Source organism: Netta rufina (genome assembly GCF_964035555.1).
Source record: "Netta rufina genome assembly, chromosome: 5".
NCBI lineage: Eukaryota > Metazoa > Chordata > Aves > Anseriformes > Anatidae > Netta > Netta rufina.
The window spans coordinates 45,214,958-45,331,594 of record NC_140128.1 but is presented as its reverse complement, the minus strand read 5'-3'; the positions used below and the strand labels follow the sequence as shown (position 1 = coordinate 45,331,594).

The 116,637-nt window shown below is 42.2% G+C and overlaps 5 protein-coding genes across 8 annotated transcripts; 1 reads left to right on the top strand and 4 right to left on the bottom strand.

The window, feature by feature from the left end:
- Positions 1-8,069: 8,069 nt before the first annotated feature.
- On the bottom strand, positions 8,070-20,407 carry TPH1 (tryptophan hydroxylase 1; the record flags this gene model as incomplete). The annotated part of the gene is made up of 11 exons (XM_084288297.1): positions 8,070-8,244; positions 8,537-8,670; positions 9,269-9,364; positions 10,455-10,581; positions 11,109-11,244; positions 11,727-11,923; positions 13,431-13,498; positions 14,177-14,277; positions 15,712-15,895; positions 16,848-16,985; positions 20,339-20,407. 11 exons carry the CDS (start codon positions 20,405-20,407, stop codon positions 8,070-8,072), a joined length of 1,425 nt encoding a protein of 474 aa, XP_084144423.1.
- A 14,036-nt stretch (positions 20,408-34,443) lies between these two features.
- Positions 34,444-44,400, bottom strand: SAAL1 (serum amyloid A like 1; the record flags this gene model as incomplete). Its single annotated transcript, XM_084287433.1, has 12 exons — positions 34,444-36,108; positions 36,694-36,786; positions 37,313-37,509; positions 38,516-38,704; positions 38,838-38,920; positions 39,205-39,388; positions 40,464-40,579; positions 40,844-40,903; positions 41,272-41,351; positions 42,695-42,778; positions 44,040-44,153; positions 44,281-44,400. The coding sequence occupies 12 exons, from the start codon at positions 44,398-44,400 to the stop codon at positions 36,016-36,018; spliced, it is 1,413 nt and encodes a 470-aa protein (XP_084143559.1). The 3' UTR covers positions 34,444-36,015.
- A 189-nt stretch (positions 44,401-44,589) lies between these two features.
- LOC311209846 (serum amyloid A protein) lies at positions 44,590-46,581 on the bottom strand. Its single transcript, XM_084287382.1, has 4 exons — positions 46,563-46,581; positions 46,079-46,208; positions 45,223-45,361; positions 44,590-44,774 (listed from the first exon to the last, which is right to left on the bottom strand). The coding sequence occupies exons 2-4, from the start codon at positions 46,179-46,181 to the stop codon at positions 44,633-44,635; spliced, it is 384 nt and encodes a 127-aa protein (XP_084143508.1). The 5' UTR covers positions 46,182-46,208; positions 46,563-46,581; the 3' UTR covers positions 44,590-44,632.
- Positions 46,582-50,546: 3,965 nt separating this feature from the next.
- Positions 50,547-72,242, bottom strand: HPS5 (HPS5 biogenesis of lysosomal organelles complex 2 subunit 2). Of its 2 annotated transcripts, XM_084287398.1 has the most exons (23): positions 72,127-72,242; positions 71,745-71,904; positions 71,200-71,310; positions 70,301-70,365; positions 69,602-69,794; positions 67,003-67,140; positions 66,471-66,682; positions 66,087-66,158; positions 65,774-65,862; positions 64,639-64,817; positions 64,254-64,412; positions 63,051-63,210; positions 60,900-61,023; positions 59,129-59,275; positions 58,305-58,379; positions 57,009-57,610; positions 55,570-55,693; positions 55,235-55,390; positions 54,630-54,749; positions 54,218-54,331; positions 53,793-53,899; positions 52,843-53,128; positions 50,547-52,421 (listed from the first exon to the last, which is right to left on the bottom strand). In XM_084287398.1, exons 2-23 carry the CDS (start codon positions 71,880-71,882, stop codon positions 52,361-52,363), a joined length of 3,432 nt encoding a protein of 1,143 aa, XP_084143524.1. In that variant the 5' UTR covers positions 71,883-71,904; positions 72,127-72,242; the 3' UTR covers positions 50,547-52,360. The 2 variants fall into 2 exon arrangements, with proteins under 2 accessions (XP_084143524.1, XP_084143525.1); XM_084287399.1 differs by lacking the exons at positions 50,547-52,421; positions 52,843-53,128 and having other exon boundaries at positions 53,886-53,947.
- Positions 72,243-72,608: 366 nt separating this feature from the next.
- GTF2H1 (general transcription factor IIH subunit 1) lies at positions 72,609-94,095 on the top strand. 3 transcript variants are annotated; one of them, XM_084287187.1, is made up of 15 exons: positions 72,609-72,930; positions 76,559-76,727; positions 78,542-78,734; positions 81,162-81,324; positions 82,932-83,025; positions 83,754-83,903; positions 84,931-85,010; positions 85,757-85,887; positions 87,056-87,143; positions 88,104-88,192; positions 89,068-89,185; positions 89,997-90,087; positions 91,533-91,648; positions 92,507-92,599; positions 93,217-94,095. In XM_084287187.1, the coding sequence occupies exons 2-15, from the start codon at positions 76,574-76,576 to the stop codon at positions 93,301-93,303; spliced, it is 1,647 nt and encodes a 548-aa protein (XP_084143313.1). In that variant the 5' UTR covers positions 72,609-72,930; positions 76,559-76,573; the 3' UTR covers positions 93,304-94,095. The 3 variants fall into 3 exon arrangements, with proteins under 3 accessions (XP_084143313.1, XP_084143314.1, XP_084143312.1); XM_084287188.1 differs by lacking the exon at positions 72,609-72,930 and adding an exon at positions 72,992-73,479; XM_084287186.1 differs by lacking the exon at positions 72,609-72,930 and adding an exon at positions 75,835-75,913.
- Positions 94,096-116,637: the final 22,542 nt, after the last annotated feature.

Below are 116,637 nucleotides of genomic sequence, written 5' to 3'. Positions count from 1 at the left end.
TATTAAATCCCCTTCGGGTACACACTAGACCTCCCCATTCTTTTGCATTACCCACCAAGTGCATCCAGGTCCCTGAGCAAAAGCAATCCCACAAATGGGTTTGCCTTTTCCTGAGGCAGGAGTAGCCCAGACTGTCTCACCCAACATGTTTCTTATGTGCACTACAGGAACTTTATCCCCTTCTACAGTACGTAACAGGTTTGATGGGGCAGGTCCAGCTTGGTTGGCAGATCCCCTAGTATTGAATAACCAGATGGCCTTTGCCAAATGCGTATCCCAATTTTTGAATGTCCCAGCACCCATTGCTTTCAGTGTAGTCTTTAACAGCCCATTGTGTCGCTCAACTTTCCCACAGACTGGCGCATGATAGGGCATGTGATACACCCACTCAATGCTTTTTTCTCTTAAGCTCAAGCAACAATTCTCTGTTGAGCCAGGCCAGTCTTCTTCCAGACCAGCTCATCTTTGGGCACATGGGGACAGACCGCTCCTGAGCCATTAAGATTTCCTTCTTGAAGAGTGCCCAGCCTTCCTGGACTCCTCTGCCCTTCAGAACTGCCTCCCAAGGGACTCTGCCAACCAGTGTCCTGAACAGCTCTAAGTCTGCCCTCCGGAAGTCTAAGACAAGGGTTTTACTGGTCCCCCTCCTGACTTTGCCAAGAATAGAGAACTCTACCATTTTGTGGTCACACTGCCCAAGACAGCTCCCGACCACCACATCTCCCACCAGTCCTTCTCTGTTTGTGAACAGAAGGTCCAGCTGGGCACCTCCCCTGGTAGGCTCACTAACCAGCTGCATCAGGAAACTATTTTCCACACTCTCCAGAAACCTCCTAGACTGCTTCCTTTGAGCTGTATTGCATTTCCAGGATATTTCTGGGAAGTTGAAGTCCCTCACAAGGACAAGAGCTGATGATTTCACAACTTCTGCTAGCTGCCTGTAGAATTCCTCATCCGTCTCCTCATCCTGGTTTCGCAGTCTGTAACAGACCCCCCACACCAGGATGCCTGCCTTATTGGTCTTTCCGCTGATCCTAACCCATAGGAATGATAAGGTTGAGTCTCCAGACTCAGTCTCAAGTTCCACAACATCAAAACACTCTCTAATATAGAGAGCCACATCACCACCCCTTCTGTGCTGCCTGTCCCTTCTGAAGACCCTATAGCCAGTCACTGCAGCACTCCAGTCATGAGAGTGGTCCCACCATGTTTCAGTGATGGCAACCAAGTCATAGCCTGCCTGCTGCATGATGGCTTCCAGCTCCTTCTGTTTGTTACCCATGCTGCGTGCATTGGTGTAGATGCACTTCAGCTGGGCCATTGCCTGCTCCCCCAGCCCTGACATTGTTCTCTCTGGCACACATCTAAGGAGCCTTGTTCCCTCCCCATCCCCATCTGCCTTCCTACCTAGTTTAAAGCCTTCTCAATGAGCCCCGCCAGCTCCTGCTTTAGTGTCTGTTTTCCCCTTTGAGACAGGTGGGACCCATCTGCAGTTAGCGGGACAGGTGCTGAGTAAAGCACCCCGTGGTCAAAAAAAATAATAATAATAATTCTTTGTTGGCATCAGCCTCTGAGCCAGCTGTTTATCAGGTGTGCTTTCTGAGTCCTCTCTGTACCCACCACCACCACCACTGTAGGGATGGAGGAAAGCACAACCTGTACACCCTCTCCATCTGCTAGTCATCCCAGTCCCCTAAAGTCCTGTTTGATAGCCTTCAGGCTTCTCTCTTCAATATGATCTCTGCCAGCCTGGACTATCAAAAGAGAATAATAGTCAGAGGGGCAAACCAGGTTAGGAAGCTTTCTGGCAATGTCCCTGACCCTGGCCCCAGGGAGGCAGCAGACTTCCCTACGGGCAGTCAGGTCAACAAATAGGGCCCTCTGTTCCCCTGAGAACGGAGTCACCTACAATAATCACCCTTCTTTCTTTCTTAGCAGAGGCAGTCCTGAGGCGTGGAGTCAATTCCCTTGCCCTAGGCATCCTCCTGGGTAGACTGTTCACCTCATACTCACCCACCGGTCTCTCAAGCTCCAGGGCCTCAAACCTGTTGTGTATGGGCACCTGGAGAGGCAGGGCCGGTAGGGAGGGGGGTTGCCTGTGACGTCGAGCAGATATCTGTTTCCATTCCTCCTCTATTTCCTTTGAAGCTGATATTGTTTGATAAATACATACTGGAGATTAAACAAGATGTGAGTCAATTTACTTTTTAGTTCCTTTACATGCAGAAGTAAAAATAATCTTAGTCTCAAAGTACATAACTAAAGCATATACTCTCAGATTGATTTTCCTGCAGCTACATACTTTCCCATACTGATATTATTTTGGGAATGACCAAGCTTGCTTTTATCTAAAGGTTTTTAAGACCAGGAAATAATACTATGGTCCTCACTGTGGGAAAGAAATTTGGAGTCATAAATGCACCTGAAAAGTAGCACATACTTAAAAAGCGGAAGTGCACAAGAAGCAAAAGAGCAATGTATCAGAAGAATTGACATCACTAATTTTGTTGAACTCTATCATACAGTTTATTTTTCCAGGGTGGATTACTGCTAATCTATTTTGGTTTACAAGGCATCATTTAAACAGTTAAGCACAAGCCTTGAACGAAGTATGCAAAGGTATGAGTAAACTCCAGGAAGCAAAACATATCTAAACTCTTACAAACTTAAGGCAAAACTTCAGCTGAAGTAAAGTCAGATGGTTTCATTAGCTTTAATATCACTTCACATCACCTGAGCATCAGACTCATTCTGCAGATGTCATCCAAATGCATTAATGAATTGTTCTAATCACAAGTGAAACCGGCAGCTTTCCATAACAAGTGGACAACTTCTTCATACAACAAAGAAAGTAACCTTAGCTTCTCATTCCTGAGTCAATTACCACCTTTGGTCCTTTACTTTGTAAATTTATTTCATCAGATAGACTCCTTCAAAAGCAGTTGAAGGGCCTGGCTTAAAGCCCACTGAGGTCACCAGGCCTTTACTTGCTGTAAGAAACATAACATTCAGACCAATAAAGCACAATTCCTTTTAGATCTTTACCTCAACCTTTTATGGAGTCAAGCATGGACCTGAAATTTGAGGAACTCCTAATTGTCCAAAAGCATTAGACCCACAGGACAGAACTTAGGCCAATTCCTGCCAAATAAAGTGTTAGAGTCTGATCAGTGTATAAGTCAGCAAAAGCAAAGCACCATAACATTCCAAAAGGCAAAAGTATCACAGTGAAACAACTCAAAAAAGACCTAGCATCTCTTCTTCCAAAGCCCCTGAGGACACAGGCTTCTGGTTTTACATATCACGTTCAGTAAAAGTCTGAAGTTCAAGGTGATACAAGAAACACAGACTTAGTTTGCAATGCAAGTAGCTTAAAACTTGTGAGTGTCATGCACTGCACAAGCAATAGCAATGTGGAATTTCCAGTGTGTTCTCTACATCACTATTTTTCCCTAGCTCCTACAGAGGCAGACTTACCTACTAATATGATTGCAAAATCCCAACCACAGGCAACTTCTTTTACATGAAAGCCAGACAGGGCAGTGCACAGAAGTGAAACGCAGTACATCTTCTGCGTGATTCAGTCCCAGCTGCCCTTCTTTGTTTTGGCCATGCACAAAGAGCTCTCTAGCACCTGGAATAATAAAAATAAAAAAATAAAATCACATCCACTTGACAGACTAAAAAGAGAAGTCTATACGCCATGAGATCCCGTGACAGACAAGGACAGCTGACTGAGTCATTTTAGGCACTGCAATCACACAAAAAGAGAAAGAACTATTTCTGATGCATAAGAAGCATCTTTGAATAAGCAGTTATATAGAGTCAAGGGAGACAATCTATATAGTAAAACAGGAACCTGTTATCAGAACTGTTTCATACCATTCACACCTCTCTGTATCCCTTCTTTCCCATCATTAGCCCACAGCAGAACCCTTCAAAGACCAGACACTATTTTCCACTCCTTACAGTAGCACTTCTCAAGACTGAATAACTTCCTACTTGACTCCTTCCCCCCTCATCCTCAATACAGGAAAACTGACAGTTTTATATGAAAAGCTGTTATATGAAACAGGTAAAAAAAAAAAAAAAATGTCCTCACAAATCCATTAAATAACCACAGATAAACAAAACAGAGGAAACCCCCCCAAAATATTAACAAGCACTGGAGAAAATCGCTTTGCAACTAAGCTCAGAAACAAAAGCAAAAGATGGGTGGTAGCACCAAATCAACAGGGAAACACTTTTTTTTTTTTTTTCAGACTGTCATACATTCCTTGCAAGTGCAATGTTTTTACCAGTGATAACTGCAGAATGTCCCCCTCCTCTAGTAACGCTCAACATTTGCAGGAAACATCTTTCGTTGACTGAGGCACCAGCACATCCTCTTTATGACCAAGACCAAGTTGTCCATAGCTGTTTGCACCCTTCAAATACACACACAAATAAATAAATAAAAAGACAAATTAAAAAAGAAAATAACAAAAAGAGATTCACTCAGCCCTGCTCCTATGAGCCAACAAACTCATCAGGAACATATCACGGGTTAACCTGCCAGTATTTGCTCCTGAAAATCCCCCAAAAAGGGATCTTCAATCCTGCAGCTGTCTCATAAGACCCCCAGGATTACCAACAATGATTGTCCTAGATCTGCTGCCACTCAGGTTGCCACTATAACCCCACTGTTGTAAGAAACATGCTAGAATATATCGCAATAAGACTAACTGTAGGCTAATAGCTTTCTGCTAAGGCAGAAAGCCTCATTATCAAAGATGATCCCCACCTGTTTAATTTTAGTTCAAATGGTTCCCACTCATCACCAAGATACCATTTGTGCCAACGCTTTCCAGCAGTATGCCCCCAAAATAAGATGAGAAAGACATGCTACCTTATTCTGGAACCTAAGTGAGGAAAGCAGAACAAACTCTTTTAACTTAAAGTGGGCAAAATGCAAATAGACCACGCATTTATAAAAACAACACAACAGTTGCTAAACCAATCCCACAAAGCCACTGCTGACAACGTGGTAACACGTCGGAGGATGCCTTAGCCATGTCTAGCTCTACTCGATGACCAGAGCCCAACAGCATGATCCCAACCCCTGTTCACAAGGGCGGGCTCTCAGCAACCTCTGGCCCAGCTGGGGATTAACCCACCTTACCTGCGCTCCCCTGCTCTCCCCTGGTGCATCCCCAAAGGGCACCTTCAGCACCTTGTACCTGCAGAAGCGTTAGGCACTTGAGGCAATAGCATCAGGCTGAGCGGTTAACAGGTGGGTGAGATTTCGGGATCTGGGCTCGGGAGGCTGATGCGGTCGCTGTCTGGCAGTCAGTTTTGGAGCGATACCACACGCCAGACCCACCGTCCTCCTCAGGAGGCTGCTCGCAAGCTCTGGTTTTAGCTCACAATTTGCGAGGAACCCGTACGCCGTGAGGAGCAGCAAAGAGGCAGGTGCATGGGCAGCCCGGAGCCACCCACGGCGTCTGTGGGGATGAGGCCACCCATCTTTAGCAGTCCCACAGCAGCGGAGCAAAACGCGAAGCAGGCGCGAAGGGGGCACCACCGGCACCTCACAGCCCCGGCCCCGCGCCGTCAGCTCGCGGCTCCCCCCGGTTGCACCGTCCCCGGCCCCCACCTACCCAGGCGAGCAGCACCACGTCCGTCCCGTCCCGTCCCGTCCCACAGCCGCCGGGGAGCAAGAGGCGGAGCGGGGACGGGCTCCGGCGGGGCCCCGCCTCAGCCCGAGCCGCCCCGGAGCGTTTCCCCCCTCAGGCGGCCGTTGGGTAACGGCCGTTGAGTAACGGTCGCGCCTCACGCGCGCTGCCTCAGAGGGGAAGCCGCCCGCCGCCCCAGCCACCTCTCACAAAAATACACACCATTCCCAAGGAATGAACGCACGGGGGCAGAAAAGGCGAACGAGAGCGTAAACACACAAAACTTTAGTCAGAAGGGAGTGCTACAGTGCTGAAGTAAAGGTTTATTTGCTCCTACTGATCACCAACAGGGCGTCGCTATTTATTTCATTGACAGTTAAAGCCTCCACAGTAGTTAAAAATACTTCAATTGTCACTGCTCTACACATAGGCAGAAAGGTTGGGTGTGTGAAGCCGAACATACATGTTAACACTGTGAAAACGCGTCCTCTATTACTTTTAGCAATACTTACACTTTTGTTACAAGGGTGCAAATAAAGACACAATTGCTGGTTTTTTTTTCCAAAGTAGTTGAAATTAGGTACTAATTTAGGAGATGTAAGGTTTCCTACTCAATGAATACATAATTCAGGCAAAGTCTTGTAGTAACACAGATCTATATTTCAACAACATAATAATCCCATCATTTCTTTAAGTGCAGCTGAGTATTAACTGTTATCACAGAAGCAGACAGCGCATCCTCCCTCGTTGCTCAAAGACTGGTTCTTCTTCAGGAAGAAGAAGCGTCTAAACTCTATTTGAAAGTGTGACATAAACTGTAAATGTTGTAGACCACAATTCTACATGTCCAAAATATTATTAAAAAAATAATAATAGTGTATTAAGTCACAGGAAAATTAAATCAAGTCTAGATAAGCAGTGAATGTGTTTGGAAAGATAGGGCCGGTGATTGCTTATGGAGCAGAAGTAGCCTACCAGAAGGCATATGAAACAAAGTCATTATCAATCACAAAGGTTCTCAAAAGTCCTTTCCAATTCCCAAAAGACCTGGACCAACATCTCCAGTGCATTTGCAATTTCAGTCGATTTTCCCAGTGACATCCACAGTTGCAAACTGTGGCTTTTCTATAGATCTACATATGAAGAATCAGTGCCTAACATGATATAAAATACACCCTACACAACACAGATCTTCCATTCAAATGTATCATTCCCTGTACAGATATATTCATTTCATAGACAGGATGGTAGAAACAGCAGGCAGTGCAGCTCTGTAAAGCTACGCAAGGATGCTTGAAACGACTGTGGGACACTGATTCCTATCAAATGTTTGGATCTTTCAGTTATCATTTGCTTGATGGTGAATACAGGTGTTCAGGTCTAGCAAAGAAGAAACTAAATCCATATTTGTGCATCTTGCAAGGTCAATGACGTGACTAAGCTGTCAATAGGATGTTTATCCTTATAAAAAGCCATGAACTTTGACCATAACTAAGAACTTCAAAATGAGAGCCATTTTAGATCTGAGCTTCACTTAGTCCTGTGAAGCCATTTTGAATATCGAATTGTAATTTGGAAATGGTTTTAGGCATTGTGATAAGTCACTACCTGATGGCTTGCTATAATTGCTATAAATATAATAAAATGGCTAAATTATTCAGTGAGGAAAAAGGCAAATGATATTTCCTTAGTGTCTTCCCTCAGGTGCAATACCAGGGACAGAAACAAAAATCCTGACTCTGAGCTGACAGTAAATCTCTTGAAATAAGCAGAATTAGGATTTCATGCAACAGCTCTGTATCTCTGCCTTCTACTAGAAAGATGCTAATAAGTACAGTTGCAATTCTTTAGGGGAACAAATGATCTCTTTGAAAAGGAGATTTGACCCCTCCATTTTATCATGATGAGCTTCCGGCTATTTGTGACCTGATGCCTGGATCGTAATCAGTCAAGTTTTAAGCTTAATAGTACAGGCATAGAAGCACTGATGACTATAACTTCTATGCTATAAAACCTACACTACTGTAAAATTAGCAGCATAGACTACTAGAGTCAGACAGACATTTCCCTGTACCAAATTATTCTATGATTGCCTCATAAGCCACCCTCTGAAGTATCTGCTCCCAGCCCTGATCCACAGACCACAGCTGTGGTCCAGTCTGGTGATTTCTCTAGTCCTCTGCTAGCTTCTGAAAAGGAACTCTAGGAGTTTTTTATCCAGGGAGGATAAAGGTAGAGGAAATACATTCTGTAAGCGGCTTTAAACAGAGAAACAAATAAAGCGATTATCCTTATGGGCCATTCACTCTTCCATTTGTAAAGGAAAGTTCTGCATGCAGCACACTACATGCCTAGAAAGAAATCAGTGGGGAAAAGAAAAGAGTTGCTGAGCACACCACACTGATGATGGGAATGTTAAACTTCCAGTTGTTTGCCCATCTTGCTGAGGGCATCGCTGACAATGTCTAGCTCATGACGTAGCTCGTTCACCACGCTGGCAATGCTCTTGGTGTCTTTCAGGATCTGCACACTCTGAGTATATGGATTGTACTTCATGCCAAATGGGCGCTTGATGGTTTTTGCAAACTCTCTATGCAAGTAAAAAAAGAGAGGGAGTTTAAACAAAAGACAAATGCATCCTCTGTGTGCAATCAGTATCAATAACCACTTTTCTAAACCACTTTTATGATAATTATAATTACTACATAGTTCATCATCTCTTCCATCCAGTACATGAGAGACCAAACAAATACTGAATTCAGCTTTCCAGCCCCAGGAAAGGTAAGTATAAAACTGTGCTAAGAATGAAAAGATTTGATGCTGCTGCTGAGAGATGCATGAAGTCAAACCTGCTTCTACAAAACAGTGAAGAAAATCTGTACCTCATCTTTTCTTTTGCTTCTTCAAAACTTTCAGAAACAAAGTAAACCTCCTGGAAAGTTGTAATGAGACATTCTTGCTTGCAGGTGACCTTTGGATCGAAAGGCTTGACTTTGGCACTGCCAGAGAGTGAGTGCTGGGTAACGTAATGTGTTATCGTGTCAGAGGAATATCACCACCAAGAGAATCCATAAGGAAGAAGACAAGAAGCAAAAACAGAATAATTAAAAAAAAAAAAAAAAAAAAGATAACATGAGACCATATTTAGTGCGTTGCTTCTTAAAACATGTCTGCAGCTGAACAGTGGTTTAAGCTTAAAGAACTGAATAACTCTGAAGGGTCATTTTCCACCAATAAGGATCAAAAATGGGGTTCTTCAAACACAAGACTTTTTAACCAAAGCAGTATTTTCAGAATCTGGTTAAACCAGCAGAGTCTTATTCTCAAAATAGGTTACCTGGAGCCTAAAGTTAAGAAATACCAGTCATACAATGCTTTCTGAGAACAACACGGGAGCTGCTCAGCATGCACTCAAAAGGACACTGCCCTGTAATTAATGCCACACTGAATTCACCTAAAATTCATCCCTACAGTAGAAACTGAGTAGCTGGCTGTGTTTTGTTTTGTTTTTTAAAGTATTTTTAGAATTATACCTCATAAAAATGGCAGAAGAGTGACAATAATAATCAGGTAGGAGCAAAGAAAAGAGGGAAATAAGCAGTGGATATTCTTACCTGGAGCTCACTAATTGAAGAGAGCAAGCCAGCCCCATAAACTCTTAGCTGTCCCTCTTGCTTGCACAAGCCAAACTCTACAGTGAAGAAGTAGCACTGAAACGGAAAAGGGAGGAAAATAATTCAGCCTTCTGCAAAGATGCTGTGGTGAGCTAGATGGGCATTTCTATTTGCAGGTGGTATCAAACAGTTTCAAATGGCATACAGTCATCATTTGGTTATCACTCTCAGATATAGAAAGGGGAAGGAACCTGAATGGAAGGGTGAAGAACCACAGGACTGCACATTTCTAATAAGAAAGTCTGATAATATAGTTCACCCAGATAGGCTGGAAGTTGTTAATCCCAGTAGGATCATGGAAATTTAAATATTTTTTGAGAAATATTGTCATGACATGACAGGTTCAGGTTAAAAGAACCACTGGACAGAGAGGACCTTGGTGAACAACAGCCCATTACAGTTCGTTCCTTATTTGCTTATTGTTCTAAAAAAATAACATTTAGTTTGCTGGATTTCACGATTTCTGCAGGTATATAGCAAGGAATGTTTTTTTCTTAGATGGTTTAATTCTGCTCCCACTGAAGATAACAAAAATTTTACCACTAGCTACAACTGGGGGGGAAGGGGGGGAGCAACCATTTTCAAAAGTTGCATCAATTATTTTTTATGTAAAATGTTCATCTCATAATATTTTGGCCAAAGCATCTAGAAACTGTTATCTGGAAGTAAGATTAATTTACATTATTTGAATTTATTGGCTAAAAAAATCTAATGCTAGTGCTCAACACAGTTAATGAAAAGATCTTACTGTTTCAATTCATTTGACACAGTAAAGAAACAGATTACATTTAAAACCATTGAACCATGTTCCTGGAAACAAAAAAGATATTTATCAGATGAATCAGATTATCAAATTTCAAGCTGGAAGAATTGAGCTACCCCCAGAAATTGCATCCTTATCTGATAGCCAAGTGAAGAAAAATACTGCTCGCATCTTCCTTAATTTATTTATTTTTTCCTAGCATGGAAACTTGCTACATGCTCTAAAAACTGAGAACCTGTGAAACAGGTCTAGCAGCTGGCATGGCTAATGTTGACATGACTCTCCAAATTAATTAGATAGAGTGGAATCAGCTGAGTAAAGCACTAAGCTTTAAAGAGGATCACTGGGCACTGAAACACTCACTGTTGCCAGTTTTTGGACAGCCTCATCTGATGCCCCAAGCGATGCTAGACCAATTTCCTGCGAGAACTGAGCAAAACTGGGTTCAGCCAAAAGAGGGACGTGGCCTAGGAGCTCATGGCAGGTATCACTGGAAAGGAGAAAAAACAAGAAACCTCATCATCTTTCTTTATTGTAGCATGAAAAAGCAACACCACTAAACAGATACAGCGTCTCATGTGAAACTTTAATAACCAAAAGACAGAGAAGTATCAAATCAAAAGACAGAAGTATCAAATCAAGTTCAGCTGAAAGCAACTAAGCAGGTCATACCAGCCCTACAAGAGTACATATCCTCATTCAAAAAACTGAGTTTGTCTAAAATTATGATCCAAGCTGCACATTTATAAGGCAATTGAATGTTAAACTAACTTTGCCCACAATGACACCACTAGGAGTTCTCCAATAACGTGATGTACTTTTGAAAATCCCGTACTTCTGAAGGTGGTACTTGAGCATGACAAAACATCATTACATTCACCACAAAGACCGAGTCTTTGGCACCTTCAAAAATAAGTTTTCTTGCTGGCATTCTTGAACAGCTTTTCAGTAGCTCGGCTTCATGCAGCAAAATTCAAAAATGCACGTTTCATTGTACCCCGAGATGAAATGACTCACGGCTCTGGTGTGTAGAGAGGGTCCGAGCTGTGTCTGACATACTGAGTGCAGTGAAAGACTCTGAATGCTAATCCCGCCAAGAAGTCCCTGGGTGACAGATACCCAGCAACAGGACGGATGGTGAAACCTGTGCGCTCTAAAAAGGAACAGAATTGTATATTAGTTTAATGTAGAACTTTGTAATATTCTCATCCCTTCTGTAACTGGGGTAGATGCCACTGTGCTACTTAGGCTCAAGAGCATGTGGGAAAATAAGGCCTGACTAGAAACTTAGTCCTAAACTCAAGAATGGTGAGTGTGTAATGAAAACGTCCCTATCCCTGTATTGGATTTTATGCCTACAGCCAACATAATACAATTAGGTATTGCTTTAATCAATCCTGAGTTTCTTTATAGTTAGCATTTGCTCCCAGACATCACTGTTTTTTGTATATCCAGGACATGATGCATTAAAATCCAGTTGGTAGGAAGACCATAATTAAATCAAGTAAATGTTTCGCTTTTTGGTTTCCCAGCTGAAACTAGGTCACCAAGGATCATTTTTGGTGCCCATATAATAGCAGTGTGATTTGCAATGGACTTTAATTCCTTTTTTGTTTAAGAAGATTAATATATTACCTTTCAGGAAGCGGGACACATCTTCCAGCTGGGGAATATTGTCCTCCCTGTACCCACAGTATTTGGTGAGCAAGGGCAGGTTTTTAAGGTACTCTCTGCAGGCATGAGTTGGGTAAAGCTTGTTAAGCTCTCGGTATACAGTCCCCCAGGTCTTGATCTCCTCCTCTGTGAATTCAATCTTGGGAATTGGGTCACCACTAAAAGGAGAAGAGGACAAAAGGACATGCCTTGATAAAAGGCTTATAAGGATGATTCATTTCCTTACTATAATTATTTAACATTCATATGGCTGTGACACTTGGTCAGGTTTAAGAGTTCACTACACTGCAAAAATACACAGTGGTATCTGGTCTACACCGTGGAGAGCTTTCAGGCTAAGGGGCTTGCTCTCTTTTCCACCTAAATCAACTGATAGGAATCTTTACATTGACCTCACTGGGGTCTGAAAACTTTGGTCTTGTGAACAGTTTCTTAGGTGTTTTAACACCAGAAGCAACATTTAAAATAACAGCAAAACCTTTAGTTTCAGGAGCTGAGAATGCATCCTTTTCCCTGTAGTATTTCCCCTATCTGTATACAATTCCTTTCCGTCATCTTTATTTGTTTTAGGAAAAGATAATTCCCTAAATTAGCAACACAAAGAGTGAACGTAGCTAAATATATGTTAGGTAAAAATCATGCTTCTATGCAGAGGAGACAAATGTCTGCCTGAACACGGTAATTGTAGTCCATCTATCCTAATTAGCCCTTAGGATCTTGATTAAAGTAGATTATGTCAAAGCTGTGATCTAAAGCCTGCTGAAAGCAACTTGAGTGTCAATACATTGCTTCTGCTGCCAGCTAGGTAACCAGCATGGCAGGTGCTTTCCGAAGGGAAACTTGACAACACACCAACAGTAACTGCCTGTGTGCCGGTGGCCAGCTGCACTAATGAACAGTGTAGCAGAGCTCTAGACACCCTGTGTTTCTGGGTCATTCCCAGTTGAGGAACTTGCCATCTAAATTCACACATGCAACAGCAACAAGAAAATCATGTTCAGAAAAAAATGATAGCACTGGGCTTGCAGCTTTAAGAGCTCCCTCCCCCAGGCAGCATCTCTAAAGAAAGAAGCTCTTTGAATTTCATTTCGCAGAAGACTTCTTATCTGTGCATCACATGCACTACTTTAAACCAGGAAATAAAACTCAAGTATTAACATTTGCCTAGAGAGTGTATACTTAGTGGTCAATGGGTTCTATACTGACTTCTGTCTTCCCTCCTTCTTCATCACAAAGGAGACCCAAACGCCCTGATGTAGTATGTATGTGCTGGCACAGGCAGCTGTGCAACGCATTGCCCACCCCCTTTTCTTGCTACACCCACTTCTAGAGAAGCAGAGAGCAAACCTAGAGCCTGAATGAACCACACTGCAGGAAGCCCACGCTGCTGCTGCTGCCCATCCAAGTCCAAGGATCAGTGCTGCCACAGATGCCACAACGGCTGCGCAGCCATGAGCTGATCCTCAGACTGATCAGAGACCCAGGAAGCTGTAAGATGGCCTAGATCCACCTTTTAATCTGCCTTCATTTCACCCCTCCAGCCCTGATTCCTGAGCCAAGTCTATCCCAGTGAGATCAGAGCCCAAGGATGTGAGCTCCTGCTAGTCCACTCTGCTATTATTTCAAAGCATTTGGGAAGCTTATTCTGGAACAAATTGAGCTTACTGTTTGTAGTTCATAGCCAGATCTGCAAAATACTTTCGTCTCTTGCGATAGACATTGTCTTTGAAACCCTGAGGGAAGGTAATGAGGGAAGAAAAAGAAAACTTAAATGAGCTCATATAAAATATATAAAAAAATATAAAAAATATAAAAAGTATGCTGTGTAAGAATGAGGGGACAGGACAGGAACTGTCATCTGAAACTTTTTTTTTTTTTTACTGTAAAATAAGTGAATAGACCAATTCAAAGCAAAGATTAGAGGTTTTATGCATGCACAATATATATTCAATAGACAAAGATCGCTTTTAGTCATATCACTATTTACACAAAATTGATGACTTGTGTGATTATTCTAAATTACAGAATAAATTGGCCATTTGTACAGTGCAAGTACTATTTTGTTTTTCCACTTCTAGTAAGGAAGAAAGAAAGAGGAGGAACGAAGCCTGTCTAGCAACAGCTTTTTTTTTTTTTTTTTTTTTTTTTTTTTGTAGTATTTTTATGCAACCACTCAGGGCCCAGACCCAAAGTCCTCACATGAGTAAGCGTCACAGAAAAGCATGGGAGCTAAACCCAGTGACAGCCTTGCCTGCACTACGAAAAGAAGCGAAACCCCCACGAGGTGTTCAGACCCACAGAGGCACTGCTGAGGGGAAGTAAAGGGAGGAGGAAAAGCTGCATTTTTTAAAAGCAAATTCCACAAGGTACTTTCCACTAAGGACTGGGCACAGGGAGAGGAAGATACTTACTGGATGGTCAGCATCCAGATCGGACCCATACATCAGCACTCGGTTTGCACACTTATCCAAATCTGAGATCTTCTTTGGAAACCAGGGAACATTCTCCATGTCTAGGGAACGCATGGAATCCACAAAGTTATTAATAACGGCGAGCGTGCTGAGGGAGGAAATGCTACTTTCAAGTATGGCTATGGTGGTTACAAGCAAAATCTATAAATTAAAAGGGTCATGAATAGGACAAGAGAGTCCACTGCCTATCTGGCACCAGCCTACAGCTCACACTTCCTCCTCCGTCACTGCCACTCTGCCCACAGAGCACAGCAGACTCCAAATCTTCCAAGGGAGGAAATAGTTAACATGGGTTTGCTACTTCTGTTAATGTTGGAGTAGCATCTAGAGGCTCCTGCTCAGCAAGGCCTCCTTGTGTGCAGTGCTACGCCAGTCTTCTAGGGCACAAAGCAGGCAAAGGAGCCAAGAATCCATTTGCTTGTGGTCCTTGGGCAGAGCAGGAATAGGTTGGAGTCCTCCCATCCTGTTTTACTGACCCTGGGCAAGAGACAGTGCTCTGTGCTTACACGTCCCAGAAAATTCAGGCTTTGCTGAGGGGTTTGCTGGGGAGTAGGAAGAGAAGGAGGCGATTTTAGCCCTGCAGCCTTAGAGAAGCAAAATTAGTTTTTATCACCGTTTTTTGTTTGTTTGTTTGTTTGTTTGTTTTAAAGCTTAAGAGTTTTTATGAAGCTCTTGCCAGAGCTGTTAGCATACCACAACAACCAAAGGACTTCTTTCTCTCCCTATGCTCTTTAGATTCCTTAAAAATAACAGGGGAAGTATTTAGATTGAGATTTCTCCTAATTAGGGCTAGAATAAGCAATTTTTATCCAGAAGACACCATATCTCACGCCCCTCACCTACCAGACTGCACCAAGTGCAGTGACTGAGAAATACATGGGACTGACTTCGTGCTGCCCAGAATTTTGAGCATCTCTTGAACTAGGAGCAAAGGTAAACAGGATGTGAAGCATCCCAAAAGCGAAAGACACCTTTTCTTTCACACCAATATAAGTAAACATTTATGATGAAAAGTGGTTAAAAAAAAAGTTTTTAAGTCAGGAGCTACATGAGGAAATTGCAAAAAACATCTTCCACTCTCTCCAGAACCTGAACTGAACTGGTGCCTGTCAGTACGACAGCTCTGTCACCGTGGTGCACAGGCCATAGCCGAGCTCTGCATTCAGGCTTTGCCTTTGCATTGGTCTCTGCTGGTGCAGGGACTCCCACTTGCTGTGGTTGTGATGTGCTGAGGAGGGATGGGAGCACAGAAAAACAAGCAGCCAGTATTTCTAGAGGACAACAGCCAATGCAGCCCCCATTCACATCAACCGCTCTACATTCACAGACAGCACAGAAGCACAAACCCGATAGCTACCCATGGAAAACACTATATGAATGCAGCTGTGGACACCTTAAGCAAACTTCAAACACTCTGAGAAGTGCGATAATGTCTTTCTTTGAGCATTTTTACCAGAGCTGCCCTTCATGCTTACCATCTTCCGGCACATTGAAATGTTCTGTTGGGTTCATAGAGACAATGTTGACATGGGATTTGAGCAGCTGGAAGATCTCATTCAGTTGTTCCCTGTTACTGTCACAGTCAACAAAGATCTCAAACTCGGAATTTCGTCTCTTGGATTTTCGTGACTCGATGTGCACCAGATTTACATGCTTCTCCTGTTTTGTAAGGAAGCAATGTTTTCAAACAGATTGACTAAAACTAATGGATTAAAAAAAAAAGTCATTTTTCCAAAAAAAAATATTCTGTTGCCACAGACTATTTACTAGGTATGAGAGTTTATTTTAGTTATTTGAATCTTCTGTTTTTTTATTGGTGAGGTAAGGAAATAGTTTGATTTTGAAAAGCTTCCCATTGAGAAGAAAATGAATGAATCTGTGTTCTTTTGTTTTCTTTTACACTGAGGAAGGATAAAGAGACACAGTAAAGAGGTTTAAATTCCTTGACCTTTTTCTTTCATCTCTCCCATAAGGAGCTGATTAGCAACTTGGTCTGGGGAAGTTCATAAAGATGCCTGTCAAGTCTCCATATAATTATCTCACAAGCAAGGGATTTAAAAACACTAGTTTTCCAGGCATAAGCCTCATTATTTATTTATTTATTTATTAATCATATGTCTTATATAAGGAGCATACAGTAACTCCTAGCCTAGACAAGCAGTGCCAGATGACAGAGCACAGTGACACTGCCATGTTCCCTCCAGGATACTCGCCAGCAATCAGAGGAGTACCTCTGTCACCCTCAGTCCAGCCTGGCAGGGTAACAATGGCACTGAAGGCATTAGGTCAACATCCAAGTGTCTACCCACCATCAGCAGGTGCTTCAGGTCTGCTTCTTAAACGCTTTAGAAACAATGACAATCCATTCGTGGAGTAAAAAGAAGAATCTCTCCCAATCTTTAGTAGGTGCAGGAAAGTTTGTGAAGACTTTAAGCCAGCATCTAATTTCTGAGGCATAAATTTACCTTCATGAATAATTCTGGGTGCTAAGTGGGAGTCATGTTAGGAATCACACCCTTAATAAATGGGTGTAATTAATTCTAGTGTGTTCCAAAACTACATTTAAAATTCAAAAATATAGAGCTGCTATAGACATGAAATTATTACACACCTGGAAAAGTTTCAGGGCTTTCACAAGACCTCCAACTTCATTCTTCAGGGAAAAAATGATGGCCGTTCTTCCTCTTTCAGATGCATGGTCTTTGTTTTCTTTATTATCTTCAATCATTGTGTAATTTGACTTAGTTAACTAAATGCAAATAAATTTTTTGAATGTTTAGTAGTGCAAAGAGTATGAAGTTTGATAGTTCAGTTTGTCTTGGAGTAATATTGAACTTTGATCAACCACAAAAAGAAAGGTGCCAATTAAGTCACTCTATACCGACAGGCATAAAGTCAGGTTCACACAGAATCTGTGGGCTGAAGATGAAATTCAGAAGGGGTTTTGGTGTGTTGTTTTTTTTTTTTTCTTTCAGTTGAAAGATTTTATAAAAGTTTTTAGTAGTTCTCTAGCATGCAAAAATGTTTTCAAAGTATTGTTTATAACAGGTGTTAGTATTTTTAGGGGAAAAAAAGGCAGGCTATAAGGTGTCAGCAGAAATAGTAAGTTGAAAAAAATACTTGTTAGCATATTTGATGAATATTGGTAAAGGGACTAATTCAAAATCCACTGGATATAGGTAGGAAAAGACAGACCATGCTTTTATAAATCAGAGCTGAAAAATCATTGCCTTTCTTTCACTAAACAACCATAAAGCATTACTTTTATAGAGAAAGGAGTCAAAACCTAAAGAGTTGAAATGTTGTGCTGAACAGAATCTGTTGACTACAAACACAGTCCCACTCCAGCCAAATATAACAGAGCTATTCTGTTAGTCAGTTCCCCTAATTCAAATGCTAAATCCTTACAATGAACACCCAACTCACACTGAAAATTCTCAGACATAGTTCTATATTGTAGGACCATGTAGTTTTGTAGACTACTAGTGATTCTTAGTTATATGTAGCCAGGCCATAAACATAAATAATATGTGAACAATGAAGAATGTGGAAAATGCAAAATAAAACAAACAAACAAGGGTTAGAAGCATAGGCTGTGTTATATGATTTATGTGTGTTATATGAGACATACATAACACATAAGACATGTGTGTTCAAACCTTGCAAAAATAAACAAAAAAAGGTTTCTGAAGGAGCCAGTGAAGGAGGAAGGAAGAAAAACAAAGGCATATTATTGCTACTTGGAAGTATTTCTTGATTTGACACAGTATTTAAGATCTGGTTATCTGGTGCCGACTCACCTGGGAACGGAAAAAGCAACAATAAAAACACAGACAAAATGACGCAGTTCTGTTGATACCCTTCTACGTTATCTCCAACTTTTACTTGTTTAAAATGGTATCTACCTACTATAGATTTGTTCAAACAAAAAACACAGATTTTACATATCTTTTATCGAAAACATTCCCATTTATCTTTCAGATTAAGAAGGTAACCTGCCTAACACAACAACTAAATTAGTTTCATTTTATATGGAGGGGTTTACAACAAGGTAAACATTTGAGTCTGCTCTATGGAAGGTCTTAAGGAAGTTACTGGCTGCAAGCTCTTTGGGGTGCAGAAGTGGTATCCCTTGGAAGAGGTCTCGTGATGCTAATGTATTATCGCTTCCTTCACTGGGTTTCTGATGAGGTCCTTACCCCTAACAAGCTGTCACTATACAATGAGCTCAGGCAACAGTGTCCAGCGCACTGCTTCTGGTCCAGCAAAGCCGCTGATCTCTCACAGCTTGAGTCCAGGTACCAAATTATCTGCCGAATGTGGTGCTGAGACCCAGCAGCCTGCAGGTTTCACAGCTCAATTTAGCAAGCATCTGTTCAGCATCACAAGAGCCAGGAACAGGCACCATGCTGGGCTACTCTGAGCAGAAAAAACTAATAGCCCCCCAATCACATATAAGTTATTGGTTGTCTTCTCAAGTGCAGAGATTGTTATTTGACTAAGCCAAACCCCACTCAGATGATACTGCTGTAGAAGCAAAAAAGTCTCCATTATGAACACATGGTGGTCTTTGAAGGCATAAACCATCAGACTGTTTTTTTATATAAGGTTTATACACAGCACGTTGGCTTGATTCCACATTCAGGATCACTGACTTAAGATCAGCTTAAGAGATTTGGTACAGTTGCAGGCAATATTATAAGGTGCACAGCTTGGAAAAAATACACATATTGAAGACTAATCTTGTAGTTCTGATCTTGTATTTTTGCTTGCTCAACTAACCTTGTATTTAGGACTGAGCAATATTATTGATAAAGTAATATTTTTAAGATCCAACAAAGAAAGCACAAAAAATGCAGTGTATTCTTACATTAAATTCTAAAAATGACCGCTACAATGAATTTGAAAAAGTTGCAGATGAGAAATTCAGACGCCTACAATGCCAAATACACACCATTTGCATCTGTAGTCCTAAGCTAACATTAATTTCCATCCTTCAATACAAAAATAGACTGGCAACAGTTATGTGTTAACACCACCACCTTATTGGTACAGGGCAAGGGAAAATGATAATGCAAAAATAATTCCTCTCCTCCAACAGCTGCACCTCCTGTTTCATTTTATTCTGCACCCATAACTCAGCTCTAATTGTATCTGACGCTTTTCCTTTATGGCATCACATTGAAGCTTTTTGGATTTGGTGGGTAGGAATCATTATTGCTAAAACTAACTTGTCATCAACCTGAGTTAGGTCTTAATGAAAATACTCCAACAGGAGGAGCGCTCTAAAGCTTTTACTCAGCGATCTGAGTGTCTTCTGGTTAAAAGACAGCTTCTGGAGTCCTCAGCAATCACCTTCCCTTTCTCTCCCCTCTCCACACTGAAGTACTCTCTGTGGAATAGATATTTAGCACTTATATGTTGTGCTTCAGTTCTCTATATTAGCAGATAGTCTATGTTCAAAATCATCCAAACATACTTGTTTAAAGGAAATTACATTTTAGAGCTGTAAGCTGAAGCCCAAAACCTCCTAAGTACATATTTGACACAGATTGTTGTTATTTGTACCTGAGAAAAAGTGTCAAGAGGCATTTTCCAACATCCTGCCTTACTTCCTGAGCAGCTGGTTACTTTCTCGCTGTCCTTTTCCCACACGTGCGAACAGGGCAGGACGAAGACACGCTGTGGTAAGTGACCACGACTCGAGGTCACCTCCCCGGGCAGGTTTCCACACGCCAGGGGTGCTCCTGGCCCCGCTGTTCCCGGAGAGACTCAAGCCCGTGCCGCGTTGAGGGGAACAGCGAGGCAATTTCACGCGTAACCTCGCTCCCTTAAATCCTGTTGCTTTTTGCAAGAAAGACTACCGGCACGTTAAACCGTCCGGTGTCACTGCCTACAGCCAGCAAATCGGCACTTACTTGGTGATCACTTGGTGATTTTATCCCGTACTTTCCGTGCCCAGAACCCGCTCAGAGCGCAACCTGCAGTGCCTGGCGGCTGCTCCCGACCCGCACCTTACCGCTCTCCTCAGCCCACCAGTTCCTCAGCTCTGCCTCAGCTCCCGCTAGAGATTTGGGTTTCCCGGCCCCCCGAGCCCCTCACCTGGCCACCGGCCTCCCGCGGGCACGGCGCCGCCTCCAGCGAGCCCCCGCGGCGGGGCAAGGCCTGCATGGCCCGGCAGGATGGGACGGGACGGGACGGGACACGACGGGACGGGATGGGACCGGCCCTGCTTTATGGAGGGGGCGAGAGCCGGCCCTAACCCCCCCGGGCGGGGGAGGAGAGGAGGAGGAGGAGGAGGAGGCGGGAGGAAGGCGGCGGGCAGCGGCTGAGGAGAGGCTGGAGGCTGCCCGCGGTGCGGGTTCTCCTCCCTCCGCCCTCCTCAGCCCGCCTGAGGACGGCAGAGGTGCGGGCTCAGCTGCTGGGGAGCTCCCCAAAACGCAGCTCTAAGGGAAGGGGGGGGTTTCGGCAGAGGCTGAAACTCGCCCCCGGTCCCTCAGTCTGTGGGGGTTTGTGTGGGGCACGGGGCTGAGCCAGCACATCCCGGGCTTCTGTTACACTACTTAAAAACCGGGCTTTCAAAGAAAGGTTCAAAGTCAGCAACAACCGTTTTCCCCCTAGTTTACTCTGACTGAACCAACTTCAGTGTTCTTCTCTTCAGTGCCTAAAACCCTGAAATCCTGGGTGAAGCTAGAGCTCTCTGATGCCAGTGTAAAGCACTTGACAAATTACACTGATGAGGCTGACACCAAACTGTATCAGACACCGTGGTACTTGCACAGACACCTTCAGTGCCTGTACCTGAGCTGGAGGAACCCCTGCTGGGAGCCCACATGGCCATCAGGGGCCCACATGGCTATTGGGAGCACAGCGGGACTTCAGCTCCCCCCAGCGCAGCACACACCGACCCTCGAGCAACCCTAGTAGAGCTGAGGGTGAGCAGCTCTGCCCTCCAAACACACGTTGGACTGGAAGAGCATGGCTCTAAGGCACAGCAAAACTGGAACAGCCAACTCATTCCAGTTTGCAAATGGGATCCATTTTGGGACTGGATGCTTCAATTTTCCTTTTCATAAAGAAAACGCTATTTATTCACTATATGGCTTAGGTGTACAACAGACATTTCACTTCCTTCTGGCAGAACAGATCTCCCCATCAAACACACTGACTCAAAAAGCAAACAATTCATATTATCTTTACGCAGAATCTTAAACATACAAGAGCCTGATATCAATAATCAATGTGTAAACACGGGCACAGTAAGATATTTACGATACCATGACTAATCTGTCAGTTCTCCCTAGCTCATCAAACACAGCATTAAGAACTAGTGTGCCATTCCGCATACGATTTTTTTGGAATTGCACACCAAGTAGCCCTCTGAAGCTCTTCAGTTGCAGGTAAGCATCTTTTATTTGGTGGTCTCCTGGGCTCATGCTGGGTTTCCAGTGCTACCTGATGGCAACTATATTCAAACTCCCCTTCTCTTTTTTTTTTTTTTTTCTTTTTTTTTTTCTTTTTTTTTTTTTTTTTTTTTTTTCCGTCAAAGCATTGAGTTCATCCCTTATAAAATTCTAAAGAGACAACCAAGCTCAGATAGCTTTAGCTGTAAATTATTTTTATTATTTTTAATCAAATCTGCTTTTCCCTCTCCGTCAAACACTATGACCTTTCACTAGATACAGCGGAAAGGCCAGTTTACCCTTGGTGTATCCACTTGGACTATTCTGGTGTTACAGGACATAGACGTCCTTCCCTACAGCCTATGCTTGTCAAGATGCTCAGAGAAACGCCAGTGATACAAATACTTCTGAAAACCTGCTTTGGTGCTTGCCTCCACCTGCAGCTGCCCAAACACTTGAGCACCTCTCTCCCCCCAGGGAAGGAGAAGCAGTGGGTTGGTTCCCACCTGTAGGTACCTGAAGACACGAAGCACATGGAAGGGCACAGGACAGTCGAAGAGGACACAGCAAGATGGCGAGGCTGAACTCAACAGAAGCACACAAGCTTCAAGGCATGTAAGAGCCATGGAGGGGATATAACCTGAGCTTCCAGCTCCGCCAGGTTTAAGGGCAGTTCCTACCTCCGAGGCTCCAGTCTGACAGAGAGGAGCATCCCTGCATCATCCTGTCATCTCCAATTTGATCAGGAGCTTTCTGGGACACTGGCCATCCTTCCCCTCATACCTAATTCTGCAGAGTCTGTGGTCAGCTTTGTCTCTAACTGCTCCTACAATGCAAAGCAGTACAGTAACAGCCGAGGAAATTTAACACATGAAAATAACTAATTACATGAAGAGATAATGTGGGTGCTCAGAATCTTGGGGAACTGATTAAACCTAATTCACTGGTTTAGTGCTTGCTCACCACAGCCAATGCCTGCCATCTGAAAGGGCAGAACCACAGAGCATGAACTGACTTGATTACAGCTTGCCTTCACTGGGTGCTCACTGGAGCCTGCTCTGCTCCTCTCCATGCAGGGTTGGTTTCCAGCTCCTTTGAACGTGCAGGTTGTTTGGTAGAACTATTTAAAAGGCTTCACCCAAAAGCTGGATCTTCATGGTTTTAAGGTGGCAAGTTTTCAGAAAACTATCACTGTGTTACAAGCAGAACTGCTTCTTTGGGTTTTCACAAACAACAGGACACTTTACCTTCTCCCAAAAGCTGGCAGCATAATCTGCCATTTAAGAACAGCAGCTTGGCTCCTCACAGAGAAGGGCAGTATGGCAAAGCAAAGCTACCAGCAGCCAAGTGTGGAGTGCAACGCAAAGAGGTTAGCCATGTGTGAAGGTGCTGTTCCTGGGAGGAGACAGCACAGGTAAAGAGCAACCCAGAAAACATTGGCACAGATCTGGTCTGTGGGAGCACTGGGACAGAGAGAGGCCAAAATTTTTCAACAGGATGTCGGAAGTCTCAAGGGACACCGCAGTGGGAAGGAGCTGTGAAGGACAGAGACAGCCTGGGGCACAGGCACTGTAGGGAAACAGCCCTCTCCTCATCTCACAAAGAGGCAAGGCAATATGGTGATTTTTTTTTTTTCTTAAAAAAAAGCCCACAGATTTCTCACATATAGCCTCTCATACAGACAAAGCCCTCCAGACAGATAAGCGGCATCTGAGGATCAAGTACAGGTCTGACCCTGCTCAAAAGTAGGTCAAGCTGATCATGTTTTGCAAGGCAATGTTTTGCCCAGCATGGCTGCTGTGAAACCTGTTACATTGGCACCAAGCAATTGTGCTAACACTTACCATGAAGGCTACACAAGCTGGCTTTCAATTACATTATCCCCTCATAATTCCTCCTGTTAAATGAATCCTCCTTTTCTCAGCAGCATGCAGCTCTAAGTGAGACGTCCCTTGATTTCCAGGTCCTTCACAGCTCCAGGACCATCAAGTGGCTCCAAAAGAGGCTGTGACTCTGTTCCTGCTGCCAGGCTGCTAACCTAGGGGTGGCTTCTCTCTCCTCCAGGATCTGGTGGGATTCCGTTTTGTTTTTCAAAGAGCAGAGCTTGCAACCAGACACTGGTGCTGATGCTGCACATACCCATTTGTAGGTAATTGCACTGCAAATGTTTAGGTTGACAAGTATTAAGAACGGTCACAGCTCCAGACCTTTACCTCAGTAGAGGGACAAACAGTAAAGAGATTTTTTTTTTCCCTGTCTGTGAAACAGACCAACATAAGCCTTCTGCCCTACATCTCTTTTCTTCCCATCATGAGGAAGGCTGCTCTCCATGGGGCACAGGTAAAAGAAGTAGGGACTCAATTAACCTGCTACATCTTTCCAGACACAGCACAAGCCCTGTATTCACCAGCCTTGTGAGGAAGCTGGTCTGTGGGGGGTTAAAAAAAAAGGAAAAAGAAAGAAAAGAATGAAACAATGTAGTAAAGAAGTTCTCAAGTGCTAGGGAAAAGAGAGACAGAGCCAGAGGGTGATTTTGTTCAACAAAACCACAGCTTGCCACAACTCATGAGGCAAGAGCCAAGGAAAGGCAGAAGGGGAATGATCTGCAGAGATATTCATCTTCTGCTGAAAGATGAGATTAACTGCCTGAACACTGCAGGACTGAAGGAGAGAATCAGTGAGCCCTAAAGTCTTCTCAATCCCATCAAGGTCACCAGTGTGAATTACCCCTTCTCCCTGCCTGGTAGGAGAAAGTGCTCTAATCTCCAGCACAGAAATTTCACATTGCTGCTGGAATAGAAACCTCTTCAGACATCCTCTGGGCTTCACTGGCCCAGCCACTTCCCTTCCTAACCAGCAGCAATTTCTCGAGGCTATATAGCCACTTTATACCTTTTTTTTTTTTTTTCCTGAAGAAGTTACCAAGTGTTACATCCCTGAACAAACCAGGTTTAATACGATTTGATACTAAGTCTGCCCTAATCATAATTACCACTCCAGAACAGACTACTGCAAATGCTAACTGCAGCCCTCTGCCTTTCTGTTAATTAACTGCTGCAGACAAGCTATGTCTGAGAATCACACGGCATTTAGGCAAGTACTGTGGAAGTTGCACAGTAGAGTGAAGATGAAGATAGTGTGAAATGATTTAAGATGTTTTACTTTTGCCAGAACTAATACCATACAGACAAAGTTATGACAGGTCATATCCTGAAGATATCCTAGGTCATATCCTGAAGATGACCACTGGTCAGGTTCTTTTCCAGAGCAGCTTTTACAGATTTTCCTCATATTCTGCTTGCATTTTATGGATGCCCTGATGCCTAAAACCCGCTTGTCTGAAAATCTGACAAATTTTCTCCTATTTGTTTTTAATATTTATAAGGCATTGATTGTAACACCTAAGCAGCATCATTTACTTCCATTTACTTTCTAATCTTCACTTTCCCATCCTTTGACTTCCCTCTCTTGGAGGAGATAACCTACAATTATGCTGTTTTAGCTCATTTACCTAACAGGGAGTTAAACAGCTGCAAATGCAAGAGCTTTTCAAATTTTCTGAAAAAGTACAGACCCAAAAGCACCAGATTTCAAATGGAGAATTCTATTTTTCCCCTTCTTTTGTGAACCACCATTCTTCCAACAGACACTTACTCAACCGTTCACCAGCATGAGGCTACAACAGCATCATGCACTGTACTCTGAGCAAGTGCAGAGAAGCATCTGATGCATTGGTGCAATAACTCAGCTACTAGGCAGGGTTCAGCCATCAGTTAACTCTTCTTACCAAATTGTTGTTGAATAATGAACCATTTGATTCATAAGCAGTTAAAAAGCAACAAAAGAAGGGGGATTACATCCAGAAACCTTTAAATTATTCAAGTATTTAAAACATTTAATTGAAAAAAGATATTTGTAGGAGTACAAGAACCGATTAAATGAATTGCCACTCAGAGTGATGCAGCCAGCTGTAACACCAGCAGCCTGTAAGCATGCTTATTTAGAAAAGCCAGAGATGCTGTGTAAATCTACTGAAGCACATCTAGCCAACATACCATTCACTGTTTATATATTTGCTTTGGACTGTTTAAAGAAATAATATTAGACCTTTCAACTGAAGCAGTTAATATTTTTTCTTCTGATAAAAGCTAAATAAAATCACAAGTGATAGAAGTTACATGCTGCTCGGAGCAAACAAGGCGTAGTTTCCTAACAACACTTTACCTAGCCTTTCACAAAAAGCTTGCAAAAACGCAGGGGAGAAAGCACATTCTGACTTTTTTCCACCAGTGAATGATATCACTAATTTTCTATCAGCTACATTCAACAAACAAAACTATTGTCAGACTGGAAACCAAAATACTGAAAGAGCTACTTTATATTGTTGGTGTATTTCTTTTTTTTAATCTGCTCCATGTTGGCCAAGTGACCTCAAGTTAAACCTGCAGGGAGCAAGAAAGCTCCGGTCCTGTAGAGGTCAGCAAAAATTCCTCTTGTAACTGGGGCAACCAGTATTTACTCCTCAGTCCAGCCACAGCCATCCACCGGGGCTGGGGAAAGCCAGGTGGAAAACCTGACGAACTGATCTGCAGATCTACAACTTGCCACGTAGCTCAGGCAAGGGAGAAGGGGAGGCTCATGGCAGTTTTCACAGCTGTCTGAGCTGAGGTTACGCGGCCACACCGCACCAAGGCTGCTTGTGAGCCCCAGCAAACAAACCTCTAGCAGAGAAGGTGAGGCTGTGCGGCCTCTTGATGCTGAGGGCTCTGCAAAGAGCTCAGAGTACAGGGCTGAAAACACTTTGCCTGGATATGAAGGACAAAGCACCTAAAAAGAGAACAGAGCATCTCCGAGCCATAGGCAACTTCACCAGCACTGACAAGAGCTACTCATAGCTTGCAGAGTGGGGTGGGAACCAAAGCCAGGGATTACTTCTGACTAGGTCCTGATACTTTTCCATCTCTTAACAAGTGTAGTCAAAAGGCACTCCGGTCACTGAAGAACCACCCCATTAGCACTATTTCTATCTTATCATTTCTACTTAAAAACCTCCGGAGTTATCCAATTCTTTCACATCACAGGCAAACACAAAGCAAAATAGTCAAATGTATAAATAAGGCTGTCGATAAGAGAAGCACCTGAGTGTTAGTTAACCTCAGCCTGTTGGCCCAATTAGTATAACAGAGGCATATTTTGCATTCAAAGTGAGGTGGAAAAGGTAACAAAGGAGAAAGCTTTGTACTTGCTAATGATATGAGTAAACACTGCTCAGAAAGCGATTGAGGCGGCTTTGATCCGTTCTGAAAATAGAAAGAGAGCTCTTCAGGCACTTCTGACAGCACAGCCTTACCATGACCGTGCTCCAGTATCATCTACCATGTTCATATTCATCTAGGATGTTTACCTGACATTAAATTTGTTGAAAGTAAGAAGCAGGAAGACTGCATTCAATCTTTTTCACTCATCTTAAACACAGAAAGGCCAAGGAAAGTCAGGAAGTGACTCTAAGGTTAAACTAATCAGAAGACATTGTTAAAGTTTTTGTATTCTCTACCTCCTTGCTGAAAACAACAACCAGCCTTTCTGAAACTGAGAACGTGGCCAGACTTTTCTTTCCTTGCCATTTTTTGTTTTTAATGGTCCATTCTTGTTTCAAAGTGAAATGAGCTTGAAGGATTGTTCTCAGCCAAGGCACTTTAGAGCCCTGCCCATCCTCTGCAACGCTCCTGTTCACACAGCAGAACAAACCATGGAGGGCAGCTTCTGTCTGAACACTAACACTGACCACTGGTCAGTGTGAACAAAGTAAATTAAATCACAGTTACCTTCTGCATTAAGGATGAAAACCAGCAACGTAAAACCGCCAGTTCACCATAGGGACTTCAAACACACTGGCAATTGTAAAACGTTCAGCCTCAGAGCTGTAAAACAGATCATCATTTCCAAGATTAGCAGAAGCTGTTCATTGTGCTGTGTTCTCGTGACGGCTGTTTTTTTCCATCTCAGTTTCTTTTATCTTATTAGATTTTAGCTCCCATTACAGTTAGGACAATTTTGCAATGGGTCAAAATTAATTAGTTTGCATCAAAAAAAGGCTCTTTGAAAATATACCACTAATGAGCTTCATCTGTCTGATTAGAGAGTCTTGCTTTTGGTAACACTTGGTGAAAAATATAGCTTCAGAGAAATACAACATGATAAGAATATTCAAGGATAAAAGCATTAGCTAAATAGCAACTAGAATAATGGATAAAAGATTAGGGTGGTAAATTGTGAGCAGGCACGTAACTGTGAGCATGCCAGTGTAGACCAGAACAGGCTAAAGAAGGTTTAACAAAGATGCATTTGTGCAAGCAGAGCTTGGTGAAATTCAAGTAGAATACTTAGTGAACTGACAAACACTAAATCTCTCTCCCATTCATATTATCTTTAGGAATTATATGGAAGAGAGCTAGGGATGGGCAAAAAGAGTACTAATTTTCAGAGTGAAAAGATGGGAGAAAAAAGTTTGTTTTAGATGAGTCAAACTAGGTTTTAATATCTAGCAAGTTCCCTGGGAAAGCATTTGCTTTTTCTTAAATCTACTTTTTAGTCAAGAACAAATAGTGTTTAGTCATCTTTACTTTCAACTCGATGGGAGAATTGCTCCAGAGGACAAAAGGCATTAGATAGCTTTGGCATTTCTTAATTGAGCTTTTTCACCCCACATATTTTCACTTACCCCGTTAATACAGACAAAAAAAGAAGGTACAGTCTAGAATGAATTTCTAGAAGGCTCACATTTGGGCGAGGCTGTGTTTTTAAGTGGAGCTCTCCATTTGCGACCAGACACAGAAACGACTTTAAATGTGTGATTATGCTCTCAAAATGAGACAGGCAGATAGCTGAGCAGTACAACTGAACAGGCTGTCACTCCTGGCTGGCAGGAAAACACTGAATCCCAGTGGGCTGCTGATCCACGTCGCAAGGCACTGAAAGGTTACCCAGCTCATGGCAGCTAAATAGAAGCCTTTGGAATAGCCAAGAACTGAATTCAAATCCTTTTAACTCTTCCCTCTGTTTTGTCAAGGCTTCAGATCAAACAATGCCACATTTTGTCAAAATGATCTTGATCTGCAACTGGCAACACCAAAATCTTGACAGTTTTATCCTTTTACCAACTTAACATAGAGATTTACATTCAAAGAACACATTCAAATAATGCATTTCAAACACCCTTGTAACCTCTTCCTCTTATCCCATGAACATGCTGCACCTGTGCATAATGTTTCTCCTGCCAGCCTCTTGCCACAGGTCAAAAAAATAAATAAAAATAGATTGCACTTGTTATTCATAAGCTTGCTGTTGTCTCCCAGAAGCAGCAAATGGACCAAAGCACATGTGGGAAGGAAAAAGCTTTGTTTAATGTAATTACATTTACTTCTTTTAAGTCTGAGTAAACTCAGGAATCAGCAGAACAACCAGTTAGTTAGATCATGAAAGCAGCTCCTTTCCCTGCAAGCGCACCCACATCACGCCATGTTGCATTCAGCAGCTCCTTTCAAAAAGCATTCTCAAACTTTATACTATGGACCAGAAGGATAAAAAAGAAGTCTGCCACACAGACAACAGTGTGTGCAGTATTAAGTGCTCTTCCAATGCAGAAGCTGACAAGTGTGGTACAGCCCTGTGGTTATTTTTTAACACAATTGTTCAGTCTGTTGCTTTGGGTGAGAATGTCAACATTTTCACTTTTACCTGAGTTTCATTAACCACGACCATTTTATTTTACAAAAAACCCACACCTGGACCAGAGGGGTGGTGATAACTACAAGAGAGTAACTGGCACATGCTTAGGTCTACCAAAAGCCCAGCGAAGCTCAGAGGGATGTATTTAGAACCAGCCTGACTCCATCATCCCTCCCAGTAAAACACACAGGGAAGCCTCTTTTCACTCCCACACTGCCATCACAAGAGTTGGCTACAGATCTGCTAGAGCAAGTTAGAGAGAGCATAGTGATAAAAGACCCAATTATAAACATGAGCTCTTCATTGCTGGAGAGCACTGGGCACGAGGGAAGCACAGGGGTGGGCTCCAAGAGGCACCCACACTGCCGTCATCCACCACAGCGCCACGGGCTGTCCTCACCCACCTGCTCCGGCGCCCAGGGAGGCCAGATAAGGAGCAAGTCTGCAACGAGTTTCCTCTTGGGCTACCCCGGCCACTTCTTCTGGGTTTGATCCCTTGTACTTGAACACACACACTGTGCAACTTCAACCCCACTCTAGAGCCAAACCATGGCACGGTCTTGGGTACACATCTCCTCCTTTCTTTTAGGAGTTGTCAAATCTTCTCTTAGAGGATGAAAAGGAAAAGGACAAGTTTTCCCTTCATTTGTGCTTGGGATTTTCTCCACACGAACAGCTCACATTGCTCAATGCCAGCATATTTTGATGCCTCAAAGCCTTTCCTCAGACTTAACATCACTTTACAGCTCACTAGGCAATTTCCCATGCTTTCATCATTAATTTTTCCCATTACTCCAAATGCTTCTATCCACTGTTTCTCCTCCTTCCATCCAGCCTCATCCCAAAGGAGGAAATGGAGTTATTTTGCAGTTTTGTTTATTCCTACCTAAGCTGACATGATTTTCCTTCCTTTCTACCCTCTTAACTCATGAAATCAGAATCTTTACTAATAAGGCTGGCAGGAACTCAAGAGATCTTCCTGCGGTTCTTGTGCCCAGCTTGCCTACCCGATGGATGAGGAAACTCTTTCATGTAGAACAAGAGATTTTGTGCAATACAGAGAACTTGTAATGGAAGATAAAAGCCGTTGACATCACTAGCTAATTATAATGTGACGCACTAAAATACAGCGCTGTGGCTATATCACAAGGTGGGATTAAAGCATGCATGTATTCTCCTGTATGTTTCAATATCCTCCTATTGACAGAAGATAGGATGACTGGGCTACAACTAGAGACCAGGAAATGATTTTTGCAATTTCATTAGAGTAACTGACAAAAGCACTTCCTTTCTCTGAAAGGTTAACAGATGGCTTGTTAAAGTTACAACTTCTTTAAACAGGGTTGTCACCAAAAACGATGTGCACGACAACAAAAATAATATTGATACAAGCTCACTGCAAAATTAAAATGAAGTTTGCATAACCTAAAGCACAGAATAAATAACAGCCACCATTGCAAAACAGAAGAACATCAAGGTGCATTTGCTTTTCTAAGATTTCCTTAGAAAGTGGATAAAGGGACAAAACATGCAGGTGTGCCAACAACACAGGACGATGTTAATTACAGGCACAAACCTGCAGACTGTCACCATGTCTATGCTACGTGCATGAACAAAGTACCATGGACATTCAGACTTGGATTTTAATCCCTGTAGAATATATTGGTCATACAGAGTTTTTAATTTGGGGTAAACATGTTTGTTTTGTTTTGTTTTTTTAATGTTTAAACATATAAACACTGAAGTCAAATACAGAAGTGAAGATTTGTACTCATAGCGCCTGGCGTTGCAGACTGTGCAGGGTTTTGGTCTCCTCAAGTGAAAACAGGTCCCTGCCCCTTGATACCCAACAAATTATCAAAACCAGGTGTTTGCTGCAGTCTGCTGTGCTCTGCTCAGAATGAAGTGCATCATGAGCATCACCCCTGCACAGCTATGCTTTTGGAGCTCACCTCTAGCAGATGCAAGGTGTGTGCGATGCAGGGGCACACAACACCTGAAACCACCTCCGCTCCACTGTGAGCAGCTCTGCTCCTCGATGCCTCAGCCAGCCAGCAAAAACAGAGGAAATGAAGCAACATCAGCCTGCCTACCTGCTGTGGAGACTTCACCTTAAATTTGTCTCGTTGCTGTGCAAGCAGGGAAAACTACAAAGATTCAGCTTTGAAAACATAAAATATAATGAACATGACACCTTTTTGATAGGTGACCACACATTAGATATTCCACCTGGACAAATCTAGAATCCTATCATTATTACTGATATTTAATATTTTCCTCCTTCAACGTAACAATTAGTCAGTTTTTTCCTCATGTCATAATTCTTTTTTTTTTTTTCCTGTTTTATTTCTTTCTACAGTATCCCTTCATCTCTTTTTTTCTTTCTCTAGTATTACTGCTTTCCTCCTCCTCACATCCTACCACTGTTACCTTTTCAAGCAAACTCGTTTGCATCTTTTTATAAAATTCAGCTCTGAGACTTTGCTGCTGCTCATCATGAGGCCAGGCAGCTAACTCCCAAAGATCTGAACTGGAAAAAAGCAAGCAAGCACAAAGAACCCCAGAGGGTTTTCCATAGGTTTGTTCGTTTTCTTCACCATGACAATTCAGAAGAAAACTTTTCCTCTTACCAATCTTAGATGCTAGCTCTTTGCCTTTAAAATTAATTTTGTTTGGAACAGAATATAGAGGTGAGTCACTGAATCAGGGAAGCAAGGAGGAACAGGAACAGTATTTCCCAGTGCAAAACTTCTGTTCATAGCTGTCGGAAATAACCTGGTTTATTTTACCAACCTTATCATGTCAGGTTTGCTTAGCACACGGCTTATCAGCTCCAACTGATGGGCACACTAACGGCATGACTGATGCACATGGCTGCAACTGAGGAGCAAACACGCAGCTGCTCACTGCTTTGTTTTGCCTTCACAGTAAGGATTTTTGAGAAATTGTGTATTACAGCAGACTGGTCCTTGCCTCAGGTGTAATAGGTTCTTCCTTTACCATTGAATTCAGCACAGCATGTGAATTTCATCATCATCTAGAACAGAAAATAAGTAAACAGCAAGCATTAAAAAGGAAAAATTGATTTTTTAATATTATTTTTGAAAGTAAAGGTTTTGCTGTGGAACTGCTGTGACCAAGTGATTCTGCTCTAGAAACAGAAATAATTTTTTGAATGAAAATATCATGGAGGTGCTGCTGCCTTTACAACTCTAACTCAGTGAACAGCCAAAATAATCTGTGGTTAGTAATCCAAAATAATCCAAAAGAGCCCAGATTTCAATACAATCAAACAAAGACACTGTAAGGTACCATACCTTTTCATGTCACTATCATAAACTATGAAGACAGTTGACTTTTAAAAACAGATTTTAAATTTTGTGTGCACGTGTGTGTGTTTGGCTTAGTTACAACCAATGTGGTTATAATAAATCAGTATCAGCAACGCACAATCTTATAGAAAAGGGAATCACCATAGCAGTTATAAGAATACTTGAATACTATAAAAAAGGATTTCTCGGCATACTAGGCTTCTTGGTTTAGTCTACCAGAAGTGGCAGGTCTGTGACAAAAATATTGGGCAAAGCACAAGGATGTGAACAGCAGCAAGCCCCTTACACCATCAAGGGAGCAGATGTTGCTTTGTCCCATCAGAAAACAGTCACTATTAAGATGCAAGACACATACAAAACAGGAGTCAAAATAATGTTATAATCCTATCTTTGAAAGAAATTATTATGCAGACCTAAAAAAAGCCCTTGCAGTCTGATTTCTACCTCTCCTTTCTAGGTGTTCTCATACCACCATTCACATCCAGCTCAGTCTAAGCAGGACAAGGCTCCCATTACCTTCATACAGCACTTTGCATACCTACTTCTCATTTGGAACCCTGCAGAAGGCAGAGAAAAGTACTTTCCACAGAGGAGGGATGCTATGGAAGTAAATCAGGTCTTTGGTCTGCAAGAAAGCTGCTTTCCTGATTTTACAGATAGATCTGTTCTGAACCGACTAACCCAGAGAGATCTGGCTTGCCAGCCAGTGTCAAAGCATGGCTAGGAGAGGGAACAAAGGAGGAAAAAAAGAGAAAAAAAAACAACACCTTTATAGTTTGAACAGGCATATTATGTTCATGAAGCACAAGCTCAGGGAGATCTCTGCTGGCAGGCTGATGTAGTACATGGGCACCATTGCCAGACACATCTGACACCTATAAGCAGTTTCTTCCACATCTGAATGCCAAACACATTGCACATTTCCCTTGCATACATAGGATTTGGCACCAACCTCTTGCTCTGTCTCACCCGTTTAGCACAGGTTGCAGCTGTTTGGTGGGGCAAGTGGGGAATTCCATCTCCATTCCACTTATCAAGGACAAACATTCCCAGCATACTTGAGTTATCATTCTGCCGAAGCAAGGCTGATGAAAGCTCCTACAGCTTCTTCTACTGCAGAAGAGTGGAGGGTGGGACCCAGTTGGTTTGCCATGCATTGAAATCATCCACTTGATCGACTACTACACAACAGGCATTAGGTAGCATCCAACTCAAAAAGTAATATCAGGGAAATGGCACATCTCACCCACTCGTAATTAGCAAGACCACATTTAACAGTCAGCCAACAACAGGCACTTGTGTACGGTAAATTAGAAGGAACCAAATACAGGTAAACTACACAGATGATGTCTCACCTTCTTGGTACATTAAACCACTATTGGAAACTACGAAACCTCAAGAAATGCAAATCAGAATGAGTTCTCAACTGTAGTGGGCTACTGTAAAGATATGTACAATACATCTGGGGACAAACGAAGTCCAGAAAAGCTAGCAACTGGATGAGAGAGACCTTTACTTCCAGACCACAACAGTGGCCAAGCACAGGAAACACAAAATAGTTAAAATGATTATTAAATAAAGGACAATATATTTTACAGCACAATGACAGTATGAAGAGGCTCAATTTTCCTTTTAAAAATGACATTTTCAAGACAGCAACAGACATTTCCAGTAGCTCAGGAAACAAATTTAATTGACACTTAGAAGGAATAAAAGCATACAGTGTTGTTTGTTTGTGTTTTTTTTTTTAAAGAAACTTTATTACAAATCTGTAGGTTTAAGAAAATATCCAAAAATGTCAAAGTAGTAAGAAAAATGCTGTCATCCTATTCACAGTTACCAGTTTTCTCCAGTAAACACAGCATACAAAAATTGATAGAAACCACTGCAATTCTTTTTGGTGACAAAAGTCAGACTTTTTAAATTCTAAGTCCCCTGCCAACAACTAAGAAGTTTCTGGCAGCACAAGGAAAAGATTAAATTGTACTTTTTTGAAAACTAGAAGTTTGGATGAAAAGGCTATATATACATACAGATACTGTATTTTACCACATGTACAGGTAACTCAGGGCAAACAGAACAGGGCCCAGCACAACATTTAAATCTATAAAAAACATGGGGAACGAGGGAACGTGTGCATAATGGTATTAAGTTATTCCCTATGCTCTGTTTTCCACTTTTCCTTTACATCCCAAAGCTGATGAAGACCAATTGCTTTGCACTCTGCTTTATAGCAACAGCTGGAGCTGATGTGCTGCTCACACACAGAGAAAAGAATATTAGCGGCACTGCATGCAGGGATATAACAATGTAGTGTAGTTAAAATGTAATGTGATTAGAAGTGGCATTTTAGAAGACTCCGTACACTGAATTAACTGACTGCAATTGACTTAACATCTTAACTCCCCTGAAAAGTCAGGCTAGCATGGCATTTCTAATGCCATTCACAGATGACTCATAAAACATGTGAATGAGGAAAGAACTGTCTGATACATGTTGTCTTCCTAAACTGAAGTACTTGCTGCTTTAAAAAAGCAAAAAGTTTGCAAGTATGCCAAGGATTAAATCCAAGCCATCCTACAACTCTTAACTTTGGGTAGCTGGCTGCCAGGGCTGGAAGCTGCAGCACAGACCTTTGGTAACCACACTCTCAAATCCTATGAAATGTGCTGGGCCTAGATGTCATAACTCAGAGCCGCCGGGCAAAAAATGCTTCAATCAAAGACAGGTAAAGATTTTAGAGGTGCGGGATGAAACATCTGTTAAAGTACCTGCTCAAGGTACTGATGTGATCTAAAAGAAAAAAAAAAAAAAAAGAAAAAAAAGGAAACCCCTCTCCTCTGTGTAATTTAACTGTTTTCATCAGGTGCATGAAGGTGCTTAGCCAAAGGATATCTGAGATTTCCTGATCAATTTTCCTCCTGCTAGCAGCAACTTGGAAAATGCCATCATCACGTTAAGAACAACTCTGTGCATTTCATCCATTCTGTTGTTTCAACATATGTTAAAAAGCACAAGATCAGGAGTTATTCAAACAACACTACTCCACAAAAGAGCAACTAGAAATCAACAGTCTCTCGTCACCAGAGCAAACAGGATGGAAGGTGCAGAACTGAATTTACAACAGTTTCCTTCCGCATGCAGACCAGATTATCCCTAGTCTAATCAGGTCTAACTGGAATATTTCTTAAAAGCCACCTGTTGGTTCGGAGGCTAACTCATTCTTTCACATTTACTGAAAAACTGATTTCTGCAACACTGTAATGAACAGTCAAAAATCTTCATTCCAAAAAAGGAAAGTATTTCATGTACAGTCTTAGGTGTGGACCTTCAGGCTTGGGAAACGTTTTTCTAGATTTTCAGCAAGTGTCTGATCAGCCTCACGCAGAACTTCAAGGAAACTCTCCACCTGGAATTAAAATCACAAACACACACACACACACACACACACAATAAAAAACAAACAAACAAAAATACAAAATATTAACTTGCATGGAACGCAGAATTCTTATAGTCAGTTTAAGGGTCTCTCTACTCCATCTTCCCAGCCACAGCAGCCAGCAGTAGCCATTGTAAAGAATAATGAGAAATGCTCCACGGTAGATAGCTTCCTCCTCAACTCCACAGTTTCACTCGGTCTAAGATTTGAACCACTGCCTTCCCCAGCCTCTTATTTTATCATGTAAAAGTACATAAAGAAAAGCTTCCTATGCAAAATATTATTAATTATTCTATAAAACCATACAGGGCAACTTCTCAGCTGACATAAAATTTGAGTTGTTCATTCATTTCAGCACAGTTAGACCTTTTATCAGTTGATGATGGAGGCAAAGCTCTGGCTGAAGCAAGCCAGAAGGGGAGGGTAAGACTGTCTAAAGTGGTACATTACATGTGTCCGAAGAATTCTGTCCTAATGCTGTTTTACACTTGTCTCCGAAAGACCTTGCAATAATAGTATTTTTTAGCCACCTTATATACTTTGTCATATACTCACTGATGCAAAATAGAGTGGCAAGAGGTTCTGGAATGCACACGAACATGTCTGTTCATTTAAATGTCCCTGGTTTAGTCCTTCTAATGTATTTTCCTGGAAAATAAAGTGAGAAATACAACTAGAATGTCACGAGCAGTTGTCAAAGAAAAACTCAAAGTTGCGCACACAGTGGCTGCAGCGCTTTGTTCTCGTAACAGGTGAAACCACAAGGAAGTAGAATGTACAGTTCTAAGACAATTCCAGACATTAATTAGAAAAGGTGTGAAAACTAACGCCTCAGAAGTCTCTTCTTCTGAATTCTCCCATAAAAAAAAGTCCAGCTGAGAAGATCAATTTATATAGGGGTTGATGGTCTTCCCTAAACTAACTTATATTCAAAAGGAATTGGCAACATACACCTGAAAAATTGAATATACAGAATCTTGGCCCTGATGGTACATACTTTTGAAAACCTGTGTCCCTGCCATCTGATACACGTTGCTGCTGACTTTCTGATCAATTCCTTAATGAATTTCCAACACGCAATTTCAGTTGCTCAGAGAAACGTCCAATTAATAGTAACTTTTTTTTTCCTTACCCATCCTGCTGAAATCCCTCTTCAAATTTTGTTTATTCTTACCTTGGTCAGTTCTTGAAACATATTGGAAAGCAATTCACAGCAAATATCCTTCAAAATTTTCAAGTGAAAATCTTCCTCATTTAGGTCACCTTTTCCAGTCTCTTCTTGTTCAGATTCCTTTGAGTTATCAACAGATCTCTTCCCACAGCCCTCCATGTATTGTAAAATACGAATCAAGCTCCCAATCAGAGGCATATCTGATATAAAGTAACAAGAAAGTGGAAGTTTAACACTGAATTTTTTTCCCCAATCCTACCAAGGAACTAGAATTTTGAAACAGATGAGAATATTTTATACAAAAGCTAAAGGAATGTATATTCTGACTGTTTTTTTTTTTTTTTAATCAAAGACTTAAAAAAACGTGAAACAGCAGAAAAAACAAGTACTTCTTTACTGCAATCTAACCTGTACCTATTAAAATTATACACTGCTGGTAAGGAATAGAAAGAAAACATTTCTAGTGGTAACCTAGAGCAAGCACAATTCTTTCTAGAGCCCTGCGAGCAAGAAGAAAACAAAGCCACTTCTCACCTTCTGGGAGGACAGATAATTTGTGCAGGCTCAGCTGCAGAAGTGGCAGGGAAAGTAAGGATCAGGGCTCTCTGCAACATTCCCTCCCCACTTTTATCTCTCTGCTATACTAAACTAGAACCTAATCTAAAGGCAGCCAGACCTTGCTGGCAGTCAGACTTAGCACCTTTAAAAAGGAAAAGAGAAGCTAGCATGGTAAAGGTGCATCCAGATAACCCTATTTGATAAACACAGGTGACTCACATTCCCAAGGTAAACTTGTAATTCTAAAGACTTCTAAATGGACTGAAAAGTAACAAATGATAAAGATGGATTTAAGAAAAGAATCTTCCCTTCTAGAAAAAAAAAATTACTAGCAAGACCTCATGTTTTAGCAAAGACAGATTCTGTAGTTTTCATGCATTTATCCTGTGGAGAAGACTGAACAGAATCTGTAGATTCCATTACCATAACTCTTCAGAAGCATCCAGTACCAGAACTTTGAGCTAGATATGATTTTTTGAGTCACAAGTAAGGTGCCTTGTCTGTATTCAAACACGTATCTGAATTCTGTGTTCCGAACAAACCTCTAGAAAACAGTAATAAACTAACCATCTTTCACCTCATATCAATTATATATATATATATTATTTTTTTTTTTAAAAAAAGAGAACAGAAAAAAGTATGGCTTACTTTTTCTCATCTTGATGTATTCTTGTTCTGTCTGTGAAGCAAACATAGCAGATAGCACCGACAAAATAGAGGCCAATACAGTCTTTTGCTCCTGCACAATTATTGGTGGATCATCTGGCTGACAGAGTTCATGGCAAACTAGGTCATAAAGCAAACTCCAAGTTTCTTTTCCTCCATCAGGAGCCTGCACTTGAGAAAGAAAAAAAAAGAAAAACCACCAAATTTAATCTAGGTACATGAACTGTTTTTCTTCCCGTATCTGATGATCTAGAAGTTACTGTCATTCTTACTCCCATCATATGTAGCAATTCAAGTGTCTTACCAATAGCCTGAATGCCCTCATCCACTGTGGCTAGGAGCTGCAAGATATGCATATAAACATCAAGTCCTTCCGGATTATCTGAGCTACAGGAAACAAAACAAGAAACAAAGCCAAGTTAAAGATATGATTACTGAATTATCTCATTATTCTCTACATGTTTTAGATGCACAACAGACCATCAGCAGTCTGCCATGCTCTTTGCTAACAAGCTAGTTAGCTCATTTCAAATGGTAGGTGCAAGCACACGTGTTGTAGGGATCTGGCAAACCATGTAGCTCCCGCTAAAAATCAAGAGTTTCAGAGACAAGCCTTAACGAGGTTACAAGAAGACTCCCCAGCCTCGATACCATAAAGAAATCTCACTTACCGGACTTGTTTGGCTGCTTCAAGTATACAAGGCACAATCTTAAAATCTGGAAGTTCTTCAGGGGAATCATCTACAGACGGTCCCACAGACTGACACGTGCCACTTTTAATCCAGTTTAACATTAGCTCTTCATCTAGATCAAAGAGTTTGTCCACGACTTCACCCACTTTTACCAGCAATTCAACTGCACGCAAAAGAACGTACCAAATTCAAGAAAAGAGCAAAAATTAGTTTACAGAATGCTAACATATACAAGTATCAGAGTAAATTCAGTGTTGACATATACTAGTTTCACTCAAGATCTACTAACGGTTCCTGTGCTCGTTACTTTTTAGGGGCATAAATGTGGTGGAGATTGAAGAACAGGGACTGCTGACAAGTCCACTGACACATTCTACCTTATTAATTATAAAACAAAACTTTTTTCTTCAAAGAGACCCGAAGTTCCTGAAAAGCTATAACTTCTGCTTCCAAAATAAAACATGCCAAGATTCGTCCCTAATGCAGTTTTCTGCTAATCTGCATTTTACTTAAGTAGATCTGTGATTTCAGTTGGAACGAGCATTACATCATTTAAAAAACAAAAAAGCTGGTATTTTTCAAGTTCCAAAAGCTAAAGCATTAGGATTCATAGACAAATGACAACTGCTATTACAATTGAGTGGACATAAAAAATAAATGCTGCTCAAAACGTTTCCATGATTGTGTGCTTGATTTGTTTTTTTGCAAAATTAGTGCTATGACAAAAAGTAAGAGACTTTTGTACCATTGACTGCGTACCCAAAGCCTGTGCAGTATTCTGCTGCCACTCAGAGAAACTGAATTATTCCTCCAATTCACATTCCTCAAGTATGGTAGTTTTAAAAACGGAAAATACATATCTGATTAAAATAATAATAACAATAATCTAAATCAGGTCTTGTTTCAAATATCAAAAATGACATAAGCATATCTCTTAATGAGGACCGTGTCCTTTCCTTTACTGTGTAAATAATTTCTTCTATTTGACTTGGTTTTAATTCCCCCATAGAACTTTCTCATTCTTCTAAATGCACTTCCCATGTTGACTTTAGATATATTTACAAACCCTTAAAGGCCGGACAAGTTTATTTTGGTGTCCTTATTAAATCATCATGAGTTTAACCTTGTTTTAAAGAAATTCTTTACTCCCAATTGAAAATATTTGTCTTTGAAATGGCATAATTCACTTTTTATTTTTTCTGCAAACCACTTATTCTCAGCTTGTTTTGGCAACTCACCGTTTGTAGAGCTTGACATGATAAAGCAAACACAGTCATACACAGAAGGGCTGTCTCGGATTCTCTCAACCCAAACGTTGGCCACCTCAGGCTGGGAGAGGCAAGTTAACAACAACCTAGACAGGAATTGCCCATTTAACAAATTAGAAGCCAATTCATTGATCTTAGCAGTACAAGCAGTACAACCAAAATAATGAGAATAGTGTGACAAAAAGCAGGAATCTAGCCCACAGCAAATCAATTTCAGAACAAAGTGGAAATGACAAATGGATAAGATGGGAAAATATCAAAATAATGAGACCACTTGTCAATTTTTCCCCCATGGCCTCAGAACATAGCTTAACTAAATTAATGATTCATTAATTTCTGAGATGTCCTACCTGCTTGTTTCCAGAAGAGTTGGAGAATCTGAATCACACAAACGTTGCAATAACACTTGGCTTTAAATAGAAAATTTAAGGTAAGAATTAGTAAAAAGTACCTTTTTCAAAAATATAAAAAAAGGTTAATTTCATAGCTGCAGCCATGTTCTAAAATTAAAACCTTTTTTTTTTTCCAGACTGTATATGCACTACCAGCGTTTCAAAACTGCCAAACGTAGAAATTTAAGATTCGGGAGCTTGACCAAGGACTACAAAAGAACCCCAATTTTCTGCATCCTATTTCTCATTGAATACTTCTCAACCAGTAAGGATATGACAAAAAGATGTGAACAAAGGCACTGCGAACCAACTTAGCTCCTTTAACAATGTATATTCCATAACTGTGAGAGTCCAGAAAAGCACATATAAAACATATATATACCTACCCGAGATTCTCATCTTTACTAATAGACATGCATATGTCTTGGAAACAGGCCATATTTCCCAATATTCCCACACAGATTTCCTGAAAAGTCCAAACAAGGTATAATGAACTAACTGCAACACAGTTGACAAGTTTATTTCCACAACCATAAGACAAAAATAAGAAAGGTTCTAAGATGCTTTCCAGTTTGACTTCCAAGTTCGTATGTCCTACCAATTTCTAGGCAATATTTCTAAGGTATGCTGTTAGACTAGCCTGAAGAATTCTCAGGAGAAGTACTATTCTGATATTTAGCATAGTTAAGATGTTCTGTAAAAGCAAATACATTTGAAAATGAAACTCTGCTTGCATTGTCTATATACACTGTTTAGAAATCTGGCATCACTATTATAAAAACAACAAGGAGTCCTAAGAACAACAATATCACCTTATGATTTTCCTCTTTACATATACTCGCTTACTCCTAAAGAAAAAACGCATCTTAATATGAGCTTCCTATAAAAAAAAAAAAAAAAAAAAAAAAAAAGCAGTGCATCCCATTAAAATACTCAAGCCCAGACAGTTGGACAGTCACTAGAAGGATGCACACTTCTACAAAGGGAGCTCTAGAACACCTGCAGGTGCCTGGTGGTAATACAGAACATTCCAGGAGTTGCTCAGTTTCAGCAACTTGGAAATTAACCCTAACCAATCGAAGTTAGCACATTTATTAACATTCTCCTACCTCTGCTAAATTACACCAGGCACTCTAGCTGCTGCTATTCCAAACAATATCTAGTGACAGCCCATTTAAACTGACTTCCCAATTTCGGTCACACTTTCAAAGTACAAAACACTGAGCTTTCAAAGTCCTGTGCGCCTCTACTCATCTCCTGACGTAAATGTTCTGGCAACTTCATAGGTTATAAGAACACCAAGTAAGGCTGAAAACCCTGGTTTAATTTCTAAATGCTAGTGCATTATGTAATACAGGCTGCAAAGCAATGACATTGAAACAAAGGGGGAAGAAAAAAAAAAGTTCATTAAGGACTGGTTTCCAATGATTCATAACAGCTAAGGTTACTTTTGTAGGACTGACAAAACAAATTCGTGACCATTTCTAAATAGTAATTACAGAACAAGCTAGTAGGAAAAAAACAGACCAGTCCTTACTTATTATTAGAACTAGCCTTATAACTAAGTTTCATACATTTAATCCTTCATCAATAATGACATAGAACACCTTCAGCATCACCAAAATACATACTGATCGGACCATATTAAAAATGCATATTAAAAAAACCATTTTTTAAATTTTGTTTTCTCTTTGTTCCACTACCTTATTCAAAAATGCAACTGGAAGAAGGAGATATTTAGGAAAGCAGGTACAGAGCTATTTACTGTTGCTATTATTATGGGACAGCTTTTTGACAGCCCATACTTACAGTCAGGCGAGGACACTTGGATTTGGCAAAAACTCCCATGAATATATCAGGGGCATTGAACTCCTGAAGAAATAAAGCGACATCCTGTGGAGAAAGTGAATGAAAAAGTAAACAGACTTTCCAATTTTACAATTTCCAAACACAAATCATACCCTTTCACATAGTTCAAGGACTGAATCAGAGACGTCAAACTCACTACAAGAGATCAAGTATTTACCAACAATTAGTACCAATAATGTGCTATGCCACCATTCCTGCTTTTTACTGAGAGAAGATCAGCAAGCCCATACAGTGATTCAAGATGCCAGTGATAGGCTCTACAACAAACCAGTCATATTTAGTTTCTATTTCCTCTATCTCAACAAAGGGTCAGGCATGCTAATTCCATGCAGAATTCAACAAATACTGTTTTGTCAAGCAGTGACATCGTATATTAAAAAAAAAAAAAAAAAAAAAAAACTACCATTAGGACTTGATCAGAGAATACAAAATAGGAAATCTGCTCCTCATTATTTCACCTCATTAAATCACTGTATTAGTTCTCTGTTTGGGAATGAAGTACACATCTTCCATGTTTACTTGAAACATTTAAACAGAGAACTACAAATAAATCCTTGTCTTACTTGAGAATTTGTTCCAGAATTTGGGAATGTTAAGAAAAATACCAAAAAGATATGTTAAATTGCCATTGCAAGCTAAACTTTAAAAGACTGTTTATTGATCAGAAAAAACGTTTACTAGCATTAACATGGCTAGATGAAAACATGCCATTATAGAGACAGCATCAGTAATCAAGTTGCTAAATACAAGCTGAGTTCACTTCAGGTGCAGCTGAGCTGCTGTCTATTCACTCCAGGCTTCAGTTCGACACCTGCAGGTAATATAGAAAACCAGCAGGTGTGAATATGGCCCCATTGCCACCAGCTGACCCTAAGCACTGTGTGACCCGTAGGACACCTGGAGGATGGCTCAGGCAGACCAAGCTGTTTCCCTTACACTCCCATATAGCCCTGCTTTGTATCCTCAGACAGCAGCACAGGGCTCTGCAGATGGGATGTAAGATAAGGGCCTGCTTTTCATCTAGTGCTGGGCTTAAGGAGTGCGCACAGAGCACTCGCTGTCTCAAAATGCATGATGAGGCTGCTTCAGACCAGTTCACCACCCCTGCCCCGTTTAAGAACCCACAGAATGCTGCCAGCCAAACCAGGGAAGCAGCAACACCACCTGCATCAGAAAGCTGGCCCAGCACATTTAAGCCTTTCCCCAGGCTTTTGGGGACAGGATTTAGACTGAAGGCGCTCAGCACCAGCAACACGGCAGCAGCCACTCGCCGCGGTGCCCCCACCTCATCCATCGACATGTCCCACACTTTACAAATGTCGTTCTCCATCTCTTCGTCCAGCTCCGTCTGGATTTCCTCAGGGTTCGCGCTGGGCTCGGTCTTCTCGGGGCTAATGACCTGAGGGAAACCGGGAGAGGGGGGACGGTAGGTGAGGAAAGGCCACCGCGCACCCCCACCAGCCGCCCGGTCGCTTCGGTCGCGGAAAAACCACCGCCAGCAGCCTCCCGCCCGCCCCGCGGCGCACCTCGATGAGGCGGGTGAGGATGCTGAAGAGCCAGTGCTTGCTGTACACCGTGCTGCCCACCGCGTCGCCCTCCTCCTCCTCCTCCGCCTCGCTGGAGGGCGGCGAGGGGTTGCGGTCCATGGCGGCCTCCCCGCGAGCAGCGAGGCGGCAGCGGAGGGCGGCCGGGCCGGCCCCGCCGCGCAGCGCCCCCCGGCGGCCCGGAGCTCCCCGCGCCGCCGCCCCCGAGGGACCCCCCCCCCGGCCCCAAACCCTTCAGAAAAGGCGCTTGAGTGTAAACCAGGCAGGGCTCAGGAAATATTGGCGGTTTCTTTATTGGGGGGGCGTGAGGGAGGGGGAAGGGGCACACCGCGCGTTAGTATTTGCTGGGAAGGCCCGGGGGTCTGTAGCGGTTGGGGTCCCCGCCACTGCGGCCCCATTTGTTCGCCTCTTGGTCGGCACGGGTGTCTTCGGCGCCTCTGCCGCTCACGCCGCTTTGCCAGTTTTCACGAGCATCACTGGAGGAAACAAAAGGGGCCCCGTGAACCAGCCAGCACAAACCCCCCTCACAGGCATCGCTTCGTGTTCGTTTCCTCACTCGCCTAACGTTAGGTTTTCCGCGGGACTGCTCAGCGCCTGGTGCAGACACATGCTAAGTCCTTATCTGAGCACAGTGGTGGAACCTGTGACTTATGTCAGGAAGTGGGCCAGCAAGGAAAAATAGCACTTTTCCACCAAAAATGCAGAGATAAGAAATCTGCCTGCTCAGGAAGAGAAGAAAGGCTCCCTGCCATGTGGGAAGGGAGGCACCTTTCCATCTGCAGACAGCCTGCTCAGGCACCGACTGCTTCCCCTCCCCTCTTCTTCTGGGCCAAAAGCTGTGTGTGTGTCAAGAAGGACTTCACTCTGACTGGGATGCCCAGATCCCTAGGAACTTGCTGTTAACAACCAGAGAAGCTCCCTTACCTGATCACTCTGGCTGCCCAAGCACCACCAGGTCCTCTTCGGGCAGCATCGTAATTGCCACGAGCATGGAAATATTTGTCAGCACCTATATGGTTTGCCTCGCGCATGTCCCGGTATGCTCTGAGCATGTCCCATGCTCCTGAAGAAAGCGGAGAGACAGAGGCGATGTTAACTTTAAAATCTCGTCCCTGCAACAGCCAAGTACCACTTCAGCCAGAAGCTCACAGGCTGCTGCTGGGCCAGAAAGCTGCATGTGTCCCCAAGGCTCCCTTGAAAAACCTCTTCTACTAAGCTAGGGGAGGTTGGCAAAGCAGAAGAAAGGGGGCTCCTTGGGGAGACCCTCATGGAGCCATGGAAGTATTGCACGGCTTGGCTGGGGCACCGTAGGGGCAGGTGAAGCTCAGCAAGCAGGCAGTGGCCCTTCAGTTCCATGCTGTGCACCACAGAAAGCACGGCTGCACTTTGGGGCTTTACCAGCAGAGGGTTTGTGCCCCCAGCTTGTCCACAAAAAGCTCTCCATGAGCAAGTGACTATTCCTGCAGTCCTTGTGCCTTGTTTGGCTGCAGGGGTGCGCCCAAGTCTGAGCTCTGGCCTGTCACATCCTTTGTGCTGTGCTTAGAAAGGCCCAAGGAAAAGAAATGCAGAGGTGCTCCTCCACATTGGCTTTTGCACGGGAGTTGCCAACAGAAAGTGCCAGCGGGGGCTGACCAGGGCCCTTTCCCAGCAGCAACCAGCAGGGGTCCCTCATCGGGAGCTGCAGACCTCCCTGCTTGGAGGGCTGAACCCACTGACTGCATGTAACCCGTGCTCGGGCAGGCGTCCTGAGGGAAAGACCTGTGGCAACAGAGCAGCTTACCTCCAGCTGCATCCAAGACAAATCTTCCGCCACGTGTAAATGGGTTGTCAGCACTTGCACACACAATAACGGCGAGCAACACGAAGCAGATACAGAGCCTCATGGTTCCCTGTCCAAGTGTGACACGGAGCTGGGAAAAAGAGAGATTAACAGTTTTAGAGCTTTCAATAGAGATTTCTGACACAGCATTCATACCCGTGCCCAGGCAGCTGCAGGAGCAGTTGTGCAGCCACCCCAGTGCTAGCAGCCAGCCCACGAGCCCACTTCTTGCCCCACAAGAACTGATGCCTCCTGTGCAAACATGAGCTCAACACAGGACTCTTCAACAAAGACAGATGGACAGGAGACACTTGTGTTTTAGCATTCCCTGCAGCTCCTTTCGTGAGTACAGAGAAGTCCCACATGCTAAAACATTAGTTCTTTCCCCCAGAAAAAGAGAAAAAAACACACTGCATGCATATTGTAAATTCAGAGTATCACTCACCGCTCCAGAAAGGCAAAGCCAGGAGGAGATGAAGCTTGTCTCCTGTGCTCTCAGAGAGGGTATTTATAAGCGGTTCAGGCTCCCGAAAGAGGAAATTGGGCAGAATACCCAGGGGTGGGAATTCCCCAGCACCGTTCATTTCAACACAGAATTTCAGTAAGCCTGCCCTTGTCCTGGCTAAAGTTCATGGATCCTGTTGCACAACTTTTTAGAGTGTATGGTGCTTCTTTGGTGCTGTCCATGGAACTATTTGCTCCTCACACCAAGCAGACTGAGAAACAGCCTCAAGGACTGAAGTGTTCTATGTATTTGAAGTATTATGGCTGACTTAACAGTCACGCTTTTTTGGGACTTGTGCAGGACAGAGCTTGTAGGGGAAGCTGCCTGATCACCTGCATTTACCTCGGAGCACAAGATTGGGTCTGTTTCTGTGCACAAGTGTATTGGGCTTGTGTGGCAAGGGTTTGGTAGCCGGGGGGCTGAGGGGTGGCCTCTGTGAGCAGAGCCCTGCAGCTGTCCCAGGACAGACCAGAACCAGCTCCAGTCAGCTCCAAAAGGTTCTGCCACTGTCCAGAGCTGAGCCAGTGAGCGACGCTGGTTGGGCCTCTGAGGCAGCATTTAGGAAAGGGTGTGGAAAAAAAAAACTGCTGCACAACAGCAGATGGAAGAGATGCGTGAGAAAACATAGAAACAGCCCTGCAGGCACCAAGGTCAGTGAAGAAGGAGGGGAAGAAGTGCTTCAGGCACTGGAGCAGAAGCTCGCCTGTGGAAAGACCCATGGTGGAGCAGGTGGATGTGGCCTGGAGGAGGCTGCGGCCCAAGGAGAGCCCTCACAGGAGCAGGCCCCGGGTCAGAGCTGCAGCCCGTGGAGAGAAGCCCACACAGGAGCAGGGGTCTGGGGGGAGCTGCCACCCATGGGGCACCTGTGCTGGAGCAGTTTGCTCCTGGGGGATGGATCCCATGGTACAGAGCCATGTTGGAGGAGTTCCTAAAGAGCTGCTGGCTGTAGGAAACCATCACAGCATCAGTGCAGGAAGCATGGCATCCCATAGGAGGAACCCCATGGGGAGCAGAGGCAGAGAGTGACCCTGAAGGAGCAGCAGAGAAAAAGCATTAGGGACTGACTGCAGCCCCCATTCCCTGTTCCTCTGCACCACTCAAGGGGAAGGAGATAGGAGAGGGTAGAAGAAGGGAAGGTGCTTTTAGTTTGCTTTTAAGTTCTCACTGCTCGAGTCTGTTACCAACAGGCAATAAGTTATATTAATCTCCCTTACACTGAGTCTGTTTTACTCATTACAGTAACTGGTGAGTGACCTCACTGTCCTTATTTCAGCCCATGAGATGTTTTTCATATTTTCTTCCCCTGTCTTTTTAAGGATGTGGAACAAGAGAGCAGCACGGAGGAGCTTAGCTAGCCAACAGTGTGGAACCGCAAGGAATAGCCAGCACTAGTAGGTGCTGGGCTGACAAGATGGATCCCAGAGCTGATGGAAGTGTTGCTTCACAATGGAGTTAAGAGCAAACTGTGAACATGTACATCCTTGCTTTAAGATAGCACATACTTGTGCCACCCTGAGGAAGGCCTAGACGGTTTGTCCTTCTGTTGGTTGCTCCCACAGATTCCTCTCAAGGGACTTTCAGCCATCCTGCTGCAACAACAGCTCTGTGGGGCTCAAGGAGGCTAAAGGAAGGAGAGGTTTTAATGCAGTAATAAATGTTCTACCAAAGGGGAAGTTCAAACCCATATAGCCACATCTCTGCTAGATTTTAAGACTGCCATATCAAGTGTCAAGCCCTATCGATGCGGTTCATAGTTTGTTTACTCACTGTCCTACTCTTGGTTAGGGATCTACTCAAGAAGTGCTTGGTGCTTACTTCCCTTTTAATAACAACTAACAAGTTTCTTCTGCAGAAGGCTCTGGACTAGGCAAGCAAAACATCTCCCATTGTGCAGTCTCATACACAATTTAACAAGTTTGAATCACAGAGAGTTTCTTTAAATTCTCTGCAGAAGAGGTAGGTGTTGCTGCTCTGTTCACAACTCTGTCACTTACATGTAATTAGCAGTTGCAGTTTAACAGCAGGGGCATGAGGTAAAAGAGGTACAATAACAAACTGGGTTAATAAAGTGCCAGCAGCTGTCTGTCTTGGTCTTCTTCCTCCAAAGAAAAACTTACTTAAGGAGAACAAGAGATATTTTCCATAGACAGGCCTGGAGCAAAAGGACAGATATTTTCTTTTATGCCGTACCTCTAAATTCAATTATCTGGGACAAGGAGAACCTGTACCCTAACCCAACAGAAAGGGAAACCTTACAAAAAGCAGGGAGCCATTGTTTTGCCCTTGCTACCCACGAATCACGTCTACCAATGCAACACCACAGTTACTGTAGGGACCGGAGTGCCAAGTTTTACCACAACTCTATTCACACCCTACTGATGACTCATGCCCCTTCAGTACATCTCTGCTGGCTGCAGAGCCCTGTCTGTCTCCTCTTTTGTTTTGATTTAAAGTCAGTCATGACTGGAAAATAATTCCTATAAACTGAGGTAGAGCTCGCTCACTAGAACTCTCACATATGCCCCTGTGTCCAGGGACCTATAACAGAACACTACCTGCAAAACTGACATAACCTAAGGACCTCTTCCATACAAGAGCTCAGACATTTTTTGAGCACAAAAGGCTCTTTTGAGTTTTATAATTCAGTCTGATGTTTCACATTTCCACTAAACCAAGCTTTTTCCTGCAAAAAGCACAAACATGAGAATAACTGCAAGAAGACAAGTACTGGAGCATATCCTTAGATCACGGAGTGTATCCTCCTAACTCTCCTGAGCCCTGCTTTCCTGTCTCTTCTTGGCCTGCCTTCCCAGTCACAGCCCTTGGCCCACAGAAAAAAGTTGCAGCCAACAACTGCTCCTTTTCACAGAGACATAGGCAAGCTGCCAATGAACAAGCACCAGCATTTGAGCAAAATATTCCCTTCTGTTCTAGCACTGAAGCACAAGCTGCATGTATACACCAGGTAAATGTAGCATATGTAAGAGCCACTCTGAGACTGTCTTCTGACTTTATACACACCAATACAATTAAACCAAAACACTATTCAGTTCTACCCCTCAAACTGTTTTTTAATCTTAAGTATCTATGAATGCAGTCATTTTGCAATCTTGGTATTTTGCAACCTAAATCAATAAGCCTCTGATTGGGAAATGGTATGAGGTGAATTCCCCGCTCAGGAACAATAATACATGCTGTTTTTCTATATTCTGGGAAGATGGCCTTGTCTTAGCTTACTCAAGCAAGAATTCACTTCCGGACTTCTGCCATGCCAGTCCGTGCAGTAATTACGAGCATTGACATCAGGCTTATAGACTTAGTAACTGCAAACATGGCCCCTCTTCAAGAAACAGATCATATGTATAGATGTTTACCTTAAATAAAATGCAGCTCCTGGTAGGTTTTGATAATTCTAATGGTGAAATAAGTGTTTTGAGCCAGGTAGAGGTTGTTTGGTTTTTTTTGGAAGAGGAAGAGAAAAAAGCTGCTTCACTGCAGGCTGGCTTAATTGACCAGTGGTGTACGCTTAACTGGCTGATGAAGAGCTGGTAAGGGGGATCCTTCAGGAAGCCTTAGGATGATAGCGTTGCTCTGTACAACTAAATTCTAAGCATGAGACCATCTCATATCACAGTTCCTTCACATTATCCATATATGATGAAAGCATATGCATTAAGAATAGGAAGCAGCAATTTTGCTGACATGTCTTCAAAAAATAAACCCTTACTCTTTATTGACAACCAAGTTAACTGAAGTCGTCAACACAAGCTCACTTTAAATTACAGATTTTAACAAATACTTCCTGTTACATTAGCTGTATGACTACTACAACAAAAAAAAATAAGAACAAGAGAAACTTTGGAGTGGAAAGTTATGATTTATTTAAAAAAAAAAAAAAACACAACCCACCACTCAACAAAAGTTAATTGAGTGTACAAAATATTCCCCGAAGTGAAAAAGACTGCTATGTATACAATGTACACGGAACAAATAAAGTAGAACAGTTAAATCTAGAGATAAGTCAGCTACATTCTTACAAAGCCAGCTAACTTCCCCTAAGAAAGGCAACACTAGTACTCAGCTAAAGCTTTGATGTACTGCATGAAACAGTTAGGCCTAACAGTCACTGAGGTAGCAGTGTGTTCATTTGGCAGATAAACAGACACTGACATCATCCGACTTGTTTAACCTCACCACATACTGTAAGTGCCTGGGTCCTACTCGAACAATCTTACTGTAATGTAACATAAGGGCATGGTGTGCTTCTCACAGAAGGATCTGTGCTGTTTCCATGTCAAAATATAAAATCTGAAGTGTTTGAAGTTTTCTTTTTTAGAAGTACTTACTTATTGGCTTTTCCACAAGCAACAGTATTAAGAGATGAAAGCCTGCTACTAATTCTCTATCTGTAGCTTCATTTCCTCTAGTGAAGTAACCAACTCTCCACAATAAAGTCTTTCCTGCAATTGAGATGAAAGAGTCAGACTGCATCCATCCAAGTCGGAAAGCTGTATTACTATGGCCCTATTTTGATGAAAATAAAAGCACTATTTGGGAATAGTGTAAGTCCTGCAAATCTGCCTAAGATTCTTTTCATATCTGTATAAAGAAATGCTTTCAAGGCATTTGTTGTCCAAATTACAGATTTTGAAAAGAATAAAGTTTTGTTCTAATGCATGCAATAGCTTTTTTTATTGTTGTTGTTTAAATGACAGTTGGAAAAATTGATTATTGATAAGACAATGTGAGGAAATTGTGAGAATCTAACAGTGAAAAGGGTCAAAACTAGTAGCTTAAAAAGGAAACTGTTCAAACAGGCATTAAGTGCAGAAACAGTACTCATATAAAACATAGTTCTGTAAACAAGAAATTAAACCCAAGTGATTTTACGAGTCTTCATATTATAACAGATACTTAAAGATTTCTTGCTCTATGGCATTGATCTGAAATAACTCTACACATTCAGCTTTTAAGAAAATATTAGAATAAGATATGTGGTCCTCTTGCTTTCTAAAAGGTCAAAAACCACTGTGGAATATTTCTGTCCTGAGGTCTGTCAAAATATCACAGCCAAAGTCTACACTCATATTTCAAAAGCAGATATAGGCAATTTAGAAATGTCACTTTTATAGTTTAACAGTGAGTTTATTTAGTAAGTTCTTTTCATCAGGTTTCCATTAACCCACTCCTGAGAAATATTTTCTCATTATTTTAAGACTTGTCTCAAATAATTAATTGCAAATGGATAAGGACAGTGCATATAATTTAAGAGGAAAAAATACATATCACACCTAGTACTTCTACAGCTACTTTAAAAAGTAAGTATTATTTACAGGAAAATGAAAAATTACATGCTTAAATCTTTCCCAGGAATGGCTTCTTGTGTTTGCAAACAATGAGAAAAAAATCTATACACCATGATTTGATCCTTAGGGGCTCATACCCTTAACGCTTAAGTCATGCAGACTCAGAAAATAAATTAAGGCATTTTTATGTTGGAAATCTGTGAGCTTAATTTTGAGATAAATACTGGATTCTTTTGACTGAAGTTCTGGAGTGTAAAAACTCATCTCTAATGAATAAGAAAGCACTGTGAACAGCTCCCAGATACCTGTCAGACGGATGTTGGCTCAGTAAAACCGAATTTTTAGGGAGAAGCTCATTTCTTTAAGAGCCTGAAAATTTGAGAGGCACTTTAATATACACATTACAGATCCCAGAGTTTTCCCACTTTTTTTCTATGCTTGCTGAGACCACAAAAACCGGTCACACTTGTCCAACATGGACTGAATCAGGGCTCTGCAAGAAAATCAAAGGAAAAGAAAAGGTTAAACTGTTGAAAAAAAACTAACAATAGAAACAACAACTGTTTTGCTTTTTAAAGCATTTTGTCAAAAATTGTCAAAAACACGATTACATATCATGACATCACCATGGCATGCTTTCTCTGGAGGGGTTGGATCAGACTCTCTACAAGACAAAACCTCCTTCACATATATCTAATATATAGTTTTCCATTTCCTTTTTGCACCCCCATTTTAAGGTAGCTATATTGACAATACATAGTTCTTAAAAGAAAATTTTTCATTGAGTTTAAAATTCAAGGCAGAAGTGTGAAATATTTTATCTTTTTGTTAACTGAAAAGAAACTTTAAAGCACCAAGAAGATCTAAAATGAATGGTGTGCATATACAGATCTTCCGTTGATGCATCATCTTACCTTTGCCTTTTCTCAGCAATTCTCAGTATCTCACACACTCCAGTAAATCTCTCAGACAATTCTAGCATCACGCCACACTCTTGCAATAGAGGCAAGGCACGATTTGGGCCAATGGCCTTTGCTAGTAAGAGAGCTATGTTTTCCACAGTAATGCAGTTTGGCCAGCTGGGGCTACCGTCGCTGGCAGCATTTCCATTCTGTGGGCCATGGTGGTGGAAAACAGCGCTGTGATTTTGTGCGAGATGCAGAAGAAACTTCCATTCTTCTATAGTCTCTGGAATTGAACCTAGATGCAAAAACAAATTTGTTACCTTGTTTGTAAAACAAGGTTTATTACAAGCCTACTGTTTTAAACAGATCCATACCTAAAAAGGAAGCTAGCTATCCTGTTTTTCTCTTTGGAAATGCAAGAAAATCAAGTGTCATCAACAAGCAAATTGCATACAGAACTGTATTGCCTTGACTGACTCAGTGTCAAGATTCAGTGCAAAACTTCGCAATACTTCAGCATTGGAGGCTTTTTCAAGTCAAAAAACAAAGAATTGTTTCATCTTAAGGCTACTGGGACAATACTTTGCTCACTGCAACTTTGTGTGTATAAACATGTGTAGTGGGGGGAGTTCTGCGCCACATGGGGAGGCTAGCTTTTCCTCCAAATCTAGCTTTTACTCCTGATAAACAACCCTACATTCCTGAGGTGTTAAATGTTTTCTAGCTTTCATGAAACACAATGTGAAGATGCAAGAGCGTAACACCCACTTAGGTTTTTCAAATATGCTGCTGTACACCAAGCAAGTGGGACTGCTACTAAAACACTTCAAAAATAAAAAAAGAAAACAACCCACCACCAACAGAAACAGCTTATCTCCACTTTTGAGAAACTTAATCAGCAGAGACTAAGGGCAGTTTTGATGTTGCAGAAATGTGTACACAGCTTAAGATTCACTAACCATCTTCTTCATTCAATAGGCTCAAATCATCCAAATGAGCAATATTAGTAAAGGCTTCTATTCTTCTATCCAGCTCCAAACAGAGGAAAAGGTAACCAGGCCAAAACCTTAAATAACAGAGTAAAAATTTCCAGGAATCAAATATTCATCCTAAACTGAAACAAAGAACAATTAAATATTCACTTAAGGAAGACAGAAGCAATTGCACTTCTTGAATGCCAACAATCATATGGCTCATCACAGAGCAGGCTCACAAAGGTATCAGATGCATTAAATCGGACTCTTAAAATTCAACCTCAAAACAGGAAATGTTTTTGAGTGAAACTTGTTCAAGCTAGGACCAGATAAGCGTTTTTTGTTTGTATCTTTTTGGGATAAGAGTACCAATGAAGCAAGTATAAAGAATTAGCAAGCTTTCGTCTTACCCATGTGATTTACAGATGTCTGCCATTTTCTCTTTTGTAACAAAATCAGCTGGGAGTTTAATCAAAAGCAGAATGAGCTGGCTGTAGCCCCATGTAAACAAATGTGATCGTGGCCTAGACAAATAAAATTTTTGTTTTAAAACATTAATGGTTTTCTTCCCAAAAAAAGTTCTCTCTACAAGAAATTCAGGTTTATCAAGTAGAAGTAGGAACATTAACAAGACATGGCATAGTCTCAGCAAGAACAGTCATTCAATAAGGTGTTACAGGTAGTTATTTAATCCTTTGGTTGCTTCTGCTGAACTCTGCAATATGCAAAATGCTCCAAGGATTCACTGACATCCAAAGTGTCATATAAAACCTAAGCCTCCCTTTTTGCTGCACTCAGAACCTCAGGTGAACCCCGCTTTACCTGGGATTTCCTTCCACATCCACAGTATTTGCTCTTTGTGGTGCATCAAGAGAAACCGCCAAGCACAACCAATCCAGTCGTATTGATTCCGGTTGCAGAAGAGATCTAAGAAGAGACGGCCTACAAAACAAGGCACATGGGGAAAAAATACTGATTTTAAATATACCAGATACATGGAGACATAAAAGTTGCACATGAGCAAACAAATAAATCATGATTCAAATTAAGTATGGAAAAAAAATAGAATCATTTATGTTCCTAGGGACTGAAGGGAACCACTGAAACCCATTAAGTTGACAGAGGTTGGATTCCCCTTGCTTTTTTTTTTTTTCCCCTAAATACTGTCTAACCTGGGTATGCTGAACAGTAGGCACAAGAACAAAAATAGCAGGTTATTTTGAAAGTATGTTGCAGAAAAAAAATATTAGAACTAGCACCTAAGCTAATAAAATCCATACTGATAAATCAACTAAAACTGGCAGAATGATCTGAAAACTAATGATAAAGAGCACCAACCATAGAAATATCAAAACAGTTAAACAAAAAAAAATTACAGCCACGCGATGAAGGCAGCACATAGGTGAAAGGCTCTCTATTCCCTTTACCTTTTATCCTCTGGCTGTGACTTCAGCAGGCTATCTAAATATGCTAAAAAGTGAGTTGGATCATTCCAACAAAGCTGCTTGATATCAGAAGGTGAAATAGAGGGGTGGAACTTGATTAAGGGCCGAAGAGCTGTTTCCCCAAATTTTTCATAAAGCCTGAAGAGAGACAGAACAAAAAACATTTTCAGAAAGGTGATCTTCTGAAGAGATTCCCAGAAAGCTTCATAAAGTGTGAAGCTCTCAAAAGCAATTCCTGCTAGCAAGTTCACAATATGGAGAAGAGGGAAAAAAAAAAAAAAAAAAAAAAAAAAAAAAAAAAAAAAGGACTTGGCTACCTTTGAGCATGTACCAGTAACAGAGGGCCATCATCCCAGGGCCCCAGGTCATGCAACAGTTTCAGTATTTTCAACATATCTTCATTTTCCATTGCCAAAGCAACAGGACTGTGACAAGTTAGTTCTGAAATAAATCAGTGCACATGTTACAAGATACAAACAATGTTTTGCCTTAACACACATAAAACTGTTGTTACATGTACAGATACAAGTTACCTTTTCTACTTCCTTAGAACAGTAGCAACAAGTGAACACTTGTTCATTTCATGGAAGTCAACATCACTTGGAGGCAGGGCTTCCAAGTTTCAGTTATAAATGATACAATGAAGGCACAGAATAATATTCTTGATATATTTCTCATTTCTGAAGTCTTTGGACTTCAGAGGATGCAGTTTTTCTCTATTAAAAAAAAAAAACCACAAGTGCACACTGCAAGACATATGGCTTGCTGAATATAATGTAGATCTGCAGTTTTCAGTATAGTATGTTTTGCTTCTATTAATAAATAAAAACTTCTGTGAAGTCAGTGACCAAACTGAAAGCAGAATTCATCATAAACCAAGATCCTGATGAAATGTTGGTATCAGTCTGCAAACACGAGTACAGTCCAACTGAGAGCAAACTGGGAACGTATACATTACTTTAAAGCTCTCATGAAGACACAAATTATGAATAAATTCCAAGAAACCCAGCACCACATGCCAACCATCAAAGCAAGATTCTGTTCTTTGACTGATCTCTGTTAGTGCCAAATTAATGCTAAGACTTTAAGTCACTCTTAAAAGAGAACACAAAGCAGAAACCGCATACAGAGAACAGACATAGTTCTGTTTTCCAGTATAATCAAGAAGCTTTACTTCAATAAGACTAAAGAGAAATCAAAAATACCAAAAGGATTTCTGCAGAAAAGGGAAGTTTGAAGTGATCACAAGCCATTCACTTGCATGGGACCATTCAGCCTTTTTTCACACCAATGACAGTGCTCTTTAAGTCAGGCCTTCCATTTCCAAGGCAAATACTGAAGTCCCATCTCCAACCTTCTGCTTTATTTCTATAGATATTTGATTTTACATAAGATTTTTCTGCTCGTTGAAGGGCATGTATTTGCTTTCACAAAGATCTGGTCTGTAATTGCCACACTGTTCAACCAACAAGCTCCATATACATTAACAGCTTCAGAAGTAGTTTCTATGAAATTGCAAAGTGAGGCTCCTCTCTCCTAGGAGCCAGTAGTTTTTCCCTATATTAGCCTTCTGGGGAACAGCACACAAACCCCAAAACAGAACAAAACCTTCCACCTACTAATCACCTTTCCCCACTATATTCACAGAAGGAAAATTTGCAGGCATAAATGGGAATATTCAAACTTTATTTTCTTTTTCTTCCCAAACAAAAAGTCTTTCTCTCAGCCTACTAGTAATAAAATTTTCATTAGTTACCTTTCAATCCTGCGATATATGTATTCCATACATTAGGGCTGTTTGCATACGTGGTTATAATGCACTGCTTTAGTCTTTTCAAATCCAGAAGAAAGAAGTAGCTTTGTATAAACCTACAAGCCAAGGTTGACAAAGCTGCTAATGGCAGACCTTGATCAGAGCTTTCCTCTGAATCACCGTTTCCACAAGAAAACACACTCAGCTCAAAACACAGAGTTGTCAGCTCCACAAGATCTTTCTGAACATCTGGTTCTATGTCACATGGAGCAGAAATTTGAAAGGAGTCACCCAAAGGTCCCTTGAAATTAGTATTATTTTCACATACAGTTTGGCTTTCACAAGTTTCATCACTACTTTCAGTGCAGTCTTCCAAGATACTGTTCGGTTCTTTTTCTACTAGGTCTCCACCAGTTGGATCTACTTGCAGGTTTTCCTCCAGGATTTCCCTCTGTTCTGCAGCACATCCAGTCTTGTTCTTCCTAACAGAGGAATCAAAACGCTCTCTGCTGCCAAATTTTTCTTCCAGATAGACAAGCCATTCTCGTAAAACCTGTCTCATGCACTGTGGTTCTAACAAAACCAGGGGATCCTGGAGTTTGGCTCTGTAGAAAAAAAAAAAAAAAGAAACTTGCTAAGTTGCTTCACAGCTGTAAGACATCACAAGTAAAATATTATGTACATTTTGTCCAATTCAAAGTATACTCCTGAACTTGACTTACAGTTAGCTGCTGTTTTTGTGGTTTTGAATGCATCAAACAGAATTTAAACTACTTGCACCATCTGCATTTGCTGCTGTACTTCCTGATTTCCCCAGGCTTTCTTTCAGAACTGATTTTTCACAGAATCATCTAGGTTAGAAGAGACCTCCAAGATCACTGAGCCCAACCTCTGACCTAACACTAACAAGTTTTCCACTAAACCATATCACTAAGCTCTACATCTAAATGTCTTTTAAAGACATCCAGGGATTTTTTGTTAGGTGCGTTTGTGTGTGTGCACATTGTGTTAGTGATTTATTTTTTTTTTTTGCCATTGTTGTAGGTTGTTTTTTGTTTGTTTTAAGCATGCTTGTAGTTAGGATATAGTTACTCGGTGTTACCCTTTTGTCCTAACCAAGCTTATAGTGGGTTTTGCTTCGTTTTAAATGGGGGAAACAAATCATTAACCAAAATGAGAGCCTTACAGGTAACATTAATAGACATTTACAACATTACTTTTACATGTTTGCAATGAAAAAAAATCAGTCATTTTTCTACTAAAGCCCAACATATTGACACTAAAAATTGCCCAGCTTACATTGCTTCTGCTGTTGCAGCCTTGAGATCTCTTAGATGATCCTCTTCTGGAATCTGGCAGCTCTGTGGTTCTGATCTAGAAAAATACATTCATCTCAGCCTTCACTGAAGCATTGTATTTAATAATTTACATGAGGATATTCCTCAGATTTGCCAGGAAACAACATAAATTCCATTATTAAAACAAATAAAGCTCCCATTTCTATAGAAGGAACAGCTCAACCAACAGAAGTTACAGGTGAATTGGACATGAAGAGCAACCATAATAATGTTTCTGTGACCTTTATTATGGCTTCTGCTCTAACTACAGTAGATTTCTGAAGACACTAAATGAAAAAAAATATGACACCATATGAAAGTTACCATAAATTATCAAATTACTGGAATATGAAACAGTTAAACTCTGTGTTAACTGGACAGCCATTACGTTTTATAGGTACCATAAAACACGGTTTGAGGGAGAAAAGTGTGTTGACTCCCCACTCTGTAAGTGCAGGACAAACTGTTGGACTCATACCCCAAGCAGGCAAAGGTATGCTACGTAAGAGTTGCTGAATACACTACATTCTTACAATTCAGTAACTACAGCACTGCGGAGACTGCATGCTCCAACATCCTGAACCAGTTTCTAGGTAAGAAGCCAGCAAGAACCAGCTAAACCCAGAGTATCAAACAGCAGCTGTGAAAACACAAACAAACAAACAAAAAAAACAACCAACCAACCTGAGCTCCTCATTCTCCTTGAAACAGCACATTTTCTTTAGGTTGCTAGCCTCAGAACACCCAGCAAATGCAATTGCTAAGACAAAATGATTTTGCACTCACACTCTCTCTTCCTGGGGAGATGCTACCAGACTGACAGCCACCTCCTGCTGGTGCTCGTCATCCTTTGCTTCTTGCCTCCCTCTAATATCAGGGCTCACATGAAGCGTGCCAATCTTTTCCGTAGTTTTGCGTACAAAGCTGGAAACACTAGAAATCAGAAGTTCAAACACGTGAAATTCAAAGTTCACAACTGAAACAAGCAAGCACTTTCTTTCCATTCAAACCATCGTTTCAGACATCTTTATAACCTGAAGAACTTCTGAGAAAAGGATCATACCAGTGATGGCCAACGAGAACAAAAGTTCCCTAAGAAACTGCTCAGAATTTGTGCTTGAGTCATGGTCTGTAGTATCGGCACAAAGAATCAAAAACTGAAGTACTTAAGACTTGTTTTTTGCTGCTTGAAAACATAGGCTTTCACACTAACATTAGTGCTTAGATTTTGACATATTTGCACAAATAAACACAGACTGGCTACATTTCGTTTTAGGGCTAATAAAACATCAGGAAAGCATTAGGAAATGATGGCCCTCTTAGTAGTAAGAAATGATTTTACAGCACTCAGAGTTAATTCTTCGATTATAAAGCTCACTAAAATCACCCTTCTCATCATCGATTTTTTTTTCCCTGCCAGGTGTTTTATTCAAGAGAAATCCCAACGAGCACACAGAAACCCATTTCTACCATAAGGAGAACCACATTATCCAGAGTTGAACGGAGACCTCAGCCTCTTGCTTTCTGACTAAGAACTAGTTTAGGAGCATTAAAAAACAAAACAAAACACACACCTTCTTTTAGGATTACAGGGAAACTTTAAAAAGCAATAGTAAAAAAAGCAACTGTTTTACTTTATTTAATCATAAATAGAACATAGAGGGTACTTACTTTTAAGTTCTAATTACTATTACTGTTTACACTCAAACTCCTAAAAGTTGCTTATGATTTAGAAAGAACTCATAACAATGCATGTACGTCTGAAACCTGTTCTGAGATACTCACACTATTGATATCAACTACATTTTTTTGTTGCAGAATATAATTGACATACCTAAGTGATTAAAGAAGAGGTAATATTCAAACCGTCATTATGGAGCAGTAACATTTTGTTGAGGAAACACACCAGTTTCACAACAATTATTTAAGTTATGTTTTTATCACCATTTGCTTTATATGTTGAAGTGAGTTTTTAAAAGGCAATTTGATTTCTGCACAAAATGGATGCTACCATATTTACTTGCACCTGGAGTAAACTACCATTATTCTACAAACATTTGAGGAATTCATTAGATTTACTGAAAGGTGCATATGTGAGGAGAGAAAGATGGCAGGCTAGACACTACACTTCACAAGTGTGTTTTGGCAATATCTAGCACCATTCAAATGTTTTAATTTCTGCCCACAAGCCCTTATCATTTAGAAATCCAAGTAGCACAAAAGCTAAATTCTAAAACAATATTTTTAGTAAGTTTCTTTTTGAGTACAAACCACTACCACAGTTTACAAGGTTATGTTAAATATTCTTAGCAGACATTCAGAAAAGTAAGGCTGAAATCTTGGCTGCACTGAAGCTTACAGCAGCTCTTCGGATCTTCATTAGAGTCAAGATGAAAGCTTTAAATAGCCTAGCAAACCTGACTGCATCTCCAGTGTTTCATTTCAGGTGTTACATTTTTGCAGAACAGAGTATGAATTAAAACAGACAATGCTACAAATTCAGAGAACGTAAAAAGGGAAGGATGTAATGGATGAATGAACCTCCTGCAAGTTTTACCTTTCTTTCACAGCTTGGAGAGAGACGAGAGGAGATGGGGAACGAAATGACAAAGGAATACTGAATGGGAGAAAAGTCTCACTCCGGTCAGCCTCAACCGCCACAGATGCATGAGATACGTTGTCTAACAAATGGAATTGAAATAAAGAGTCATGAAACAATGGCCTGGCAAAAATGAAACAATGAAATAAAGCACAAGTCACTAATTTATTGCTAGACAATCTGCGTGGGATAATCATATTTTTCAGTATTTCACGATGAAAATTATGTGGAGACAGAAAAGCACTACCTAGTCTCACGGACCATTTTATTACCAACTTCAAACCTTTTGGTTCTATAATAAGGCAAATAACATTCCGTGACAACTGTCTGAAAACTTACAATCTATACATAACCTCACAGCTCATTTCAAAGACAAAAAACTTAATTTAATTCACTGTTAGTTATTTAAGCAGATAGGAAAATTTAATGTGGTAATATGCATCAACTCACACAGCCCTATTTCCTAAAAGGGAAACTATCTCTGAAATACAGAAACACAAATCTTGGTTAAGGTGTAAATCACTCCTATTTGAAGGGACTTCAAAACACAATTAAACCCACAACCCTGGCTTTTGACAAGAATCACAGGAAATACAGAGCCCCTGACTTGTTCCTTTTCACTGTTATATACCTACCTGTATCTACAGGGTGTTTTGATTAGTCATTTCCTCATACAAGCACACTTAAGCATTACACTTAAGGGGTGTAATGAAGAAAAAAGGATACTTTTGAGTAAGAATGACACTGTTTTGCAACAGTCAGACCTATCTGCACTGCTGAGAAGAAAAGATGCTGTGCTATTACAGAACTTCCAACAGAATCCACTCTCCTTCAATAGGGCCTAAAAGGTCACAACTGACTGGGACCAAAAGGCTGCTTTTGTTCATTATACAAATTAGCAACCTAAAAAACTTGTGACATCTTACGTAAATATGATCAGGGAAACCAGCTGCAGCACAGCAAAAGAAAAAAGAAAAAAAAAATGAAGTCATTCATTAAGTCTATTGCTTTTAAATACCAAATGAAGTACATGTGCTTCAAGAATCATCTAGAACCTCTCTAGATTAGCAAATTTGCTATCACTTACTTAACAGATAGAAGAGTTTTAACTCACAATGCTCAAGAACTATGACCCTTCATTTTAGAGTTTTAATGTTAGGGAACCTTCCTGCACATTTTCTCATTTGTCATTTTTTTGGTGAACGAAGGTAAAGAGACAAATGTAAGCATAAAGGCTACAAACATCGTGTACCTTAGTCAGCAGGACACACTATTGACAAACAGAGAAGCAAAAATTCTCCCACTCTACTGTGGCTTTCCTCCAGCAAAGCATTCAAATTGTCTTCCTCCTCAAACATCTCTGCAACAGCTAAGAGCAGCCTTTTTATTGGAAAGCCTCTCTACCGCACCCTGAACTAAACAAGCTCCTTATCATCCCAGGTTTCTTCCTCTTCAGAGCAGAGAACAAGACACATTATTTCACTATGCTTCATCTAGCAACAGGTATTCATTAAGAAACACTCCCTGAGTAGTTAAAATGTTAGATATTAACAATTATATCATTCCCATGCTAATGTATAAATGTGTAAGAGGTGATCCCCTTTACAGATGAAATCCTGCAAGAAAGCTAAGCCTACTCCTCCCTAAGCCTACTTGTTTTCCCCAATATAGAAATAATGCCAGAGACAAGACTAATAAATTCTTTCCTGTAGCCAAAAAGGCTGGAAGGATAGGGACATCAAACAAATCTCATTTGAAGCTCAATTAACACTGCCACAGACAGCCAAGACAGTCTCGCATTAATGCTGAATTGCACACAAAGGGGGAAAAATTTTTGAGTGAAACTCTAGCTTGGGAAAAGCCCTCTGGACCTTTTGTATCGCTTCTCATTTTTGTTTATGTGTTTATTTCTGTAGAGCCAGTATTTCACCCCAATGATTCAAGAAAGAGTTTGACTAGAGGATAGAATAATTGTGTTTCCATTGAAAAAATTAGAAAATTTAATTATAGATAACTTGGTAGGAGAAAATAAGAGCATAGAGCAAATAAATTCTTGTAGAATAAATAAATACTGCATCTGAAGAATATATTTTCATTAAGAAACATTACCAAGTTCCACCTGTTCATCTTCCTGGTGTGCAGGAAATTCTTTAAGTCTCTCATCTTCTGAGAATGTTTGACTGTGGAGAGAACATGAGTCTTCATCGGACTGACTGCCTCGTCGACTAATAACACGATATATACCCGAGTCCAAGACACTGAAGCTTTCCTGTCAGACAAGGGAGAAAGACCAGATGTTTTTCGAGTTGCACTTCCTTGTTCAACTTCCTGCAATGAATTGAAACAACCATCCCAAGAGAAATAACCTCACAGCCCTTCATAATTCGCCATCTGAGAAAGCCCTATGGAAGATCAGATTACTGACAGATCCAGAACAGCAGAGGACACACATGCTGTTAAAGTCGTAGTCCAGTGACATTATAAAGATGCACGCACTGCAATTGCTTTCAGGAAAGCAGCCTGTGGAACAACCGGCATACTTAGACCACGAGACAAAAAAACATCTTGGCTTTAGTCCCATATGTGAACCAGCCACTTCACCCCATGTACCCACATCCAGACGAGTCCATGTGCTTTCTACCAGTAAACCACACCTAGCTAGCACAACTATGGATCCTCTAAAACTGTCTGCTTCTAGACACATGTACATCCTTTGGCTCATGGTCAGTCCACATAGTTTACTTTGCCAATGGAAAGGACTCATTTACCATGTCCAGATGGAATTTATGTTACTGTTTTTTAAGCTTCACTTTTTAAATACTTAGATCAAAAGCAACTCATGTTGTTTTAACTATGGAATGTTTTGCTTTATTTTTTCCTTAGAGCTTTCTGTTTGAGCTGCAGAGTGAGACCATTTTTAAAACAGGGCTAGGACAGCTCTGAACATTCAGACATTCAGCATTCACCAGATAAGACCACAGTTATAATCAAGATGACCTTTACTGAAGCACGGCAAGGTACAAAACTCAGCTGTGGAGAAAGCTTTCTTTGTATGCTTCTTTGTATCTATCTTTGTCCATTTCTTAACTGTTATCCATAAAATAACACAGGAAGACAGGGGTGTAAGAGCCTAAAGAACGCTAGTAGTATTATTTCATGCCTCCCTACCCCAAGTAACTTTAAAAAACAGTATTATCACCTATAGTAGACACAGGGAAATCAAAAGCCTCATCTACAAAGAAAATAACAAGATGGTTGTAAGAAAAAGATAAAACTTCTAGCCAACATTTTTGGCATTACCAATACACTTACATGAGACGAAATGCTACTCCTCCTACTGCTGCACGCAGAATCTAGAGGTTCCACTTTCAAGATCAGTTCCTCCAGACGTGAAATGAGGTCCTGTTGGGTTGAGGCATCCAGCTGAGACTTCAAGTGTTCCAGCTTGTCTAGTGGCAAATTTTTTCTTGCCTAAAAATACACAGGGAAACAGAATCATTATTATTTCTAACGCATGCATGAAAAAATTAACAAGGAACTACATATGCAGGCTAATTTTCATACTAAAACTATAAGGTCTAGCAAACTTCTTAAAATCTACGAAAATATGAACCTTGGAAACCCGTGGAACTTATTGTAAGAGAACAGGGAACAAAATGGAGTTACATTGCACATTTACAAAGAGGTATTTACTTACTCTGCAAGAAACTATTGAATTTTGGAAGAGACAAGAGACCCTGGCAGCAAGAGTCCAGAACCCTCTTCTTATCAGACGATCTACACAGCGGTCTACCAGCAGAAGGGAGAGGTGTACAACTTTTCCATTTGTATGCAGACAGAACAGTTCACTCTTGTAAACTGCAATATCCTGAATATCTGCAAAACCAGATGCACAGAAGAAGCATGTTAAGGACTGAAGTTGTTCATCAGGATTCCTTTTTGTTCCTGAAGGAAGCTGAAAACCTATTTCCTTGAGCACAAGCATGTGCAACAGCGTAATACAAGTGGTACGGAGAACAAACACTAAAGAGCACTAAGCTAGCATCTAACAACTATTAGCACAATTCAAGTATCAAAACTTTCCAGAGTTGCATTTCTAGACTGCACCCAGAAGTACACTTAAGCTACTTAAAGTTCCCTTTTCCTTTGAAGGATGAAAAATGAAACAAAGACTGATAAATATGAGAGAGGTACATCATTATTAGCTTTGAAAAAAGAACAAACAGATTTGGTAGGAGAAAACCTCTTTGACCTTTCAGCAGTTTCCAGAGGAAATAGTTACGCTATGTGCAAACACTCAAAGACAAAGGCATTGGAAACTTAACACCAAAAGGTGGGAGGGAGGCAGAAGGAAGAAGTCAAGTGACAATGCCCAACAGTTGTAGGACTGTGCCTATAACCACATACATACAACTATTTATGAGGTGCCACTCATGTGACAAACAAATACATTCACTGGTTAGACAGATGTTAGAAAAATATTTTTTTCAGCTTTCAGCAGTTTGATTATCCTTCACAGGATACCTGGGAATAAACAGCAATGGGGAAAGAGTACTGTGGGTTTTGTTATTACCTCACAGTATTTTGTTACTGTACTTTAAGATTCACTTTATACCTGGTTTTGTTTCTCAGAAATATGGAGGCTGAAAGGGGTGGGGAGAAGGTTACTAGTCAAGGGTATGTCTGACAGATGACAACAAAAACGATTTCTCTGATACATGTTCTGCAATCCAGCCGCAGAAATAGAGCCTGAAAGGCTTTGTGTTAGGCAAGGACTTCAGATACAGCAAACATAACAAACCACATTACAAACTAAGATTCTTAAAGTTTACCTTTTACTTCACTCCAGAGTAAGACTTGAACACTTTGGGGAACAAAGATATAAATGCCTCTTTCCGTCCAGGTCACAACATAATGCTCACTGCAAGCAAAGCAGATGTTAACCAGGAAAAAATTAATTGCAGTAGTCACTGTAAGCCAACACCATCCCTACATATGTTAAGTACAGCAAATGAGACAGTTGTTTAACGTGATATTTCGAAAATTCTTACGCAAAAACATTAAGTTGATAATACTAATTAGGAGTATACACAAGTTATTAAAGGATTTTTAAATCTACTTTATCAACAGGAAACCAATACTCACGTCAAATACAGTAGCTTGGGGAAAGATAAAGATTGTGGAGAGCAGCTGGAAGTCGTGCAGTGAGGATCCATCCTGTAAAGAAAAATGATCTATTACAAAACATAACCATAACAGTATCACATTCTTAATCCTTTAAATCTAAACCTGGCTTAAATGTACAGTCTTATAACAGCAAAATTCACTGCTATAGTCACAGAGACACCTACAGAACCAAGGCTTTGGCAATTTTAGTTAATTACTCAACTACTGCTTTTCATTATTAGATGGAAACATGTTAAGATGACAGCTAGGATTAAAGTTTGACTGCACTGGGAGTTTATTTCATCTTCTCAGCTGGTCTTGAAGTCCCTAACTTGTTTATCACCGGTAAGGCTCATGCATTACCTGAGAGTAACAACAGGGAGAGGCGGTGATGAGAGCAGCTGCTTGAACTGATGCGTGCTTTGCACTTCTCCATCAAAGTTCACCTCCCACATCCTTGAGCCAGGCCGCGCACAATATATTAGTGGTTGCTGATTCCCGCTGTTTTTTCCAGCAGGAAAGAAACATGCTCCAAATTCTCCATCTCTTTCTTTGTTACCGATTTTCCAAAACTTCTCTCTAGAGGAGAAAATGCATTTGTTAAGGCAGCATTAACAGAGGCTCTAATTAATTTTATGTTGTTCTTGAAGAATAAAAATACTAAATCCTAACTGCTGAACTGATTGTTTGTTCTCTAAACTCTGCAATGAAAATTCTGAAGCCTGCATAAAGTTTGTAACATATGGGCTGCAGCAATATTTATTAGTTTAAGTAAAAACTCAGATCACGAGCTTTTTTTCCTCTTTCAGCAATTGCTGAAAAAAGTCTTCTGCAGTTAATCCTCCTGGTTGCAGCGCAGCCTTGCAAGTCCAATATTTTACAAGTAAAACGTAACTTGCCTCTCTGTATCACACAAATAAGTACGTGTAAGTGAAGATATGAGCAGTCTTCCATCCAAATAATCGAGCTGAACAACACGGGAATCTACAGTGGTTATAATCTGAACAGGAAACATCACAAAAGTGGCAGCAGCCTACAGTTTAAAGAAAAAAGAAAAAATGCATACTGGGCCTCAGTTCAGCATAAAGATTATTTCATTAAGTTAAAATTGCATAATTCAGAAAAGGCTCACATACACTTGAATGTACAGTCTAAGACAAAGCAAGGCAATGCAGTTCCTCTCTTCTCTCCCCCATTGTGGTGGTTTTACCGTGCTAGACAGCTAAACACCACAACCACTCTCACTCCCCCACCTTAGATGAGAAGGGGAAGAAGTAAAGTAAAGAACAACTCACAGGTTGAGATAAGGATAATTTAATTAAAGGGAAAAAAAATATAATTATTAAGGAAAGATTATTATTAACTAAATTTAACTAAAGAGAAAAAAGGGAAAGAAGAAAAGGGAGGGGGGAAAGAAAAAAAAAAAACAAAACAAAACAAATAAAGGCTATATAGAAGCACAGAGGAACGAAATTACACGTACTCTCTACTTCCCACAAATGAGCGATGCTTGACCACGTCCTTGAAGCAGGGCCTCAACGCACGTAGCCAGTGTTTGGGAGGAAGACTAACATTCCCACAAGAGCCCACCCCTCCCCTCTTCTTCCTTTTTCCACCTTTTATTGCTGAGCGTGACACCACATGGTATGGAATATCCCTTTGGCTGGTTTAAGTCAGCTGCCCTGGTGATGTTTCTTTTCTCACTTTTTTGCCCGCCCTCTAGGAGGGTCAGAGAGAGTCCTGATGCTGTGCCAGCACTGCTCAGCAACAGACAACACTGGTGTGATACCACTACTGTTCTAGCTACAAGTGCAGAGCACAGCACTGTATGGGCTGCTGCAGGGAAAGTTAACATCTCAGTCAGACCCAGTACACCCATGAAACAAGGTTCTAATGCTTAGAGATAGAGGAATCTAAATCATCCTCTTCCCAAAACCATTACCGAAGTTTTCCATTACCAAAGTTTTAAGCAAATAAATCTTATCCTATAGCACACAGACTTTTTATTTTTTTAAGAGTGTTTTTTTTTTTTTTTTTGTAACTTTACAAGGGTCCTTTACTCTTTTGTAAGCTTTGTGCACTTGCCAATGCTCTCAATTCTCCCCATGGGTACTTTCAGCCAAGTCTTATAGAGACAGATCTGAAGGATTACTGAATACAAAAAAAAAATCCATCAGATTTAGGTGATTTATATAAACTCACAAACTTTTTCTATTACCCAGCAGTGAATTACCCAAATGCTCTTAATTACTCAAGTCTCTCAGCTTCCATGGGTGCCAGAACAAAGTCCTAGACAGACTTCTACTGGAAAATGCACTCCCATTTTCTAGTGGACAATCACCATGTTTGACAGTTTAAAGCTGTCTTGTTATGAACATGTCAGTTGCTAACTTTGAACAAACTGTGCTACATTTGAGATTCAATAGTCTTAACAGGCCCAAGCAGGCACATATTTCATGGGTTTTGCCCTTCTCCCCTATCCTTCCACAGCTGATTTTCTTGCTCTTTAAATGCAAAATTCTTGCTACTTTTAAGACAATTTTCCTTCTAAAATCTCTCATGAGGGATGGAAACAACCTGAAGGAACATGCCTACTTCCACATTGTGCTGCATCTTACCAACCAAAAGGAGAAGTGACCTAGTCATGATAAAATTTGAAACACTGAAAGACTGGAAATCAGGCTGCTGCTATTCATTAATGTGAGTGCCTTTTGCACAAAGTGTAATTGGTTTAAACTTTGTGTCCACCCACCATTTGTTTTAACTATTCCACATGTTTAGGAATGAGAGTATCCACACAGAGGCCAAGAAATACACATTCAAGAAGGATAAACATGCACAGCTTTCATACTGATCCAGGAAGCCCAGAAAAAAAAAAATCAGCCTGTGACTGCTCTTTCTCAGACTGACAGATGAGCTGAGGACCAAAACATGTGGCTGACACTGCACCTGGAGTCTAAGGGGTCCAAGGAGTCCATCAGGCTCAGAAATGCCAGAACTGCGTACTTGGATCCTTGTCAACTCCAAGAGGAAGAAGCTCAGCCAGTACACACTATTTTAATACTGCTGTCCTATACTGAAGGGAATTCTATGAGACCATGCTTGATCTTGATCACAGCAAACAAATTTTAAATGAACTGTGGATTTACTCAAATCTCTGAAGTCTGGACAAATTTCTGTCAGAACCTACCCATACAAAGTCAGCCTGAATCCAGCGCCTCTGTGTTGCTAAATCACACAAAATTTTTAGTTCTATACATTAAAAAACAGTTTTACGCTGAGTTACTAAATTAGCTAAAAAAAGGTTTGGGTATGGAATTGCAAGGATTTCTACTGTTATCTCAGTAGACTGTTTCTCTTGCAGTCAAAGCTACACAGAAAGTTTGCTTTCCCGACACCCAAAACAAGTTTTCCTCTGTTCTACATCTCTTTAAAAAAGAATCCACACAGCACCGCCTGGGAACCTCTTTATCTTGAGGTATGCGACACTTTACCTTTCCTTGTTTTGATGTGTTAATCTTGATGGCTGATACTTTTCCCACATGATCTCCTACAAAAACACGGAGGGCTGCTGTATCCCAACATAGAGCTGTGACTTTTCTGCCCTTATGCTCAGAGGAAACATAAATACGTTCTGGTTTCCCACGACGTTCCTGATTCAGCTCCCAGACTACTACGAGACCTTGGCTGCAACATTTAAAAAGAAAACACAGCTTGAGCATAAGCATTCTAAAGGCATTCAATGTTTTATCAACGACAAAAACACATTACCCCAAAGAAATATAAAACCTAAGCAAGAAGTTCACCTCAGAGCTGACATTGCCAGCAAAGATGCTAAGCATAAGGAAAAATATGCATTTAAATTTTAAACAACGTAAGTGATATTAACTGCAACTTTCACTCTGCCATGTCACTGAAAACATTTCTTCTGATGCTGAAGGGTCTCAAGGGTACATTTATCATATCTTTGCACGCTGAGCTCTCTCATAGATGTTCTGTTACAGAAATACAGCTTCTTCCTAGAATAATTATGCCAGAAAAAAATATAAGCAAACTACCCAGAATTATTCTGTTGAAGCCTGTACCAGTTAATTCCCTGTCCCCATCCAAGTTCTCAGCAGATGTCAGCCTGAAACTTACAAGTTACTTCAAAATATTTATCCTCCGTTCAGGTTTCCAAGTACATCGCTCACCTGGTAGCAACAGCAACGTAGTCTTCATCATGAAAACAGCAGGCAACTCGGGAAATGGCACCTTCCTGAAAGTAAGGTATGGCAGTAAGCACGGGTAAGAAACATTCTTGTACTACGTTTGCCAGAACACAACTTTTATCTCTATGAAATAAGAGATTAATGTCAACAGCTGCTACCAGTTTGTGGTGATACAGGTGTTTTTGTTTGTTTGGGTTCTGTTGGCAAACACTGAGCTTACTCTAAGAAGCAGTAGCCAACACAACTGCATCAAGAGAATCAACAGCTCATCCTCCAGCCTGGGAACACAGAAATCAGTCTCCTGTCCTTGTATCTATAGAAGCTGTTTTGCCACAACTAAGCAAGATGTTTGCAACCTCCAAAGATGGTTGCGTTCATTTTATAGTGGGAGCAACAATGGCTCCCAGGAAACAGTATGGGGTAGTAGGAACAGCAATCCCTATTCCTTGACCTCCTTCAGAAAAAATAAGCAAGCCTACATTTTCTTTGCCTATTCAGGTAGTTCGTAGTCTGGATACCCAAACAGTAGTTATCCACATGTTAGTTGCTTTGGTTACACATTCGAGGGTTTTCTTTGGACTCAAACATTCAGGGGGTGACTTTGCTGCTGTTGTTAAAAGTAAGATTTGGATAAGCAGAATTCTGTCCCTCTCAAGCCGTTTCTTTCACACCTCATGAAACACATTACACCACACGCTCTGGGGACACCGACCAGTACCACAACCCTTTTTAACATGTAGCAGTTTGAAATATTACCTTATTTGGACAATTTAAGGAGCTGAAAATACCCATTGAGTCTTTTAATAAAAATTAACATTAAATCACATCTTTCCCAGTCCCAATTCCCCTGGATATTTTTCTCCAGAATATTTTACCCTTACCTTATGAGTAAGAAAGAGCCTTTGCTTCCAGCCATCTCTCTGTATAAGATTCAGTCCTCCTCCTGAGCTGCCCAGAGCTATCCATCTCCTCGACACAGCTATACATGTGCACTGAAGGCATACAAATCATAAGGCAGAACACACACACTGGTAAGTACAGTATCTTTTCTTCACGTTATTATTATTTTATTTTTTTTTTAAAAAAAAAGTTCACTGCTTGCCAACTTCATGTGCCACTCCTCAAACACCAGCTGCAGAGCCACCACTAAAGAAATTAAAATTCCTTTTTCTGAGAGCCAAACAAATGGTAGAAGATAACAACTACTTAAGATTGTATTTTTTACCCTGCAGTTGCATTAAAAAAACACCGCAGCAGGATTCTGTCTTCACTTCTTCTTTTTCTGTGATTCTCCACAGCACAACACCCATAAACTAACACGCACAAACTCCCAAAGAACATGATAGAGCTTGTGGGCTAATTAGAACAACAACTGATTAGGATAACTTCTTAAATTGAATAACAAAAGCAAACATCACAAACTCACCTTCAGACGACTAGAATCCAGCCTGAGTGCAGAAAGCAATGGATCCAAACATTCAAACTCTGCCAGGACATGGTTGTAAGAGTCCGGAATGACTGGCGCAGAAGCCATAGGTGCACAAGGCTGGCAGCACTCGCTCATGGGTACATCACAGCTTCAGCACCTACCAAACAGAAGGTAGGTTCTCAATTAGCCCACTTTTTACCGTTACAACAGATTTTTTTGCGTTTAAAGAGACTATAACAAGAAGAGGAAAATGCTCAAGGAGCGTTAGACCTCAGCATACCAACACCACACGCGCACCCGGTTTTAAACTCCTTAGCCCAAGTTCCGCAGGCAGGCGCTTACTGATGTTGAGCATCTACGCCCAGCCCCAGAAGCCTACCTTCGGGGGGCGTTATGGAGCCAGAAGCACTTTTACAGCGGAATGTGAGGAGTTCCGATGGGTGCGCTGCCCAGAAACCCACAGGCGAGCAGCTGGCGGAGGCAGGACGCAGCAGCTCCCGCATAGAGCCCGCAGCGGCCCCGAGCCCCCCTCAGCAGCCCCAGGGGCCGCCCCCCTCGGCCACCGCCTCACGCCAGCGGCCGCCCCCCGCGGCACGTGACCCCCGGCGAGGGGCGGGGCGAGCGGGCCGCCGGCCGCGCGAGGGCGGGCGGGCGCGTGACGCGCGGCCCCGGGCACGTGACGCTGACGCGGCGCCCCCCCTCCCCCCGCGGCGGGCCGTTGCCGAGGGGAGGCCCCTCCCCCGCAGCGCCGCGCCGGGCGGCGCCGAGCTGGGAGCGGAGCGGCCGGGGCCCGCCGGGCCCGATGGCGGGGGACGAGCGGGAGCCGCGCCCCGCGGGGCCGGGTGACGGCGGGGACCGGGGAGGGCCGGGCGCGGCGGGGCGGGGGGGAGCGGCGGGGTGGGCGCGGCACCGGCGCCGCCGCCCCCCCTCCGGCCGCTCCCGTCATGGCGGCGGGGGAGGGGCCGTCACGTGAGCCGGGAGGAGAGCGGGAGGGGCGGCCACGTGACCGCCGGGCCCGCGCGGCGGCGGCCCGCTCCCCCGTCACGTGACGCGGCCTCCTCCCTCCCCCTCTCCTCCCCCCCTCTCCGCGGCGTGTTCCGGTCACGTGCCCGCCCCCCGCCCGCCCCATGGCCCCGGCAGCGGCGGCCCGACCCCCCCAGCGCCCGGCCGGCCCCCGCCCACGGTAAGCGCCTGGGGGCGGCGGGGCCGCATCGCGGGCACCGGGCCCTCGGGCGCCCTCCCGGCGTGGCCGCGGCCCGGCCCGGCCCGGCGGGGAGCGTTAGGCCCGGGGGGCTCCGCCGGGACCGAGCCCGGGCGGCGGGAAGCCGGCGGGGGGCACAAAGGCGGGGGGGGCCCGGGGCAGGCCGGGGGCCCGGGGCAGGCCGGAGCGGCGGCGGCTGCGCCCCGAGGGAGCCGCAGCGGAGGTGACGGGGCGGTGGGGCCGCGCCTCGGCGGGCCGGCTGCCCGCTGGGACCGGCTGCTGGCCGCTAGCGCCGGCTGCCCGCCGGGACCGGCTGCCCGGCCCGCCCTGCGGCAGCGGAAAGCGAGCGGTGAGGCTGGCACAGCCCGGCTGCCGGCCCCTGCCCGCCGCTGGGTTAGCCAACGGGGTAAAGGTTTGCTCCGTGCCTGCTCAGCCGTCCCCGAGCCCCGCAGGAGGAGGCTGGAGCCGAGCGCTGGTAACGGAGGGCGCTCAGCGGGGCATTACGAGGCAGGCTCCCGGCTGTGGGATCGGGTAAGAAGAGGCTCCCTGCGTTAAAGGCAAGAGAACCGTTAAAATGTGGTGGTGTTGCCAAAAAGCTGTGCTCGCTTCCAAAAGCCGGTCAGGCCTTGGAATGGGTTGCCCAGAGAGGTGGTGGAGTCACCAGCCCTAGGGGTGTTCAAGGAAAGGTTGGAGGTGGTGATCAGGGACATGGCTTAGTGGGTGATACTGGTGGCGGGGGGAGGGTTGGACCAGCTGATCTTTGAGGGCTTTTCCAACCTTAGTGATTCTAAGATTCCCATAGAGCTGGGAGACAGGGGTTAGTCATAGACAAGCAAAGAGGACCTTTTGTTTTGTTTTCTGCCAAGCTGAAGCTTCCTGATTGATCTTGCCAGTTGTAAATTGCAGCTGACATTGACATCCTCAAGACAGGCTTGATGGCAAAGTCATACCCCTGGGTTAAGGCCTACCCCTTTATCCAGATGCTTTTCAGAACTATCAGCCATCTCTTTAAAAGCTTTGTCACTACAGAATTTCAAATAAAGTGTCTGGTTTTCCTATTCAAGAAGATGCTTAAATCAGATAAGTCTGTCTTCCAAAATCTACAGTTGAACAACTCCAACACTGCTTCTTTTAGCAGCAGATTAAAGCTATCAGTCAAAGATGTAAAACATGAGATTTCCTCCCTAGGAATGGTGCAGTTGTTGCCTCTTTGAGCAGCAACATCATCATCTGCAGTACTGATTCCTGGAAGCTTCAGCAGAGTTGTTAAATATAGACGTCAGAATATTGGGGCAGGCGTGAGCAGATCATTGATGGCTCTCACCCTTCTTCATCGTAAGCCTTAAGTGTCAGAGAAAAGAGAAAGTGACTGGCTCCCTGCATGTGCATGGTGAGGATATCACCTTCCCCTCTGCAGTCAGTAGGAGACCATCCTCACACTTTTCTAGCAGCTGGGCGAGATTTCTATTTTAGAATTTTGTACTTCTTGTAACAAGAGAAGCCATCTTGTTCTCGTTTGTGAAAGATGGTAACTTTTCTAAGTCCTGATTATTACCCTCTCTTACTCTTCCTGATGTATTGTTTAAAAGACAGCTCGGGGTTTTCTCCATTTTGGGTAATGCTTATTGTGCATATCACCCTACTGCCACCATAAATTACTGCATAAAAAAGGGAGCAGAGCAGTGACAAATAAGAATGGCAGCAAGCTCATGCATTCGCTCTCCCAGAAGGTAGAATGAGCCACTTGTGGGATAATTGTGCGTTCACAGATTGCACACTGCAGGGTACTGTGCTAGGAGCACTGCGTCTGTAAAGGAGAAGTTGCTAGCTGCTGATCCTTTCCCTCCGTAGTTAAAAGACTGCTTGTAGGTGGGTGAAATAGCATGGTTAAAAGCAAAGCAACTTGCATCAGAATGCCTGACTATGGAAACGCTTTTCTTTCTGTTCAGAACAATTTCAATTCCTTTACATTGTGTGGTTTTGTCTCTACTGCATTTGATAATAATGATCTCAAAGGACTGTAAATTAACAAGGGGAGAAAAGCGTCAAAATCTGTAGTCTTGCGTATATTGAAGTTTCTGGTCTATTGGATTCTGTGGCTAGCTGCTTTTTTCCAGTAAGGATAAGGTGCTGATGAGAGACTACAGACCTGCAACAGGAAATTCTCCATAAAATGGTAGCGCAAATAGCACCAAAAGAGAATAATGCTGCTGGGGAGACTGTAATGGATTATGCTAGGAAACAGTCCTGAAATTACGCCATGCAGTTTTCCTTGAGAGAGCAGTATTAGCAGGGCTGCTCTGAATGTGGCACAGCATGTTCTAGCGGCTGCTGCAGTGGTGCTGATGTGAACCTCCACGTTCAGCTCAGCATCACTGAAGTCTTGGGTGAAGCCTTGGCTGAGTGACACGATAAATGAGCAAAGCTTAAGTGGAGAGCCCGTTTGCCATTGAATCTTCCCATACAGTGTTTTACTTAACGCATTTCAATGATGGGTTTTGACTTGCCGAAGGGAATGCTATCCTACTATTTAGATTGTCAGAGTAAGATCTCCTATCTTGCTGATGTCTTAAAAAAACAAACTATCTGTATTTCAATACTCAGAAGTGTCATTTTGTGATACTTACTAATGTGATAAGTGATGCAAATTGCTTTTTGAAGTTTGATGCAGACACCAGCAAACATTACTATAAAACACATAAAATACATGTATCACCTTTTGAAAATACTGTTCTATATATCAACAGAAAAGTTTGTGGTGTGCAAAATATAGCAATTGGACAGACTAAACATTTACAGCAAACAAACTAAACCTGGGATTTTTTGCTAAGTGTGCAATCGTATGTTAACAAAATCTAGACATACTTATGGCATACATATTTTCTTGAGACATTTAAGGCTGTAGAGTGAACCTGAAAAGAGGAGGGATGGTGACTGCTGGGAAGATTACAGCATGTATCAAAAGGTTAGTCGATGAGAGACTAGTGAAAAAATTCCCATTCTTTTGAAGCAGGTTTAATACAGTCCAGTTCCTCTGAGGGATGGGGATAGGAGACTAGACAGCTGGGACCAAGCGTACCAAATATCGTTCAAGCCTTGGGCAAAAATCACGACAGTAGGAACAGGACTATAACTGGACTGTTATCTTTAGTGCAGAGGAGAACTGAAAATCCTTGTTTTTTCACATACCTTGTATCCCTCCGTCTTGTGAAATGATTTAGCATCTGCTGTTCGTACTGAAGAAGGGAAATGCTGCCAAATGCCAGAGGAGATCTGGAATTTGTGTTCCTTGTGTAGCTTTGGTTTTCTTCTGAGCTTGAAAAAACAGTAAAGAAAGATTAAAATAGGAGAACTTGGTTATCGGTTTAAGATGTGCAGGTCTTTTATGGGAGCACGAGGAGTCTCAGCAATATAATTAGGTGCATTATTTAAGTAGCTCGCGCTGTTTTGTCTAAATAAATTTGCTAACTGCATTGTCACAGGGGAGCATGTCTATCTGCAATAGTTCAAAAATGATGTAGGCATTAATGAGTAAATGTGGGTTGTAATACCTTGACAGGAATAGAAAGAGGTAAGTGATGATGATAATCAACTCTGCTCTTTTTAATAGTTCCTTGTAGCCACAATGGCGACATCATCTGAAGAAGTGTTACTGATAGTAAAGAAGGTACGTCAGAAGAAGCAGGATGGGGCTCTCTACCTTATGGCTGAAAGGATAGCATGGGCACCTGAAGGCAAAGACCGCTTCACAGTCAGCCATATGTATGCAGACATAAAATGTAAGTGAAGACTTTTCCTATTCCAGTAAGTGGTGTTTCAAGAAATGTTTAAATACAATCCAAAGCTTATTTGCTATAAAACACTGGTAGATAATTCAGGAAGGTTGCAAGGGTCTGGGGCTTTGGCTAGGCTATTCTGTGTAGCAGCAGTGATCAGGTCCATGGTACATGCTTAACGGTTGATAAAGTACGTAATTGTAGAACTTCTGTACTCTTCAGATATTTGTTACACTGCGCTCTATTAACTTTTGAAAAAAATCTGCAATAAATCAAACAAATTATCTATGCCATATGCTTGTGAAGGGAAGGGTGGGAGGAGGATTGAGGAAGAGTATAGGATTTTCAGGGTCTAACACAGAAGCTATCTGGCATATCATCTGTTAAACTATGCATCTAAAGCTGTTCCAGTTTTCATATAAAGTGAACCTCGCTGTTTTATTTTCATCCAACAGACCACAACTTCACAAGTGCTAGCTTCTGTAGTTTGGCCTGACTGTAACGTACCCAATAAGTGTTTGCTGCTGCAATAGCAGAGTACTTGCAAGTCAAAACTGAACAGGAAACGTCTATACTATGCTGCCTTTCTGGCTCCAATTAGTACTTGTGTTCCATGTGTTGTAATGCCAAAAAAATAATTTTAAAATGTTGTATGCATCACTTGGTTAAGCTTTAGCAATTACTGCTGTCAGAAGTCACATACAAGTACTGCAGCATGATCAGAAGTGTGTGTGATGAATGAAAACTAATTGCTGTTTTCTGAATTACAAATGTGACCAGAAGTTTAAAAGGTCTGTTCACTTACCTTCAATTTTGTGAAGGTTTTATCCAGCCATTTAGCTTATACACACTTAAGCAGCTTACATATAATGACTTACATGCCTGTACACTTTAATAACTTGGATGAGTGGCGCTTTTTTGTCTTTTCAAAATTGAAGTGGGATAAGAAATTTGTAAGAAAGACCATGATTTAGGTTGACCTTTGGTTCCTGTCTCCAAGTTGCATTGGAGAAAGGGGCCAAGATTGGAAGTTAGGTGGGTGCCATTTGCAGGGCTATGGTGAAGTCAGTATAACAAAACAACCCATAAATGTAATTGTTTACTGTCCATAAAACTTACTTGTTCTAGCCTCTGCTCCCTCTGGTTACAAGAAGCAGGAGTTAGCTTTTTCCTATGAGTCATTAGGGTGTAGGAGCACCTTGGAGGCACTGGGGATCACCTTTGGGGAGTACTGTGGCTAACTGTGCTTACAGCACGCCGTTTGAAACCAGCATACTTTTGCTGTCAACATCCTGTAACCCCACCCTGCATCTGCTTTCTTACTACTCTTCTGTGGGAGCTGGCCCAGCTGGAAAAACAGAAGGGGGGTTACTTTTCAGTGGCTTGGTTCCTTGGCGTGGCCTGCTGCACAAACGCTAGCACTGGTGCAAGAGAGGCTGTGGGAAGAAGGGGCAAGGGTGAAATGACAAGGTTGTACCTTTCAGCAGCCTCCTGGACTTGTACCAGGTTGAAGTCTCCAGGTTGTGAAAATCTACTTCACAGGAGTTTGCTAACAGAGAATGTAGTGAATACCAAGCTGAATCTGGGCTCCTGAGCTGTGGCTGAAGGATACTGGGTTTTGGAGAGGACACGGTGCAGCATTCCAACTAATTTAAGGGGAGGACTCTGTTCTACTTGCATGGCTGGAGTTCACATGTAGGATAATGACATTTAATTGGATGATGTGGATAACTGCTTATAACCAAATACTCTAGGGTAGACAGTTTCTTATATAAGCTTACTGTCTGTTGCTAATTAATGCTCTCTGTGTAATCTAGGCCAGAAAATCAGTCCAGAAGGTAAAGCTAAGATTCAGCTTCAGCTAGTATTGCATGCAGGGGACACAACCAACTTTCACTTCTCCAATGAAAGCACAGCAGTGAAGGAGCGAGATGCTGTTAAGGATCTTCTTCAACAACTGTTGCCCAAATTCAAAAGGAAAGCTAATAAAGAACTTGAGGAGAAAAACAGGTAAAGAGAAAGGATTCTGAAAGCTGTTTTTATTTGTTTTTTAAGTCTTGTCTAACTTGTGTTATATTGCAACATTGTTTGTGATGTTGCGTTTGTAAAAATCTCTCCACTTTCAATTTAGAGGCAGTTCCTCAGGACTTATATAACTCTAACATGTTGAGACTGTGCTTGTGTTCTCAGTGACACATTCTCGAGGTGTAAAGGCAGCCAGCCCAGCTGCTACCCAGTCTTTGTTACCTATCGCTGTGAGATGAAAGCGTCCAACTAGCAGTCTGTCTCTTTAGTGTGCTTAAGTACATAAGTACCAGTGAGAAAAGCTGCCTGAAAGATTTTTTTTTTCCAGAAGTTCTCACCTTCCTTGATTTGTGCTTGTTTTTTTCCTCCCTGCCCGCTCCTGCCAAATATTCTTTCCTGTTTTTCATATATACTATACTAAATTACTCTATTTTTTCATACATCTCACTTGACATGTAGTAGTTTTGTTATTTGGCACACAGGATGTTTATTCTGAAAAGAATTTAGAGAAGAGTTTCAGGAACTAAGTTCTTCTTTAAAAGGGCTTTTAAGATATGCTTCTTTTTCTACAAAACATTTGTTTTAAAGCAGCCTTTGTGGTCTTAGGGCACACTTCTCTGTGACTCCCCAGATGAGTTTCAGTAGCATCTCCTGTGAATCCTATATCTGCTAGCTTTCCTTTTCAAAGACTGTTGTAGCTTTGAACTTACCTAACTTAAAGGTAGACTGTATATTTTTTAACCAAAAAACAAGAATACTACTTTACTGGGCAGATTAGATCTTTACAAAGGGATTTCCCAAACAGGCAAGAGTCCTTGAGCTGGTGCTCTGACAAATCTGAGATGGACTATTTTCAGTACTGCAGTGACAGCTAGACACTACAGCGGTGCAGGCTACTTTGGCACTGTTACCATACTGGTTTCTTTACGCTGTTTCTTCATTTCTAACAGTAACACCACCAAGTAGGTGGACAGTCTTAGCTCTCAATCTTTGTAGCCGTAAATGGAGTTCTACAGTACTATGCTATGTGGCATTAATAGCTTTTCTAGTTACAGAAAACTAGAATCAGAAAAGACAGAATCTTTAGAACAGACTGTTCTGGTCTGTTCTTTTAACAATTAAAGTTCAAGACCAGTGATGGGGCTTCACTAGCCTAATTTGGAACAGATGAGGCCGAAAAGTATAGCCTGTTCTGGTGCAGTACTTCATCCAGAGTCCTTGTGGCATTCCTCTGCTTATTGATACTTAGGGTGAGGTATGTACCAAAATTCCACGATTAAACGAGCTATTTCGAAGTAACAGACTATTTCCTGCTGCACTAATTAGTGGTCATGGCCACTAATACATATCCAATTATTTTTCTTACAAATAAAAAATAACCTTGGTAAGAAAACATACTAGCAATGTCCTGTCCCAAAAGGTTACCACTTATATCTCATCATACTTTGTCCTCAGAGCTGCTACAGACTTTGGTTCAGTCCAAATTGCAATCTATCCACGCTCTTCCCTAGACTGTGTACTATGTATTCACAAGACAGCTCCTTTTTTTGTTCACAACCAAGACCCTGAGGAATATGCTTAAGGTTGCTGAGGTTATTGGCTGCTTGTCTGCGTGCATGTGTGGTTCCCAGCAGGTAACCTAGTGTGAGCTTCTAATTGGTATACAGCTGCATGAAAAAGAGAACATGAAATAACTGAAGTTTCTGGTGCATACCTTTCTTGTATTGTGGACAGTAAGGGTACTTGCTTGATATTTGGTTTCTAACTTCTGTAAACGTTACTTCCTGGTGGAGGTAACAACACCGAATGTTTCTGCAGCACTAGCACTGCATGCAGTAGTTAAGTGGTGAAGGTCCTACTGTCACCAACAGAAATGTAAATGAACAAAAATCTCAAGATCATGTGTGTTTTAAGGTATCTTAAAACATGCATATTTTGTTATCTGTACTCTTGCACTAAAGTAGAGACCTGTAACTACCAAATTTTAAGATTTTAAACAAGAATTGGATGGTGCCCAAATCCTCTTTTTCTACTATGAGACTTTGGTAATGGTAGTTCAGGAAGAGTCAGTGTGCTTTTGCAGTTCACGAGACTAGTCTTGGGCATGCAAAGGCACAAAAGCTTCACAGAATATTTAAGGACAAGACATTAATCCCATATTAATGTTCTCCTAGGCTTTACTGTTTTCTAGCATTTAATGCTATTCCTTCAAGGTTTTTTTAAGCCCTTCATTCTTTTGAGACAAGTATCGTTATTGAGGTTGGTTATTTACACAATCTTATTAAGAAATACACAGCATTTTTTGAAAGAAGAGTTAGTTTCTGTTCCTTTTGTGAACTCATGTTAGTTATGGAAATCCTAGTGATTTATTCTTCAGCATTTCAATTGTATTCAATACATTCTTTTTACCAGAATGCTGCAAGAAGATCCTGTTTTGTTTCAGCTCTATAAAGACCTTGTTGTGAGCCAAGTAATCAGTGCTGAAGAATTCTGGGCCAACCGTTTAAGCCTGAATGCAGGGGATAATTCTGCAGCACCTAGTAAGCAGGATGTGGGCATCTCTGCAGCATTTCTGGTATGTTGAACCTCTAATTTAAAACATTTTAGAGCAAACAAATTGGGGAAAGATTTCTGCTCTTATACTTTATTCCCACATACTTGAATGTTCTTCTTTCTCTGTTTGTTAAAATATTGCAAGTGTAAAGGGGAGAAAAAAAAAAAGTAGTTTTTGTGCAAATCTGCAACCTCAATTCTGTCGATTTAAGATGCTCAGATTGAACTTAACCTTAAAGTGGCAATAGGCAGATGCTCTTCATACTGCTGCTTTGTCTTCCATGTAACAGAAAAAATGATTAACTTAGTCACTAGATTATAGTGTATTAATGCAATTAATTAATGCAATAAAAGAGTGTCTGTTGCAATCCATGTGCATAAATGAAGCCGTGAAGACACCCACACAAAGCAGTCTTATTCCTTCCCTGTGTTTGTTTTTCTAAACTGGTACATGCTTTCAGCTAGCCAAAGAACAACTTGTACATCTGAAAGCTTGTTTTATCTCTTTCCCCAACTTTCAGTTATGTTATCCCTTCATAAGATCTCAATGCTTTTGTAATCTGAATGCAATCTAAAAGTAATGTAGGTACAATCTTCAGATTCCTTCCACGGAGACATGTTTTTACTTCTGCAACAAAGCTCATACAGATTATGATTTTCTAGCTGGAATCCCGTTTTTACCTTTGTATGACTGTTTGCACATACTAAAGGTTTGGGAGGGAAAGAGGAGATGGGAATTGTTTGCTGGCTTACCTGCTATACAAATGCTCATTTTCCCTTTATAAATATCTGAATCAGTTAAATGAATTTGTTTTCATTTTCTGTCACTGCACTATTCTTACACCTTAACAAAAAAAAGTGAAGCTTTCTTAAAGTAACTGATTGTTACTTTAATAACCAGTTTGTGTACACTGCATTTGTGAAGAAGAAATCTCTAGGTATTTGTGTTCTCATGCAAGTTAAAATAACTGTCTGGCTCTGTTCAGAATGAGTGCTTCTCTAGAAACTAGGTAGTATTGAAAACTAGAATTTAAGCGTACAGGAAAAGGAAGAAAAGGCAGCGTATGCTTTCCTCGGTCACCGAGAATCTGACTCTGCTTGATGCAGAGCTTCCTAAAAAGATTACTGAACTGTAACTCGCAAGTTCTGACCAAGGCTTACAGTCAGTTTTTAAATGCAATGTTACTTATCACTTATACTGAGATGCTTTTAGTGCTTAAGAAAATAAGGTGTGACAGCCATAAGTTATCACTGATCCTTCACTAGCTGAATACTTGAATGAACACCAGAAGATTGGGCACGTACAGTAAACATGTCTTTTCTTACTTTGGAAGAAGGTTATATTAAACTAAGCATATCTCCCTTGACTGGTCTTTTTCATCTTCTAAAATCTACAGTCTACTTCTTGAATCATTCCTTGAGTGGCAAGTATAATAAACTAATTAATGCATGCTCTTTTATTTACCACTCCAAAAATAGCTATTTATGATCAAATATGCCACGCATTACTGGAGGAAGATGATTATCTGCAGCAGAATTTGACATAGTTATGCCTTTTTTTTTCCTTCTCCATTAACAGAGGGAATTCAGACTTAAACTGTTTCTCCTCCCTGTATGCTTCTTTTTTAGGCTGATGTACGGCCTCAAACAGATGGTTGCAATGGTCTGAGGTACAATTTGACTTCAGATATCATCGAATCCATATTTCGAACATATCCTGCAGGTAAGAATCGTGCTTTGCATTACAAATACATTCATTTAAGATTTGTTTACTATCATTTTACTCCAGGAAGGCTACATTGCAAGCCTGAGCCTGTAAGTATAAAGGACTGTATCTTCAGTCTCTTTGGATGATTTTCCCTGTCTTATTTCCTTAATTTGAGAAGGGATGGAAGGAAGTATGTGCTAAGACATGCTTTTGAAATGAAAACCTGATTTCATTAGATGAAAGAATTTCGACTTGTTGCACTGACTTTTTTTTAATTCTAAGTAGATACTTGGCTGCCGTAATACGCCCTTACTGATCATGCCTTTTTTTTTTTTTTTTTTTTCCCTCCACAATACTACCTTTACAGGAGGGCAAGAGACAGTTTTCCATCCTTCTCTTTCACTATGCTGAACCCTGGCAAGGGGTCCTTTTGGCTCTAGGTTAAAAATGCTAGATCCATCCTGAGAATAACTAGAATTCTGGTAAATAAGACTTTGTGTGTGTGTAATTCAGTTTAGAATATTCTGGTTTCTGTGATGTACATTTCTTTTCAGAGCACTAGGTAGTATTGCAAGGCATAGAAGAGTTTGCTGGTGTTTAACTACTGCAATCCCTTACATTTAACTGGCACCAATGGTGATAGCACTAGACAGAAAGGAAGGAACGAAGCAAGGAATTTGTAATGTAAAGTGCTGTATTAGGATTTGCAGAATACTTTGTAATCGTTACTTGCTTGTTTGCAGTAAAAATGAAATATGCAGAAAATGTTCCACATAACATGACAGAGAGGGAATTCTGGACACGATTTTTTCAGTCTCATTATTTCCATCGGGACAGACTCAATACAGGCTCAAAAGACCTCTTTGCAGAATGTGCCAAACTGGATGAAAAAGGTAAGTTTTCTTTTTCTGCAATAGGCTGTTAACTTAGCAGTATTATAGAGCACAAATCAAGAGGTATGGCTAGTGAACTTTGCAAAACTCAAGTCAGAGTTCTCATATGTCCATCTATTGGATGTCTTATTTGTCAAACTGTGAGAGGTAGAGATGGACATTGGAAGTTGTCTATAGCTTTATTATTCTTAGGCCGTCTGATAGCAAAAGTATTCCTTGAAACAAATGGGGAAGTGCTAGTACTAGAAATACCCTTTATCACAACTCAGGCAACAATAAATCAATTCCAAAAATAAGTGATCATGATAATATACTTATGCTCTGCCATCAGTTACTATGGAATAACTTATTTTACATAAGCCTTCATTTCATGCTGTGTGCACAACTTAGAGCAGGTACAGCTTTTCTAGTAGGATCAGTTTTTCACAGACAAATGTGGATCCTGTTACCTGTTCTGTCAGTCGTTTTAATAGAAGCTTAAGTCAGATGATATTCAAGATTTCATATTAAACATTTCTGTATGATTGCAAACCTACCTTGAATGTGAAGAGATAAGATCATTTAACACCATTCCTTGGTGCATGTTCTGTCTAGTGAATACATTCTATTAGGAACTCACAACCCTTCACAAGTAAAAGCTATCACCAGATACAAACTACCGTTCTACCCAAGACAGTCCAGCAATACAGTGCCAAAATGAGAAGAAACAAAACTAAGGCCTTCCAGTCCCCACTAATACAACTAGTATTAAATGCATCCTCTTTTTTACATATAGAACAGTGTTCAGTTATGTGTAGAAGTTGAAAGCTGCTGTAATTAGTAGGCTGCTCTTTTACAATAATATTCCAAATTTATGGTTTATTTTCAAGGGAACTTTTGAAAAGGGTTAGAAGTTCTAGTTGTAGTGATATTTGGGCATCTGCAGAACCTTTGGCCTTTCCTTGAAGGTTAAATACAGTGTCATAATCCCATAATTATTTCTGTTTTTCTGTGTGGCTTTTTTTTTATGGTCTTTTCTTTCATACAGGGTTAAAAACAATGGTATCTCAAGGAGTAAAAAACCCTCTGATAGATTTAACAGCTTTGGAAGATAAAACATTAGATGAAGTAAGTACTTGGCAAAAATACAAAAAAAGAAACAATTCATTTAAGGGGAAAGGAGATCTTTCTTCTGTTGAAATTAGTACAAATGCTTGTTCTAAGACAGGTCACTTACTAGGCTGCTGTGCTTGTTGAGTACTCAACATTTACACCAATTATATGTGTGTAAAGAACTGGAGCCTGTGCTCAGATGCCTGCCTTAGTGTGCTGGGTATAAAGCCAGACTTCTTTTTTTTAAAGAGGAATTACTTCGCTTTGCCTTCAGCCACCTGGTAACTGGGGAAGGCCGCCAGCTTTAAGGCTTGAGGTTTTTCGAATTCCCAGTGCTATCACATCCTCCTGACAGGTGTCATTTAGCCTGCAGGCTGTTGGTGTTCTACAAGAAGTTAAAAAGAGGTCAGTAACACAATTGCTAGTTCTTACTTGCCATCCGTGCCTGTCTGTTTAGTACAGGTAATTTTTTTTTTTTTAAAGCTACTCCTGTATATACAACAGATCAAGGTGTCTTACAAAATTACTTGTTCAAGACTTTTTTCCTGACACCTCTAAATGTTCAAGCATTTGGAGTTTTTTCAGAGCGCATGTGGGTGATGGTGGGAGGGAAGGTAAGAAAACACTGCTTTAGATGATAATGCAGTATCGCCTGGTGAAATTGCAAGCAAGCGGCACACAGGCTTCCTGACTCAATGGAAAACACAGAATGGTCCTTCTGGCTTCGAGAGAGGAGGTAACTAGTGTTATTTTCTTTGTAGGGCTATGGTGTTGCTCCTGTGGCCTCTACATCAAATGCCTCAAAATCTGCTAGAGAAAGTAGCAATGCTGCCATTATAAAACGCTTTAATCATCATAGTGCCATGGTCCTTGCAGCTGGCCTCAAAAAACAGTAAGTTTAAATGTTGCCTAAAAGCTAAATTTTGTTGCATACTTTAAGGAATTTCCAAAAGGAAAATACATCTGCAGTTCCTCATCCAGCCTCTTTTTATGAATGAACTATTAGGTTCTAGAAACGAAAGTATTATTAGGTTCCATTTTACTTCATACACTTTTTTTCAGAGCTGTCTGAGATGATAAATGCTATTTTTAGCTGGATCGCTACCATACAAATCAGATAAAGAAAAGGAAAGGATGTTTCAGCCTTAGCTCTCTAACCCTGCTGAAGGCTGCAGAAGTATTACTGTTTGCTGTGCGGGTGGGGAAGTCTGGTACAGGAAGTTTCTATTGCCTGCCTTCCAGGAGTGGGCCTGTTGGGGCTTCCTATAGCAGGTTGCATGGGAAGAGGTAAAAGCAGAAGCAGAAGAACAGTGTGACTTGGGTAAACCATGTTAAAGGTTTACCCAGTGCAGCACCGTGTCCCTGACCATGCCTTAAAGGTATCGGCTGGTTACATATATTTGTAGTGGAAAAACTCATTTGAAGAGGAATGAAATGGGTTTGATATGAGCTCTGTTGTACAACTGGTTTACAGACAACCACCTAAGCAACAGATTATTACTGTACTGAAATCCTACAGGCCTTACCTGTGAGAGATCTTATTTAAATCATTTCTTCTGCATGGCTGAGCTCCCTTTCGTTGTTCTTGTCTCACCCAGAATGAGCAGTGGGCCTCAGATAACGTTCTGGGTATCTGTTTCTGTTCCTCAGTTCAGAGTGAGACAAGACAGTAGCTCTCCTTCTGTAACAGTACTATTTCAGGGGTCCCATACCTCTGCTAATACAAGATTGGCCTCAGCATGTATGCAAAGTATTTGTTTTGCATGATTTTGCTGTGTCCCATTTGCATTGTGGTCATGCTACTATTTCTGCAGAGAGGCAGAAGTACCCTTCCCTGCTGTTGAATTTCCCCCTTGACAAACAGGGTTATTTGAGGAGTTGGTTCCTTTGGTCTAGATCAACTTCTATAAGTTAAGACATATGGGGGGGGAGGGGAAGCTGGTGTACAGTATGAAAACGCATATAGAACTCCTGCAATAGATGTATTTACCTTGTTTCTAGCACATACTTAAAATTTCCTTTGAGGTGGATTCTTTTTAATGCTGTTTCTCTATTTTAAGAGAAGCACAAAATGACCATTACAGTGAGACCAGCAGTACGGATGGAAACTCCAGGGATTCAGATTTCTTTCAACCACCAATGAAAAAGGTATAAAGCTAGCTGATGCGATTCCAAATGAAAGGAATTGGATGCTGTCTCTTAAAACAACACTGAAGGTTCATTATGTGTTTTAGAAGCATCTAAAATGATAGTTAAGTTAGCTTTGCTTAAAAGTATAGAGAAAAACAATTGAGGGCCAGTGAAAAGCTTTGTGCGTGGAGCATGCCTGTTAGTAAACATGAATGAACTACACCTGGAAGTGCTGTAAAAGTACTGTAACTGCTACAAAACTTAACTGAATACTCCTTGCTAGAGTTGACAGCCAAAATAGAAAATGCCAACCTGACCCAAAACCGGTGTATGTTGTGAGAAAAGGGTGTAAAATACTCGAGTTTTTAAATGTTGCAGTGGTCAAAAGCTTTGACTTTCCTGAAAGCTGTAGGCTTTTACTGAGGAAGTAAATAGACCAGGACAAGAACAAATGTGACAATGAGAAGAATGATAAAGTAGCATGAGAGTCAGAGCCTACAAAGGAGAACTACACCTGTGGTGTTACCCATGCTGAAAAAGTCTGTCACCACTGTGGTGGCACCTCTCAGCATGAATGCTCTACCCAATATCTTGGGGAACTGTTAGGGTGTTAGTCCTATACTCCTGTACTCCAGCCATTACAGTATTACTGTTTTTGTTAATCTGGAGATAGCTGGACTTAAGTAGAGAGAACAAAGAATGGTGTATGTATAGCAGAATAATTTCTCAGGTGTCAGGGACTGTGAGTTTTGGTCAGAATCTATAGAAAAAGCAGTCGTTTGCAAACTGCGCATTTAAAACGGTACTGGGCATACCTCCCTTAGGAGGACAGACACAAACCATTCCTGTCAATTTTGTTTTCATTAAGGTGTTAGTAGCCCTTTCACACAAACTCGGTTAAGTAAGAGAAAAAAGGCAGTAAATGTGCCAAATTGTGCTCTAATTAGTGAAGTGTAAAATTCTTTGGTTTATTTTTAGGTGAAACTACAGGAGTCCATTGAATATGAAGATTTAGCAACGAATAATAGCATTAAAACTATTGCACTAAACTTAAAGAAATCTGACAGGTAAGTTAACAAAATATGCTGGGCTATTTCAGCATATTCTATCTAGCAGGTCTCATCATAGCCTGCACACAGTCAGCTGATTTAGTTTCCACTGTGCCGCAATGAAGTGTGTTTAGGCTAAATTTAGAAGCAAAATATGAATTCCTGCATAAACCAACTTCCAAGCAATTTCCATTTAAATTTGTAGTTTGAATTTACCTTGCTTCTCAGCTCGTTAAGCCTCTGTAAACCTACTAGGAGGGCTTTGACATAATTTCTATGAAAATCTTAACAGGCTTATTTTAAAGGTTCAGCACTTTGTTGCAGCTCAGTGGAAAAACGTGTGTAGCATGTGTTCGTAGACAATTCCTAGCAAAGTCCTCTCCCGGGGAAAGAAGTGCTGTTGTGATAGTTTGGACTGGCCACTGGTCTTGTATTTTTCTAGTAGTAGTTTTTTAGACTCTTGAGTTTAAGAACCATAGAAGTAACTTTAAAGAAGGAGTGATACCACTGGAAGGAGAACAGATCCAAATGTGTGTGTAGCTTCATTTAGCTGAGGTTCAAATAAAAGCAGTGTGAATTCCTCCATTCTGATGATATTCCCAGAACTGAGCAAAATAGGTGGTACAGGTAGCTTTTTATTGGTAGAATGATGCTCACAGATTCAACAATAGAAACGTCTTACTTTGTCACCATACCATCTCTAACCCAACCTCTTGGCAATATATATACTATTCATGCCAACAAACAGTATTTAGATAGTGGAGTCAACAGTTGCAAAGTCTAAAAAGTCTAAAAATAAAGAAGTCTAAAATTGCAAACATATGAATGAATGTCTAACGAATTTTTTCCATTTTTTACCAACACTCCTATTAATATACTTTTCTCTCTCACAGGTATTATCATGGTCCAACTCCAATTCAATCACAGCAATATGCAACCAGTCAGGATATAATTAGTTCTTTTAATAGTATTAGGCAAGAAATGGAAGCATATGTACCCAAACTAACTCAGGTATGGAAGAATTTTTAGCGAAATTCCCTTCCTAATGTTAACATCTTGCTTTCTGTCTCTTGGCTACTGGAATTTTAACTCATCAGCCTAAACTTAATTTACAACTTCAGGTGATACCTTTTCAGCTATTGTGTTTAAAATATAAACACCGAAAACAATAAGAAAAAAAAAGACAGTTGAAGCTTTGCTGATACTCAGTTATATTCTACCGTTAACATATTGTTCTGAAGAAGTAGCAAAGGCATAAAATAGTAAAGCAGGACAGTCATGCAACATGAATACTGGCAAATATTATTGATCCCGCCCTCTGAAACTTAGGATATTGTGGTGTTAGGAGGTTGTAGTAAGCAGGCATGTAACTGAATCGGTCTTTTGCCCCAAAATGCATTTAGGTAGGATCTGTTTTTAAGTATGGGCTGCAGAGAAGCTCGCTTTTAACAGCATGAGGATAGTATGGCCATCTCACCAGACAGTTTCTGAACTACCCTTCTTAAATTTGGCCATAAGAAAAGGGGTCACAACTGTGAATGTGTCACATCTCTGTATTGTAAGGATTATCCTGTAGTAGTAGCTGTGCAGCCAGTTCACATACTAGGTAAAGGAAAGGTTTGTTGGTTCATAATTGGAAAGCTTTCATTGAAAACATGAGCTAACAAAGCCACCTCATTTAATTCTTCAGTACAGCAAACTCTTCATCAGAGCTTCCACTGCATCTTCCCAACTATACCTACAATTAGATTTCTTATACAATTTACTTTAAAGACACGTTGGAGAAAATGGTCTGAAATAATTGTAACCTCTTTCTCTTCAGGTTCTTTCAAGTGGTGATGCTACTAGCACTATTGCAGTCCTGTCACCTGGAGGAGCACTTATGCAGGGTGGAACACAGCAAGCCATAAACCGTAAGCACTTAGGATATATAGTACTTCAATCACATTTTACTCCTTTTTAAAGCAGCTTGCTGTTTTATCTCTCTCTTAGAATATATTACACTGATAAAGGAAATTCTGGAAACTTGTAGCTGGAATAAGACTGGTTATGGCAACAAGAAATAAAACAACCCAGGCACCCTATGAGGGCGGCGCTGGCTGTACCAGTGCTGCAGCAAGTGAATGAGAACTTTACAGAGGAAGTGATAAAGGATGCACCTGATACTAAGTCGTCATACAGTTAATGGGTTTGCTTGCTCAGCATTCTTAATTTGTATTTTTTCCTGTATTTTAGAAAATAAGAGGCATAGTCTGGGAGAGCTCTAAAGAAGTGTATTCTAGGTAATTGTTTGGAACTAGTTTTTTCGCAGCCTGCATTTAAGATCCACAGCTCCCTGTGAAGGATGTTTTTCTTGTGGACTACAAGGGCAAACAGGCAACCCCTCCTTCTCCCATCTCCATTCAACTGCTCTATTTCCTGTTGTCACATTCGTGCCAGCTTGAGTTCCCTTCCCTTTAGTCTTGCAGCAGATGAATCCCTGTTCTCACAAGGCAGGGTTTAGTATAGTTCTCTAGTTCACATTTTCTACTTGATCTGAAGGACAGAGACTATTCGGTCTGTTGAAAAAGTTTGAATTTCTATTGGTCAGAAAGGAGTCAGCAAGCCAGTAACAAGGCTTTCTCGCCCATTCCAACTGCCAGACTGGGTGCTCCCTTTCATCAAGCCTAACCACCTTCTTAATAGCCTCATCCTCAAGTTTGTTATATACTGTTCAAGTGACTAGTCCTGCAATTCTCAGTGACAGGCTGTGCTTTTTATCCCTGCTGTTTACAGTTGTGGTGGCCTCCCTGTTCTTGAACAGTGTAGCTATTTTTTTCTTTAAGGCACTGCTGGGGAGGAAGTTCCTTGTTCCTGCCTAAACTTCTTGTCTTCCATGTGCCCTATCACTGACAGGTGCTGTGACTATTCTCATTGCCCATGTAACAGTGGGGAAAGTTAGAAGTTACATTAGCTTGCAGTATTCACCACATGCCTCACAGCCCATTTTTGCACTGGGCTTTGAACAGAACAAGGCTCTGGTCCCAGAAACAGTCAGTACTATACCACTGTAACAATAGTAATTATTTCTAATTATTACTTCTAATTTTGGATTAAAGCACGGTGTCCATTGTTAGCCTGGCTATAGATCTGCCTCAATATTATGAGTTTCCATGCATAGCCATAAATAAGCAGCTGACCTGATCTAATGCCACTGATAGGCTTACTTCAGGTGTGAGGCAGCTCAGAGTTCCCTCCCAGCCAACCTTTCTGTCATTCTACTAAGAAATGTATATTGCTAAGCTTCTCGTTAGCCTAACATACTCATTTTACATATGCTAATTTTGAGTGAAGTGACAAAGCCTTTTTCCCGTTGCAGAGATGGTGCCAAATGACGTTCAGTCTGAACTAAAACACTTGTATGTGGCAGTAGGGGAACTGCTACGACACTTCTGGTCCTGCTTTCCAGTTAATACGCCATTCCTAGAAGAAAAGGTAAGGTGGATCCTTCCTATTGTGGCCATGGTTAAGACATGGCCAGATCATGGTTTAAAATGACCATCATTGACTTGAAACACAGAACTAATACACATGCTTTAAGCCAATGCTTACTCATCCCTAGAACTGAAGTTCACAGAACACTATAAAATGGGACTTTTTCAGCAACTTGGTGCTACTGGCTAAAATCATGCTTATCCCTGCAGGCCTCTTAACCCCCTTCAGGAACACTTCCTGTGCTCTAGTTTCCAACAGAATGGTCAGCTGTTTTCCAGCTGCAGATTTATCACTGTCAGTTTAACACACACAAACTATAGACCCTCCTTCCCAACTGTAAGACCTAATGTCTGCAACAATGTTTACAAGGAAGTTTTCCTTATCCTTCTATCCATTGAAAACCACTCAGCTTCAAAACACGCACTGCTTTTTAGAACAGAGCTGCCTTAGTGAAGAGATGTGTGGCTATAACCAGGTAGGATTGTTACGATTTTTCTGTTGCCATTCTCAACCTCTGACCTCATATGGATCACAGAGATAAAAACTTGCATTCAGCCATCTTAGATTTTCTGCTGCAAAATGTGGCCTGAAAAAAAACACCATACAGCCTTTGCACGAAAGAAGAAAAAAATGTTTTGGTTAATATCTATAGAATTTGCTGACCAAGTAATAGTAATCACCTTGCCACCACAGTGGATTTTCAGGCATGTTGTACTCAAAAATAAAACATGCTTTAAGTTAAAGATGTGTTAGGAGTTTTTCCTTCCTCAAACTGTACACACTTAAAGCATCCCCCAGAATGAGTTATGAAGTGTTCTGTGCAAGCAATTAGAACATTGGCTTCTGTCTCTCTCTCAGGTTGTGAAAATGAGGAGCAACTTGGAAAGATTTCAGGTGACGAAGCTCTGCCCATTCCAAGAAAAGATTCGGAGACAGTATTTAAGCACAAATGTAAGGGAAAAATATTCTTAACTTTAATTACATAAGGTGCATATTAATAATGTGAATCGCAATTATCAAAGGATGGTGGCTCTGTTATCCTATGTCATTTTAAGTCTTATTACTGAAGAAATTGGTAGAGGGGAAATTAGGTACAGAGTTAGGTATGTCTTTTCTCCTTGACTCTCCCTGGCTACCTTGCTGAATGACAACAAACTTGTCAAGAGCTGTAACTTTGGAAATTGCTCAAGTGAGACAACAGAAAAGGGACAAGTTATGTTTCACTTTCTACTTTCATCATGAAGTAGAACTTGAGCTACTTCAGAGTAATCTCCCACCATATCAGACTTTAAGTGGTTACAGACTAAATACCGGAACAAACAGCAGAACCAAGTGTCACGTCCCTAGGACCTGCTTAGCTTAGTAGCTCTCTGAACTGCTACCTCTGCAGTTAGCATAGAGGTTCTAGGTCCTTTCTCTCCTCATCTGGCACACCTCCTTGATCTTGGTGAGATCACTCAGAGTGAATGAAAGGAATAATCCAACTGAGCATCTCTTTGATCAAAGGCAGGGGAGGGGATCTATTTTGTGGTAGCTGAGACTTGTTTTTTCTCTTCTTAATCTTTCAGTTGATAAGTCATATAGAAGAGATGCTGCAGACGGCCTACAATAAATTCCATACATGGCAGTCCCGCCGTATGCTGAAGAAGACGTGAAAATGCATGCTGTACAGGTTTGAGAGCAAAATCTGCAATAGGTTTAGGAATACAACCTAGCACATGTGCAGATCTTATAGTTGTTGCAGGAAGACCTGCAAGCTGTGGACTTCTGGAAATGATGCTAACTGAACTTGCACATTTTTTTTGAAAAAGGAACTGAGATTAAACTTGAAAACTAGGGAGAAAAACAAGGAAGAACCAAAACAGAAGAGCTGAGGCGCAAAAATATTTAAAAGACACTGTTTACTGCAGTTACTCAGGAACTGCTTATGATTTGCATAAAGAGCTGCTTTCAGAAATAAAAAATTTAAAGAGGGTGTATTAATAAAATCTGTTTTTCTGTCTAATTTTTTAAGAAATGTATGGCACAGGGTAGAAATCAAAAGTTTTTCTTCACTGGATTCTGACATTTTATTGAATTCTGTTTATACTTTCTGCAACCGTTTAACAATGATATTATAAAATATAGCAGAGACTGGTTTTGCTTCAAACATTTGGGAGAGTGTAGCTGTCAGAAGACAAGCTTCTGCCATATATTTTCCCCACCAATTGGAAGCAAGAGGCATTGCACTGAAAGCTGTCTATGGTCTGGGGTCCCTGAAGGCACATGGGGGCAAACTTTTGCCTGAAGTCTTGGATTTTTATGCAGAATTTTTTCAGCCATCAGTTTTGCATGTTTTCCTTTGAGTGCAAGCGTGTGCTACTGCAATCTTTTTTTAAGGTGGCATTTGTTCTGAGGAGAGAATGCATTTTTAAAAATGAAGTTAAATAAAGTTTCTTACAAAAGCAGTCATTTATTTTCAATTTAGACTTTTTTATTATTTCTTCCCTTAAATCTGTTTTCCTTCACTCTTCCCGTTTGACTGTTACACTATTTTTGGCGAATTGATAATCATTGCAAAGAGAAAAATGTGTTATTTACACAGTGTCCATAGCTATTGGGAATCTGTGCCATACTTTGTTCCAAATAGAACTAAGTTCACCATTTCAGACCAACTTGTCTTGTATTAAATGTGACTTAAATGCAAAGTAAATCTGTTTTCTATGATAATATGCAGTTCAATGACATCCTTGTATTTTGTTGTCATCTTGACTGTACTAAGGCCCAGAATGGGCTACTGAGCTTTTTTACTTCTGACTAAATGTGACTGTTAGATATAGGAGGCATTTACTACAGAGACAAATCAGTGGCTATACTTATTCAAAGGAAGCACAGCAGTGTTCTGTAAGGCAGAAGAAATTCCCATTAGCCAGCACGATGGCTTAATACTAGGTTTTGCCACCACTGGTATGACATTAAAACATTATAGTATGATTCCAGGTGGAAAACTCCTGTAAATTCCTTCAGCAGAAGAGATGTATTTGTACAGCCAAGTCTGTGCTTGTTCTGTGCTGCTGCTCCATTTATGCAAGAAGGGGTTTTCTTTAACCAATGCGTGGAAGCCAGCAGCTTCTGTATATCCAGTGTTCTTGGATTTTTGTATTATGCTGCCATTTTGATAAAAGCCGAGTTCCAGTTAAACATCACTGTCCTCACCCAAATTCTGTTTGGAAATGTATGCTTATTGTTAAGCCTAGTTTCCCTGTCTGCTTTTGCAGATAGATGCATGATACCTGCTCTGTGATGTTAATGTGGTTTGCTACAAGAAGTGACTGGGCTCAGCAAGAGGGACGTTTTTTTTTGGCAGGGTAAAAGCTTCACTAGACATATACAGATAGACATACAGCATTAGTGGGAAGAGGCGCACATCTTGTCAAAAGTTGCCTCTTGTGATAAACAGTTTCTCTAAAATCTAGGCATAGGGTATGACTTTACTAAGTCTAATAGTCTTAAGTGCAGACAGCTCCCAGAAAGCAAGTGCAGTTTCGCTCTGCCCCACTCCAAAGCATTCACTCTAGTAATTCTGTGGCCAAGTTTCAACTATTTAGAGAAAGCTATAATGGCTTTCATCACATCAGAGGTCTAGCTTCAAGAAAATCTGATTGATATTCTGTGCCTGAAGCTATAAAAAACACGTGAGTATTAGACCGCACTGAGGCTTTGCAATAATCATTTCCTTTCAAAAGTCATAAATCAGAATTTGGAATACGGAACTAAATCTTCAATTTGATTCAGTATTTAGGATTCCTGGAACACTGGACAAAGTGCTTAGCAGAGGATAAAAAGTTTCAGTGCATTGCAAGATTTCACAGTTCAAAGGACTGTTTGCAATCATTGTGGGGGGTGGTATTGCTATAGCTTTAAGTTATTGGTGCGATATCAGGCTATCAATTACTTAATTACTAGAACTAGGGGGAAGAGAAGGAGGAGGATGCTAAATTCAATAGTTTTGCCTAGAGACTGTACAGGCAAGGCTGCTATGCACTTCATATTGCTTTTTCAGGTATTGTGGCAATAAGGCACAGGCCCCTCCTACAGTAAGGGAGGTCAACTAAATATTTTCTCCTACGTTTTATTCCCCCTTTCTGTAGCATGGTCCAAAACCCAGATTCATTCCTTAAGTTTTGAAACGGAATCATCATGCATTATATTACTATTGGAATCTTTATACTGACTTGTATTTTTAATGAGAATTCATAAAACTTGTATCATTGGCATTGATCTAAGATTTGTAGAATAAACCCTACTGAACTCTAAAGTCTTTTCTCTAGTGCTTAGGCTGTGTATTTTCTGCCATTCAATCAAATCCCAACCAGTCTGTACAGGTCTAAAATAAAAGAAGGCGGTATTTAGTGCTAGCTTAGCTGGCCCCTCACGCAGGGTTACAATACAGTTACTGTTAAATTCTTTCATTTTTAGGGGTTGAAAACTTTTTCTGCTATGTGGGGAGTTCACAGCATCACTGGTACTACTGTGCCCCTGTTCCTGCTCATATGAAAGCCAGTTTAAGTCTCCATGGATTAATACTTAGCTTGTTCCATACACTGATAGAGCAGCTGCTGTTCCAGGAGAACTGCACAGGCTGCTTTGTCAGCCATTCAAATCCGAGCTTTGCTAGTAATGGAGACAGGCTATCTTCAAGCAGATATTAACACAAGTCTGGCTCAGCTTATTTGCAGCCTGGGAATTTCAGCAGATGAAAATTCTTAGATAAACCACAAAAAAGGCTGGGCCATTTCTCACAACTGGAGCTCCAGCACAGGCCAGGAGGGGAAGCTGCATTGTTCCAGTGGGGCCATTCCTACAAGCAGTTACCTGCATGCTTGTAGTTCTTAAGACTGTCATCTTCAACTTTGCAGTGTGACAAAGCATGATGTGACTTACTCCCCATCCCCTTGTTTAAGGTGTTTTTACAGCTGCAAGGATTTTCCTGTATTTACACTAACTACATCCTTAACAACACTTCAGGTTAGAAGTTGTGCTGGCTACAAAGCTTACCTTTGCCAAAGCTCCTATCAAACACTTGCTTTATCCAGAAAGTCACTGTGTAACCAGGGGAGGCAACAGCCAGAAAGTATAAGATTAATTATCCATCCTGTCTCTCTCTCAAGGGAAAAACTTACTCAACATCGCTGCTACCTGCAGGCAGCATCCTAAGTGGATTTGGAGCCTTTGTATTGCAACATTTTCAGAGCATGAGATGCAATATTCTTTACTTGTTCTCAGGCTCTCTCTTACCCCCCAGCAAGAGCTGCACCATCTAAACAAAACACAGAAGTTCCGTTCCTAACGGCAATGAGACATCACTGGTCATCTATGGAGGTGCTCCTCCAAAAACCACAATAACTAATGGCAGATGCGCTGCTGTGGTAGAGTGATAGAAGCCTGGGGAACCATGAAGTCACCTAATCCAATCTCCTCCATCTTTTTTAAGACACTGCGCTTCCCCTCAACTGCTTTCAAACACATTATCCCCCACAAGGTATCCAAGTGCTTGTCTGAAATGCTGCAAGCAAGGGAATTCACCACGCTCCTCACTAACCTCCTAAATAGAAAACAACACACCAGGGCTCTTCTGGGCTCCTGTGTGCAGTGGAAGAGGTGAGAAGCAAGGTAGGTGCTGGCAGCAGCTCAGGCTAACAGAGCTGAGCCCAGCACTAGCAGAACCTGGGCACCTCCCTGCCTGCAGCCCGGGGCCATGCGCACCCTGCAGGCAGCCACAGCTCATTGAGCACAGGGGCCAGCACGTTCACATCCCCATGCCCTACAAGAGACGGGGCCAGTTCAGCCCTGTTCTGCCCTCAGGGCAAGTTTAAGGTCACTGCTAGGCTGCCGAATGCCACAGCAGTTAGGGCAGTGATGCAAAAGATGACTTGAACACAGCTGGGGCTCTTTGTTGGCATTTTCCCAGCCCACATGCCCTCAGCTGCTGCCTTTCCCACACAATAACCATCTTCGTCCTCTCCAAACCCCTCTGTCAACCAAAGACCCCACATCCTTCATTCTGGTAAAGCCTGACTGCTCCACTAGTTCAGCTGTCAGCGTATGCTCAAGGGAAATACCGGCCTGGAGTTGAGCAGGCCCTGTCCTCCCTGCCTGCTAAGGTCCCCTTTAACAAGGCTGTTTTGTTACTTTCTCACCCACAGCCCTCACAAACCCCAAATTAAATCTGGAGCTTTCAAAGGCAGTCCCCTGCCAAAACAAACAAACAAAAAAACTGATCCTGAACCCAGTTTTGTCCTCTAGAGTGCCCACATCTGCAGAGCCCCATTCAAGACACATCACCTGCTTGCAGTTACCAAGTTCCTGCACCCTGCAGTGTCCTCAGAGCACCGCAGCCATCACCTCACTGCCACGCGCTGCCTTCCTGGAGTGAGCTCTGGCCCTTTGAGCCATCACACACAACGGCCCCATCCCTTTGCCACAGCGATGCCTTCTCCATACCTCGACATTGTGCCCAAATATTCACTCATGCCCAAGCACCTTATAGCTTGGAAATCCCAGTGGACACCCCCTGCGATCCCTGGCAGTCTGGGATTCAGCCACCAACACAGCCTCCATGCGCCCACAGGTGTGCATTTCAGCCCCAAAACCATAAGGGAAAGTGTCTGCTCTCAGCAGCGCTCATACCCTGTCTTTTCTGCCCTACAACAACCAGTCCCCATCAGCTCAACAGGACTGCATGTTTCAGAGAAAAAGGGAAGGGATCTGAGCATACCAAGCTTGTGCTTCTGCTAAACAGACAAGACTCAAACAGCTTCTTTTACTCCAGGAAGCGGCCACACATCAGCAGGGGGGTAGGGGCAGGAGCTGCCCCTTTCCAGGTACTGCTCAAGGAGCAGTGGCCTCAGGTGGGATCGACAGCCCGACAGCCAGGTGCATCACAGCAGCACGCTCACCTCCCTGACCTAACCTGCCGCCTTCCCCATCCCCAGCTGACGGGCAGACCCAGATAAGAGGGTGTTGATAACGACTTGGTTGGACATGTGACCTCTCCTGTGATCAGAACTGACAACTCTGATGCAACAGCCCCGCAGCACCCACTTCCCGGTGAGCGCTCCCCCCGTTTCTACCTTTGCCCCACTTCTGCAGATAAGAAGTTCGGGAAATAAGCGCCGAGCTGTAAAGTCACCTGCTTCCCAACTGACAAGCCCTGAGCCCAGGCATGGCCGAGCCGTGGGCCCTGCCTGCACTGGCACTGTGCTCCCCACCCCTCGCTGCCCCGAGCTGATCCCCAAACGGTGCAGCAGGGGACCAGGAAGGACGCAGGCATCAGCCTGGTTGTTTTCTCTGGGTGTGCACTCAGTGGGGGCAAAGATTGCACGGGCTGAACCAGATAGCCCAGCCGGAAAGTACCAAGCACCCTGTTTTGCACAAACAGGCCACACAAAGCATCCCAGTATAAAGAACACTTTACAGCAGCGTGGCACCCAGGTGCCCCCAGCACGCCCCGTATGGTGACACGGTGTCACCACGTGCTGAATGCTTTCTTCTGCCCTGCACTGGAGTTACTAAACTGAAGGGTGCCTGACAAAGAGCACCCATAGGGAATGAGCTCACTCAGACTCCCAAGCCTCGCCTGTGTCGCTAGCACCTCCTCTATCTGTAGCTCGCACAGGCTGAGCACAGCACTGAGCACGGCACAGATGTGGACAGCAAGGGGGCAGTTATGGGGTAAGATGTTAGTCCCTCAAAAAAGGGGCAGGAAAGAAAGAGCTCAGACTCCAAATGCAGGAGTCCTGACAGAATTTAGAATCTGCTTTGATTAAAAGCAAACTGGGAGCTATGGAAAACACAGAGATCAGACATTCTCCTTTCCAACCCTCTAGTTTAAGCCCGTTTACTAAAATGCCACTTGCCCTGTGCCAAATTCTCAGTCTCTCAAGCTGGCTAGTGCTGTTTCACAGCAGACAGGACAGTGCTTCTTTAGGGACCTCAGACAGGTGATCCTGGGTGCTGCAGAAATGGAACAGCCTTTCTTCCTGGCTTGCCACTCCCTTGGGCACAGCTCCACTTATCTTAATCTTACCAAAGACAAACACATGCAGCAGTCCAAAGACGAACACAGGAGCGACTGCTAGATTTTACAATAACCATTCTTAGGTTATTAGGGAAATAACTACTCAGCTGAAGTAATAGGGATCTCTATCCAGGGATTTGAGACCCATTTTCACCAGGAAATCCCTTCAGACACAACCCTCCTCTTCAGCATCCTCCCCCCACAAAGCATTTCATGTCATTCAAACGTATTAGGAAGGATTTCTAGACCTAACATCACACAAGGTAAACAAACCCCATTTAGCTCTACAAAGGAAGATGATCCCAAAGCAAAGACAGCACGGGACTTGTCTGCCCCTGCTAAATGTGAGCAGCCTGGTTCCCAGGGCCACCTTCCCTTGCAGCCCTGCACAGTACACACTGGGAGCTGGAACAAAGCGCTGCCAGTGCCCAGACTCTGTATCTTGGGCTCTTTCTCTTGATGTGCAAAGCCTGTGAGAAGGTGCAGAAGAGGCAGCTAGCTTCTCTGCTGCCTGAAATGGAAGGAAAGGAGACCCAGAGACACAGCTTGGTCTCTTTAGCCTCAGTATCTGTGTTTGACTGTGCTTGGAGACACCCCTCTGACTGAGCACAGCTACCTCCCAGCAAACTACCGCAGCACGCCATCTGAGTGCAAAATAAGGCTTCTCTCTGCCCTGCAGCTGTTTGCTGTACCCAAGCAAAGAATGACAGAGGCTTATGAAGCACTGGCCTACATTCAGAAGCGGTATAACCCTAGGGAGGCGGGCACGCAAGCAGGAAGGGGGGAATGATGCTGACCTAGCAGATGTCCCCTGCCTGCATCTCCCCAGGCACTGCGGGGTGCAGCGGGAGCTCTGCAGCACAGGCACTGGTGTACACAGCCCCTGCTTCTGGGGGATCTGCAGCACATGTGGGCAGCGAGACACTGCAGCATTACCAGCCCCTTTTGCAGCCTTACACTGGTTTGGATTTGGCTCTAGCAGGGGAGGCTTGGTGCTCTGCTCAAGACACAGGCTGCAGCTGGCAGCAGGCAGCCAGAACCAGGTCCCTGCTAGCAGACACAAGGGCTCCACCTTGTCCTGTTGCTCTACGAAACCTTTGCCCAGACACACATGCATCAGATGTGACAGTCAATAGCAGTAAACCCTACGATGACCAGGAAATCTTCCACTAGAAGAAGTGCTGGATTGTTAAGCTGCTCATTACCCTTCCCTGGCTGATTTCCTAAGAACTTGATTCACTTGTGCTTACACTGCAGCTCACAGGACAGGAGGAGCATCGTGCTTCACATCCCTAAGCAGGGCCATACCATGCTTTTTCTACCACAGAAAAACCTCACAGAATTGAGGAGAAAATTCACAAAAATAATCAGAAGCAGCACTCAGTTTTGTTTCTGTCCTAGTCAGACTCCTATTTAACTCCACAGGACACAGCACTGCCACGACCTGAAACTCAGCATTCAAACATTGATATTTTGTGCTCTGTCCCTGCAGGAAGGTCTCTCCCCTCCAAACCTGGCTGAGAATGGGAAGCCGTCTCTTCCCATCAGAGAAACGTGCTCCACCTCCTGCAACTGCTCAGCGATCAGGGAGGGCAAGAAACACTGCCACAGCAAAGCACAGCCTGGAAAGGCAGCTCTGCTTCTGTAGCACTTCTGTTACTGCCTAAGCTGAAGGTACATTATTTCATTATTGCTTTTCCCCAGACATACCTCCCTTTTAAATAGTAAGTATTGATCTGTTTGAAATCAGACTCTGGTGCTATAATTAGACACCTCTAAAGCACACATCGCTGTGTTACACAGCACAGCTGTGAGCTCCTGGGTCCTGGATGAATCTTCATTAGCATTGGACTCCCATCAGGAACAACCTTGAAGCACATCTCCCCGATGTTCTTGGTTACCGTGTTTTTATTCAGATGACAGCCTCAGAGCACGTGAACAGATACCCCCAGTCTGAAACTAAACCAGAGGTGAACTCCAGTCACTAGTGAGTGTTGGTCCACAGGTGCAGACTAGAGTTAGGCAGAAGCAAAGTTTCCAGCACTCACGCAGAGTGGATGCCAGTTCCTTAGCACCATTTGCACAGTAGCTGCCCGTTTCCTACCCAGAGGAAACGTCCCTAGCTCAGACACAGCTGGTCCCAGCCCTGCGGACCTTCCAGTGCCAGGCACTGCTGCCAGAGCGGACAGAGCCTCATTTCTCTAAAAGATCAGCTCAGCACAAAGGCCAGGCCCCCAGCTGCCAGGCCTCACTGCTCAGCCCCACTTCTGCTTGGGCCTCCCAGCAGCAACAGGACAAGCTCCTGCTGGGATTTGTTCCTGCGGCAGCACCAGGAGGCATCAGTGTATCTGTGCTAACTCACTCTTTCGCATGAATAAACTGGGCAAATACCTCACATTACTCTCATTTTCAGCTCATTAGTGTGATGGCAGCTCTCTTCCTTCTAAAGGACTGTGCATAAGGTGTGCGAGCTGGAGCCACAGGCCTGTGTGCAGCCCCCCACCTGCCTGGTACAGCTTGTTACCAAGTTCTGGGGCATCCACCTCCCTCAGGACTCTGCAGGATTAAAACACTTGCTGGTTCTTTACAAATTCAACCCTGGGGTCATCCCTCCTACTGACCTCACTTGGCAAGAGCCGAGGTCTAACTGGGCAGCACAGGGCCCAGACCTCGCAGGCTGCACACCCAGCCTGCTTGGCTCTTTTGGAGTCTGCACCTGCCAAAGAACAGCACGAGGAAAAACAAAACAAAGAACTGGGTCAACATTTTAAACGTGTCACTTCTAAAGTTCACCATCAACCGTTAAGCATATTCATACAATCAAAAGAGCAGTATCAGTGGTCAAAGGGAGCCCTTTGGCTGTCTTTACCTTAAAAAAAAATCCTACTTTTTAAAGAGATGATTACCTAATTCAACCTAAAATTGAGAGCCTTCTCCCAAACACAAGTTTTCTGCATTATCTGCAAGATGTGATCTAAATAATGGAAAACTTCACTGGATCTGAGTCACTGACAGAGATTGTTTTGCTTGTTTGTTTTTAAATCACTGCTGACTTCCAGCACCATACTTAAAGACTACCCAATAGCAGATAGTGGATAACATGAAAAGGAGGAGGGATATTGACAAAAGCCAACTTCAGCTCAAAAAAGGGCTCCTCCTCAGCCTTATGGAAAATGACTCCTCTGAAGCCATGCTTTTATGTCTGTGACCCCCTGAATGTCCTCAGGTTAATTGCGAGAGATGTGTCAAGTCTCAGGAAAAAGCACCTTATCTTCCAGTTGCATTGCAAGGATGCACACGTGCACAGGGGAATCTCCAAAACCGCAGCAGTTGAAAATCTGCCTAAGGAGAAGAGAGACCAAGTTTGGCTCTTCCAAAGGAGCTGAACTTGCATGCAACAACTTCTCTTGGTTGACTACAAAAGGAGCACTAGAGAAGGAGCCATATGGAGGATAACCTGTTTGAGCATCTCCTAGAAGACAAGTCCTTAACTTGGAAATTTTTTGCGTGTTTGTGGCCACTCCATCAACCAGTACAGAGTCCAATGGCTGATCTTACATTTGGGCATGTTTTTCTTTCCCCCCACTTTATTTATTTGCATGTAATAATAGCAGGAAATGGCGTCAGCACAAAGTTCAAACTAATTTTCCTATTAAAGGCCTTGCGCAACTGTTTATTTAGCAGGCCTTTAATGGCATCTTTAGTCCAGTTACAGGGCAGAGATTACAAGCATTTTCAGGTGCTCTGGGCAGGACCATCCATACTCCACGGAAATTTTCACATTTCTTTATCAATGGAGATAGCAGTGATAATGCTTGTTTCACCAAAACTAGAAGGTCCTATATCTTCAAAAAGAAAGAAATCAGATGAAAAGCAATTCATCTCTATATGACACGAAGAATTTCTCAAAGCTGCTTTATCAAAAGCAAGTTGCTTGCATCCTAAGTACTAGAAGTGCACTGAGCTGTTTAATGAATCAGCCAATATTAGGTACTTACCAACTTTATCACACACCTCCATTCACATTCAAGATTCCATATGAAACAAACAGCTTGCTGCTCTGCTTGAGGTTTCCAGAATAAGCTTATTTGTGGACAAAAAGCTTCAAGGAAACACCATGCAATAAAAGACTATGGTTAGGGGAAACACTGGCTGTCCAAGAAGCATCCAAGCTCCAAGAACCTTAACTCCATTGGATACCTCAAAATAGATATGAGAATAGGCATTACTATGCTATAAAAGCTACATTTTAAAATCTTAACATTTTATTCTTCTTTCCTTAAATTCCATGTCATATGTTCAGCATAACAATATGGGAAAGAATGAAAGATTTTAGATCAGAATTATCTGACTGACATTAGTCAATAAGCTCCAGCTCCATGGATCCCTGGCAGAACACCGTGTGCCAAATTCAATCTTTCATTCATGCTGTCATATCAGCATTTCTAAAGATTTTCTTTCATCGTCCTGACTTGAATGGGCATTTTGTAGCAGTACTTTCTGCACAGTCAGACTTCCATTGAATTAGATACCCAATGTCTTAAATGGTCAAGTGTATCGTTGTCTGGAGGCACTATAGCCACTGCCCCGTCAAAATCATTATTAGCAATTAAAACTGAGGCAGATATTTTCAAGATTCTTCACCCTTCAACTTTTTCTTCCTCATGTAAAAGCAGATCTTGGGAGCCAAGTTCTGAACTTGAAAATGCAGTGTTGATTTTTCACGTGGTTTTATTTTTTTAATGATTTAACAACCTGTACTGCCTGCTTGCCTCTCCCACTGGTCTAGTCATTACCTCGTGATTTGATTGCTGTGCATGCCATAAGCCATGCATTTGTAACATGCAGTTCCTTGGAACACACAGCCATTTCCACCAGCTACAGCTCAAGTCAAACAGAGTTACCTTTTCAGTGCTTCCTGGCCCACCTTCTCCACTAAGGCTTTTGCCTCTCAGCTTCCTTTCAGTGCTACTGGAGCTGAACCCCCCTCCCAAGGCTTTCCTTAAAACTCCACCTTCTGGAGTCCTGGAACTTGGTTACAAACCAAAACAGTTCTCATTAAAAAAAATAAAATAGCTCCTGGCTTAGAATTAAGCTTTTGGAAGACAGAAAGACAACTAGGACTACACCAGATGGTAAATTCAGGTTTTTTAAGCCAGTCATGTAATTCTGGGAGCCCAAGTCTAGTCTGGGGGCTGGGGAGAAGACGAGTTTTATGTATGTACTTGTGTGACTGACAGCACTGTACCCTGTGGTATCAGAGAGATGTAAAAAAAAAGCCTCCTGTTAATCTGCAAGCAATTTAGGAGTTCTGCTCTTTTGGGCAATCCACGGAGGAAAAACAAGGAACATCTCTGAAGGCTGAGTAGCAACGTGGTCCAAGTCAGACTCCGCTGTGTTTGGGGGAGCCTCCAGGCTGCCGCATCACTCCCCATTCTCCTCTGAAGAGCATGATGCCCTCCTTCCTGCACAGGCCTGGCAGCTCCCTGTGAGCAGCCTAACCCTGCAGCAGCGAGGCTGCCTGCCATCTGCTCCCGGCAGCGTTCCCACGCGCAGGCTGGCAAGGCAGGCTCCTACCTGGCATGGACTTGAACCAAAGCCCTCCCTCGCACAGCTCAGCTCAGTTCTCTCCCTCACTTCCTCACGCGCAGGGATGCCGTGAGCATCCCCTCCCACCTGCCGCAGTTCGACACAAGAGCAGCTCTGCAGATCAGCTCAGCCTTCCTGCTCCCTGCTATTGCAAAGAGGGACTGCACAGAGGAGATCCAAGCAAGTCTCTGTAAGACACAGCACCAGCAGATGAGCAACTGGGCTGTGGCAGCACCCTATATTTGGGCACCGACAGGTCCTGGACATACACCACAAGGCACTCTGGTCAACGAGCACTGCGCAGTGGGAACATGGCCCCGAGATCCCCACGTGGCTTGTAAGCACCTGCAAGGCCTGCTTCTACCGCAGCACAGGGCTTGCTTCACCTTGCTTTCTCCCCAGCTCTCCCCTGCCAAGAAACAGTTTCTGGTGGTTCATTTCCTGTCTGTCTTCATTCCTGTGGGAAGAGGAGTTTGTGGCCATCCAGTTAGCTCTGCTGTGCACTGGGAAACATGTAAAATCATGCCACGGCTCCAGGGTTTACTAGCTCAAGTCTGCGTTTGCCAGCATTTATGTTTTCAGAAGGATGTTTGAGCATTCACCTGGCTTTGAGCTACAAAAATGTTCCTGATTCATGCTGTTGGCAAAAAGGGGTGCTAAAGATCTCTTCTAATTAATACCCGTGTCGCAGCGGAACAATGCACCATGAGGTCTGAGCAAAGAAAGCAGCACCCAAGACTGCATTACACAGTGCTTGTGTGGCTTAGCACTTCCTGCCAGAACTGAAACACCAGCACAGGCTGACATCAATTGATCCTCAGCCAGAACCTGAGCATTAGAGAAGTAGCGTTATGCATAAACTCCCTGAAGCTTCACAGTGTGGTCTAGAAAAGTTTTATTTTTAGCTTTTTGATAAATTCAACCTCCAAACACAGACTGCAGATGCAGACCTGCAGGTCTACATCCTGCTAAAGTGTCTGTCAGTCTCCCAGAACCACCTGAGTCACTGCGCCTACATCTCCCATAAGACATCACGTATTTGGTTAAGCCTGCCCAGACCCAGACCTCAAGAACACATTTAAGGAAGGGTTTCAGCTGCAAGTTTTGGAACTAAACACTGGTCACAGAAGAGCTTTGGTCCTCAATCTCCCAGTCTGGTGCTGTCCATTACAACTGGAGACGAGAGCACTTCCAAAGCATGCGCCTGTTCCAAGAGCCCTCCAGATCTCAGCACTCAGAGATGAATTCCATCTTATTAGAGGACACTCGGGCTCACCAGCACAACCTGGCACAAAAGCACAGCAGGCGAGTGATGCTGGCTGTGTGCGTGCCGGCTCCCTGTTTCTCATCGCTACGTTTTACTCTGGCAGGTCTATCTGTGCTATTTTTCTGTGGCTTGCAGCCATGCGTTCAAGAGGATGAGTGCAGCAAGAATTAAAGGCTCTATCACTGCGCAGAGGCATTCGGTGCACAGTTTGTCTGTGTGTGCCTCTCTATCCTCACATTAACCACCACATTTCAGGCAAGTGACCCTGGAAGAACACTCTGCCTGACATCAGTCCCTCCCTCACATGGGTTCTCAGCTGGAACAAGCTGCTGAGAGTCTGGGGAGGGGGGCTGCCGGCTGCAGAGACCACCAACGCCTCTGGATTGAGTGCTGACAGGCAAGCCCCCTTCAATGTTCTTTGGCATACGGCCTGGGAGGCAAGATCGAGCGTGTCAGTGAGTGACAGGTCACAGCAACAGCCCACAGCCTGCAGGCGTCCTGCTGCGATCTTGGGAACACTGCCAAAGGGAAGCTTTCCTTTCTGGAGCATCATCAACCCACTCTTGCTTTCAGCTTGCCCTCCTCTTCCTTCCTTTCCTCCATTTCTATCGATGCTGCATTCTGCGCGCTCCCAGAGAGAAATAGGGCAAACATAACCTGATTAACCGAGAGGATTTGGGCAGGAGGGGGTGGGAGGAAGGGAGATTAATACCCACAGACATACAGAGCCCTTCCCTCCTGCATTAGCTCTTGCCTGTTCAATAATTAAAGTGCTCTGCAGTGACTTTGGAATTTGCTATAAAAGCTTCTCGTAAACTCTGTCTCAGCATGTAGACATCAAAAGAAAGAGAACATTCGGTCTGACAAGCTGAAATTTCTTCCCTGCTCCAGGGTCAGTCAGAAGCTTAAAATCACTTGGATGCGCGCCTATGGCTCCATTTTAAAACATAAGGGTCCCTCTTGCTTCTGTTCATCTATCGACAGCTTGAATCGAGCTTTTATTTGGCTAGGCTCACCTTGAAGTGTGGGCTGGAAGTTAAGACAGGCTTCCTCTGCTTCACATGTGGGAAAATCTCCAAGGCAGACAGCAGTTCATACATGTTCATATGAATAAAGAACAAGTCACACAGGCTCTGACTGCCTACCATTTTCATACTCAGCCTCTCCTGCTTGCTTACCATATAAACAGATGATTGAGGTCAGAAACGCAAAGCTTTCCTGTATGCAGAAGGGATGTCTTCTCCGACCTTCCACAGAGCTATTTTTGGCTACTCTTATATGCCTAAGAGCTCTTACAGAGGTCATGCACTGAATTAAGTGCCGTCAGTTCATGCAAGACACAAAATGTTCACAAGGGTTTTCAGTTGTTTTTGCCCCTCATTTAAAAAAAAAAAAAAAAAAAAAGATTTTAATTGTGTCTCTTTAACATAACACCCTATTGACTCCAAATGCCCAGGTGTTCTAGTTGCAAGGGAGCATATTTTTAAAGGGGCCATGAGACAGATTATTAGTCATTTGTGAAAACATACAGATCATACTGTATATTCAACATGCATTGGGGGCACAAACAATTGGGAAGATTAAAAATGACAGAACCCCGGGCTGGTGGCAGCCAAACACACAGACAGTGATATTCCACAAGGAAGCAGCAGAGCTCACTCCTGCCTGCACACGTAAATACACCACACCACATCCCAGAGGTCAGAGGCCTGGGCTCAGCTCCGTCCGTGTCTCCCAAACCCTACTGCTGACATTTCACTACCAATCTGGCACTGCCCTGTCCGCAAACGCTTCAGTCCAGAGAATGAGAGTGAAGAATTGGGTGAACCCCACTGCCTCAGGGGCCAGTCCAAAGGTTTGCCATATGGTGAGGAACTGACGTGTACCAAGGGGACTGCACATCCCTGTCACCACTCCAAAAATTGTTCATCCTCACAGTGAGTGAGAGATGAAACATGCCAGTATCTTTTCCCTCCCAACATCCCAGCATTAAATCTCAAAGACCTCCCACAAACAGATAGTGAATCATACATAGACCATAGGACGCACAAAACAGGAATGATGTACAATTAGCAAAAAAGGAGGTGGAAAAATGTACCAGCAGCAAAGTGATCAGAGGACCCAGCATCAAGAAATCTGGCTCTAGTGCACACGTGCACAGAATCAGTGACATTATCTCCTACCACCTCACTTTTTTTGTCACACTGGTACCTTTTAAAAAGGGAAACTGCGCTCAGACACTGCCTCTTAAGACCATAACTACACAGGGTCTAAGAATACAACTGAATCTGGACAGTTGTGAGAAAATCAACACGAGGCTGGTGTGCCAGTGAGAAATACTGTACCTTGCATTTGCCACCCAGGACACAGGCATGCTGTTCCTCTTACATTCAGGGTCAAGGAACAACAGATTCTGCAAGAATCAAGGCTGCCCCTACAGCAGCCCAAAGTCAAGGTCTTGTTCCCTTTTGTAACATTAAGCAAGATCCACCATAGTTTGCAAAACAGCAAGGCTGTGCCCTACAAGAATTTGCTAAATATTGGTGAAGCTTCATCTAAACACAGGAATAAAGGGACCACAAACCAGCAACTGCAGGCTTAGCGTAGCACTGTGAAAATGATTCACTGGCTGTCTGCAGGCAAGCAAGATTTCATTTTCTATTTAAAATTTGAATGTAAATAAGAAAGCTGAATTGATAGAAATATGGGTCTGCGCTTGTGTGACATTTCTTGGAAAAACACAGTGCCCTAACGCAAGTATTGTATTTGGTAATCAGTCTGCCTTTCTGTGGCTCCACTTTCACTTCCTTGCTTTGCTCTGACTCTACAATTTGTGAGCTCTTTGCTGAGGAGAGCTACTGTGTGTCTGTACAACGCCTGCACTGTGAAGCTGTGCTGCCAACAGAGATGTTCAGTCTGGTACCTGCTCCGAGTACGTTAATAATTTCTCTATGGTTGCATAATGAAGCAGATTACCGCTTGAGATTACTGCTGGTTAGCCACGCAGGCTGCATGTCTCTCTAGTCTTATTTTCCTTCAGAAACACTGCCTCTTTTTAGACCTTCAGCACTGAGTCATGGTGCAGTGTATCATGTTTCAATTAGGAAACATGGGATTCAAAATAAAAAAAAAAAAAAAAAAAGGAAGAAAATAGCTTTTTAAAAAATCATTAGAAATCACCCTCTTCCTGCCTTGAACTTACATCTAACCTCAACACACACACCTACCTTTGCTGTGGATAGGATGATGTCTCCAGCTACAACCCTGAGCCCCTGTGGAAAGCACAGACCCCTGAACACCCACAGCAGCCAACTAAAACAAAGCTACCACATATCCAGATGATGACATAAATCCCTAACAGGTAGCATGAGCTGGGAGAACTTGGTCTTTAGAAAAAAAGTATCTCTTTCTTTAGCAACTTTCTGCCTAGAAAATACATTAAAGCAAAATTAAAAAGCCCAGGGAGCAGAACTTCCCAAAAGACAAGGCACCAGCTTTTCCTGGGGGTAGCTCTATTTCCATTCCAGCAGCATGTTCTCCTGGTAGTACATACGATATAGATGGTATTTCAGACCTCTGCGTAATAACCTCTCAAGACAGTACCTGCCTCTCACATTGTGCACCCCCTGGCTTTGCATTCATCCACAGAGCTACCACCACCACGGAAAAAAAAAAATAAAAATGTAAGAGTACCTCGTGCAGAGACAGTGAAGTTATTCCTCCCTTCTGAGGGCAGCAGAAGAGTTCAGCTCTGTAACACAAGCTAAAGGCCCTTAAGGCTGTTACCAGCCCAGGGCTGAGCCAGGCCAGTTGCAGCTCTTTTAAAGAGCCTCAGGTGTGGCCCAAATGTGGGGACTGAAATGAAAGCAACTGGTTGCCTGTCTCCATGCTATTGATAAGTGTACTGAACTGCCACTTAAGTTTCACATTCTTTCTCCCACAGCTTTCCCCAGGGAATGGATAATCATTTATTACAGACAGTCATTTGTAAGTGCACACATTTTCCATATACGCTAGAGAATGTGCAAAAACAGAACATGATTGTCTTGATCTCTGGCCTTCCCACTCCAGGTACAGAACTGGGTTTTATTCCCTGGGACCCACAAAGAATTACAGGAACTAAGCCATATTTTACAAGCTCCAGGAAACAACAAGAGGTGCAAAAGTTGTGCTTTATAGCACTGATGTTTAGAGTGAAAGCTTTGAGGACAGGTATCTTCCATGCTCAAATGGGTCCTTCATGAAAACATAGAACAATTTTCATTCTCTAGGACTTCCTTGACCTTTGTAGAAACGAGAGCTTGGCCACAGTCATTTTGGCACAGGAGAGAATACATAATCTGCTATCACTTTGAATACACTGAGGATCAATCAGATATGCAAAGTCTGAAATGCTGGAAAAGTATCTTTGAGAAAGAGAACACTTGGATGAGACAGGATGGATCAATTACTTACTCTGCTGTCCCGAGTGACACATCTTCCTTTTATTCCTTGGAACATGCTAAGACACACAACATCCACATCTGTTTCCACATCCCTTGATGTGTCTGATACCCTCTTCTTTGCTGTCTTCCCTTACGGGAGGATTTACAAATTACTTATGCTTTTCACTGTGGGGGAGACAATATTGTGTCATTAAACGTACTGTGTCCCAAACGGCCTGAATCAGGAAAAAAACCTGCCTCTGCAGGACTCTGTTGCTCTTTACACTGAGCTAACCAGCTTGTTGGCATGTGGTGTGCTGAGAAGGGATCCTGGGAAAATCAAAACTGACAGCTGCAGAATGAACATGAATATTAAAATAGGGGCAAGGAGGTCTCTGCTCCAGATGGAGTATAGAGACATGCCTCTGACCTTTTGCTGCTGAACCTGCCTACCCCCTTGAATTGGCAAGCAGCAGCGGCAGCGGTCTGCAGCCCTCTTCTCATATCCCACTGGCTCCCTACTGTAATTTATAGAAAGTCTCCACTTACTGCAACCTGCCAGGCACTCAAGAACAACTTAAATAACAGGAAGAGTTCTGCTGCTGCTGCCAGTTTAGAAGGCAGACAGCATCAGTGGGGATGCAGTGGTGATAACACTCCTGTGGACAGTCAGTAGGAGGCAGGTGCTGAACCAGCTGAGATGTTTTTGCAACTTTGCTAGGCAAAGACTGAATAGTGGTTCCTGTCAACCTTTCCATCTATCTCTGCCCATGCGATTTATCTGAGCATCCCGTTTCCTGCAGTTCCTAAGTAAATGAGTAAATATTCAGTTATGTAAAAGGAATGGGTTTGGCTTGGAGAATCCTGCACAGTGACTCATGCTTCCATGAGTAAATCCAATCCTTCAGAGAGCAAGACAGTCACATGTTCAGCTTAGTCCAGCTACCTCTAGCTACATCTAACAAAAAGACACTTGGGAATTAAAGAATCTTCAGAAAGTGACAACTATTTACACAGGTCTCCATGCATATATTACCCTGGTGAACACCAATTAAAAAAAAAAGGTTGTAGAAATACCTAAGTAAAAAATACCCGGAAATAAGAATTGCATCAGCTAGTGCTTCCCCCTGCCCCCACCCCACCCCGCCCACTTGCCACAATGACGGTGCAAAGAAAAAGAGGAAGAGAAGCAGCAGAAGAACTACATCCTTGTACCACCCGATGTGTAACACGTAATGCCATATTTGCAGTGATACCTGTTAGTGCAAGGCATGGTGAAATTCATCTTTTAGTTTTGAGTTTCCTTGGATCAGTTCAAATTGTTTGACGTAGCTATACTGCCGAAGTTTGTAGAACACAAATAAGGATTTTAGGGAGTGTGAATTCTCTTCCTGTATCCTACACAGAGAAGTATCTAAAAATTGCAAGAATTCTGTCTCTGGGAGCTTTTCTGATGTTGAAGATATAGCAGAGTATGACAATCTTCTGATCTCACACTACTCAGTTTTGTAGCCCAGCCTTCTCTGACTTAGGGAAAGAACCTCCATCATTTCTATTTTGCTTTACAATGCTGAAGTGTTTCATAATAAACTAATTCCTACAGTACCACCACCGGATTGGTAGATAAGGACCCTGCCCATTTTACAAAGGAGAAATGAAGCCATACAATTGGAAGGAGTTGTTCAGGCCTCAGATTAAATCAAAGGAAGAGACAAGACTGGTACATGACACAGCTGTGTCCAGTGCCAGGTCTTTCCTGCACACACTGACATCTTATAAAATAAAAGTCATTGTCAGAGTAAAATCAGGACTGATCATGTTGAGAATAACACTGATGATTTTTAGGAGCAAGTTAAAATCTCAGGTGGAGCAGAGAGATTTCACTGACCTTTCCAGGGCTGGTCAGCACCAGCAGTGGCATTGGGTTACTGCCAATCTCTTAGCTAGGCTTTTGCTCATACAGCAAATATGTGCAGGTCGTGGTTTGGTGTCCTCATCCACCCCAGCAGCACCATCAGATTGGACTTAATCGTTCAGGAGCAAGGACCTGAGCAAATGGCAAGAAACGTAGAAATGAAACACCACCATGTAAAACCTCTTGCATATTAGCAAAATGGAGAGAAATGTACTAATACTTTGTAAGTGTTTAACTGAAAAAAAGCAAGAGACACACATTGAACTCACCTTGTATAACTGTCTCTGGACTTTGTGATAAAGGTTTAATTGATATCTCATAGTTTAAACACATTGATTAATGTTAATCTTTTCCTTCTGTTTCTTCTTTGGATTTGATCATCCAAAGCCTGATCAAATGCCACCTGAGGTCAGTGGAAAAGCTCTGCCTGTTACTCCTAGAGAGAAAATAGAAACGTTTCCACATTCAGCAACTTCTGTTGCTTTACTTTTCTTGTTTAATCTGTGAAAGCTAACATGGCAAAGAGGACAATCAGACTGAGGAAGGGCCAAGCTTCCCTGGAGAGACCCTGTCACATTTCAAGTATTGCCATCCTTCTATCTACACCACCTTCTGCTACTGCGATGGAAGGCAACAGCTGAAAACTGACAGGAAGAGTAGAACTCCTTATGTGTACAAGTGAGGAAAGCTGGCCCTATCCCTACAAAGTCAGTCACTTAAAAGAAATCAAAACAAACCTGGCCTCCATCTTCCATGTGCAAGAACAATGCCCTTCATTTGCTCACCCCATTCTGTTTATGTTGTTATGAGCTTTCTCTGTCAGAAGCTGTCTGAGCAGAAAATCAATGTCAATCATGACAGATGACTGCTCTCCTCCTGAGCATCTACTGCTGCTACTAAGATCACAAATGACACATAAAGGGAAAAATTTGGCATTCACAGCCTTCTTGTTTGAAACCCAGGTGAATTAACACCAGCACATTAAAAGCTGTCACTCATTTTTAATGAAACAAGGCTTCTGATCTGCTCACCATCATTGAGGACATGCTGGGACCAGGATGGTTTTGAAACATCCTACTTTGCTTGCATTGGTTTACTCTACCGAAGGCAGGACCTCTGGTAACCAAACAGGCACCAGACAGCTGAGGAGAACCTGATGCTGTAAGTTACCTTTTGTTATAAATAATGGACACTTGGTCTTGGTTCTGTTCTCAGTAACAAGTAGCATGGACACAAGCAAGTGAAGAATTTACTGGAACTTATACCCTGAAAATCATGTTCAATTTTATATGCCTGAGCCACAGAATAAAAGCAAGCTTACAATGCTAACATTCTTCTCTTAGAATCGCTGGTCTCGCCATGACAGTAGGAAAATACCACTTGCTCTACACTAGTTATATATTTTTAAATGCCCATTCGTCTACCCAACTGGCCTCATCTTAGAAGCCTCTTATATTCAAATTCTTCAGAAACAAAATTTTTTATAGAGAGAAAGTATTTCTTGACCTTTTTTTCCCGTCAAGTGCTCAGTTTCTATCCCAGCAGACGAAGGTTAGCACTCAGCATAGATGCTGTTGTCCAGATCCCCAACTCTGAACAAGAAGTTTAGAGTTCATTCATACAAAGCCCCTGCAGGGATAGATTCCTGGGGTGCAGAATTAAACTTCCTAATCCGTTCTTGAGACTGCTGATGGAACGAGATGCTCAGCGAACCCAGCGTAACACAGAATGACAGAACTACATTATATGGTTTCCTTTCATTCTGCATTCCTGCAGCATTAGGCCTACTCAGCACCTACCAGCACTTTCCCTTCTATACCACAGCTATTACGGTCCCTCTCCGCCCATACCACACATCTCACAAGCATCACTCAGCAGCAAGGAATAAAGCACATCTGTTTTTTGCAACCGACAGGTCATTATATCTAACCTCCTTTGGTAGAAGGGATGTTTTTTATGAGAACCTGGGGTGGTTCAGTACAGAACCCAAACTGTATTTTTCTGACTTCAATTTCATGCAAATCTCTCCTTAGGCAATGTTTCAAACATTTTCAGTTATTTTCTTACCTGTGCTTCTTGTTCCTTTTATTTTGCCAATGGACTCTCAAAGAAACAATGAGGCTTTGGGCTACCATTCCCATCAGATCACCATGGCAGAAAGGAATTGCCACTAGGATGGTCAGCGAGAAGGTATTAGCATGCCCTGAACAACAGCAGTGAATCACTTCACTTGTAAAGCAGAGCTTGGTAGATGAGTACAAGCCTCACACATGATAAGATGCACCCATGTCCACATACTCTGCACCAGTCTAGCACGACTGACGTCCTTGTTTTAGGCTTGCATGTGCTAGGAATGGGATGAAGCAGTGGAGAGATCAGGACCTCCATGGTAACACACATTCTTCTCAGTTGTAAATCAACTAACAAGTAGGTAAAGTGACTTTAGAAGAGAAAGGATATCCCAGGCAAAGCAGAACTGGAAAAGCTGGTATAGGTAAAGGAAGACAAAGGGAAGAATTAGAAAGAAAGGCCTTCTGACATAGCAAGATAATCACCTCATAAAGGAATTCAAGTATATCCTAGAAGCCACAAATATTTGACAAATACTTGTTATTGCCAAAAAAACAAACAGAGCTAGAACCCAAAAGACAGATAAGACAAATATCTGAAAGGTACCACAGCCACAAGAAAATTCGGGGGGTGGGGGTGGAGGGGAGTGGGGGGAAGAAAAAAAAAAGGTATCACTAATAGAAGAACAGGACAATAAAGGTAACCTGGTTACTCCCACAAGCCTAAATGACTGCTTCCCTGATTTTCATTGAGGATGAACGTGTTAGACCATGGGTTAAAGAGAGGATGTCTAAGAGAAGGAGTAGAAGGGAGAAATGGCTACAACACAATAAATGAAGGCAGACACGTGGAGAGCAGAACAGAGCCTGCTGTGCTCCAACCGGAGGAACCAGACTGTCTTGATCCCAGAATCCTGAAGCACAGTTAACCACAAATCCAGGTGTGAGGATTTTCAGTAAGCTAACTGACTTGAAGGCGTTACCACGGGCAAGGAGAACAGTGAACATTTCAGTAAGAAGCCATGCTGGAAGCAGTCTGGAACTGTGTGTTTGATGTCTGTGCAGTCATCCAGGAAAACTCCTGAAGGGAATTTTTACTCCAGACAAAAAAATCAATTAACAAAGGGTTAAAAGGTAGCATGGGTTTATGGAAAAACAGTTTTGTGGGACAAGCCTGTACTGTAGTATAAAATCCAAAGTTCAGACATGCAGAGAATAATAAAACACAGGTTCTGTTCTCTGTTATTATCCTAGGAAGAAGTGAGTGAAGAGAGGAAGGAGCTGGCTGTACTAAGGAGCCAGCGGGTGACAGGGAGCTGACTGTGGTGTGACTGAAAAACACAAGTGCATGTCCACTTGCAGTATTTCCAGTAACGACAGGAAAACATGAATGTTCATGACAGAGGCACCACTGAGAAGGCTGTTTAAAATACTCTGCTGCAGCATCCTCTCTCAAGAGAAAACAATTAAAACTGGAAGAGGCCTGCAGAAAGGACGTCCCAGTGACTGGAGCACGGCTGTTATCACGCAAGACTGCCAGGGTTTAGCTTATGTAACTTGAAAAAAAACAGTGGGAATTTGATAGACAAATACGGGGAAAGGGGAAGTAAACAGCAGAGGAGGATGTCTGGGCCAAATAAAACAAACAGCAATAGACAGAGATGGA

Bases quoted from the DNA above. Each gene is read 5' to 3' on its own strand.
- LOC311209846 (XM_084287382.1), bottom strand. From the start codon at position 46,181: ATGAGGCTCTGTATCTGCTTCGTGTTGCTCGCCGTTATTGTGTGTGCA. The intron at 45,362-46,078 runs GTAAGCTGCTCT...CGCTTTCTTCAG, and splicing joins TGTCTTGGATGCAGCTGGAG to GAGCATGGGACATGCTCAGA. The intron at 44,775-45,222 runs GTAAGGGAGCTT...TGTTTCCTCCAG, and splicing joins TGGGCAGCCAGAGTGATCAG to TGATGCTCGTGAAAACTGGC.
- HPS5 (XM_084287398.1), bottom strand. From the start codon at position 71,882: ATGAGCGAGTGCTGCCAGCCTTGTGCACCTATGGCTTCTGCGCCAGTC. The intron at 66,683-67,002 runs GTTACGTTTTAC...TCCTCTAGAGAG, and splicing joins TGTGTGATACAGAGAGGCAA to AAGTTTTGGAAAATCGGTAA. The intron at 57,611-58,304 runs GTAAGCTGGGCA...TTTTTTCTACAG, and splicing joins GCTGCAACAGCAGAAGCAAT to AGCCAAACTCCAGGATCCCC.
- GTF2H1 (XM_084287186.1), top strand. The intron at 83,904-84,930 runs GTAAGTTTTCTT...TCTTTCATACAG, and splicing joins TGCCAAACTGGATGAAAAAG to GGTTAAAAACAATGGTATCT. The intron at 89,186-89,996 runs GTATGGAAGAAT...CTTTCTCTTCAG, and splicing joins ATGTACCCAAACTAACTCAG to GTTCTTTCAAGTGGTGATGC.